Genomic DNA, 100954 nt, shown 5'->3' with positions numbered 1-100954 from the left:
CATTTCTGTTGTTTGGGCCCCAGTGCCAGACGTTATGTGGCAGCCGCCCTAGCTGACCAACCTGGTTGCTGTGTTTCCAGGCCCCACATCTTGGTTCTGGCAGGAAGAAGGGGTGAAGGCAAAAAGCAACCCCACTGGATCTGTCCATTTGATTAGAAAAACGACGGCTCTCAAGAAGGCCGGCCCCACAGACCCCACCGTCATCTCGTGGGCCAGGACTAGGCCAACAGTCCCTCCTAACAGCAAGGAAGGCTGGAGAATCAGGCGGTTTTCTTACCCTATATTGCTGCCCACACAAAACGAGGCTTTTCTTCACAAGGGAAAGGGGAGAATGGCTACTGGGGAGGAGACGCGGAGTGCAGGGAGGGTGGGGACCAAGAACCCGGCTGGCCTGCCCCTCTCCAGTCCACAGACATGTGGGGTGTCTGGTTTTCTGTGGCCCTCAGAGGCCCACCCCACAGGCTCTTTCTCATTTCTCTGTTTAGGATGAGTTATCTGTTCGTCCGCTGCATGCCCAGCTAAGAGAATGAGATTCATGAGCCATGGCCTTGACAGAGGCCACCTCCCCCATCCCAGTGACCTCCCACAAGGCTCTGGACCCATCCATTGCTGGGCTATGGGATTGGGGGAGGGGTGCCAGACTCCAGCCTCAGGGGCCAACACTCTTCCTGAAGTCTCCTTCGCTGTATCACTCAGGCTGTGCCGGCCTCAGGGGGTGCCCCTGCTTTCTCATTTCTTCCCCAGTAAGTGATCATTTATCCTTAGGGCAGACCTGGTCTGCCTGTCCATCAGCCCACAGTGCAGCACACAGCTCTGTTAAACCCTTTATTTCCCCGTCTATCCTCCTTCCTGAACTCCTCCAGGCCAGCAGCCCAGCGTGCCAAGGGTCCAGAAAGTGTTTGCACAGACAGCAGATGGGCAGCAGACAGACAGAGTTGCATGGAGGCTGGCAGGTGGCCAGGAAGCAGAGGGTGTGATCATCCCAGCCGGAGATAGCTTGGCCAGTGTTCACCGCAGGGCCCCTAGGCAGGCTTGGGACTCAGCCCTAAATGGACTTTGACAGCCTTCAGGGCTCCCAGGCAAGTGGCATGGTCGTGGACAGAGGGCTGCACGTCTCTGGGCCTCAGCGGGCTGTCTGTAAAATGAGGCTGTGGTGGCACCCTGCGCAGGGCACCATAAAGGCCACGTGAGGATGTGCGAGAAGTGCAGGTGGTGCAGGTGTGCAGGAAGGGTGTGTGCCATGGTTGGGCAGGTGAGGATTGCCAGCGAGAAAGAGAGGCAGGGGCCGCGACTCGTGGCTCCCTCAGAGCTGCAAGGCCTGCTGGAGCACCCGCTCATCCTCCACCTCGTGGGGCAGTGTCACCACCAAGCTGCTGTTCTCCTGCATGGTCTGGCAGATGATCTCATAGGCCTTCTGGTTCCCTGACCAGCAACGCCGGGCCACCTGGAGCAAGGAGGGGGAGAGCAGTCCATGTCAACACGCCTGGGCTTCCCATGTGTGTCCTGGCTCCCACACTTGGGGCCTCTCTGCTTCGGGACCTCTGAGGCTGTCCATGGGGCCAGCTGCCCTTTTGTGTCTGCCCCATCTCCACCCCCAGCTTAGGCTCCCTGTCTCTGGCCCTCCTCTGGGATCTGAAACTGGCCGTTATCACACCCAGTCCCGCTCCCCTGGCTCCAAGAATGGCCTCACCTCCGGAGTCCTCCACAGCACCTCCCTCCCTTCTAGAATCCACCTTGACCTGAGCTTTACCTTCACAATCTCCCTGCAGTCTGCTTTCTTCCCTCCACCTGGTCTCCCCTGGACGATGCCACACCTCCTGCCCCATTCCCCACTGCCATTCTTGCCACCCCTGCCCCCACTGTCCACACGGTCCCCACACCTGTGCCCAACCCACTTTTCCATGCCACAGCCGGGGCGTCTCCTAGAACAAAACCTCCTGCTCTGGGATGAAGACCTCCAGCCCCAGCCCTGCCAGAAGCCCTGCAGCTCCCGGTGAGTCGGGGCGAGTCTCCTGCCAGCGCCCTCTTTGTCCTCATGCTCACACTCTGGGCCCAGCCCAGGGACTCTTAGTCACCCAAACTATCTGAACTCCCGCCTTGGCTCCAAGCCTCCCCTCATTCTCTGGGTCCCACCTGTCTCCCCATCATCACCTCACCTGACCTCCATTTGAGCTGATTCCCCCTTCCTGGCTGCTGTGCTTTGGTCATGAGAGGAATCTGGCCCCTGTCCCCCCACCCAGGAGATGATGTATAACAGCAAACGTGGATGGGGGTCACCCAACTGAAGGCCCTGCCTTCAGGAGGTGGCGAGGACTGGGCTGACTTACACCATTAGAGACGTCCCAGCTGAGCATCAGCCTGGCTCTCTGCTCAGCCTCTGGGGTACCGTCCAGCACCAGGCCGAATCCCCCATTGATCACCTCACCCCTGTAGAGGCAGAGGAGTTTCCAGTTCAGTCCTTGGGCCCAACCCCGCACAGAGCAGGCAGAAGCCCATGTTTTGGAAGCATTGGCTTGAGACAGCATCAGGGTTGGGGCCGCCACACTGCCGGCCTCTGCAGCCTGGTGGATGCAGGAGTCATGTAGGCAAGCAGAGCTGAGAGCAGCGTGGCCACGTGCCGCCTCTCTGTCCACTTGTGCCCCCTGTGCTGGGCCCGTCGGCCTCGTGTCCACTTCCAGCACCCATTGGAGGTCACCCCTTGATGGAAACCTCCTGGGCACCCCCGGTGGGCTATAGCTGCCCACTCCCTGCATTCTCAGGGTGCTGCCCTATAAAGCACGCTCCCCTTGGTGTGTCTTGTGTTACTCAGTTCAGTCGTCACTCTTTCTGGTTTTATTTTTAAAAACTATTTTTTTTAGAGATGGAATTTCGCTATGCTGCTCAGGATGACCATGAAATCCTGGCCTGAAGCAATCCTCTTGCCTCAACCTCCCAAAATGCTGGGATTAGAGGCGTGGGCCTCTGTGCCCCGCCTGATTTTATCCTTATGATCTTTATCTTCCTTATCTCTTCTTTCTGCTTGCCTCAAGTGTATGGTGGGGTCCTTCTGATTACCTGATCTGAAGGCTAAGTTCCTTTATTTTCAATATTTCTGATTTTCTAATTAATGCATTTCTCTCCCTCTAACAGTTTTGATATGTTCTTGTTTTCATTTGTTTCCTAATAGATGAGTTGAACAGATGAGTTTCCTAATAGATGAGAAGTGTGTTGAAGCTCTGCCGCTGTTTCCGTACATGTGCACTGCAGCTGTTCCCCATCAGCCTGGGATGGCCCTCCTCATCCTCAGCCATCCACCTACGAGCTGCTGCCCTTGAAGGATCCAGCCTTGGCTCCTGCTCAGTCTTCTCAGCTTTCAGTCACACACAAGAAGCACCCTTGATTTTGTAAACGCCTGTCATTGTGTTGTTGCAAACGTGTCCCTCCTGCCTCTTAGTCCTCACTTGCAGTATATCTGTTCCTTTTTCTTCCAGCACCCAAAATGTGCATCTGGTTTCCCTTGTCTCACATCCTTCAGGCCCATCTGGCTTTCCCTGCTTCTCTGCTCAGCCTGAATCCTACTGACCACAACCTCAACCAGTTCTCACCAGGAAGCCGGTGAGAGGTGCCCTGTGCCCCTTGTAGCCACCTGCACTGCCCATTCCTGGTCCCAGAAGCTGCACCCCTCCTACGAGTGAGCCAGCCCTGCTGTCTACCATGCTGCACTTGCATTCCTGCACCTGGGCAATCCGTGCCCTGCAGTGGGTTGCCCTCACACTTCCCACCAGCCTCCAGGTGGGAGGGTGCTCTGAGTCGATCTAAGGTCATTGCCATTCATCTGTCAGAGGAGCAACAGCCATGCCCAGGCCTGAGCACTCCCAGTGTCCCGCAGCTGGAGAGGCCTCTTAGAGATTAGAACTACAGATTTTGTTTTAGAAGCCTGCATCCCAGAGGGTCAGAGACCAAGGCCACTCAGCTACAGGTGACCTTAGCAAACTGACCACAGAGGAGCCCTGAACTTGCAGATCCCAGGAAAATGGGAATGCTAACACATTGCTATTAATGGCGAATTTGGGGTAACTCACAAATGGTGTTGGAACAACTAACTATACCTTTGGGAAAAACATGAAAGTAGAAAAACATAAATGCCAGATGTATTAAAGTGCATGATTCGATGAGTTAACATATATGGATAGTTTAGAAGGCCTTGCACATGTTACACTCTACAAGTGTTAGCTATTATTAGCTCATTTCCTCTTCACCCCTAGCCTACAAGGCAGTTACTATTATTATGCTTATTTTCTCATTGAGAAACAAAGGCACAGCAAGGCTACCCTGTGCAGGCAGATGGCCTGACAACTGCTGTCAACTATGGCACTCCAGGGCTGTCCATTGGGGCATCGCAGAAGGCATGTGGGAGGGTGGGGGAGGGCTGTGTGCACAGACAGGGCCCTGGAAGCTCTGGCTACTCAGAGAGGTCCTTGGGGCAGAGGATCAGCGTCACCAGGAGTTTGCTGGAAATGCTGAATCTCCATCCCACCCCAGACCTGCTTTTCTTTCTTTCCTTTTTCCCTTTTTTTTTTTTTTTTCTTGTAGAGAGGGTGTCTCACTATGTTTCCCAGGCTTTACTCAAACCTCCTGGGCTCAAGTAATCCTCCTGCCTCAGCCTTCTAAGTAGCTGGGACTATAGGCATGCACCACCAGACCTGACTCAGACCTGCATTTTTACAATAATCTGCATTTTAATAATATCCCCAGAGGATTTCTGTGCACATTCAAGTTTCAGATGCACTGTAAGACATTGTTTAGTGTGAAAAAGTGGCAGTATCCAGATATAGAATAAATGGTGGATAGAACATAGCCATCTACCCTTGCCCCTCCCGCATCTCACCAACAAAACTGCAGAGGAATTATTTAACCCACAAGGATGAGGAGAAAGGGACAGGAGAACGGGTGAAGGGATTCTGAAAGCTAGAGGCAGGCATCAGAAAGCTCCAGCTCAGTGTGGCCATGGGAGGGACCAGCAGAACCCATTGGCGCCCCAGGACCCAGGGAACCCCAGGAGTTGGTGGTCAGCACCAAGGGGCTCCGAAGGAGGGCAAGAGCAGGGGTAAAGTTGGAAACACCGGCTGGAAGCCTGCTCACCTGAGGTGGGCTCCCAGCTGCCCACCCACCTGCTGCCTAGAGGCTGCCTGAGCGGGCCCTCGGTGGCCACTGGAACTGACCCTTTCACATGTGAGGCTGCAGCACCAACGGGGAGGCCTCACCCCTCTCACTGGGTCCTCCCAATAGGGAAAGGAGATCAGAAAAGTCTTTTTTGAGGTCCAACCAACCCAAGAACAACAGCCTGGCTCTTGTCTTGATCTCTTGTACTCTGTGGCCCAGCCAGATGGCCCTGTCCTGCAGCCTGTGGTCCAAACGTCCACCTGAGCATGCAGGGCTGCAGCCAGCCGAGCAGTGCCCTATCTAAACCTGAGCGCTGGGCAGATGGCACAAAGACAGGTGGCAAACGGGCAATCAGGAAGAGGGCTGCAGGAGACAGTGGCACAGAGGAGGCTAGAAACAACACACAGCTGTCACTGGTTGTCCTGGAGTGGAGCCAACAGACAAGCGGAAACACGGGAAGTTCAGTCCAGGAAGGTGAGGGTGAGTGCACAGCCTAGAAACAGGGATCAATGCGCAGGAAGGAGAAACGCTGCAGAGTTGCGGGGGGTGGGGCGTCCCCTTGGAGTAGCCACAGTGGGGATGGAATCGGGAGTGGCATCCCTTTCAAGTAGCCACGGTGGGGACTGAGTTGGGAGTGGCGTCCCTTTGGAGTAGCCATGGTTGGAGGATAGACGTTTTTTTCCGACGAGTTAGATTATGTACATGTGTAAGTGTGATGGGTCCCAGAATGAATTTGTGGCACTTTCCCAAAAGACCCCTCAAGGGCAGCAGGGTAAAAGGTCCCAGTATCTGGTCAGTCTGTGTCCCTGTCCATGGAGTCTGGGGCAAACCTTGGAGGAGCAACTTAGGAATTTGCAGGGAGCATTACCTGTCTTGGGGAGCCCTGAGGGCAGGGTCAGTTGTGCACTGTGTCTGCCTGAATTCTGGCCCTGCTGTCCCTGCCCTAAGGCCCTCAGGTTATGCCCTCTTCCTCAGCCTGCCCAGCCCTGTCCCTTCCTGCCTTCGGCTGTCTGTCAGCAATAATAATGGATCCTGGGGAACCTGGGGTCAGACCCCAGCTCCATCGCCAGCTCCGTGGCCCTGGGCAAACTGCTCAGCCTCCTTCAGAGCCACTCTCTTCCCCTCCAGAAATGACTCAGGAAATCCTGCACAGAAATGCCAGCTACCCAATGGCCAGGCAGCCCTTTTCTGCGCGGAGCTTTCTACAGCCCGTGTGTCGGAAAGGACATGGCCTTAGTCACATTTTCCTCCAATTACAGCCACCTGAGTGCCACAGCACGGAACCGCAGCCTCCAAGGACACGAGGCCAAGCCAGCCTGTTGGAATGCTCCGCCAGGACTTGGCTCTGGAGGGTAGGGGACCACTAGACCCAACCAAAATAGGCTCAGAGGCCAGTCTGGAGATGGCCAATGGAGCCGGGCAGGGGGCGCTGTCCTCCCTCCGAAGCTGCAGCACCCCTTGCTGCTCCCCGCAGCCCAGAATCCAGCTTCAACCAGGAGCCCAGACCTGGGCACCTTTTCTCATAGAGCCCAGCTGGGCAGGGGCAGAGCTGGGAGCCGAGGGGAGAGGGGAGCTGAGACCTCAGGTCTCCTGCTCCCAGCCCAGCTACCCTGGGAGCCTCAGCTGGGTCTTGCACTCTCAGGTGAGGTGGTCAGAGCAGGGAACAGAAGACCCTGGCCATGAAAGCACTGGGAATTCCATGGGAACACATGGAAACTGACACACTGGAAACTGACGTGAGGAGGGTGGCTGCCATTCTTGCAGAGCCTCTGTAAGAGGCCTCCGAGACCCACGCGGCAGGGGAGATCCAGAGAGGTGGGGTAGCTAATGCAAGTCCCCTCCTGAAGTTCTGTCATCTGTCTCCGCTCACACAAGGAATACATTTTCCACAAGGTGCTGGCAGGGGAGGTGACCAGGGAGGTAGGGCCCAGGACTTCAGGTACCTCAGCCTGGCCCTGCCCCAAGGAACCCCCAAAACTTCCACATGAGCCCATACCCTGTCCTCTGAAACCTTCTTACCAGCCCACGCCCCCTCCGTTGTGAAGGGCAACCCAGGTGGCTCCGCGACAGGCGTCTCCCACGAAGTTCTGCACAGCCATGTCTGTGGAAATAGAGATGCCTCCGCTCATCACCCCCTGCACTGGGTGGCCGCCGGGCTTAGTCAGGCCAGCCTCGGGTGGGGGCATCGGCAGGCCCCGCTGGCTAAGCCAGCACTGCTTGGCTGGAAGGATGGGGCGGCAGCTAGGCCCTAGGGACGGCGCCTCTCACAGCAGCAGTCATGTGTGCTGGCAGAGCCAGAGCTGGAGCAGGAGAAATTGACACATGCCTAGTTGTCCCATGGTGGAGCTCTCCAGCACTGAGCGCCAGGTAAAGCACTCCGGAAGCAGAGAGAACAAAAGAATTAAAAGGGATGTGGAACCAGTGTTATTCAGATAAGCAGAGTGCCAAAGAGAGTCACTCCTACTCTTAAAAACGGGGGCAGAGGAGCAAACTGCAAATGAATGGCTTCCCTTGACCCCATTAGGGAACTGAGGTCCCAGGACAACCATCCAACCTGAAACTTGGGGAGTGAGAGCATCTGCAGAGAGAAATAGAGGCCAAGTCGGTCACCTTGTAAGTGTTCAACACGTTGCTAAGGGACAGGCGTGGGCCAGCCTGAGACCGTGAGCCCCTGGGTGGACAGAGATAAAGGTGTTTGCACAGTCTTGCAGGCTCTTCCCCTCAAAACCCCAATGGGTGCCACAGAGAAGATCAGGGAGAACTCTAAAAATATCCCCCTCCTCTTGGTGCTGGGCTGTGAAGATGGGGAAGAGATCAGGAGCCAAAAAACGCAAGAAATACAGCTCTAGGATCTGGAAAGGTAAAGAAAAAGCTGGCTGCCCACAGCCTGAAGGTCACCCACGTCCAGGGCAGCCTGCTGGCCCGGTGTACCTGGCATTCGCCGGTTTTACAACTGGAAGTCCCACATCCCAGACCCCCTCAGTCCTGGGTTGGTCACGCTATGCTGAGCCTCTCAGATGCCAGAACATCTTTCGAAACATTGTGACTGACTGAATGCATCAATTTTTAATAAAATCCAAATCTAAAATGAAAGTTTAAGACATTTTCGTCTTCCTCACCTGCACAGAAGGCAGAACCATCGTAAATGTTGGAGGTCTCCCTAAAGGGGCTGTCAGTGCCACTCACGTCATGGTGGTCTCGGCTCAGGACCACCGGCGCCTGTGCGTGAAAGGACAGAAGCTGTCAGCCAACAATGTCCAACGTGGCTGCCTGGTAAAGGCTGAGGACAAGGGGCAGGCCACACTAGAACCCGCTGGATTTCTCCCCCTGGAAAATAGACCCTTTTCACAACTATTTCTGATGTCATCTGTAGCTTGGAATAGATTCACATGTGTCCGGCAGCACTCGTGTGTAATACATGTGTGAGCTCACCGAGCACTCACAGCCACCCTGTTCAGATAGGCACAACTGTTATCATGCCCACTGCATAGTTGAGAAAGCGGAGGCACAGAGAGGAGAAGAAATTTCCCCTACATCACAGAGCGAGTGAGTCGTGAGCTGGGATTTAACTGGCTACTTGTTATGTGCTGGTGCTCCTCGTCTTACGACAGGGCTACATCTTAATAAGCCCATTGTACCCTAAGTAAAAAATGACTTAGAGTATTTTTAACTTACGATGGGCTCATTTGGACACAACCCCATTGTACATCGAGGACAGTACTAAACAAGTGTCGCTTTGCACCATTGTAAAGCAGAAAAATTGTTAAGTCCTAGTGTCTGCTTAGTCTGGGCTCAAGCCTCAGGCAGCCTGGCCCCTGACCTGTGCAACAGAGACATGGCTGGCTGATGACCTGGAGGTGTTGGGGGACATCACTGGGGGAGTATTTGGCAGCACCTACCAAGAGACCTTGGGCAGGTCACTTCCCTCTGGGAATAGCTCTTGGTTTCCTGGACAAGGTAATTGCTAAGAGCCTTTTTGTGCTACCAGTCTCTGTGAAGACAAAGACTTTTCGCACGGAGAAAGCACTCACACTGAGTTTGATTTTTTAATACGCTCATCGGCAGCACTCCCTGTTCCCCAGGAATCTCTGGCTGCTCAGATACCCAGGAGAGGCAGCTGGCTGCTGCTTAGCCCCGGTGAGATGGTTGTCGTGCAGCCCTGGAGGTCAGGTAGGGCTGTGGCTAAGGGCAGGTCAGCTGGCTCCCCTATGCTGTGCACAGGCAGGCCCGCTATGAAAAGGAGTCCTGGCCAGGCACGGTGGCTCATTCGTGTAATCCTAACACTTTGGGAGTCCAAGGCGGGGAGATCACTTGAGGTCAGGAGTTCGAGACCAGCCTGGCCAACATGGCAAAACCCCGTCTCCACTAAAAATGCATAAATTAGCCGGGTGTTGTGGCGCAAGCCTGTAATCACAGCTACTCAGGGGGCTGAGGCATGAGAATCACTTTAATTTGGGGGGCGGAGGTTGCAGTGAGTTGAGACCCCACCTGGGCTGCGGAGTGAGACTTTCTCCCGAAAAACAAAAAAAAAACAAAAAAAAAAAAAAGAGAGAGAAAAGAAAATGAGTTCTAACTGGCAATTTAAGAAACAGAGTGAAGGAACTGGGAGGAGCCCTGGCTAAAGAGAAGGGGTAGGGGGAGCCATCTGATACTCGGCACAGGGAGCGTGTCAGCCTGGCTCTGCACGGTTCAGTCAGGAGAGGGAGCAGGCAGGTCAGTACCTGGTTCGCAGTGTACCTGGGGAGCAGCCCAGCTGTTCCAGCTAAGTAGTCCTATTCCCATCACCAGGCCTTGCCAACTTTTCTCCCAAGTGTCCCATAAAACAGATAGGACTGGTTGATGGGCATGAACTTCTCAATCTCCCCAGGGGATCCCGAAATTTCACAGGCCCCCTGTGCCAGAGGATACATCCTGCCAAAAGCCTGGGATGCCCTGTGCTCCCGAATGAAGAGGCCCACCTTTCCCTCCTTCGACAGGCCAGGCCTGTTCCTACGTCTTCACCTGTGCAATGAAACCACCTTCCCCCAGATATCCTGACACTTTCTGGCCATTCAGGTCTCAGCTCAATGTCAGTAACTCAGAGAGGCTGTCCTGACGACTCCTCTTCGCCATGTTCATATCCTGCATGCCGCTCCTCACCCTCCGAAACCCTGTCTCAGTGTGTACCTTCAGCTTTGCGTCAATCACCCTTCACCACACTACACAGGTCTGTCTTGTTCTCTGCTATGTCCCCGGGGGTTAAGACATGCTGCACAGCGGCCGCGCTCAGCCTAGCACTGTCCGGTGAATGAACGCATGCTTACTGACCCGTTTCTGCCAGCCAGCTGACCGCAGCCCGGGGCCAGTGCGCCTAGAACTTCCTAGCAGTCCCCGGGAACACCTGGGCTTCCAGGAAGCACTGGGTGGGTGTGTTTGGCTGTGCCCAGCAGGGCTGGCTGCTGCCTTTGCTGCCGGTGCCACCCCCAGAATCATGCCAGGGTGGCCTTCACACCTCTGTCCCAATGTCTATCTTACATCTGACCAGTAACATTCCTGGCACTTCTGAAAAGAGAGACCCCCACAAGAACTCTGTGGCAGGAGGAGCCAGAGTCCCTCGGAGCAAGCACGCCCAGGGTTCCGTCCTGGAGGCAGGCCTGGCTGATTGGGAGCAAAATGAGCAAAAGCTAGGGAAGTTTGCCATTGCTTGAGAAAAGGGAGTTCCCTAAAGATGTGTAAAGTTACTTTGTGGAGGCTGACTCACTCAGTCCTCACACACACGCTTTTTATTCTCTTTTCACAGAAGAGGGAAACCAAGGCTCAGAGAGGGCCCCGGACTTGCCCAAGGTCACACAGAGGGAACAATGATGGGGCCTGACACACACAGAGTAGGGTCCCCAGACACCTCCCCCAATCCCAGATTATCCCCAGAGGGGCCTTGGAGCCCCTGAGCCACCTATGCTCCAGGGAGGTTACCTCTTTCGAGCACTGCTCCTGCTCCTCCAGGCCCTGCTTCCCACCACCCCCTCACGGCCGCCTCACCCTTGCCTCCCCAATAGAGCCCTTCTACCCAGCTGGTCCCAGGGACCAAAGCCTTCAGCAAAACCTGATCTCCCTAAAGAGGCGGAAGTTTGGGCCTCAGCTGTGGGAGGGCTGAGCTCCCGGGAGGGGCTGGTCCACTGCTCCTAAGCACTGGGCTGCTGAGGCCCAACAGGAGTGTCATCCCACCCAGAAGGCTGTGGGGTGCAGCCGAGGCACAGGCGGGAAGGCCCAGGGCAGGAAAGGCAGTGGGAAGAGGTTAAGGGATGCTTCCCCTGGAGCACAGGACACCTCACCTTGATCCTCCTGCAGGCGATGGCCTGGTTAATGGCTACAGCGATGGCCACACGGCCCTTCTGGTCTGAGTACAGGATCCTTGCCTGGGAGCCCACCACCTGAGAAGGGAAGGGCGACAGGCGTCTCAGCTGACACAGGCAGCAATACCAGGACCTGATGGTGCAGGGAGACGTGGGTGGCACTTCCACCGTGGGACATGGCCCTTGGCAGCCTGAGTGCCTCTCTAACAAGGTCCAGGAGGACCCCCAAGGTGCATGGTAGCTCTCAAATCTGTGACCTGAGGTAAGCCCCCACATTCAGCCCACTAGACAGCCACACCAGCCCCACATGTCCACCGCAGTCTGGGCCCCCAGACACCTTCCCCCAATCCCAGATTATCCCCGGAGGGGCCTTGGAGCCCCTGAGCTATCTGTGCTCCAGGGAGGTTACCTATTGCAAGCACTGCTCCTGCTCCATCCCACAGTGATGACATCAACACCACCCAGGGCAAGTTTGCATCTGGCCTGCTCCACTCTCAGTATGCTACACAGCCTCTCGGCTGTGAGTCTTATGGGAATATACTGTCATCCTCATCATAAGCTCCATTTTCCAGGTGAGGACAGGGCCCCGAGAGGTGGAGCCACCTGTCCACAGGTTGTCTGTCTGTCTGCCGCACCCAGGAGCTCAGCCACCCAGTGATTGCCTCTCCTGGCAGTAACGGGTGGTTGTCCCCGGGAGACAAAACTTTAGCGCATGAAATGAGTTGCTATGTAGCTCTGCGGTCCTCAAGCCGGATGACATTTGGCAATGACTGAAGACATTTTTGGGTGCTGCTGGCATGGGTACGGATGCTGCTAAACACTGTACAACGGCCCCCATGATGAAGAAGAAGCCCCAAATGACTCCAAGAGATACGTGCACACACATGTTCACAGCAGCATGACAATAGTCGAGAGATGGAGGCGACCTGGGTGTCCAGCGCGGTGCACGGATGAACCAAACGTGGTCTGTCCGTACAGTGGAATGTGATTCAGCTTTAAAAGGAAGGAAATTCCGACCCATGCCATAATATGGATGGACAAAAGGACAAACACTTCTGATCTCGCTTATATGAGGTTGTTGAGTGCCAGGGTCTGTGGGAGCAGAATGGGGAGTTAGTGTTTAATGGGGACAGAGTTTTGGTTTGGGAAGATGAAAAAGCTCTGAGATGGATGGTGGTGATGGCTGCACAGCAGTGTGAATATGCTTGAAGCCACTGCACTGCAGGCCCAAAAATGGCAAAGATGGTTAAGATGGTAAATTTTATGTTTATGTATAATTTACCATAATTAAAGAAAATTTATCCAGCCCCAGATGTCAGTACGCCGAGGCTGAGAAACCCTAGTTTCTCCAAAGAAGATGCAGGTGTCTGCCCCAGCTGCTGGCGAGCTCGACCAGGAGCCAGTTAAAAGGCGGCAGAGCCGGTAAAAGGCGGCAAGTCCGGGCCACAGAGGCAGCTGGGCACCTGGCTGCGCGCTCAGCTTTGGCTGGGACAGTGAGTCTAGCTGCTTCTTCCTCCCTCATGGGTTCCTAGAGAACAGCCTTATTCTACTCACACCAGCTGCCTCAAATCCTTTTCGGAAAAGCTACTTGTGTGAATCGGCACTGCAGAGATTTTCAGATTTTTTTGGATCCAGAAAAAAATTGGCGAGGAACTGACATAGGATTGCCCACTTTGTCAAGAGTGTACATTAAAAGAAAAGAAATCAAAAAATTTTTAAAGGCAACCTTCTGCAGCCCCCGTTCAGAAGAGAAACAACAGTAAGTATTAGGAGGCACACAATCGCTAGAGAGCTTTAAGTCAAAGCAGACGCACCCTGCTGGCAGCTCCAGCTGCAGCTCCACCCCTTACACCCTCAACTCTGGCACTGCCCGAGGCCCCTTCTCAGCCATGCTGGCATCCTCTCAGGCTATCCCCCTCTCTTCTCCACCCCATCTCTGCATTGACCCCGCAGCTTCAGCCTCCAAGTCTTGGCCTTGGCATCTCTGAATCCTCACTGCCACAGAGATGCTGTTGGCATAGGGGCTCTGAGGCTGGATACCAATGCAAACCATTGCGCACAGATGAGACAGCCCAGGACGGGGGCAGGCGCCTCCTGGCCCTGGGACTCCTGGGCTAAGACCCACTAGTTCAGACACGGTCCATGGCCAAAGGTGAATGAACAAAATGCCCACATTTTTTTTTTCCATTTTGTCCTCAGTACACCCAGCCTGCTGCCACCGTGGGGCCTGTGCATAGGCTGGTCCCTCTGCCTCACCCAATTGTCACGTGGTTGCCACCCTTTCTGCATGTAGACCTGGACGCACATGTTGGACCCCTTCCCTGGCCACTCTGTGTGAGGCAGCTCCACCCACTCCTCCCTGCTGGTGCTTTCCGGAACACACACCCAGCAGAAACTGGGCAAGACACATCTGTCAACTCAGCCCCACAATGCACCACTTGTACAAGCAGGGCCACAGGGGCCTGCTCCAAACACTGCCACTGCCGTCTCCACTTTGCAGATGAGGGTGTGGTGCTCAGAGAGGCTGAGCTACTCACCCCAGGTTACACGGTTGAGGATATGGGAGGCTGCTCAGGTCCAGGCACCCTGGCTCTAGAGCCCAAACTCCTTCCTCTGCCGGGCTGCCTCTATTTGTTGAGTAACGGGATGAAGAATGACCTGCCCAACTCTGGTCACTGCCCCAGAGCCCCAGGCCACTTCCCCCTCTAGGTTTTAAATTATAAAACATACATTACATAAAATGTACCATCTTAACCATTTCTAAGTACACCGTTTAGTGGCATTAAGTTGATTCATAATGTAAAACCATTGCCCCATCCATCTCCCCATTCCTCATCCTCCAACCCCTGGCATCCACCATTCTGCTTTCTGCCTCTATCAATTTGACTGCTCTAGGGACCTCATAGACAGGGAACCATGCGGTGTTTGTCCTTTTGTGACTGGGTTTTTCACTTAGCATGGTGTCCTCCAGGTTCATCAATGTTGTAGCGTGTGTCAACACTCCCTTCTGTGTGAGATATTCCATCTCATGGTTACCCACACTTTGTTTATCCCTTCATCCATCAGTGAACACCTGGGTGGTTTCCACAGCTTAGCCATTGTGAATAGTGCTGCTGCGAACATGGGCGTGCAAGTATCTCTCTGAGTCCTTCCTTCCAATTCTTTGGGCTACACATCCAGAAGTGGAATTGCTAGGTCACAGGGTAATTCTATTTTTGATTTTTTTTGCAGATGCTTCCTCTTGTTTTCCATGTGGCTGCACCATTTCACCAACAGTGCACAAGGGTTCCAAATTCTCCATGTCCTCTCCCAAGCCACCCTTTAATGGCCCTGGGCTTCTTTCTCCAGCGCTTCCCCTCCCAGTGTGGCCACCATGGGGCTGGCACAAACAGTCACACGGGATCTGGTGTGTGCACCCTCTCAGGGCTTGGCAAGCTGGAGGCCGTGGACCAGGCTGAGCGCCCATTGGCAGCACCTCACCTTTGGCAGTCTCCTGACAGCACAGCCACCCCAGCCTCCCCCAGGCCTGGGCCCTCACCAGCTGGTGCCTGGCGGCCTCCCGGATCCAGCGGATGTTGTCCATGTATTGCAGCTTCACAGACGCCTTCACTGCAAGGGAGAGGAGAGCAGGCATCAGAGACCCTCCAGGGGCACAGACCCGCCCTCAGGCAGGCTGCTCAGCTCAGCATAGACCCTGCCCTGAGCCCACCACTGAGCCAGGACACAAGGCGAGGGAGCCCACCCCACCCCACCCCTGCCTTTCTGAACTTGGGGGCCAGCAGTGCCAATGGTCCCATGAATTAATGCACAGCCGTGCAACCCACTGCCTGATGCACTCGGTCCCCTCCACAAATAGCTATTCAGTGCCTACTGTACACCAGCACTGAGCAAGGCACCAGGAACAAAGACCACTGTGGGCTGTGAGGAACACAGGACCGTGGGGAGGGGCCCCCAGGGTGGTGGGTGTGAGAGCTCTCTGAGGAAGTGGCCGTCAAGCTGAGTCTAAAGTCTGGGAAGGAACCGGACAAGGAAGCTCTGAGGGAACAGCATTCCAGGCAGAGGGAACAGCCAGCACAAAGGCCCTGAGGTGGAAATAAACTTGGCCTATGTAGGAGCTAGTTGGCCAAGCTCATGGAGGATGTGTGTGTGTGAGGGGGCACGGGAGCCTGCCTGACCACCTCGTGAAAGCAGATTGGTAATTTTCCAGAAATTGTGTGAGCCAGTGGTTAACACAAATATCATTAAAATTTTAAATAAGTTCACACTTTTACCAAATTATACTAAAAATGAAGGTAATAGAAATCCCTCACTCCTGTGACTTCACAGCTGTTGACGAGTATCTGCCTGGTGGAGATGCCGCAGGGTGTGCACTGCGGGCACGTGGAGCTAGGTCAGCATGCCTGGAAACCAGCCAGGCCTGGAGTCTTTACACCAGGGTCCTCGCGGGTGCAGCAGCTCAGGGCTTCTTTCTGGAGGGCTGGTCGTTCCCCACTGGCTGCCTGCTGTTCTCACACCAGGGAAGCCCAGGAGACATCTGACCAGACCCCCAGGAGAAGGCCCCTGCTTCCCCTGCCCTCCTGCCTGGGCCGCTGCCCACCTCCTCCTCCACAGGTGACCACCTGTCCCCTCTGCCTGGCTCTCCTGCCCTGCGTCTGTGTAACCTGGACCCCTGCTCAGCCCACTGAACCTGGCAGGCAGCAGGGTGGGTGCGGGCCCTAGAGATGTGAAGCACACAGCAGAGGCTGGTGACCCACACAGAAAAGCCACCCAACCTGCAGGAAAGATGCAGAGAGACCAGGGTAAGAACTGCAACAACGGGGGAAGTGTCATAAAACAACCACGAAATAACAATGTCAGACCCACTCAAAAAGAACAAAGGAGCACAACCCTCTGGCAGAACCAACACTCAGCATCAGCAAAACCCAGGATGAACATGGGGGACCCTGATGCAGAGGAGACCCTTGTGGACCTGGCAGGCGTGGAAGGCTGGCGGGAGCATGTGGAGGCAGCTTCATCACAGAAGGCAGCAAGAAGGAACTAGAAGCACTGCTGTCAGCACTGCCCTGGCCACGTGGAGGGGGAGGCTGGGTCTGAGAGGAACTGTGGCGTGCTGAGCGCTGCCCAGCAACCCTGGCCCCTGCCACTGCTGCCTGGCCACCCTAGCCCTGGACCATCCTGTTTCACCCACTTTGAAGGGCTTTCTGTCACTCACAGTCAGAGGTCCTCACTGGCAGAGCCCAGGACAGCTCTGGAGGGCAGAGGCTTGGTGGTGGGAACTGTGCCTCCATGACTGAGAATGACACTTGGGGACCAGGATCTTTGCAACTCACTCAAGTTTCTTTGAGTCCCTTTGTGTTGCCAGCTGAGCACCCACCAGACTCACAAAGTCATCTGCACCCAGGTTCCCTCCCAGAATTAGCTAGGTGGGCCTGCTATGGAAGCTTGTCGCTATGGAGGCAGGAGCTTTGGGGGCCACCCACCCATGGGCACCCCCACCAACAGCATCACCTCCATTAGCGATGGCTTCCTCCAGCACAGATGTGGCCAGTTCGTCGGTGACCGCCAGGTCCTGGGGGTCCCCTGATGTGCAGACCCAGCGGAAAGGTCCAAATCCCTGGGAGAATATGTCCCTGCAAGCACAGATGCCTCCTCACCCTGGGCCCACTGGCTTGGGCGGGGGAGGGGTGCAGGTGTGAGCACACCAGGGAGGAGGGCTCAGTGTCCAGAATTGGGGTGTGGAACCCCCTAAGCTGCCATTGGACAGAAAGTTCCAGGGGCCTCCCTGTCCCCTCTCTGTGTCCCGGTGCCCCCAGGCCTCCATCCCTGCCTCCTGGTTGTACCATCTCTAGCCACAGGAACAGGGAGCCGGGACCTGGGCAAACAGAAATGTCCCCAATTGCTGTTACAGATGACAAGAAAATCTGTCACCTAAAAGTGACAGTCACATTGAGAGGAGAGTCACCCTGCGGCGGTGGTCTTGGGGAATTCGGCCTAGGTGAGCTTATCTTCCCAGGCAGGGCTGTCCTGTGGGGAGGATGCTGTGGCCTGGGCCCTCCCTGGGCTTCTGCACTTGCTGGGCCAGGGGGCGCCTCCTCCTGGGCAGCCCTCCCTCTCCGAAGAGTGCTGGCTGCCAGTGCTCAGCCCCTCCCGCCTCTGCACCCCACAGTGAGCCTGACGGTGAGTGGCATTTGCCTTTCACACCTCCATCTCTCTCTGGTCCCACGTGGCACCCACTGAGGACTGGCACATCTTCCAAAAGTCATGTGGCCCCTCCCGCCCACAGCAGAAAGCCCAGGTTTCTCAGCCTCGCCCAGGCTCCTCTCTGGCTCCTGCCCTCATGCCCTGCTTGTCCTGGGCTGCTGGCCCTCCCCAGACCTGCCCCCCATGGCCAGAGAGGCCCACGACCCCCAGGGCCACAGCAGGTGCTGGGCTTCATGATCCAGCCATCAGCTGCCCACAAGGGCCTGTGAAGACACACCCATGACGGCCTGTGAAGACGCACCATTCAGGGGCAGGTGTTTGCCAGGAAGTGGCCTCGGCCTCTAGGGCCGGCAGCCCCCTGTTCTCGCTGAGGCCCTGCAGGAGGTGTCTCTCGTCTGGATTTCCTCCTCACCTGCCTGTCTGTGGTGGAAAACCCACGAACGGAGCCTGGCCACTTTGGGGCGGTGTGGAGGTCTCAGCGCATGACCTCAGGGGCAGTCAGAGGCTGAGGCTTCTCCAACCTAAATACCCAGGACCCAGACCCTGAAGGGGGCAGGGGCAGCACTGAGCACACTAGATGTGGCAGCTGCCCGTCACTCACCCCATGATGTGCTGCACGTAGGAAGGGTAGCGGAACTCTGTCCTGCCAGCACCTTTCTTCTCCACATCCGCTCCTGTGGGCAGAGCCTGGACAGTCACCGCCCAAGGCAGGACACCCACGGCCACCCTAGATGGCAACTTAAACACAGGGCCCAGTGGGAGGCTGGGGAAGGACCCGCGAGGTCTTTTTCAAGTGAAAGAAGAGAAAAGCAGGGGCAGCCGTGGCCGGCATGCCGCCATCTATGTGGCCGAGCGCAGGATGCATGTGCTTGCCATGGATGCCGCGTCAGCCTCCAGCGCGCCACAACCCGCCACCTGCAGGGAGGTGGACAGGGTTGGGGGACTTCCCACTGTGGACACTGTGGCTTTTCAACCTCATGCCCCGTCAAAGAATTGCCCATTTTACGGAAGGAAGTTTCCATCACGGTAAAGGAAAGCTGCAGTTCTGGGACTGGAGCTTGCACCTGAGTCTTGTACCTGCTCTTCTTATGGGACTTTATGTTCCTAAAGCACGTGGAGAAACTGAGGCCCAGAGAGGCTGAGCCACCTGGCAGGGCCAGCATCCAGAAGGCCTGGCAGAGGCACAGCGAAGCCTCGGTGGGGATTAGCTGGGCCACCCATGGCTGAGCCTCCGAGTGAGGTGGGAGCCAGAGGCACTGGCCCAAGAGGCTGGGCCCAGGGCCCAAGAGGCTGTGGCCCCTCCCTCCTCCTCCCTCCTACCTGCTCTCTGGGCCTCCAAGAGGAAGGCGTTGCCATAGTCCCAGAAGAAGAACTTCTCCTTGGCCAACCTGTTGATGGCTGAGACTTGCCTCCTCAGGCTGCAACAAGCCATGGGTCAGCACCACCGCTGCGAGGCCCTGGGGCCGCCCCCACATGGCACACACAGCACTGCCTGCCATGCTGCCCGCCAACTTCCAGCCCTACTGCCTGGACTGCCCCTGCTCCTCGGGTTGGCCCCACCCACCGGGAATGCCCCTGCCCCTGTCATCTGTTTGGAACCTCTGCACCCTTCAAGGCCCAGCTGGCAGCTCCCTAAACAAGCATTTCCTGGTCCCCAACCCCATCAGGCCCTGGTGAAAAACAGATGCCCCAGAAAGGTCTCACACCCCAGCATCTACTCGGGCCATGCTGGACTACACTGGGCATTCGACAAATGTCACTCTAGCTTGTCCCCCTGCACTGCTGAGAGGTAAGTGTGTCATGACTCCATCTGATGAGTGGAGGCAGAGGCTCAGCGAGGTTAATGTCTTGCCAAGGCCACACAGCCGGTTGCTGGAGAACCAGGTGGTGGCCAGAGCAGGACAAGGTGGTCTGCCCAGGTCAAATGCTTCTGCCACCCCCAATCCCGAGTAGCACCTTTCCTGGACCAGGTCCTTGAACACAGCAGGGTTGGAGGCCATGAGGCTCTGGGCCTCCGTGAAGCTGAGCTGCACGGGGTAGTAGCCGCCATTGAACGGGTTGTGGCAGGATGTCTGATCTGACCCCAGGTCCACCAAGCACTCCCCCGTCGTGTCCAATTCGTGGACCAGGCGCTCCCTGGGGAAGCCATGGGGTGGTCAGTGCAAGCCACACACAGCCTGGGCCCAGAGTCTGGGGCCAGCCGGGCGGGGACCGTAGCACATTTTCCCACTCACAAATCCAGCAGGCACAGTCTGAGCCAGACCCTGCTTTCCCCTGGAAAGAGAACCTACGGGAAAGCTGTGGGCAGAGCAGGGACGGCCGCTCCAAGCTTGGGTAAGGGTGTGGGCCAACAAGGGTGTCACTGAACTGAGGCTCGAAGCTTTGTGTCCCAGCAGCTCCTGGTCAGCATTGGGGTCTTTGCTCAGGGGGGCCTGATCTTGAGATCAGGGGGTCTCAAGCTGGCTATCAACTCCCAACCCCCACTCACCAAAGCGCCACCACGTTGCCATGGTAACCAAGGCTGAGCACCTCCTTTCTTTTCCTCGCTTCCCTGGAAGGACACAAGAGCAGAACAGGTGCCCCCCGCACCTATGCATAGGTGCCCCGGACACACCTGCACCCCAGCTGCACACAGGGGCAGACCCAGGAGGCCACAAGAGGTATCATGTGCAAGCGTGGGGACCATGGGGCTGGGCCATGAAGCATGCCTGCAGGACCCCGACTTTTGTTCAGGACACAAAACTATAAAGGGAAAACCCAGACCAGATCAGAAAACCCACATGGCAGCGGCAAAACTGCCTGGGCGATCCATGGAATTCAGGTTATCGATGTGGGACCTCCACAGGGATCGTTACAGAACCCATCAAGGTGGCCCCAGAGTCGCAGGATTCACTAAAGATGATTCCCAAAATTATTCGGAAAAATAGGACAAGAAAAATCAAAGCATATTTTGGGGAACAGAAGATTTGAACAGGACTTGCAGGTAGTAGAAGTGTCAAAAAGCAGCAATACGCAGGGAAGGTGGTGTGGCCCCCATGAGAGAGCAGATTGAACGCTCACCGGGAGTGGACTGGAGAAGCCCGAGGGAGCCGGGCACCTCCCCTCCCCCAGGGGTGCAAGGTCGACAAGGTAGGAAAGGACACACAGTCCCAGGGCAGCAGGGAGGCCCGCCCAACCCGGGGCTTGTTGCAATCCCAGTTGAAGGACCCTGTGGGAACTGTGAGCTCCTGGGAGCTCAGGAGCTCACTCCATTCCCATGGGTCTTCCCCAGCCCAGGGGCTGCAGAAGTGTGGCAGGCAGGTTGCTTGAAGCAGTTCCTTAAACTGATTTTGATGTATGTATATGTGTGTGTGTCCATGTGTGGATGTGCATGCATGTGTACATATATATGTATATATGCGTGTATATGCATATGTGTATGCATGTGTGTGAGAATATACGTTGTGGGCATGTACGTGTTTTTGTGTGTCTGTGTGTGTTTATGGTGTGTGCATGTGTCTGTGTGTTTATGTGTGTGTGTTTGTGTGCACCTGTATGTTTATGTGTTTGTGTTATATGTGCTGTGTGTTTCTGCATACGTTTATACATGTGTGCATGTGTGTTGTTATGTGTATATGTTTCTGTGTTACATGCATGTTTGTATGTGTTTACATGTGTGTGTGTTGTGTATGTGTTATGTGTTTGTGTTTTTATTTATATGTATGTGCATTGTGTGTTGTATGTGCATGTGTGTGTGTATGTATTGTGTGTTTATGCATGTTTGTGTGTATCCATGTGTGTGTTGTGTCTGTATGTTTGTGTAGGTGTTATGTGTTTATACTTGTTTGTGTTTGTGTGTGCATGTGTGTATGCCTGCGTCTGTGTTTATGTGTGTGTATGTGTGCGTTTATGTGTGTGCATGTGTGCACTCTGTGTGTGCCTGTGTGTGCATGCATGTGTTGTGTGTCTATGTTTATGTGTGCATCTGTGTGTGTATGTTTATGTGTGTCTTGTGTGTTATTGTGTTATGTGTCTGTGTATTTATCTGCATGCATGTGTTGTGTGTTTGTGTGTGCAACCATGTGTGCATGTGTGTGCTGTGTGTGCAACCATGTGTGCATGTGTGTGTTGTGTTCTCTGTGTATGTGTGTATGTGTGTTTATGTGTCTTTATGTATGTATGTGTGTCTGTGTGGCTACATGTATGTGCATGTGTTTTGTGTGTATGTTTATGTGTGTGTGTGTGTACATGCACACAGTCAGGATGCTAAACAGCCTGAATAGAGATGGGAGTTAGGTCGGGGAAGCTCCTCACAGCACACCTGGAGTGTAGAATTTCTTCTATCATTGACGAAAAATTATCTGAGAGTTCTAAAGAGGGTGCAATGTGGTTGGATTGGTATTTTAGGATGATCTAGGTCAAAATAGCTCACTGCATCATTTCTCAAATTTTGTTTACATTTTCACCAGAAACAGCTTTTAAGCCCCTGTGGAGATTCTACTCGAAGCCAGGTCGGCAACCAGTGCACCAATGTGTCTTCCTGTAACAGGACTCTGCTCTGCACAGTAAATTAATTGAGAGGATGCTTCAAAAGTGGCATCCAAGCAGGAGCCCCCAGGGCAGTCTTCCCACCGTCCCACTGAAATACTTCTGAAGACTTTGCCTGGGGGTGAGGCAGAGACACCCACTGACCACCCCTCAGCACCACGGGCGAAGCTCTGCCCTGGAGCACAGGGAGGGAGTGCACGCCTCGCAGGCTCGCCACTGCAACAGCACAGGGCAGCCCCTATCACGGGCCAGGCCGGTTCTGCGAGCCCATACAGCAGGGAAAAGAAGACACGTGCTTCGCAGAACCAGGGCGGAGCATGGGAGCCCCAAGAAGTCTGCCCAAAGCCCGTCAGAGCCAAGTGTCTGAGCACCAAGCCCGCAGCCCAGTGGCTGCCTCCATGCCGGCAATGACGGAATGTTGGAGGCCCTTCCAGAGGCTTCTGCCCTATCACCACCCGCGGGTCAGCCCTTGTGTGCATGTGCGCGCATGTGTGCATGTATATGTACATGTGCATGTATGTGTGGTGCCCACATGTGGCCAGCTGTCGGGCATTAAGCAGGCCCTACCAGGCTGCCCCCTGGGGGTCCTCTTGTGGTCTCCTGCTGCCATGTGTCAGGTGTCAGGTGTCTGGAGTTAAGCTTGGAACTGTACCTGAGCCTCTGGATGCAGCGGTCCAAGCTGTCAGTCACTTCCATCAGCCAGCCCTGCTTGTGGCGTTTCTCAAGGGCTGCTTTATCCACCTGGGGCCATGAGACATGGGGACACCCAGTTACAAATCTTCCCTAAGTGTATCATCCTCAACTAGGAAGGCAACATCTCCCGTAGGTCCCTTGCTTTTCTATAACACAGTCTCAGGGAAGACACCACAAGCTGCCCTCCCTCTATTTATTCCTTCTCCCACCTCCCTTATCAGCAGAACCCAGGTAGGGGTTCAGGGTGACACAGTTCAGCCCCAGGAGATAATCTACGTCCAAGCTAATCACAAGGACCTGTCCACTATATCCATCCTCCCTTGCAGATAAGAACATCGATTTCATCTAAGACTAACCAATGAGATAAAAGAAGGGGTTTGGAGACATGACTTTCCTGATAAAATAGAGTTGTAGCAGCCACTTCCCTTCTCACCTCTTCCTGTCTTGAACATGGATAGGATGGCTGGGGTGGGGGCAGCAATTGTTTCTACAAGGGAATCCCAAGGAAATCTAGAGATATTAGCATCATTGAGCTGCCAAACCAATGCCAACACTGTTGGTTACATGAGAAAAATAAAACCCTATTTATACAAGCCGCTGTAGGTAGGTTTCCTGTTACCTGCAGCTCAGTGAACTCCTAACAAGCACAGGTATGTATGATGTAGGTTTGGCATCAACTGAGTGCAAATTCCACTGGCACCTATCGCCAAGCCTTGCCTCAAGGCTTCTTGCCTCCTCCACTTCCTACTTCCCTTCCTCTCTTTGGCACCCACCAAAGAAAGATGAGAGCCTGCTATAGTTGGGATATATTTGTCCCCCAAACCTCATGTTAAAATTTGATCTCTGGTGTTGGAGGTGGGGCCTGGTGGGGGGTGTTTGGGTCATGGGGCAGCTTCCTCATGAATGGCTTGGTGCAGTCCTTGCAGTAATGACTGAGTTCTTGCTCTGTTTGTTCCTACAAGAGCTGGTTGTTTAAAAGGTCCAGCACCTCCCTCTCCTCTCCCTGCTCTCCCTCTCTCACTGTGTGACCCACCAGACTCCCTTCACCTTCCACCATGAGTGGAAGCTTTCGAAGACCTCAACAGAAGCAGATGTGGGCACCATGCTTCCTGTACAGCCTGCAGAACTGAGTCAAACAAACCTCGTTTCTTTATAAATTAGCCTCAGGTGTTCCTTTATAGAAACTCAAATAACTAAGATGGGGGCCACTGAGGGAAAGCTGCCTGTACTCACTTCTATGGAGGGTGACCTGTCTGCCTCCCCACCTGTTCAAGGTGGGGAGTCTATGAGTTCATTTATTCACACACATTCATTCCCTCCCATCTGTATTCCAGGGATGCGGTGGGATACAGGAAAGCTACACCCATAAATAGATGGTCAGAGTTTTGTGGGAGGGCAGCCGACAGGCATTACCCATGCAGAGTGATGGGCACTTTGAAGACAGGAAGCTTACGTCACCATGGGAACCCACCCAGTGAGGTCCAGTGGGGCTTTGCGGAGGAGGCAAGGGTGGGCTGGGCAAGGGAGGATGAGAAGAGGGGGTCTGTAGTGTAAGCGATCCTGGAGGAAGGAGGGAGGAAGGGAGGAAGGGAGGCAGGCAGGAGCGAAGGCTAGGAGCCCCCCAGCTCACCTCTGCTATCACACCGATGCACCCCACGATGACCGCAGCTTTGGCCTGAGCCCCACTCATTCCACCGAGCCCAGAGGTGACAAAGACCTTCCCAGCCAAGTCCTCGATGCCCAGGTACCGACGCGCAGCATTCAACACGGTGAGCTGCAGGGAGAAAAGGTAGGGGATCACTGCCCACTTGCAGCCCACCCCCTCCACCCCCCATGCTGGGACGCCCACAGCCAGGCATGGCCCCATCTCTCACCACAGTGCCGTGGACGATTCCCTGGGGACCGATGTAGCAGTAGCTACCTGCTGTCATCTGGCCGTACCTGACCACAGGGAGAGAAGCCAGGCCCAGGGCTCAGCCAGTGCCAGGCCCAGGTCCTCCCAGTCACTCCCTTTAGGAGGCTGAAAATTAGTATTTACCCAAGAGGCATTAATATATTCTCCTTTACATAAAATATATAGAGAGAGCACAGACAACACAAGAAGGCTATGGACACCCTTGTCCCCTCTCGCCTCCCAGATGTTTTACAAGCAGATTTTGTTCTGTTAAGAACTGTAGTGTAATTGGTGAAGAATTGCTTTGGGGAATATTTGGCCGTATGGACTCCAGCTGGATGTGCACAGCATGCCCACACTACATGCTTATGTCAGGCAGAGACACACACAAGGATGTTCACTGCAACTTTACATGCAGGGGCCAAGACCTGAAGCTGCTGAGATGCCCCTCCACTGAAGACAAGAGAAGTGAGTGGCAGTCTATGTGACCCATGAAACACCACATGGCAGAGAGGGTCAGGGCCCTGCACTGTGCCATGGAAGCAAGCCAGTTTGGGAGGCAAGAGGGTTAAATAAATTAGTGCAATTGGACATTGTAGGTAAAGGAAGAATACATGAGATCTGCTTGCTGAAATACAGCAATCTCCTAGCTCTCTTGTGAAGGTGGGAAAGGCAAGGCACAGAGGCCGGCCCCAATGGTCTAACCACCTAAATTGCCAAGTCCACTTGCATAGAAAGTGTTTGGAAGAACACAGGAGACACTGTCAACTGGAGAATCTAGGATGTAGAGGGATCTCCTTTTCATTGTAGCTCCATTTATAATGCTTGATGAAATACTTTGCATTGACAGCTGCTGTGGCTCATGCCTGTAATTCCAGCAATTTGGGAGGCTGAGGTGGGCGGATCACCTGAGGTCAGCAGTTCGAGATCAGCCTGGCCAACATGGTGAAACCCCATCTCTACTGAAAATAGAAGAAAGTAGCTGGGTGTGGTGGCACATGCCTGTAATCCCAGCTACTTGGGAGGCTGAGCCAGGAGAATCACTTGAACCCAGGAGGCAGAGGTTGCAGTGAGCCGAGATCGCACCACTGCACTCCAGCCTGGGCAATAACAGCGAAACTCCGTCTCAAAAAAAAAAAAAAAAAAAAGGAAAAAGAAAAAAAAGGAAAGAAAAAGAAATCGTTTGCCTTCCCTCTGTAACAAATGAAAAGCTTTCATTCCCTGAGAGGGGGCCTGAGAGACTTCTCTGGGGCACTGGCAGCATTCTGTGCCTAATGGTTTTGGTTGCACAGATGCACACTTTGTCAGAACCCGAAATGTGGTGCATAGAAGATGTGGCATCTCATTACATGCAAGTTTCACCTCCAAAGAAAAAATAACTGTAAACAAATATTGACTTCCAGTCAGTAATATTTACAATTGACTTTGAGATGCACACACACACACACAAAAACCCCAAAAAGCAAGTCGAATGAATGGATAGGCAGAGGGACAGATAGACAGTCACATGATAAAGTGAGTATGGTAAGTAGCACATTCATCACAAAAATTCGGTGGTATTCACTGTAAATTCGGTCAATTTTCTGTATGTTTGAAATTGTTCATAATAAAATGTGGGAAAAGGCAGGATCTAAAATTGTAGGGTCTCTTGCATTCAAGGATATAAGATTTGTAAGCATATATATAAAACTACTAGGGAATACATAAAAATAAAATCAATTATGCTACAGTTCTGTGACTATGTCTTTCCAAACTTGTATTTAATATCACCATTTTGCTTTATAATGACCCATGGCTAACAGGGAAACACTGTAAATAGACTGAAATAGCGACTTACATTGTAACCCCCAAGGCAAAGAGCTTCTCATACTCCATCCGGGAGGAGTAGTTGGGAATGACCTGGAGAAGAGGATGGGGGCAGACAGAGGGGCTGAGGTCTTGGAGGGCGAGCACAGAGCCCGGGGGTGATGCACAGCGTTGGGGCACTGGGCTTTCTTTCTGGCATCAGCACCCTCTCTTTGGAGCCCTGGGCAGGTGCTGTGCCTGCTGCTGAGGACCCACCATCCCATTGGTGATGACGAGCCGGGGGGCGCTGCAGCTGCTGGGGAAGAGGCCGAGCGGGTGCCCGCTGTACATGACCAAAGTCTGCTCCTCTGTCATCTTCGACAAGTAGAACATGGTCAGCCAGAACTGGGGGAGGAGCAGAGCGTGGGGATTCTGTCAGTGGAAGCAGCACCCCACGCCCAGCCCCACACCGCCGTCCACGCCTAGACAGCTCCTGCAGGTCCCCAGGTCTCCATTGCACTCCAGTGGCCCTGGTGCCTCCCTCAACACCACCTCGCCCATTCCTATAACCTGAAATTTCCCCACACAGTCTACAGTGCTGGAGCCTCAGGCACCAGGGAGGCAGAGGCCTGCATCCTGAGCCACGGGTCTGTAAGCTCCTAGGCCAGAGGACCAGACTCGGGGAAAGGCCGGGATGGGGGTGAGGTCACACGGTGCGCAGTACCTGAGCCCAGTTGCTGAACACCTGCCCATTTCCTCCGTAGGTCACCAGCTCCTGGGGAAACTGAGGAAGACACAGGGTCATCTGAGATGAAGGCCTGGGAAGGGCCTATGGAGTCGCAGACAAGGAGAGAAAGGGCCCCCATCCCCTGGGGGCCCAATGGGGCAAGGAGAGAAGCCAGAAGGGTGAGGCCCAGAGACGGACACATCTGCAAGAACACCGGCCCCGGCTGCGACTGGAGCAAGGGCTCAGCTTGGGGTTAGGGGCGGATCTGGGTCTGGGGTCACAGTGGGAACTCAGCCTGGGGTCAAAGGCAGGATTGATCTGTGACCAGGGCCTGGGGCCAGGGCCAGGGTTTAGGGCGTTCCCACCTACTAGGCGAAGTGGTCACATTCTGGCAACATATCTCCCCCAAGGAATGCAGGGACACACCCCAGAGACATTCCATTCTCAAATGTGGGCAGCTGCTCTGTAGACTGGCTTAGGGTGCCCAAGACAGGCGTAAGGGGCCAGATCCATGCTACCCAATATGGTGGCCACCAGCCATGCATGGCTTTTCACTCTGCTCCTTGCATAGATACACCCTGATTTCAAAGTCTCAGGATGAAAAACAATGTAAAATATCTCATTAATAATGTTTATATAGATTACATATTAAAATAATAATATTTCGGAGCTGGGGGTGGTGGCGGGTGCCTGTAGTCCCAGCTACCTGGGAGGCTGATGTGGGAGGAACGCTGGAGCCCCGGAAGTTAAGGCTGCAGTGAGCCAAGATCAAGTCACTATACTCCAGCCTGGGCCACAGAGTGAGACCCTGTCTCTCTAAAAAAAAAAAAAAAACAACAAAAAAGTAAAAAGTAAAAAAATATTTTTGATATATCAGGATGAATAAAATATAGTGTAAATTTGTTTATTTTTACTTTTTCATATGGCTGCTAGAACATTTAAAATTGGACGTGCGTCCACTGCAGCCACAGTGACGTCCTGGTTTTGAGGCTGTACTACAGCCACGGATGCAACCACTGGGGGAGGCCGAGGGAAGGGCCAGGGACCTCTCTTACTAGCTTTGCAACTTCCTGTGAATCTATAATTATCTCAAAATTAAGAGCTTGAAAGCATGATGTGTGTGTCTCGCGTTCTGTTTCTGCTGGACAGTGCTGGGCCTCGGTTTCCCTGGCTATTACCTGGGCCACGGCGGGATCCAGGTTGTTCATGATCATATGCATGATGGCGGCGGCCGCTTTTGTCTGGCAGGGGTACTGCTCAACCGGGTAGGCCCTGCAAGGGAAAGCCCAACCGCCAGTCTGCCCTTCCCGCCAAAGCACAGCATCTAGCCTGGCCCCGCCCAGCCCCTGGCTGCTCAGGCAAGGATAGCCGGACCCGGGGCCTGCAGAACTAGCTAGGAACATACAGTGGGGCTCCAGAGCCACTAGGGCTGAGGGAGGTGGCGTTCAGGCCCCAACCCACCCTGCTCTCCCTCCCTACTTGGCACACTCCACCTGGCAGACAGCTGCTGGCAAAGCAGAACTGACGACTGCTCTCCAGAAGCCTCTCCCTCTGGGTAAGCAGAGTTTATTCATTTGTTCTTTCACTAATTCAACAAACACTTTTGGGCACCAATTCTCCAGCAGGTGCCAGGCCCGGAGGCACTGGCTGGAGTGAGGAACGTGGCTCCTACTTTAAAGGGAACAACCCTGGGATGACTCAAGGCAAGCCTGGGCCGCTGGCACCTCCAAGAACAGTAACTGCAGATATGCAGACTCGAAGCCCCACCCCAGAACTGCTGGGTCTGAAGTTGGGGTAAGGCCTGGCAGCCCGTGTTCCCACAAGGCCTCCAGGGGTGCTGTGCACACTGCGGTTTGAGACCCTCATTGAGATCGTGAGGTATTTGAAGTCACTGCCACAGCTCCCCAAAGCTCTCCCTGCCCTCTGGCAGAACAAAAAGCCATGGTTTTAAAAAGAGGTTTTGTGTACAATTTGGCTCCAGAATTGCACAGGACTGGCTGCTCAGGACAGATGGGCCGGGCCTGAGAGTCCTGAGAAGCTGCCCCCATCTTCTGGCAGGCTCAGGGGCTGCAGCCAGCACTGGGCTCCAGCTCCCGAGACGACAACACCGAATCTTCTCTCCCCTGCCTCCTAGTCTGGACAGACTGGGTTTCCCCCTCACTGCCCGCTCTCCCGTTGTTCCTGGCCCCCAGCACAGTCCCTTGTGGGAGCTGCCTGCCCCTCTGGGTCCCTCTGAAGCTGCGCCCACAAGGCTGACCTCATTTCAATGTCGGGGCAAAACCGGTACATGTAGATGTGCCCGTACAGTTGCAGCTCCTGGGCAAACTCTGGGGCCAGCAGCTCCTGGACATCCGCGGGGAAGTAGCGCAGGGCATTCCTCAGCGCCAGCTGGGGTAGGAGAGCAGAGAGGCAGTGGGGGCTGGGGGTCCAGGCCCAGTGTTCTGAGGCCTGGTGATGGGCCATCCTCCTCCCAAATGGATTTGCCTTTGCTCCTCTTAGAAGCCTGTTGCCCACCCAGAGACCGTCTGTTCTCACCCCAGGCCCATCTACAGTGTCACCTTCCGCAGAAAGCCTTCCCTGATTGCCCCCTCCTGCCCCTTTCATGAAGGCAGACTGATCCCTCTCTCTTCTTGCTTATGGTGAACCACTCCTGTTCTGGGGATGGCGCTGCTTACCCCCAGGCAGGGACCAGAGAGGGGCCTGCCTGAGGCTTGTGGCTACGGTGTAGGATGCAGAGGCTCCAGCGGGGAGAGTAGACCCCACATAGCCTTAAGTACCCTGTGCAAGTGCAAGCGCATACAAGAAAAAGCTGTCAAAAGCAACATATATTTACACACACACATGAACTCTTTTGATTGTGAGCCACGGGAAGCAATTCCTATGGCTACCCAGATACATACACCTATACTCCATGCAACAAGAACAAGACTCAGCCTTCCCACATGGGTTCTAATACATCCATCCTCTTCTAGCTGCTTTCATTTCACTTTCAAATCAGTACTGCTGCACTTCCTCAACTGATTTCGCAGCCTGCTGGTAGGCGGTAGCTGCAACCTGAGACCACTGTCCTCGCCATTCTAAAGGCAGTGCCAGCCTCAGCCCTGGGGCTTGCCGAGACATTTTACTCATATGCTAGACAAGGAGGACCTCTTTCATAATCAGTTGCGTCAAATGCATTAGAAACATTGTTCAGGTAATTACATAGCTCAAAAAGTACAACAAAGTTTCTGTGAAAATTAGTGAATTTAAAATCGTGTCAGTTGATGGAAATGACTTGGCCATTCTTAAAGGTGAAATGTGTAAGAAGCTCAATCTGTTCTGAAATGAAGCACAAACTTGTGCCCTTTTTCCAAATCCGAAATACAGCCCCAAAGCTCTGTCTGCCACATTTTCCCCTTGTATAAAATTTCCATTTGCTAACCATTGAATTTTTCTTTATTGCTGAAATTCAGTAATTTGGCCTAGATATGTCTTTGTGTTGATTATTCTATATCAAGGTTTTTTTTTCTTTCCAGGATAAACTGCCTTTTAATCTGCAATTTCATGTTTTTATTTAGTTCATGAAAGTTGTCTTCTATTTTTTGCTGAATACTTCATCCCCTGTATCTAGAGTTACCTAATAGGCATGCAATAAATATTCTTTTCAGTGGGGAAGAAAGGCTCACTCTCACTGGCCTGGATGTCATCCTCCATGCCTCAGACAGGAGGCAGCACTCAGCATTCAAACAAGACCATGGGGGCTCACACAGGTCACGTGACCGGACCTCTGGAACTGTAGGAGAATAAATATGTGTTGTTTTAAGCCACTACACTTGTGGCGATTTATTACATCAGACGTGGGAAGCTAATACAGGCAGTAACAGAACCCTGCCTCGGGCATCGGGGCACCTGTGCCAGGCACACGCTTGTCCTGCATGGTGGCTGAGCACCGAAATGAAAGGATGCCAGCCTGCAACGTTGTTCAGCTCACAGAGCAGGATGTGTGTGTGTCCTTCAGCCTAGGACTTACTTTCATTCTAACCTGGCAGTCAGCTTGTGGGGCAGTAGCTCACTTTTAAACCTCACCCACATGAAAGTTTCTGACTGTCACTATTTCTGCCAGAAATCATGGCCACTATCCAAATGGCTTGGCTTCATCTGAGTCGCTCTTGTTCCTGCACCCCCCTAGCGCAGGCTTCATCAGGGTCCCCACCAGCTCTACGCTGAGGCTGCGTTGAGAGCCAGGAGCTGCAGCCAGACTTCCTGGGTGCAGACAGCACTCTGGGTTGCATGGGCTGCAGTGGCTCTGCAAGGCTGCTGTGGCACAGGCCTACCATATGGCACATGCCCACTGCCAATCTCTGACTGCTCTTTCCCCATCTGTAAAGTGGGCATAATAACAGTATCTCCCTCAGAGGACTGCCTTACAGACTCAATGAATTGAGGTACTTAGAACAGCCCCTGGCACACCGAAGTGTGTGTGAGTGTCTGGTTGTCAAAACTGTCATCTCCCACACTTGTGGGCCACCATGCTGCCCGTTTTTTCTTCCAGCTGGGCCTCTGCCCTCCCCACTCCTCTGGGACCTCCATAGAAGCCTTTACACTCTGTGGGGGGCATAGTTAAGCAGCAGGTATGCCCCTTTTCAGAAACCTTCATGGGCTCCCTATTACCCATTTGATAAGGCCATGCTGTTCCTGGAATTTAGAGTCCTCCATCAGCCGGCTGGGTCTGGCTCTCCAAGCTCAACACCAAGCCCCGGCCAGCAAAGAACCTCCTTCACTCTGACACACCTCAGATAGCTCCGTCTCCACATTTGTGCACACCGCCTCCCCTTGTCTCCAAATGGCCTTTCTTCCTTCCCAGGCTAAGAACCTTGCCCAAGCTGCCATAGCCACCTCTTCCAAGGAGTCCTCTCAAGTTCCTCCTGCCAGTTGAAATCTGATGGGATGTTTGTTAGGGCTCCGAGTGCAACTCATTCATTCAGCAAACATCTGCTGCTGTCACTGGAGACCTGGAAATGAACCCGGTGGAGTTCTGCCCTCAAGAAGTTCAGGAGGGGAGTACAATGGGTAGTGATGGGGACACAGACGCCGGCCATCTTCGGATCTGCTATTGGATGCCCGGCACAGGCGCTGTGGGTGGGGTGGATTTGGGGGAAAGGTCACCAGCACAAACTGCACATGGCAGGAGGTACTGAGGACATTTCTAACATGGGAACTGCTTCAGTTGTGTGACTGAAGTTTCCCTGTGCATGGTAAGAGCTGTGTCAGGCGCATGCTGAGAGTGTCCTGATTAACTTGGCAAAGGAAGGCCCCGCTCCAGTCGCAGAGCTCTGTTAAAGATGAGCAAAGAATGACGCACACGTTAGTTCATCCAAAGCATGAAACACTACGCAGCCATTCAAAGACGGGACCCTCTAAATGCACCAAGAAAGAGCAACCTGAAAAAAACCTAACGTGTATAGACGCTTCTGCTTGTATTTTTAAGAGGGTTCACAGACGTCTTCCGCACCGCATAGATGCATAGAATGTGTTTCTGAAATTCTTGAGTAGTTTTCAGTAAAGAAAGGGTAGGAGGAAAGTCTGTATAACCGTGTCACCTACTTTATTTCATTTGGTCTCCTCCACAATCCCCTGGTGTCATTGTTTTTATCTTCAGCTTACAAATGCCAATAAATAAATAAATAAATAAATAAAAGGCTACAGTGACTTCAGAAGGTGAACTGGGGAATTTACACTTTTATACATTCGACTTCTTATCTCATAAAATTGTCTTCAAATACGTATGTTAAAGATCAACGAAACACATTTAAATAAAAAATAGAAGGCAAGCCACAGGACTCAGGGAGCCACCCATAGCCCTCAGACCTGCACCCGCTCCTACTCCAAGGGCTTCCTGACCTTCAAGCAAAGAGGGACATAACCCAGCAAAGCCCAGGTGGCCACTCCTCCACCTGGAGCCACCTTCTCCCAACACAAGACACCCCGGGAGCTGATCACAGCCACGTGGAGCTGATCACAGCTACAGGGCGCTGCAGGGGATGTGCAGGCCACAGGGCCCTCCCCGAGCTCCAGGGTGAAGGTCGAGGCATTGGTGCCCAGCAGGGAGGTGACCAAGGGGAAGAAACATTAACAACACCTGGACAACCGGGAGATGGGCCAAGGGGAGCAAAGGGTCAGGACCACCTGCTTGCAATCTGCTCCTGAGTACCCACCACCTACCTGCCCCACTCCAGGACCCACCACTTACCCGCCTCCCCAGCATCTGACACTACCCTCCCCTGGCCCCCAGTGCCCAACACCTACCCTCTCCCCATCTCCCAGCACCCACCACCTACCCTCTCCCACCACCAACACCCACCAACTACCCTCCCCCTGCCCCCGAGTACCCGATACCTACCCTCTCCGCCCCCAATGTCCATACCTACCCTCCCTTGTACCCCAGCGCCTGCCATCTACCCTCCTCCTGTCCCCCAGCGCCTACCACCGACCCACCCCCCATCACCCCAGCACCCACCACCTATCCTTCCCACAACTCCCAGCACCCACCACCTATCCTCCCAACTCCCCAGCACCCACCACCTACCGTCCCCTGACCCCCAGTGCCCACCACCTACCCTCCCCAATCCCATCACCCACCACCTACCCTCCTCCCACCCCAGCACCCACCACCTACCCTCCCCCCACTCCCCAGCACCCACCACCTACCCTTCCCCACCCCCACCACCCACCACCTACCCTCCTCCCACTCCCCAGCACTCACCACCTACCCTCCCCCATCCCATCACCCACCACCTCCCCTCCCCCCACCCCCACCACCCACCCTCCCTCATCCCACCACCCACCACCTACCCTCCTCCCAACCCCAGCAACCACCACCTACCCTCCTCCCACCCCCACCACCCACCACTCACCCACCACCTACCCACCCCCAGCAACCACCACCTACCCTCCCCCCACCCCCACCACCCACCACCTACCCTCCTCTCAACCCCAGCAACCACCACCTACCCACCACCCACCCCCACCACCCACCACCTACACTCCCCCCACCCCCACCACCCACCACCTACCCTCCTCCCAACCCCAGCAACCACCACCTACCCACCACCCACCCCCACCACCCACCACCTACACTCCCCCCACCACCCACCACCTACCCTCCTCCCAACCCCAGCAACCACCACCTATCCTCCTCCCACCCCCACCCCCACCACCCACCACCTACCCTCCCCCCACCCCCACCACCCACCACCTACCCTCCTCCCAACCCCAGCAACCACCACCTATCCTCCTCCCACCCCCACTTAACCCCACCACCCACCACCTACCCTCCCTCCACTCCCCAGTGCCCACCACCTACCCACCCCCTCATTACCCAAGCATCCACCACCTGCCTTCACCCCACCCCCAACCCCCACCACCTACCCTCCTCCTACCCCCAGCACCCACCACCTACCCTACCCCCACCCCAGCACCCACCACCTACTCTCCCCCCACCCCCACCACCCACCACCTACCCTCCTCCCAACCCCTACCTCCCCCCTCCCCCCAGTGCCCACCACCTACCCTACCCTGCTGGCCCCTCCCCCATTTCCTTTTCCCTCCAGCGCCCGCTCCACCTGCCCCCAGTGCCATACTCCCACAAGGATCTCCAGCATCCTCCTAGCCCCCCAACTCCCCTCCCCTCCCACCCCACCAACCTGCTTCCCCTTTTCCCCTTCCCCAGCGCCAGCTCCCCGCTGAGCGACCCCTACTGTCCCCACTGCGTCCTGTTAGGCCTCTGTGAGTGGCTCCAGGAAAGTCCAGGGGGCTCTGGTGCAAAGGGCAGCTGTCTTTTTCTGGGGAGGTAGGATTCCTCTTTTAATCTTTATGCTTGTTTGCAGTTTCCACTTCTCTACTGTTTCTGAAATTCTTGAGTAGTTTCCAGTAAAAAGTAGGAGGAAAGCCTATATAACCATGTCACCCACTTTATTTCATTTACTCTTCTCCACAATCCTCTGGTGTCACCATTTTCATCTTAAGCTTACAAATGACAAAAGGGAGGTTCCCAGACAGGGTGTCGCTGGCAAGCATGCACCATCCCTGGCCTGCTTTGCTGTTAGGTGAGGGGATACTGGCCTTAGCCCATCTTTCCTTGGCACCCGCCTGCCGGCTACAGGGTTCAGCCATGCAGCTGAAAGTTCTCTGGAGATTTGGGGAAGGGACATTTGCAAATGAAAACAAGAGCTGACCTGTGTGCAAATGTTCTGCGTGCTGGGGCAGACCCGGTGCTGGGTGTGGGACACTTCACACCCGCCCAGGGCCTCCTCCCACTGGAGGTGGCCACAGTGCCACCACTGACCAGCTGCTGACCTTGAGCCTCAGGGTCCTCATCTGTAAACAGGCACAGTGATCCTGCACCCAAGGGCGGCTGCACCCAAGAGACAGAGTCCACCATGCATTGCACCCGCACCAGCTAGAGCCTCTGGAGTCCAGGGTGGGCGGCTGAGCAGCTCCCACCAAGAGGGCAGGAAGCCTGGGTGCTCACTATGGACCACCTGAAGGATGCCTAGAGGCCAAGGCCTCAGGAGCACAGGCCCACTGCTTACCTGTTTCTCCGCAAGGCTGAGGCCGGGGGTCCTGACTGGGGCATGGGGCACCCCAGCCTGGCGTCCCCGGTTCTCTGGGAGGGGCCGCAGGGGCAGGCCAGAGCACAGCGCCTGGAGGCTGGACATGTGTAGCTGAGATGGAGGTAGAGGCCAGCACTGTGGGGAGACTAGGAAGAAACTGGCATATAAGGCCCAGCAGGGCGGGGACCTCCAGCCACAGGGCCACCTCCTCCAGTCCCTCATTGGGTGCCTGGCCTGTGCAGGGAGTCATGTGCAGGTCAGAGGGTCACTGGCCTCAGGCAGGGCACTTGCAGTGCTGACCTGGGGAGGGCAGTGCTCTGTGGGAGGGCAGGCTTCACGATGGGGATGGGGGCTGGGCCCACTTCCCCTTCCAGGAGGGCTGTGCTATCCAGGACAGCTTTAGGGGGTGGGAGGGTCTCTAATACTGGGGTGCGCTGTGGCAGCCCTCAGGGCACCATACCAAACATTTGATGTTGATGATGAGGAGATGGGGAGCCATGTGACACTGAACTGGGCATAGAGTGTAGATCCCCTCCTCCTGCTACCTCCTGCTGGGGGGTGGGGTGACAGGTGGAGCGGGAGCCCCCAGCAGCAGGTATGCCCTCCTTGACTCCCGCTGGAGGGCACACCTCTGTACCACTTCCCAAAGCTCTTTTTGAAAGACCTGCCTGAGGGATGACCCTCATCCCCAAATCTGTTAACAACTCTGCCAGAAAACACTCTTTATGAGCCCTATAGTACTGATGGAGAAACCAAGGCCCAGGTCTCCCTCACACAGCCAAGAAGTGGCCGAAGTTGAATTCCAGCAGTCCTGGGGAAGCGACACACCTGGGTGTACCCGGTGCAGAGCCTGACCAGCCCTGTGGCCTTTGGCCATGTCCTGTCCACACAAGTGGGTGGCGATGGACTGCTTGGCTGTAAGGGGGCAGAGTGCCCTTAGGCAAGCCCCAGTGCAGGGCCCACTCAGCTGCCTTCTGAGTGTTTGCTCCTCTGAGAGCATCCTGTGGGTCAGCCCTGAGAGTTTCATTGCCCCCATTTTAAGGATGAAGAAACAGGTGGAGAGAAGGATGGGACTTGCCCAGGGTTACACAGCCAGTCATAGGGGGAGCTCAGACTGGAGCCCTGAGGACCCAGAGGTCTGGCCCTAGCACCCTCCCATCCACGCTGGCTGTTTTGTGGCACAGGGAGGGCGCCCTTAATGGGGGCGATGTGAGACTGTGATAGAATAAGAAACAGGCTTTGGTCTCTTCCTTGTTCCTGCGACAAAGCTCCTGAGGCCCTGGTAGATAGAAACTCTAGGAGAATCTTTTGTTCTAACATTTGGTCTTTGACCCTGGTTCCTGCCACAGAGCTCCTAGATATGTTGGAATTTCCTGGGTGACAGGAGCGGAGCCCTTTTGTTCTAATGAGGGAACTCATGGCAGATCCCTGATATCCTCAGGATGGGGGCTGGTTGACCAGGGAACCAACCTGTGATTAGAGGGTTGGAACTTTCAGCAGCCCCCTGACTTTGGGGAGGAGAGAGAAGCTGAAGGTTGAGTGGATCACCAAAGGCCAATGATTTAGTCAATCGTGTAGGTCATGAAGCCTCCCTAAAAACCTAAAAGGACAGGGTTCAGAAGAGCTTCCCAACAGCTGAGCACAGGTAGATTCCTGGAGAGGGGCATGCTCAGAGAAGGATAGAAGCTCTGTGCATCTTCCCCACACCTCGTCCTGGGCATCTCGTCCATCTGGCTGTTCGTCTATATTCTTTGTAATGTCCTTTATAAGAAACAAGTACACATCAATAATAAAGTGTTTCTCTGAGTTTTGTGAGCCACAGTAGCAAATTAAATGAACCCTGGAAACCCCAGTTTATAGCCAGACAGTGGTCAAAACCACAGTCCATAGACCACAACCTGTGTTTGCAGCATCTGAAGTAGGGGGTGATCTTGTGGGACTAAGCCCTCAACCTGTGGGATCTCATGCCATCCCCAGCAGGTGGTATCAGAGTTGAGCTGACTGGGATACCCAGCTGGAGGAGACACCCAGCTGAAAAGCTGGCTGCTGGAAAAAGCCCACATATACTTTGGTGACTGGGGTGCGTCATGTTGTATGAATGAAGAAGGAAAAGGTTTGTTTTCATACTGGGCCTGTGGCATCTCTGCTCCTCACCAGCCGGGGCCACCTGGGACAGAGCATGCAGAAAGGTGCTCAGGCTTAAGCATCCCACACTCAGTCCTTCTTATGCCAGGTGCTGTTGCAGGCCCTGGGAACAGAGTGCACAAGACAGAAGTTGTACGGCCTGGATGCCAGTGGCCAGCACCTTCGGCTGCCTTCTCAAGGGTGTCTTCTGGTGACCCTGAGTGTCCTCTTCCCACTCAGAGGGCAGCTGCAAGGGAGAATTAGCAGCCCCTCCCCACCTGCCCAGGGAGCAGCCCCTAAGCACGCAGGTCCCTTGCGCCTCAGGGTGGGGAGACTGCTTCTCAGTCAGCTGCTTCCCATGCCCAGCTCACCTTGCACTCCCCAACAGACAGAGCCTCAACAAACTGCACTGAGACCTGGTCCCAGGGCCCACTGCACAGGAGGCCCCGCGTCTCATGGCCCAAGAGCAGCCAGAAATCCAGCAGGTTTTCTGAAATCTCCTGAGTTTTAAACATCAGCAACCAATTTGAGAAAAGGTGAACATTGTGCAGAAGTCATGCTGATGGCGTCCATGTCACATCCCAACCGGGCTACTGCACTGTGGTTCTGCACGATCTCAGCACTGGGGGAAAGTGGGTAAAGGGGACACGGGATCTCTCTTCCTTACAACTGCACACAAATCTAGTGACCCCAAAATAGTTTCATTAAAAACAAACATTGCCTAACTATTTAAAAGTATGAAGATCTTGGCTGGGTGCGGTGGCTCATGCCTGTAATCCCAGCATTTTGGGAGGCTGAGGCAGGAGGATCACCTGAGGTCAGGAGTCTGAGACCAGCCTGGGCAACACGGCAAAACCCCGTCTCTACTAAAAAAGCAAAATTAGCCGGGCATAGTGGTGGGCGCCTGTAATCTGGCTATTTGAGAGGCTGAGGCAGGAGAATCGCTTGAACCTGGGAGGCGGAGATTGCAGTGAGCCGAGACCGCGCCACTTCACTCCAGCTTGGGCAAAAGATCAAAAAAAAAAAAAAAAGAGAGAGAATGAAGATCACAGAAGTTAAATATGGCAGGCTGCTAGGTTCAAACAACCCTGGCTACACCACTCTCTAGCTGTGTCCTTGGGTAAGTTACTGAGCCTCTCGGTGCCTCAGTTTCCTCATCTATAAAATGAAAGTCTACTATGTACCTCATAGGATGCATCTGAGGATCACATGAGATAACACGCATGGAGGGCTTAGAATAGTGCCTCGCACAGGACACACGCCAGACAAGATGAAGAATTATTTTTCTAACGGTTTCCTCCACGAGGAAAAAGTGTCATCTCTCACAGAGACAGCTCTGGCTCCTCCGGGTCCCCACCTCCTCCCTGCCTCCCACAGAGCAGCAGAGGTGGTGTCTGTGATTTAGCTATTCTTCATGGACGGCTTCCCTCTATGCTTAGAAAACCCTATCTGTGGGATCTGGACTCTCTGTCTGCCTCTCTGACTTCACCCATTCACCCTCGCCCACTCCAGAGCCTCCCTGGTGCTCCTGGGACAGGCGGTGGTGGTTCTAAAACATGCCTGCAAATTCTCGGGCACTGCTGGTTGGTGTGGCCCCACTCCTGGGTCTGGTCCAGCCTCAGCGATTTTCGGGTAACTAACAAAAGGCAGCCCCAGGCCAGGTCAGAAAATGGCCAGGCTCTATGGGAGCAGCATACCGGGCCCCAGGTCGGAGGGTGCCCCGAGGAGGTCTGGAGGCCAGAGAGTGGCCCAAGGAGACTCCCAGGCTGGAGGGTGCCTCCAGGATGACCCCAAGCCAGAGGGTGCCCCAAGGAGGTCCCCAGGCTGGAGGGTGCCCCAGGAGGCCCCCAGGATGAAGGGTGCCCTGAGAGGATCCTTGCATCACTGCCCAGCAGAGCTCCCAGACGGACACCACCTGCCAGTGTGAGCAGTGGGACACTCGACCAGGGTGAGCCTCCCAGTGATGCAGTGCCAGCTGCCTTCTGACTGCAGCAGCCTGAGACTCCCATGAGAAATACTTAGCCAAGCCCATGCCCCAATTCCCGATACACAAAATGTGAGCAAAATTTAAATGGTTGTCTTAAGCGGCCAAATTTTAGGGCAGTTTGTTACCTAGCAACAGCAACTGGAACATCACCTCAGGGCCTTTGCAATGGTACCTGCTGGCTTCTGCTTCCTGGAGTCACATCTCTGCTCCAATGCCACCTCCCCGAGGCCTGCCCCAGCACCCTCCTTACACCGGACACGCTTCCCATCCTGGTACCTGCTGTTTTCTTCACAGCAGCATTCACCGCGCTCTCTCTTTATCCGGATTTTCCGTGCTTCCCATCTGTAATGGAAATGCTGTGAGGGCAGACACTGCAGGGGTCTCACCCTCTCCAAGCGGACCTCAGCACGGAGTGGGTGTTCTGTATCTGTCGAATGAATGAATGAATGCGAGTCCCTGGGAGAGAGCGTCTTCACAGGGAAGCTCTCAAGGCCCCGGGCGTCTAGCCAGGCATCTGAACCCTCCCATCCCAAGACCCAAGACCATCTCTTCCTCTCTCCAGGGACCCCATCTCCAGGGACATCTCCGGATGAAGGGCTGAGATGTTATTCCCAACTTTGACCACCAGGTGGCAGCACATAAGGGCAAGGAGCGCTGAGGATTCCAGACAGGCAGTGGGGCCAGGGAATGCCGGTCTGGGGAAATTTGGAAGGCACCTTTGGATGCGAGTTAGGTCCGGCAGGGAATGCAGATGACCTGGAATCCCTGGGTCCTGGGCCAGTCTGGGGGTGGGCTGGAGGCTCCCCAAGGCCCGGAAAGTCATGATAAGAAGCTCTGGCTTACTGTGAATGGGGACTCCCACCTCTCTGTCCTTTGAGACCACCATCACCATTTAAAGCTGTATCTCAGAATCAGCAGAACTATTATTTGCTTAATATTCTTCCTTAAATAGATCTTCCACAACTTAAATAAATGTAATAGGAAGAAATTTTTATTTCACAACTGTAACAGAAACCAGTCATTTGCCAGAAACAGGCAGTAACCATAAACAAGTTAATTACTAACATCAAATACTTACCTGGCACTCACTGAGTGCCAGGCACTGTTGCAAACATTTCCTGTATCTCATTTAATCTTCACAGCAGTGAGGTTTAGGATTACCCCCCTGTACAGGGAAATGGGGCACAGAGAGGTGTGGTGACTTTCCTAATCTCCCACAGCAGTAAGTGGTACCAGGTGGGTTTGGAGTCACCAGATTTTTCAAAAGCAGTTTAACAACTGGAGCTTAGAGTGTGGAATAATAGACACTGGAGACTTGAAAGGGTAGGAGAGTGAGTGGGGTGGGAGGGATAAGGAATTATTTAGTGGGTACAATGGACATTATTTAGGTGATGGTTACACAGAAAACCCAGACCTCACCACTGTATAATATATTCATGTAACAAAACTGCACTTGTGTCCCTTACATTTATACAAAAAAAACTCCAAAAAACCTGGAGTTTAACGCAGTACCCTATCCCATGCACTCACACTGCTAAATGTTGTCTCCAACACACTCATTCGCACACACAGTGCCAGCTGCACCCTCCGGTTCCCTGCTAGCCTGACTTCCAGGCAGCAAGACCCTACGGTTAGGCGTGGGCTCCCACTCAGGGCTAGCTGAATGTGTGTGTCTTTCAAAGGCTGGACTTTACTCTCACCTCCCCCCCTCCACCCCCCAACACACACACACACACACACACACACACACACACACACACACACACACAGTCCCTGGCAAGTCCTCGGTGCTCACATGGTGCTCAGAGAAGTTGTGGGTGACACGCTGAGGCGCAACAAACTCCATTCCCCGGGGGATGTAAGCTGAGACACTCCCTCTCTGTCCAGAGGCTAGCGCCATCTGCACGAGCTAGATTCAGGCAGGACCTGGAAACCCCAGAGAAAAGCAAGGGTACAGGGAAAGCAAGCCTTGGGTCGGGGAAGGAGGGACACTGTTAGGCCTCCTACTGAGGGCAGGGGTCCCAGAGAACCATGGACAGGGCAACGCTCTACTAGGCTCCTTGGTTCATCTCGGATCAGCCCTTGGGCCCCTGGCATCTAAGGCAGCAAAATGGCAAGGGGACACCGCCCGGGGTGGGGCACGCCAACGCGACAATACCTCTTGGCCTTGGGTGGATAACGGCACCTCGGGGCAAACACTAGGGGCGGAGCCTAGGGGCGAGGGGCTTCCCCAATCAGTCTCCGCCCTCGCGCCCTGGACTTCGGCCCCATTCTATCAGGTGAGGGTGCAGGCACGAAAAGAAGACTGGGCACGAAAAGAAGACTGGGCCTGCCGCCCCACTCTGTCCCGTCTACTCAGTCCCCAGCGACTCGCAGGGGCTCGTGGGGCTGCAGTCCAGTTGCCGTGCTCCCCTGCCCTGCGCGGCGCCGCGCGTCTTGGTAGGCGCTGCGCTGCCGGGGCGGGGTCCTGGGCCAGGGCACCTCCGCCCCCAGCCGGACCCAGCGGACTGTCCTCCGCCGCGCGCCCGGCACAGCATGGGGAGGCGCTGCTGGCGGCAGCGCGTGCTGGCTGCCGCCTGTCTAGGCGCCGCGCTCCTGCTCCTGTGCGCCGCGCCCCGCACCCTGAGTCCGGGTGAGTGCTCGCCGGCCCAGCCGCGCAACCGCAAGCAAACGCTCCCACCGCGGCCTGACCCCTCGACAGCGGCGGGGACACCTGCCATCTCCTTCCTGGCTGGGGCTAGGAGTGGCGGGCAGGGTGGCTGGTGGGGCACAGAAAGGCCCTAGACGCCCCCACGAGCAAAGGCTCTTGCTCCTTCTCCGGAGTTATCTCCCTACTCCCAGAGCGGTGACTATTTGGGTCCCACAGCCGGTGCCTGGAGACCGGGGTCAGTTGTGGGGAGTAGAGGGCATTTGGCCAATCCAGGAAGGCCGTCTCCCTTACCTTCGCCCCCTTCCCCTGGGCAGCCGGGAGCCCCTGGACGTGAGCGCTGCTCGGCCCATGAGCATAGGAGGGGAAGCTTGGGCCACTCGGTCGGGTCCCTCGGTTGTCCTACTGTGCAGTGGGTGCCACTCCCTGCTCCACCCTGAAATCCACACCGGGTAAGGTTTGGGACTCCTGTGCACCCACCTCGTGGTCTGGCTGGGGAAACTGAGGCAACTAGTCATGACTGCAGAGCTGAGTGCCCTGGGCTCCACCGGTGCTGAGTCTGTGCTCTGAGTCTCTCCTCAGCTCATGTGAAGCCTCCCATCAACGCATTTCACACAAATCGAAGCAGGCCAGAGAGGTAGGGAGACGGGTGTGGTGGCAACATGCTGGCTACACAATCTCCTTGGGGCTGGAGGGGCCCAGCCAGCACCCCGGCCTCCTGACCTCAGGGCTGTTTGCCTTTCCTTGTATGTGGTATGTGTGCCAGGTGGGACGTCTCAGTCTGCCTCCCCACCCCCAGTGTGGGCTCTGAGAATCCTGGGCCCCACCCTTGGAACCTGGCAGACACAGTCCCAGGGAGTAAGTAACTAGGTCCAGGGTGGGCTGGGATGTTGGGCAGTGGGGGTGGGAGTGGCCCAAGACTTGAGGATATCAGGACTTGGGGAGGCCTCTGCCCACACCCCCTGCCCCTCACACTGCCCCCTGCCCCTTGTGTGCCCAGAACACAGCAGGTCAAACCTGGATGCCTCCCCAAGCCCATGGGATAGGGCTGGGGTCTCTCCTTCCAACACCCCCACCACCCCTTCTGTGAGCTGGCTAGCGGTGTAGAGCAGACAGTCTCCTGGCAGTCTGGGGTGTGGACTCAGTGTCTGTGGCTGCCACAGCCTCTGTCCACCCAGTCATTCAGTGACAGATGTTTACCCAGTACTAAGACAGGGCAGGGGTTGGTGGCTACTGGCCCCTCAGGGCTCAGTGTGGGATGTTAGAGGACACCTGAGCGCCTGGGTCCTGGGGAGTGTCTGCAAAGGAGCATACATCTTTGAGTGACCGCATGGAGTGTCTGTGTCCCCATGTCTCTGTGGGATATCTCTCTCCAGTCACCTACTCTACCCGGGTTTGAGGGATGAGAAACAAGCCAAGGTACTAGTCACCTTCTGGGCTTTGTTCCTTCCGACCTCCCTCCCTCTCCTGCAGAGCCTGGGAAGAGACAGCAGGTGTTAGGAGGGCGGCTCCAAACCTCCCTTCCTAGCCTCTGTGCAGGCTGGGCTCTGCACCTGGCCTGTCCTACCCTTGGCCATGACCTTCTCACCCAGCGTCTCAGAATCTCTCTCTGTTTCTGTCAGGCTCTCTTGTACCTCTCCCATGGCCTGTTTCCAGCCATCATGCTTTGTGAGTGACCCTGGGCGAGCAAGAGTTAACCAGACCAACCTATCCAGCCTCTCCCACTGGCTTTTCTCCCTCCCAAGCCCTGAGCTGAAGTTTTGGCTGAGACCATGCTTGGGGGCCTGCAGGTGGCATGCAGGGAGGGCACTCAGCTGGGAAAGGTCTTTTCCTGCCAGGGTAGTCCTGCTGGAGGGGCATCTCCTGCCCTTGGCCTCTGGAAATGGCCTCACGAGGGCCTGCAGTGTCTCTGCAGCCATGCCTGAGTTGGAAGGGATGTGGTCTGTGCCCTGTGAGGGCTTCTGGCCTGGGAATGAGGGCTCCAGAACCCAGGAGGAATTTCAGCCCCTTCTCCCTAAAGGTCAGGCCCAGCACCATCCCCTCCTTCTCCAGAGCAAGAGGTGCTGTCATAAGTTGGGCAAGGGGCCACTGAAGGGCCACTGGCTCAGGCCTGGGGATCTTGCTGCCCCAGGGAGCTCAGAGACATTCTAGTAGGGGGAGGTGTGCGGCAGCCCCTCCACACCCACAGCCTCAGCCTCAGGGCTCCACCACCAGCACTGGCCTCATGCCTAGGGTCCCAGGGAGGAGGAGATTCCAGAAAGGTGGGGCAGCTGCCCAGAGCACCACTGCCCTCATCACCCCACCCTCACCCCCAGTGCCCAGCGGCAGCGCCCAGCGGCAGACCCCTGGGTCTCCTGTGGCCCCTTGGCTCCCTCTGTGTTCTTGCCTGGGCATGGTGGCCATGCTTCCCGTGGCTGGCACACCACGGACCACAGACCTGTTGGTTGCCTGCTCATGCCAAGCATATGTCTAGGTGCTGAGAGACAGTGGGGAACAAAACTTAGAAATCCCCCTGCCTCGAGGAGCTTACATTTTTAATAGGAAAATCCAAGATCTCAGCTCTATGTCTTCTGCCTCTGAGACACTGGAGAGAGCAGTGTTGGCACTAGCCCCCTTCCCCCATTCCACTCCCACGGCCGCAGGGCTGAGCATCTGTCCCAGTGTTTGGAGTCACAGGTGTTCCTCTTGGAGCCAGGCGGGCCTCTGCATCCCATCCCAGCCCCTGCTCACCCCTAGGCAGGCAAGGAAGCTAAGACCGTGGGCCACCCGATGGCACACAGTGGTAGCCTCGGTGAGGACAAACCCAACTCAATTCAGACTCCCTGCAGCTGGGAGGGAGTGGGTCTGTGCCTGTGACTGAAAAGGCCAGGTGCCTCTGCCTCGGATAGGCATAGATCTTGGGGTTCAGATCATACCTCCAGCTGTAGTTTAGCTTTTCTCTGCCATAGCCTCACTCTCAGCTGCACAGTTCAGCAACTCCAACCCAAAGCCAGAGAGGGCTCCTTTGCCACTGATTCCAGCCAAAGTCCCAAGGAGGCGTCCATTGGCCCAGTCTGGGTCTCAAGTGCCCATCTCAGAGCCAGTCAGGTGGCAGGAAGGGCTGGGAGGCTGTGACTGGACAGGCCTAGGCCACATGCCTATCCTAGCAGGTGGCGGAGGCGGAGGGGAGCCTATCGGAATCACATGAGCTGAAGGCCTGGCAGGCTTCCTCCTCTGGTGGGTGGGCAGAAGGAGTGGGAGAGGCTGCTGGGGCCAAATTGGTAGATGCTCTCCGTGCTGCTGTCCATCTTCAGGTACTGCTGGAGTGTCCCAAGTTCAGAGGACGTCCAGAGAGTACCGTGAGAAGAGGCAAGCTGGCAGCTGGGCAGCTCTGCAGAACAGGAACTGGTAATCCTGTTTTGCAGAGGGGAAAAGATCAAGAGAAAGGAAGTTGCTTGCTCAAGTCAGGAAGTACGGGGCCAGGATTTAAATCCCAGCTGAAACCCCAAATCCTTTTTCTTTCCATTCTATAGGGCAGGGGCACTTGTGTTGGGCTTTGAAAGCTGCATAGGAGTTTAACAGGTAGGAAAATGAGGAGAGGAAACTGGAAGCAGAAGGAATGGCACAGAGAAAAGCATGGAGGAGTGAAATGGCCTGGGGTGTGAAGGGATGTGCTGTGGGTGGGGCTCTGGGTCCTCGAGAGAGAATGGTGGGATGGGAGGCAGGAAGATACTCTAAGTTGGGGCTCAGTCATGAATAGCCTTGAATGGGATGCTAGGGTCTGGGGTGTTCTTCCTATGGCTGTCAGAGGGCATCAGTCTTTAAATAAATAGTCACTGGCACTGGGCAAGGCACAGGGGTTACAGAAAAGCAAAAACTCTCCTTCCCTGTAGAACTGACCTTCCAGAGGGGTCAACCTGCACAGAAATCAAAATATTTCAGCAATAAAGACTGCTGTGGCTGGAGCCGAGTGGTGAACTGGGAAGGGTGGTGGTGTACTGGTGGGCCTGGGCGGGAACCAGGGTTTGCTGTAAGTAGTGGGAAGCCCCATGGGTTTAGAGATCACCCAGGTGGGGCGAGGAGAAATAGGAGACAGGTGAAGTGTCTCTTTCCAGTCTTAGTAATTGTCCCAGGGAGAGCCCTGGGGCCTACCCGGGGCTGGCTGGGGGCAGGGAAGGTGGAAGTGGGGATCCGGAGGGTTCTGGAGGCACAGCTGACGGCACTGTGCCCACGGAGGATCTGGGCAGACTGGGGTTCCATTCCAGATGGTCTGTGGAGTTCCGCAAATGGAGTATGAACTAAATACACATGGAGGGATCTCTAGTTCTCTCCCCCTAAACAACAGAATTGCTTCTTATAATACGCGAAGGGCTTGTCCATGTCCCTCCCTTGGGCCTGATCCCCAGAAGGAATGTCCCTAACTCTGAGACATGCAGGTCACCCCAGAAGGCCCCTGGGGCAAGGAATGGGGCAGGGCAGAGGCCCTTGGAGGCCATGTGGGAGCCCATGCCTGCTGGTGGGAGATTGCTGGGGCCTGGCTGCCCTGCTTGTCTGCTCTTGCAACACTGTGACCTGCTGGAACTTATTAACCAGAAGCCAAGTGTCATCATCTCTGCTTGCTGGACTGGGAAGTCTCCAAACAGCATTCCCCTACATGATGGCTGTGCCCTCACCCTGCACAGGGCGTGAGCCCTGCTTTGGCTGAGGTGGGCGTGTGGAGGGTGGTGGGCACGCCGAGGATGATGGTCGTGCTTCTGTTGTAGGTTTCCAGTGTGGTGTTTCGCCCGGTATCTTGATTGGCAGAGGAGGCCTTGCAACATGATGTGTGCAGGTGTCCTTTGTGCATCAATCATGTGGCCTCGAGCAGCTCTCTCTGCTCTCCCTCCCTGGGCTGGTATTTCGTCGTGGGTCAGTGAAGTGGGGCCCACTGGCCTACGGGTGCCGTGAGGGGTGACAGGTGTCAAGGTCAGGATGAGGGGGCACCCAGAGGCAGGACAGCATGGATGTTAAGGGTGCAGACGCTGGCACCGGTGGCCTGGGGTCAAATTCTATTTCTGGCATAGCAAGGAAGCTGTGAGGCCTCGGGCAAATTTCTTTGCCTCAGTTTCCCCCCATCAAGTGGGATAATGATGGTTTCTACATGACAGGGATAAGTATGTCAGTGTGCACTAAGCACCTGGCACTGTGCACTAAGCACCTGCAACCCCCACCACGCTCTGTCTCCTTCTGTCTCTTCCTCCTCTTTCTCCCAGCCTCAGGCCCTGTCGTCCATCACTGTTTCCCTGTCTCTGTTACTGTTTTTGGCCCTCCTCCCATCCCTCCTCCCCTCCCAGCGTCCTCTCCCCCTTCTCTCCCCTGTCTCCCTAACCTCCTGCTGGTTTTGTTTCCTTTTTCTAAGCAGTCACCGCGTGGCTTTCCCTGTGCCGCTCTGGGATTGGCCCTCCTGGGCTACACTGCCTGGCTCTCCCTCTCCTGTCTGCTCCACTGTCCCCTTGGCAGGGGGTGGCAGGGAACCTGGGACCTAGGGCCCAGTGGAGGGGCTGGGGTACAGAGGACACAGGCAAGGGGGTTTGGGATGATGGGGTGGAGGAGGTGGATGCCCCATTGTGGCCCTGTTTGGGGCCAGTCCCCAGCTGGCCAAGTCAGGGTTGGACCCAGGGATCCACAAGATACCCCCCTTCTGACCTCCTGTGCCCATCTGTCCCTCCATGGCAGCCTGCCTGTCTGCAGGGCCCAGGCTCCTCGGGGCAGGGTGGGGCTGGGTGGAGGTGGCCCAGCCCTGTAATCACTGGCCGCAGCTATTCTGGGCCTCTCTCTGGTGCCTGCTCCCTTTTCCTTTCTACCCACTGGCCCCTGGGGTCTGTTATGGTACCCACTTTCCTGCAGGCTGTGGTTTGGCCAGGAAATGAGAGGTCTTATGCAAGGGCTGGCGTTTCCAGAAGACTGGGAGCCTCCAAGTAGCAGGACCCTGGGGCGGAGACAGGCCTGGGTCTGCTTGTTAGTCACTGTGACTGCCCCTCCACCCCCTGCCCACAGAACACAGACTGCTGAACACCAGTTCTTCCTCAGTCCCCAGCCACAGTCCCCAGGAAAGGGACACGTCTCATCTGCAACATGGCGAGAAGGTCCGGCCTCCTCTCGTGGGGTGCCTGGCTCTGTCCTGCCTGGTGTGGCACCAGCGGAGCTCCCCATGGCTGCTGCTAGACTCAGGCCAGACCCAGCCTGGGTCTCCCCGCACCTGCATGACCAGCCAGCATTGCTGCCCTCTCCTGTCAGCTCCTTTTCTGATGACGGTGTCGTTCCTGGGATATGTCCAGCAGTTTAGATCCCTGACTGTCTGGAGACGCAAGGTCAAATGCTGGGCTGGTCAGTGGCCTGGAGACACAGGCAGTCCTGAACCTCCGAGGGCCTCAGCCTCCTCTGCATGCCCTGGTCACTGGAGTCTGGCCCTTGTTCCTGGGCCTTACAGGATATGGCCTGGGGCGCAAAGGGGGCCTGAGGCAGGCAGGGGGCGGCAGGACCCTGGACAGTGGGCTTCAGGTACACGCAGCAGGGTTCTGGACGATGGGATTTAGGTACATGCAGCAGGGTTCTGGAGGCCAGTGCAAGGCCCGTCCAGCTGCCAACTGTTCCTTCCATGAACCTCTGTTTATTCAGCACAGACCATGTTCTGCCTGCTGGGCACTGCACTGGCGCAGCCGGTTCAAAGCACGCTCCCAGACCAGCAGCCGCAGCCTCACCTGGAGCTGCTGGAAATGCAGATTCTTGGGCCCCGCTCCACAACCTGCTGGACCAGAAACTCCAGAGGTGGGGCCAGGGACTCTTGAGTTTATTGGGCCTCACACAAGCTGAAGTTTGGGAACCACTGCTCTAGGTCAGTTTGCCAACAGACCAGTTTCTCAGATTTCCCAAGTTTACTGGTGTGCCAGAAGTTTGTCTCAAGTGAATAGATTCTTCTTAGTGACATTTATAGACTCTTCATTTGGTTGAAGGCCAAGGATCACAGAAGCATTTATTCTTCTTTTCTCACATGTTCCTGAATTCTTGAACATATTCTTCTTATGAATATTCAATGTTTTTATGAACTCTTATGGACATATTAAGACAGCCATTTCATATAAATGGAATCGTGTCTTAGGTGACCTTTTATGTCTGGCTTCTTTCACTTAACATAACGTTTACAAGGTTCAGCCACACGGAAGCATGAGTCAGTCCTTCATTCCTTTTATGGTCAATTAATAGCCCATGTTAAGGATATACCGCGTTTTCATTATCCATTCATCAGCTGATGGATTTGGGTGGTTTCCATTTTGGGGCTATCATGAATAACACCAATGGGAACATTTGTGTATAAGTTTTTGTGTGAACAAGTTTTCAGTTCTAGGAACATACTTAGGAGAGGAATTGCTGGGTTGTATGGTAATTCTAAGCTTAGCTTTTTAAGAAACTGCCAAACTGATTTCCCTCATGGATGCACCACTTTACATCCCCACCAGCAATATATGAGGGCTCCAATTTCTCCACATCCTTGTTATTTACTGTCTTTTAAAATAACCATCCTCATGGTGTTGATTTCTATTTCACTAATGGCTAGTGATGTTGCGCACCTTTTCATGTGCTTATTGCCATATGTATATCTTTGGAGAAATGTCTGTTCAGATTCTTTGCCCATTTAAAAAATTGGGCTGTCTTTTATTGTTCCATTGTAAGAGTTCTCCATATGTTACGGGTACTAGTTCCTTATCAGAGAGATTATTTGCAAATATTTTCTTCCAACTGTGGATTGTCATTTCACCTTCTTGATAGTGTGCTTTGAAGCACAAATGTTTTTAATATTGATATAGTCTAATTTATCTGTTTTTTAAAATTTTGTTTCTTTGTGCTTTTGGCATCGTATCTAATAAATCATCACCTAATCCAAGGTCATGGAGATTTATGTCAGTGTTTTCACTTAAGAGTTTCATAGTTTTAACTTCAGTGTTTAGCACTATGATCCATTTTGAGTTAGTTTTTCTTTGTGGTATGAAGGGGTACAACTTCATTCTTTTGCATGCAAATATCCAGCTGTCTCAGCACCACTTATTGTAGACTGTCCTTTCCCTATTGCATTGTCTTGGCACCCTCATCAAAAATCAACTGACCATAAATGTAAGGGTTTGTTTCTAAACTTTCAATGCTATTTCATTCATCTATATGTCTCTCCTAGCCAGCACCACACAGTCTTGATTATTGTAGCCATATAGTAAAGTTGTGGTATCAGGAAATGTGAATCCTCTAACTTTGTTCTTTTTCAAGATTGTTTTGGATATTCTGAATCCCTTCAATTTCCACATGAATTTAAAGATCAGCTGTCAATTTTGGCAAAAAAGGCAGCTGGGATTTTGACAGGAATTGCAAAGAATCTGTAAATGACTTTGGGGAGTATTGCCATCTTTACAACATTAAGTATTCCAATCCACGAACCTGAAATGTCTTTCCATTCATTTGGGTCTTTAATTTCTTTCAGTGGTGTCTCATAGTTTTCAGTGTACAGGTCTTATACTTCCTTTGTTATCAACTTCTTCTTTATTACTTTATTATTTTTGATATTGTTTGATTATTCATTGCTAGTATATAGAAATGTAATTGACTTTTGTATATTAATATTGTATCCTGTAACCTTGCTGAACCCATTTATTAGCTCTTATGGTTTGTGAATTCTTTAGGGTTTTCTATATATATAGGGTTATGTCATCTATGAATAGACATAGTTTTACTTCTTACTTTCCAACCTGAATGCCTTTCATTTATTTTCCCTGACCAATTACCCTGGATAAAACCTCCCGTACAATTAATAGAAGTGGCAAAAGCAGGCACTCTTTCCTTGCTCTTGATCTTAGGGAGAAAGCTGCCAGTCTTTCACTATTATCTGAGGGTTTTTCTTTGATGCCCTTTACCAGTTTGGCAAAGTTTCCTTCTATTCTTAAGCTGTTCAGTGTGTTTTATGATGAAGAAGGGTATTGGATTTTGTCCAATGCTTTTTCTGCATTTCTTGATAAGCGTGTGGGCTTTTTTCTTGATTCTATTAATATAATGTATTACATTGATTGATTTGTGTATATTTAGCCAATCTTGTATTCCTGGGATCCATTCTTAGTTGGTCATGGAAAATAAACTTTTTCACAGGATGTTATTTTTGGTTTGCCTGTATTTCTTGAGAACTTTGCACTTATATTCATAAAGGGCATGGTTCTGTAGTTCCCTTTTCTTGTGATGTCTTTGTGTGGTTTGGGCATCTAGATAATACTGGCCTCATGTAATGAGTTAGGAAGTGTTCTCTCCTCTTCTGTTTTTTGGAAGAGTTTATGAAAGGTTGGTGTTAATTCTGTAAACATTTAGTAAAATTTACCAGTGAAACCCTCTGATCCTGGGCTTTTGTTTGTGGGATTTTTTTTTTATTAGTAATTCAACATCTTGACTTGTGGGTCTGCTGAGATTTTATATTTCTTCTTGAGTCAATTTCAGGAATTTCTGTCTTTCTAGGAATTTGTCTATTTCTTACATGTTTTCTCATTTGTTAGGCTACATGTGTTCATAGTTCTCTTGTAATCCTTTCTTGTTTCTTTAAAGTCAGTAGTAATGTCCCCTCTTTCTTTCCTGTTTTTAGTAATTTGAGTCTTTTCTATTTTCTCCTTGGTCAGTCTAGCAAAAGCCTCGCCAGTTTTTGAGATCTTTTCAAAGATCACCTTACACCTTATTAGTTTATTAATATGCATCATCATCATATTCATGAAAATGGGATCCAGAAGCATATGATCATATATATTGGCTATATTACTGAGAACATATTAATATTAATTGACTATGCTTAAAAAGATATTCCTTAAAAAGATTTTGAGTAACGGAATACACTTATAGGTAAACAGATTTTTACTTACAATAGTTCTAGAAAAACTGAGGATTGCAGCAAGGAGACAGATAGACAGAGAGCATCCCTGTCCCCAGCCAGGAGACAGACAGACAGCATCCCTGTCCCCAGCCAGGAGACAGACAGACAGCATCCCTGTCCCCAGCCAGGAGACAGACAGACAGACAGCATCCCTGTCCCCAGCCAGGAGACAGACAGACAGACAGCATCCCTGTCCTCAGCTGGGAGACAGGCAGACAGACAGCATCCCTGTCCTCAGCTGGGAGACAGACAGACAGACAGCATCCCTGTCCCCAGCCAGGAGACAGACAGCATCCCTGTCCTCGGCCGGGAGACAGACAGACAGACAGCATCACTTTCCTCAGTCGGGAGACAGACAGATGTCATCCCTCTCCTTATCTGGAGATGACTGAACCTCCTTCCATGCGAAGCAGCATATTCCCTGATGGGGAAGCACTGCTGCCACAGGCATCCACAGTGGGTCACCCAGCCTAGCAAGGTGGCACTGAGAGGCTGCAGCCTACTGTGCCATCTCCACTGTTGCCCAAACCTTTCTGTCTGCCCATACACAGGATCTGGGGGTGCTGGGCAGCCAGCCAGCCTGGTGAGCCCCACAGGGGTGGGGCATGAGGCCAGGGCAGATGGCAGTGGGTGAGGTTGAGTGATCTGGACTTTCCTAGAGGGTTGGTGGGCTGGGTATCACCTTCCCACTTGTCCCCTCTTGCTTGGTACCCTCCAACTTTGGAGGGTAGGACATGGGAGCAGGAATGACACAAGACACTACCCTGGTGTAATTCTGCCCCGTTAGTACCCCCTGCCGTTCCCCATTCCACCGTGCCCCTAGGAGGTAGGCAAGACCCGGGAAGGAAATTGAGTGCCAGAGGTGGGTCAAATCTGCCTAGATGGGTTGGCCAGCCCCCCAGTTCCATGCAAGTCCCTCTGATGTGGTGGCTACACCTCTCTCCTTATGCCCACAGTATTTGGAAACAGAGCCCTGGGCTCCAGCTGGCTTGGTGGGGAGAGGAGAAGCCCCCTGCAGAAGCTCTATGACCTGGACCAGGTAGGTGGACAGACCCCCAACCCAGGCATGCCCCCCTCCATCCCAGCCAGGAGCCTGACAGCAACAGTGCAGACCTGTTGGCATGAGACTGGACCCCACACTGGGGCATGGAAGGGCGTCCTCCCCAAACCCAGGCTTTGTCAGAGAGCATTGACAAGGGCAAATCTTGGGGGTAAGATGAGAGACCTGGGGTCTCTACCTACCTATCTTCCCATCCATCAACAGTCTGAGGCCAGGCACAGTTCTTTGTGTTGCAGATAAAAAAGAGTCAAAACAGACCCTGTACCTGCCCTCAGGAAGTTCACAGTCTAGTGGGAGACCAAATCTCAGTGCATGCTGCAGTGGGGAGGTGTGCAGGGACCCCCAGCCCCGGTGTGATTCTCAAGCAGATGGACCAGGCGGTTCGCTGGCCCACACACCCAACTTCAGCTGGGGGCCTGCAGGGACCATGCACAATCCCAAACACACACATACAACTGTACCCCACCACCAAGAACCCCAGACTCTGGTTGTCTCTCTCTCTCTCTCTCACACACACACACACACACACACACACGCAGAAGTACTTATTCAGACAGCATGTATTGAGCACCCACTGCATGCAGACTGTGTTCAGGATGCTGAGATCCAGCAGCAAGCAGGTCAGCCAGGTCCCTCCCCTAGTGGAGCCACCAGTTCAGCAGGGAAAGATGTCATCCGATCACCACCTACACTAATACTTAACTAATTCTGCTCTAAAGGGGAGTACGAGGTGCAACAAGAGCTCTCCTGAGAGGGTCCTAGTTTAGAAGTGGGAGAGGAACTCCTCTCCAGGGAAGCGACATTGGAGCTGAGACTGAAGAGCAAGAGTCAACAGGCAGACAGGAGGGGCCGAGCACCACAGGCAGAGGGAATAGCTGTGCCAAAGGTCTGGCGGGGAGTGGAGGACAGGAGAGGGAGCACTAGGGGAGCCTGGAGAAGTGGGGGCAGCACGCAGGCCCTGCATGTGTGCAAGGGTAGCAGGGAGTCATGGAGGTGATTTTCTTTTTCCCCCGGAGACAGAGTCTTGCTCTGTCTCCTAGGCTGGAGTGCAGCAATCTGCAAGCTCACTGCAAGCTCCGCCTCCCGGGTTTGAGCCATTCTCCTGCCTCAGCCTCCCGAGTAGCTGGGACTACAGGTGCCCGCCACCGCGCCCGGCTAATTTTTTGTATTTTTGGTAGAGACAGGGTTTCACCGTGTTAGCCAGGATGGTCTCGATTTCCTGACTTCGTGATCCGCCCGCCTCGGCCTCCCAAAGTGCTGGGATTACAGGCGTGAGCTACCGCGCCGGCTGAGCCATGAAAGGTTTTAAGCCAGGAAGGACAGCATCAGATTTTCACTTTTGGGGTATCCCTTGGACTGCTGTGTAGAGAAAGATCAGGGTGGTGTTGGGTATGTGGTGCTCACCAGATCCTGAGGGCTGAGCCGAAGGGGCTTGTGGAGCTCATCTGGCCCAAGCCTACGAGCAGGTAGGGAGGCCTTCCTTCACAGAGAGAGTGACTGACTGGCCCTGGGCCACACAGCAGGCTGACGGTAGGACAGGCACTCAGTAGGGCACTGGGTTCCACTAGCTCTGGTGGCTTCTGAGGGGCAGATGGCCCTACACGGCCTGAGGACCCTGTGACCATTGGGTGTCAAGTCCCTGGAGGCTTAGCACCTTGCGGCTGGAGAAAGAAAGTAATAAAAACCATCTGGCCAACAAGTGCTGATCTCGTGCCAGGCCCTTTAGTTCTGTGGACTCATTACGGCAACCCATAAGGTGGGGCCATTATTGCCCCTGTTTACAGACAAGGAAACAGGCATGGGGAGGAGTGAGGACGGGAGCTGTAGGTGCAGCCCTGGACAGTGGACACAGGTCCAGCTTTAGAGTCCCAAGGGGCCTGAGTTGGAGCCCTGGCTTCCCCAGTGAGCGCTGTGTGACCTCAGGCAACTCATTTCCCCTGAGCCTCAGTTTCGTCTTCTGTAAAATGGGTATTCATGGACCTATGAGCAACAGCAGTGGCAGCCCAAGCTGCTTCCAGCCATGAGGACAGTTAGTGCTCACTCTTGAGCTGCTCGGAGACCGGCAGCCCACGGTTCAGCAGCAGCCAGCGCGCACCATCGTCCTCTGGATGTTGACTTCTGTTACAGAGCTGGCCTCCTGGCTGTAAGAGACTGCCAGGGCTGCAGACACCTCACAAGAGGGCATCCCAGGCAGAAAATGAGTGGTAGGGTAAGGGTTTCCCCTGACTTTTCACCCTAAGGGAGTCTTTCTTGGGAGCCATCTGGCTAACTTCCCCTGATATCACCTCAGGCAGAGCCAGGCCACATCCCCCCGGAACCCCCGGACCCAGTGCTTCAGCAACAGCACACGAAGCTGAAGATCTGGCTCCCTGAGGCTGGGCTCACGCCCTGACACAGCCGGGGTCTGCTGGCAAGGAAGGAGGAAGACTGACAGGTGGCCGGATGGCCAACATTCCCTGCCACAAGTAATGTGTTGGGTCATCTAAAAGCTGAAAGCAGACCTTGACTGTGGGCCCCGGGAGGAAAGCCTCTCCTGGCACCAGGTGGAGCTAGGCTTCTGAGGTCAGCCCTGACAGTGGAAACAGGGTCTCCCAGGTGTCCCCAGACCCCCACAGCATGGCTGGACCTGGCAGCCCTCCCATGGTGAGGGTGGCTAAGTGATTGTCTTATTTCACTTAGCATGATGTCCTCAGGGTTCACCATTTCTCAAAATGGTGAGATTTGTTAAATGTAAGCACATGACATGGCATTTGACACTACAGAAGGTTAGGTACAGTGAAGAGTAGGTCTCCTTGTCCAGCACCTGTCCCCTCAGAGGCCACCAGGTTCCTGGGTGTCCTTCCAGACATGCTCTAGGTGTGTAAGTAGTGTACACTGGTTTGCCGTGTGCTTATGGTAACTTCTTCAGAATCTCACCTACAGGCATGTCTGTCCTATGTCTGTCTGCCTCTTTTCATTTTGAAAAATTCAAACGTATGCAAGAAGTAGGGTTCAGGGAAGCGCTGCCTTCCCACCTGGGATGATTGTGAAGCCAGTCCCAGGCTTGTGGATTCTGTGACTAAGTCTGAACAGATCTCTAAAAGAATAAGTCTCCCCCACCCACCCTTTGTGAAACGGTTTATATTTCCCTTTTTCAACATCAGTGTGAAGCCCTGTTCTGCCCTTTGGTTTTCTCACTTAGTGTATTTTAGACGTCTGTGGGATAGTTTTAAAGGCATCAGGAGCACAGTGTGCACATGTGTGCAGGAGTGTACACGGACACACACACACACCACAAACACACCACACACACTGCACACACACCACACACATACGCACCCCACACCACACACACCCCACATACCCCACACCATACACACACCACACACACTGCACACACACCACAGACATCACACACACACCACACATACACACCACACACACTGCACACATACCACACACACACCCCACACGACACACACCACCCCACACAACACAAACCTAACCACACACACCACACACACACTCCACACCACACACAGCACACACACACCCCACAGCACATAACACCACACACACCACACACCCCCCACATCATACACATGGCACACACCACAGACACCACACACCACACACATACACCACACATACCACACACATACCACACACACACCACACACACAACCTCCCACACTACACACACACCACACACACCCAACCACACACACTCCACACCACACAGCACACACACGCCACACACCACGGACACCACACACCACAAACACACATACCACACACACACCACACACATCACACACACACCCCCAACCACACACACCACACACACTCCACACCACACAGCACACACATGCCACACACCACGGACACACCACAGACACCACACACCACAAACACACATACCACACACACCCCACACACATCACACACAAACACCCACACCACAGACACACCACACACACACGCCACACCACACACACACACATACCCCAAACCACCCATGCACCCCCACACCCCCTACACACCACACACACACCACACATACCACACAAGCACACTACACACACACCACAAACGCCACACATTCCCACAAACCACAGACACACCACCCACATGACACACACTACACACACACACCACATACGCCACACACAACTCACATTACACACACACCCCATACACACACCACACACACACAAACACTACACACACCAGATACAACTCACAACACACACACCATGCACCACAGGTGTGCACCACACACACCACATACACACACACACCACCTACCAAAAGTGTGCACCACATGCACGCACCACATGCATACCAACACACACCACACACAAACACAAACACACCACACAAACACACCGCACACACTCCATACACATACAACACAAACCACACACATACAACACACACACCACACACACGCACCATACATGCACCACACACACCACACACACACACCATACATGCACCACACACACCACACACACACACACACAAATGCCACACACGCATGCCACACACACAACATATGCACACCACACATGCACTCCACACATGCACACCACACACCAGAGACATCATGCACCACAGGCACACACCACACGCGTGTACCACACACGCACACCACAGACGCGCATTCCCACCCCACTGGCATCAGACCCTCCCAAGCAGGCCCTGGCTCTGGTGTTCCCCCAAAGGCTGCTTTGGCCTCCTCTGAAACGGAAACACCCTGAAGGCTTTTTTCTTAACTGAGAACTTACATACCATACAACTCACTCTTTCAAACCCTACAATTGGTTTTCAGCATTTTTACAAGGTTTTGTAATTATCACCGTTATCTAATTTTCAAACATTGTGATCACCCTCAAAAGCAGCCCAGTGTCTATCAGCAGCCCAGTGTCTATCAGCAGCCCAGTGTCTATCAGCAGTCCTCTACAGTTCACTCAGGTTCTAGTTTCGTTCTCTCTGGATGTGACTGCTCTAGGGACCTCACTAAGTGGGACTGTTCGGCACTGGTCCTTTTGTGATTGTCCTATTCGCTTGGCATAACATCCTCCAGGTCAGCCCATGTGGCGGCATGTGTCAGCACCGCATTCCTTTTCATGGCTGAGTCATATTCCATTGCATGGATGGCTGCATACATTTGCCTACTCAGCACTGCACACTTGGGTTTTCTGGCTAATGTGAATACTGCTGCTATGAACTTCATGTACGAGTTTTTGCACGACGTATGTTTTTAGTTCCCTTGAGAATATGCCTAGGACCAGAATTGCTGAGTCACATGTTTACTGGTTTTGAGGAACTGCCAAACTGCTTTCCACAGCAACGGCACCCCTTTACACTCCCACCAGCAATGCGTGAAAGCTCCACTTTCTCCACATCCTCAGCAATTCATTATTGTCTTTTTAATTATATCCTGAAGGCTCTTAATGTAATTTTAAGAAGTTAAAACACTTTCTTTTATGAACTCCTACACAAAAAATCATAGGCAGGGGTGTTAATCTTGGAGGTAAGAATCCCGGGTGGGGCAGGAGGGATCTGAAGAAAGGGGAGCTGGAAGCATAGAAGCGCGCTGGCCTGGGTCTCTGCATGGCTCAGGCTGCGAGGGGCTGCGGACCTAATTCGGAGAGCGAGGAGGCTGCTGGCCCGCAGCAGGTGCTAGGTTAAAGCCAGTCGGTGTTCCTTTTCATAGGAGGGACAGGCTCAGAAGGGGCAGGCTTCCTGCCCCAGCTCTGAGATAAGAATTTGCTGGGGGAATAAAAGGAGTGAAGGTGCAAAGGAGAGTGCTGACTGGTAAGTACAGAATCAGCCCATTTGTTATTGAGACAAAGCAGCCCGACAGCCCACAAGCGGCTGCAGTTTTCAGTTGGGTGTGGAATTATAAACAGCGCTGCTTCTTACACAGTATCCTGCTTTTAGTAAACAGCGACGAGTCCATGTGTGCCCGTACTCACACGGAGCGCACTCTGATGCCACAATTCCTTATCACTCCTCCTCTGAGTGCCCCACAGCATACATACCCAGCGCGTCCTTCTCCCAGCCTCAGCAAGGTCAGAATCTGTTTCTCCCAAATCTGGGCCCAGGACAGATGCCCGGGCCCTAAACCACACAGTGATCAGTGGCAGCCCTGGGGTTCAAATTTGGGTGCCCGGCCCAGCTCCTGCTCCCAATTCTCGGGCGCATCCCGCCGGTGCAAAGCCAGAGTCAGGGAGCCCGCGCTGCCCTGACGCGTCCCCCTGTCTCGTCCCCTGTCGCCCGCAGGACCCGCGCTCTACCCTGGCGGAGGTGCACCGGCAGCGGCGCGACCTGCTGAGCAGCGCCTGTAGCCGCCACACACGCCGGCAGCGCCTGCTGCAGCCAGAGGACCTGCGGCACGTGCTGGTGGACGACGCGCATGGCCTGCTCTACTGCTACGTGCCCAAGGTGGCGTGCACCAACTGGAAGCGCGTGCTGCTGGCGCTGAGCGGACAAACCCGCGGCGACCCGCGCGCCATCCCCGCGCACGAGGCGCACGCGCCCGGCCGCCTGCCCTCGCTGGCAGACTTCAGCCCCGCTGAGATCAACCGGCGCCTACGTGCCTACTTGGCCTTTCTGTTCGTGCGAGAGCCCTTCGAGCGCTTGGCGTCCGCCTACCGCAACAAGCTCGCGCGCCCCTACAGCGCTGCCTTCCAGAGGCGCTACGGCACTCGTATCGTTCAGCGCCTGCGGCCACACGCGCTCCCGGACGCCCGGGCCCGCGGCCACGACGTGCGCTTCGCAGAGTTCCTGGCTTATCTGCTGGACCCGCGCACGCGGCGCGACGAGCCCTTCAACGAGCACTGGGAGCGTGCGCACGCGCTCTGCCACCCTTGCCGCCTCCGCTACGACATCGTGGGCAAGTTCGAGACGCTGGCGGAGGACGCGGCCTTCGTGCTGGGCCTGGCGGGCGCACCCGGCCTGAGCTTCCCCGGACCACCGCGGCCCCGGGGAGCCGCCGCCTCCCGCGACCTGGCAGTGCGCCTCTTCCGGGACATCAGCCCCTTCTACCAACGGCGCCTCTTCGACCTCTACAAAATGGACTTCCTGCTCTTCAACTACTCCACCCCTTCCTACCTGCGGCTGCACTAGCGGTCCTGGAGGGCCTGTGGCCACACGGGGCAAGTGCCTTTCCGACAGGAACCCCGGGGAATGCAGGTGCTGCTGGCCCCAGGACCCCTCTTCAAGAGCCACTGCGTGCACTCACCTGGCCGCTGGTCCAGCGGGCGCAGGGCACACTTGGCCGGGCTTGGGGGCAGCCCATCTCCCGTGGCCCTGTATGCGTGTGCCTGCTTCGGCCTGTCGCTTGAGGCCTGCTTCCTTCACTTGCTCCAGCTGACAGGTACCTCTCCAGGCCCCGTAGATGGGCAAGGACTTGGTAACCAGGGTTTTAGGCTTTTAAAGGCCATTTTGGGGGGTCAGCCCTGCCCCTGAACCTGTTCATGGTGCATCAGAACAGAATGCTGACACCAGTGTCCGTGTGGCCCGAGCCTGTGCCCTCCCCACCTGGCCCACCCTGGCAAGGACAGGTGTGGCCAAGGACGAAAGCCCTCCCTTGGCTGGCCTCACGATGGGGCCATCCCGGGAGCCAGCTGGGAGCTGCCTTCCACTGCCATCGGGCCTCCTCTGCTCTCCCATGCGGCTGGCCCTGCCCAGGCACCGCCTTCGGTCTCAGTCTGGCAAGACGCTGGGTCTTCAGGCTCCATGCCAACAGAGCCCCTGGTGCAATGCAGTCACAGGTTTTATGGGACTTTGGTGAGCTGGGCAGTCATGGTTTTGAAATAAATGTATTTTGTTACTTTCTGATTTGTTGGAGTTTCTCTGCTTCATTGGACCGTTTTCTCTGGGAGCCTGCAGCTGTCTGATCTCGAACCACTCCGTCTCCAAGCCTTTGTTTCCCTGTTGCCAAGTGGCATAAGAAGATCAGATGAGAGTGCCCACAGACCCTGGGTACCTCCCAGTGGTGATAGGAGTGAGGGGCTACATGGGGTGTAAGGTGAAGAGGGTGCACTGTGTAGGGGGTGCTAAATTCTGGCACTGACAACTTGGAGAACATCTACTCTTTCACCCTGACCTGGGCCAAAGACTGAAGCCCACACCAGCTCAGCCAGGCCTTGGGCCTTGTGCTGCCTCCCACCTTTGTGCGTGTGTGACTGTGTGTGCATGAGTGTGTGCGTATATGAGTGTGAGAGTGTGCATGTGTACATGAGTGTGTGAGTGTTGTGTGTGTGTGAATGTGTGAGTGTGGGTGTGTCTTGGGCCATTTGTCTCTGAGCTCCCCCAGGGCTGTGTCCAGAGGCCCTGCCAGCAGGAATGGGGTGGCCAACTCCAGTGGACCTGGGAAGGGGCTGCTGCTGCCACTGGTTTCCCCATGAGGCCTCCCCTGGCCTGGGCCCTTCCCCCACAGGAGGGACACACAAAGCCCAAGGCCTTGCACCATTTCCAGGGCTCCCTGGGTGCTATGGTTTGAATATTTGTCCCCTCCAAAACTCATGTTGAAATTTAATCCACAATGTGGCAGTCTTGAGAGGTGACCCAACCCTTAAGAGGCAATTGGGTCATGAGAGTTCTGCCCTCACGGATCAATTATTCCATAGGTAGATTAATGGATTGATGGTTTAATGGATTGATGAGTTGATGGATTAATGAGTCACCATGGGAGTGGGACCAGAAGCTTTATAAGAAGAGTAAATGAGACCCGTGGTAGTGTACTCAGCCCCCTCGCCACATGATGCTCTGCACCACCTCCGGACTCTCCAGAGCCCCCGTCAGCAAGAAGGCCCTCACCAGATGCAGTCCTTAATACTGGGACTTTTCAGCCTCCATAACTGTAAGAAGTAAATTTCTTTTCTTTATAAATTACCCAGTTTCAGGAGCTCTGTTATAAGCAACAGAAAAGGGACTAAGATACTGGGCCAGAGCCCTACTGTTTAGCGACAGGCTGAGGAGGGAAGGGTGGAGCCTTGGCCACACTGGGGCCACTGTCTTTGTGAGGGGCTCCCTGGCCCTCACATGCTCCCTTAGAGGCCACACACGCTGTGTTCTAGGCCACTGTGTGCAGTTGTTGCACACCCATTTCGATGACACATGCCTTTGTTTCCAGCTCACTCAGCTCCCACACAGCCCCCCGATGGGACCTGTTTGCTGAAACTGACACCAATCCGAATGTCTCATTCCCAGGTATCTCACAATTAGATGTGCCCTACCTCCTGCTGTCATGCCCTCAGCGTCTGGACATGCTGGCACTTGTCACATTCACAGTCCCTTGTATGGGCAGCTACTCCACTGCTCCCCCACTGATGTCCCCATGTGCAGACACTGCAGGCACCCAGTGTCACACAGGTGCCATATCCACCATATGCAGCCCTGCACCCTCTGCTGTGTGTGCAGGGCCACAGCCCAGGCCCTTGAGGACTGAGGGAGTTGGGGCAGCTCTGGAGGCTGTTCTTGGGGAACTCCACCTGCTCTGGCCTGTTTCCTCTCTGGCTGGTGCCAGAACATCTGTGTCCTCACAGATCACAGGATGACCACCCTGTGGGGTCCCAGCTGGATCACTAGAGGATCCAAGAAAGACAGAGTCACATGTGCAGAGCTGGACAACACAGGGGGGTGCCCAGGTGGTTCTCCATCTGGCACCTCCTTCAGGCAAGTGATTGTCAAAACCATAGTCCAGTGCCCACAGAGGGCTGATGGCACAAACCCAAGGTCACGCAACATTTTAACTTCCTTGACATTGTCTTTTACTTCCCAGGTTTTCAGTCTCTTCAAGTTGGACAGTGCTGGTGGGACACTTCCCAGGATGGGATGCCATTGCTGGTTTGGGTTACAGACTTCTTTAAAATAAGTGTAAGTGTTCTTTTGCTTTTTTTCTGGCTTTCATCGTCAGGAAAATGTTAACCAAAAAATTTTCTGCAGTTATGGGGTAGGGTTTGTTTGTTTGTTTTTTCCAGTTTTATTCTGTGTCTTTATCATCCAGGCAGCTTCCTGAGAGGGATGTTTCCAATGCTTAAAATTTAAAATAAATCCCTGGTTTCTCACAAACAGTGAGATTTCATGCATTATTGTTTTAGAAGCACAGCTGAATGCATCTGTGGGCTTCAGCAATGAGTACGACAGCAGCAGGGTGAAGGCAAGGCCCAGGGCTGCTGGGTGCAGCTCCAAATGTGTGTCACCAGCACACTCCAAGGGGTCAGTGGGCCCAGATCTCAGGATGCCGCCTTTCCCCATCATGCTGCGGCTCCTGCATGAGGAAAAAGGTGTGGCTGTCTGGGACAAAGGCTTGATGACAGTCGTTTAAGGTGTTTTCTGTTATCTAGAGGAAGGGGGCTCAGGGCTGGTGGGACAGATGCTCCATTGGGCCACTTGGAGCCCAGGACCCTTCTCTTCTGTTGCTCCCCAGTCTCTAGGGCCTGGCCCTTTTCCATGAGAATGAGCCATTCACTTTTCAAGTATCCCAGTGTCGAAGGGAAAAGAAGGGCACCCAAGTTTGCTTTAAAGACACAAATTGGACGGTCCATTCCATTTCCAGTGCAATGCCATTGGCCTGAACCTACCTCACTGCCATTCTCAGTGGCAAGAGAGTCTGGGAAGTGACAGCCAGTTTTAGATTGGGTGCGTCAATGGGCTCCCTGGCATCTGCAACCCTCCCACAGGCTCCCTCTGACCACCAGGCCTCTTGGCCTGAGCACAGGAAGGTTGGGTGTGCAGGAGTTAGTGCCCCCTGGGAGCAGTCCTCACCCACATCTGATGGAAGTCGGGGGATAAATGCTTCAGATTTTATCCCTGCATGAAGGACACTGAGACACAATCTGCATGGTGCCCAAGATTTCCCCGCAGGGACTAGGTAGCAAATGCCCTCAGTGGCTGGTGTGGACTGAATTATGTTCTCCCGAGTCTTATGTGGAAGCCCTCACCCACAATGTGATGCTATTTGGCAATGGAGCCTTTGGGAGGTGAACAGATTGAGATGAGGTCATGAGGGTGGGGTCTCCATGGTGGGATTACTAATCCCACCTCAAAAGAAGAGCCACTGGAGAGTCCTCTCTGTCTCCCTCCCTGCCTCTCCCTCTCACACAGGGAGAAGGCAGCCATCTACAAGCCTGGAAGAGAGCCCCTATCAGGGAACCAAGGCATTCAGTACTTTCACCTTGGACGTCCAGCCTTCCTTGGAACTGGGAGAAAATAAACATTGTTTAACTACCCCCAGCCTATGGTGTTTGCTACGATGGTCCCAGCAGACTAAGCTGTGGTTGCCAGCTCAAGAGCACATTCCTTGTCCGGTTCGGTCCCTTCCCTGTCTCCTCCCTACTTCTCTATGAGCTAACTGGGATTGTCCCTCACATAAACTACTCACACTCCATCCTTGCTTCCAGAGCTGGTTCTACAGGACTCAGGCAAAGAGGGAATCAACCATAATTCCACGACGACGTGCTGATTTGTTCCACTGGTCTTAAATGCTAGGTTAGTTTGGATTCTTTTCTGTGGCAATGCCGACGTGTTGTTGCATACCCTCCTCCTGCATGGGTGTGAGTGTGACTGCAGGTTAAACTGCTAGGAGAGTGTCCACACCCCCCAATGCACCTCCACCGTGCCTTTTCCTTTCCACCTGTGGATCTGTGTTTGACTGTAACTGCTCACAGCCTAAGGGCACATGGGGACCCACATGGCCTCACTGAGAGGCAGGGCACAGGGCCTGTGTTGCTATCTGGGCCGCTGCATGAGCATTTCTAAAGTTTATGGAGTAGCTGTGCTTAGAGAGTATTGCTGCACCATCCCTCTCCTGTTAAACATTTCAGCTGTCGCCCGCTCCTCGGCAAGGGCTTCCATGTGGTGCAGCTTCCTGGGGGCTCATTTTCTTCTTTGTAGGAATAACATGCACATAAACCTAAACTTGGTGCACAAGGCAGGGGCTGCAAACACATCCTGGCTGCCCTCAGATTCTTCCTTTAAACGCCCAGGAGAGGAGGCATGAATTAAAGACCATGTATGTTTTTATAATTGACTCTGGATTCAGGTAATGAGTTACCAACCTTTTCTACAAACCACCAACAGCTTTGCTATCACGAGTGGAAGAGCAGGCAGCCAGCACCTCCGCCTGCTCCAGCCCCAAAAACTCTGGACCCTGCATGTAGTGTAGATGTGGACCAGAGGGAACCTGGAGAGGCTGGGAACTATCTGGAAAATGGTCTGGCACGAGCTGGTAAAGGAGGCGCTCAGGAGCCCTCTGACCAACCAACCAGCAAATCCTATCCTGGGTGGGGGAGGGGAGAGAGTACACCCCAGGGGACGGGGACAGGAACACCTAGAGCAGCAGCACCCACAGTACCACAAAGTGGAAACAACCCAGACATCTACCCAAAAGAGAATGGACACATCATGGAATGAGAAACAGTGGAAAATGAAGGAACTACAGCGGTAGCATCATCATCCCATGACTCTTAGCAACTTGCTGTGGAGGGGAAAAGTTGCACGGAGTTTGATACCATCTTACATAACTGAAAAAAGCAAACAATGTGTTATTTCAAGGAGTGCAGTGGCGTGATCTCAGCTCACTGCAAACTCCACCCCTTGGGTTCAAACCATTCTCTTGCCTCAGCCTCCGGAGTAGCTGGGATCACAGGTGTGCGCCACCATGCCCAGCTAATTTTTGTATTTTTAGTAGAGACAGGGTTTCACCATGTTGCCCAGGCTGGTCTCGAACTCCTGGGCTCAAGTGATCCACCTGCCCTCAGCCTCCCAAAGTGTTGGGATTATAGGCGTGAGCCACCACGTCTGGCCAAGATATAACGTTTTTAAAGCAGGGAGAAAGATGTGGTGACCTGATGGGCAGGGAAGGAGGAACTCAGTAGCGGGGGGAAGTAGGGGAAGGAGCACCCAGCAGGGGTAAGGGTGGGTCTCTTTCCCTGGTTATGCTGCATGGTAGACATGCGTTGCTGTATTTTGCTGATATCAAACAGCGCATACATTACACCTCAAGAGACAACCTCCTCAAGGCTTATACAGTCCAAATGAAGATCAACCTGGCTCCCATCCCCACAGGAGGGGACCCTAGAGGTCTCTGCTTCCTGCAGGTCTGCGGGTGCTGCTGGAAGCTGTACTCCACCCCCAGGCAAATGCTGTGAGTCCCCTGCATGAACCTGAGGCCCCACCTGGAGAAGGAGCCTGGAGTCTTGGCTGGGGCGGCACAGTGCAGCCTGGTTGCCCTTCCCCGAACACCACAGATGTGACTCCAGGGTCTGCTTCTTGCAGGTTGGGAACCCATTCCTGTCCTGCCCCCAGGGCCTGGGAAGCCAACCCCCTTCAATCTTTTCATCATAAGGGTCCTCACTCCATCTCCTTTCTGAGACAATAAAGCCACTTGCCCACCCCACTTAGTGGGGTCCCCCACCCCACTCCCTCTCCAGGGAGAGGGCTGCAATTAGTGTCCTGATTTTATTTACCCTCCCAAGGACTCCAAGGTGACTTTCTAGCCCCTCTCTGTAGAACGCAGTGGGGGACCCTTAAATCTTCAGCAGGCACCCCGCTTCCCAGTGCTGCTGTCTTGCTTTCCAAAGGCATCACCAGCCTCCAGTAGCCACACCATGCGCCTTACATTACTGATGTTGTAATACAGGAATACGGCATTAGGCTTATATATGACAACCCATAAAATGGTGTGCCTCATTCTCGGTGCTGTCCCCAGGGTCCCCATTCTCCTCCTCAAAGGTAATGATTGCTGCCTGCTCCTCATCCACAGCACACACACACACACACACACACACACACGTTTTTAGTACACACAAGATGGCAGCATATCAGACACACTCTTCTGCTGTGCTTTTTAACAAAAATTGTAATAGACCTGTAGATCATTCAGGTCAGTCTATAAAGAGCTGCCTCTACATTTGAATGGCTACCTAAGATTTCTGGGAGTAGCTGTATAATTTAGCAGCTTCCTGTCAGTGTTTAGGAAATGGTTTAGCTGCTTTCCAATCCTTCGCTGTTTCCAGCAGTACCGGAGTTAACAGCATTTACTTACTTGTGTGAGTGTACATTTGGGATAAAGTCCTAGAAGTGACATTCACACTCTTTAATTCTGACACCAACTCTGCAAGATTAAACATTATTACAACAATTTTAGAGATGAGTAAATGAAGGCTCAGAGAGGCAAAGTGATCATTCCAACTGGAAGTGGGGTGGGAACCCGAAGTTTATTAGCTTGGCGTAGCTTTTTGGGGGGACCGCAAAGTTCTCCTGGTCTGTGATGGCCATGAAGGCTGATTGCTTCACTGAAGTCTCTGTGGCCATTGCCCAGAGCCTGCCAAGGAGAAGGTGGCCAACAAGGAGGCCACACAGAGCCCAGGCTCTAGGAGCGGCCCCTGGATGGCCCTTTCGCCTCGCTGGTCTGGGGGCCGGTAGCCTTAGTGTGCGGGGCAGACAGCAGGAAGGCGAGTTGTCTGGGGAAGCGGCGACTCAGCAACTTGAGTTCCCAAAGGTTGCACAGTGGAGGTGGCGGTGGTGCTGGTAGTGGTGCCGGGCGGGAGCTGGACGGTGATATAAAATCTGAAGCCCCGAGCCTAGAGAAGCCACACAGAGCCACACCTGGCCTTCAGGATCCCTGCTGGCTGCAGCCATTGCAGCCCAGAGAAGTCAGTCTGGGCCACATCTGGGAGGGCTCCAACCAACATCTGCTCCCAACCAGGCTCGGCCTGGCCCCTCCACAACGAGCGGCTGCCGCCTGGTGTCCCAGGAAGCCATGGGGGCACCGCACACTCACGCACCCACGCAGGATCCTCCAGCCGCCCGACATCCAAGCCAGAATCTAGAAGCCCCCCAGTGCCTCCTGGGCCCCTGGCCCATAAGTGGCTGGGGACATGGTCTCGAGTCCTGCCCATCCACTAAGAGAGCTTTATTTTTAGCACCTGCTGGAGGCATACCTCTCTGCCACGCCAACCTGAGTGTGAGGCCACCCTCTCTCTCCCACTCCTTCCAGCCCATCTCCCAGCAGCTACATGCAGGACCCAGCATGCCACCCGCAGGCTTGACTGTCTCCGCAGCTCCCCCACAGGACGGGTGGGAAAGCTCCCTTCTGCCTGCTCCCCACTGTTTTGCTGCCATTTGACCAAGGCTGACACCCACAGCCCCTTCCCTGGCTCTTGTGCTCATGGGCCTGGCTGTAGAGATGTGGAAACTCACCAATGCTCACTCCTCCAGCCCTGGCATGGGACCGACTCCCCACTGTGACTGGGCCCTGGGAGCCGCTCAGTCCCTGGTCAATTCTCTCTCCCCCGTCTCTGCTCCGCACACTGCCCCCTTCAGCTCCCTGACATGTTCCCAACAGCAGGCGTTCGGCCCCAGGCCTCTGCTCTGACCCCACAGCTGCCCCTGACTCTAAGCCACTCCATTTTGCATGGGTAGAATCTGAGACCAGGAACATCTGAGCTCTCAGAACCCAGCCCTGGCCGCTAAGCCCCATCGCTTCAGCTTGGAGATGTGGGGCAAAAGCCTAGGGATCTGATGCGCCTATAGCCAAACTACGGAGAGTGACTGACACCCGGCAAAGGCCAGGGCCGTTTGCTCTGTTTGTGTGCTAAGTGTGCGTGTGCGTCTGTTCTTCGTGTGTGTGTGTGTGTGTGTGTGTGTGTGTGTGTGGTGCTACTGTCTCTCCAGGTGTCCGTTCAGGGGAGCTCATGTGCGTCCTTATGGCTGGCCAGAGTTGACATGCAGTATAGTAAACAATGGGCACAGAAAAGTCAACACAGACCCCACCTTGCCCCTGACATTAACTGGAGTGGGCTGAGGGCTGGGGCATTCAGGCGGCTAGGGATCCTGCACCGCTAGAGGAGGAAGCCCTTCAGTGCCACACAGCTGTTCCCCGTGCCGTGTATGACTGAGGAGCCACCGGGTCAGAAGCTCTGTTTCTTTCTCCACATCTATTTAGGAGGGAGTAGGTGTGCCTGAGGGTCTGCTTTTCTGTGACTGGATCTTTCCAAAGGTGTCCAGGGTTTCCTTGAGCGCTCCATGCATGGGGTGACGAAGGGGCATGAGAGTTTGTGCTATGGTCAGCTGAGGGCCTCCCAGTGCAGAGGTCCCAGCCAGGGCCTCTACCCTTGCAGTATAGCATTAGCCGGCCGAGTGCAGCTGCACTGAGCACAGAAGCTCCCAGCTCCTTCCCTTGCTGCTCTCCCATGTGGAGGACTTGGCTAAGCTCCTGCTGCACCGAGGCCAGTTTCTCCACCACTCGTGCAACTAGGCCTGCCCCCGCTGGCCTGGGCCCTGCCCAGGGAAGGTTCTGTGTGCCCTTGTCTGGATGCTGCCTGGTTGTGGGAACAATCACCAGGCTTTAGCGTCCCCTTTCTCTGCCTCAGTTTCCTCAGCTTTAAAGTGGCACATGCTGGGAGGATGACGTGAACTTCTGCATGCAAAACCGGGGGACAGAAGGCCAGGCAGCATGCACACAGCCAGTGGGGACAGTGGCATCAGGGCAGGCACTTACCCTCGGACTGGGATGGACCTCGTTGGCACCAACCTCTTCTGCAGAGGCAGCTCCACTGTGTTCAAGTTGTTTGTGACCTCCCAGGGATGCAGGGGCTCAGGGTCAGGCTCTGTCAGCCCCGAGAACCTGCAACAGCACTTGGAGTGTCAACATGTCCACCAGCTACCAGCCTCCTGAAGTAGCTCTCACTCATCTGGAACTTTCCATCTGCCAGGCACTGTTCTAAGTGCTTCACAAATATTAGCCCATATGTCATCTCATAAGCGTGCTGTGAGGCAGTTGTTACTCACACTTTACAGACAAGGAAACTGAGGCACAGAGGTTCCACAGCCAGGAGGTGGGAGCTAAGCTGCAGCCACCTCCAGAGCCTTGTCATGGCCACAGCAGCCAAATGGTCCAGGGCACCTGAGCCCCCGGGTGCTGGCCTCCCCTGTTTTCAACCTGAGGCCACCCTGTGTGGTGTGTACTTGCCACCTGGGCCTCATGTGAAAGTGTCTGCGGTGGGGGACATAATGGGGTGCAAGGCTATGGCTAGAGTGTCCTGGGGCAAGGACAAGGACAGGTGCTCAGCTGGCCTGGCACAGGGGCACAGCATGGAGCTTATCATCCCCACCTCCCTCCAGCGTTGCTGCCCAGGTGGTATCCAGTGGTCCCTGTGGGCAGCCCTGCCAAGCATCCAGGGCCACCGCTGGGTGCACAACACCTGTTTCTGGGCTGGGGGGTGAGCATGGAGTGGGAAGCTTGAGGTTGCAGGGTGCCAAGCTGAGCCCCAGTGCCAGGTGCTGCCTGCTGTCCTGCAGGTGGGAGGCCAGCTGCCCTGCGCCCTGGGCATTGCTGACGAGGTTTCCCTTGTGTTTGTTTTGCCTGTTGGGCCTGTGGCTCTGTCCTTATGTGGAGTGCCCCATGGAGACTTGGCCCAGGCCCCCCTCGGGCAGCCTGTTATCCTGGCTAGTTGCGAGTCCCAGGAGCTCACAAACAATGGGTGCCCAGCACACCAATTCCAACACAGCTCAGGAGGGGCAGTCGTCTGTGGCCATGCTCCTAGGGTGACTTGGGGAAGTAGCTGGCCTGGGCTCTGGGATGACCCAAGGAGACCTGAGCCCACCCAGAGACCCCTCAGCTTAGGCTGTGATGGGGGTAATGAAGGCAGACCCCAGACTGTCAGCTGGGCAAGGGCTGCTGAGGGGCTCCCTGTGGATAAACCCCCTCCCAGCTGCAGCCCCACAGAATGCATTTGGGTTCCCAGGATGCTGGGGTGACCTGGGGGAGGAAAGGCTTGGCTCCAGAGGTGTGAGCATCCTGCACCTGTACGGAAACTTCTTGGCAAAATTCTCCTGGGCCTGGATCCTCCACTTCTTACCCAGGTGAGACTTCTTGCGGGCATTGGAGTCCATCACTGAGCAGGTTAAGCTGTGGCACACCTCTCGTCCATGGCTGGAAGACAGGAGGAGACGTCAGAGGGGGCAGGAGTGGTGGGGGGCAGAAGGCAGAGGGACAGAGCAGCCCAGCGGGGCTGGGGATGCCTGCGGACCGCCAAATGACCTGCATCACTGCCCTGTGCATGCACCGCTCTGTGCAATTTTCTCCTGTATGTAGCTGATGATGGTGGTGTAGTGACCACCATAGTCAAGGTCCTCACCAGATGCTCTCCCCAAGGCTCTCTCACGCTTACCCCTCCACAGCCACACCTGTCCACAGCCCGGTTCCCCAACCCTGGCAGCCACTCATCTGTCCTCATCATGGGTCAGCCATGTGATTTCAGGAGCGCTATGCAGAGGAACTGCACACGAGGTGTCTTTCTGAGACTGGCTCCTTCTCATCCTGCTTTCCTCCAGATCTGCCCAAACTCCACCCACAGTCTGTCCCTCCTGCTGCTGAGCACTGTTCCAGGGCGCAGTTGTGCAGCTCCTCAGGCCTCCAGCTTGGGGCACTTACAAAGCCACTATTAATATTCAGATGCAAGTTTCTGCATGAAAATAAGTCTTCATTTCTCTGAGATACATTGCTGGGTCATATGGTAAGTCCATGTCTAGTTTTTTGTTTGTTTTGAGACAAGGTCTTGATCTGCTGCCCAGGCTGGAGTGCAGTGGTGTGATCATGGCTCACTGCTGCCTCAACCTCCTGGGCTCAAGTGATCTTCCCACCTCAGCCTCCCGAGTAGCTGGGCGCACAGGCATGTGCTACTATGCCCCACTAATTATTTATTTTTGTAGAAATGGGGTCTCACTATATTTCCCAGCCTGTACATATATTTTGTTTGTTTGTTTTTGTTTGTTTTTTGAGACGAAGTCTCGCTCTTGTCCCCAGGCTGGAGTACAATGGTACGATCTTGGCTTACCGCAACCTCCGCCTCCCAGGTTCAAACGATTCTCCTGCCTCAGCCTCTTGAGTAGCTGGGATTACAGGCGCCTGCCACCATGCCTGGCTAATTTTTGTATTTTTAGTAGAGACGGGGTTTCACCACGTTGGGCAGGCTGGTCTCGAACTCCTGACCTCAGGTCATCTACCCGCCTCGGCCTCCCAAAGTGTTGGGATTATAGGCGTGAGCTACCGTGCCCGGCCTTGCTGTACATACATTTTAAAGCACCCTAGGTGAGCAGAGTTAGGTGAGCATTGAGACTAGTGGAGGGTAAGGTCTGACCCCTGGTGTCCTTTGTGGCAGCATGTCACCTGCTCCTTCTCACTGGTGTGTCGTCATGGTAGCTACCTCAGCCAGCATGCCACCACAGGGACCCTGAAGCATGCTATGACAATGCCGACTGCCTGCCAGTTTCCCCAGGCGCCACATTTGGTCCCCTGAGCGGGCGAGTAAAGCCCTGGTCGGGGAGGGGGGCTGATACCTGGTCTGGGGGGCTGGGTCCTTGTGGCCCAGCCAGGTAGTGGCCTTTCTCTGGGACCAGCACTGTCCAGTAGAACTTTCTGAGATGATGGAAATGCCCTAGGTCCATGCTGTCCGAGATGGCCGCTGCTGGCTACATGAGGCCATTGGCTGAGCATGACTGAGGGACTGAAGAGTTTTCGGTTGTATTTAATTCTAATAACTGTGAACAGCTAGCTGCACGTGGCTAGTGCCTGCTGCATTGGACAGCACAGCTCTGGCCACTCGGAGGAAGTCTGCTGCTTCCCCAGGTGTGGTTCTAGTGACAAGCTTGTGCTTCACCAGAACCCTAGGCCTGAGTGTTTGGCTCCTGTCCTCTCTCAGGAGGGCCAGCCCTTTGGTCAAGGTGACCCCTGATGCGTGGTTCCCTGGCTGCTGGGGGTTCTCAGTCGGCCTTGCTGTGCTGAAGCCCCATGTGTATGACACTGAGGAGGCATCACCCCTACCAGAGCAGCCTGCCCATGAAGAGGAGAGATGGGCAGCCTTTGGGGGCCATCGCTGTGTGGGGGCCATCGCTGTGCCAGGACGGTGCAGTTGCAGGAGACCTGACACGGTGCAGGCTACACCCTGCTCCAGCATGGTGGGTGCTCTACAGCCGGGGTCTCCAACCCCTGGGCCACGGACCAGTACCAGCAGCCTGTTCGGAACTGGGTCACACAGCAGGAGGTGGGTGGCAGGTGAGTGAGCATTGTCACCTGAGCTCCACCTCCTGTCAGATCAGCGGCGGCATTAGATTCTCATAGGAGTGCAGACCCCATTGTGAACTGAGCATGTGGGGGACGTAGGCTGCACACTCCTTATGAGAATCCAGCTCCTCCCTGATGATCTGAGGTGGAACACTTTCATCCTAAACCAGCCACCACCACTCACCACGGTGTCCATGGAAATATTATCTTCCATGAAACCGTGGTGCCAAAAAGGTTAGGGACCACTGCTCTAGAGCCACCCCTGGCCTCAAAGACCCTCTAACACCCTTGCCAGCCACCTCCTGCCTCCCTGCTCCACAACCCTGCCCCTCCAGGGCTGAGCCGGCTTTGTCTCCGCAGGCTCCCCCAGCCCCACTGCCCTCTGGGAGGTTCCTTGATGGATAGGGCCATTCAGTGTGCCTTACAGGGGCAGGGGTGTGGCCCTGAGGAATGTCTGCCTCCTCCCACATCCCGTGGACAGCACTGGGACAGCCCAGCTCACAGGCCTGCCGGTCCCTCCACACCACACCCTGTCCCATCCTACCTGGTGCTCCACCGAAGGCCCTCAGCCCAGAGGACCATGTGCTATTTTGGTGGGGATGCCTCAGGAGCAGGGAGCCTGCGTGCCAGTGAGGACCTGGCTTCAGCCAGAGATTTGCAGCAGATGTTGTCAGGGACCCATGCACAGCCCCTCCGCCCTCACCTGCATACCTGGAGGCCAGGCCTTTGACTCCCTCTGGCTGTAGAGACACACTAGGCCATGCACAGAGAGTGAGAGCCGCCCCTCACCAATGAGGGCAGGGAATTGGATAAATACCCTAGCTCCCTTGCCCCTCTGTGGGGGCAGCTCGGAGTTATGCTCTGCACAGTCACTCACAGCAGCCTGTGGGGGTTGGCTGAGCTGCAGCTGTGGAGAGGACACACCCCAGAGTGCATCCTCTCCTCCCCTTCCCTCCCCACATCCCACTTTCCTCTCAGCGCCTCCTGGTTGCAGCTCCCAAGTGCAGCTCTGCACTCGCACCTGTCCAGGGCCTGCTTGGGGACTGCACATCTACACACCCATGCCCAGCAACTGCTGCAAACGCCCCAGCCTCAGAGGACCCAGGCTGGGTCCCCCCTGAGAAGGAGGTCGCTAAGCAGGTCTCCCACCTCGCCTCACTGACTGCTGTTCCCAAATCTGGGATTCTGGGGCCCCCCAAAAGCCGGTGGGCTTGGGCAAGCCTGCTCGGCAGTGATTCCATAATGTGCCATGCTGCTCATCCATCCCTCTGAGGGTGGGGTACGGGGCCAGCTAGAAGGCTGCCTGCTGCCAAGTGTGGAATGGCTCAAGGTCCTAGACAGGAGGCTACACACTGGACACTGAACACAGGCCCCCAGGACCATGGCCATGGCATGGGAGACCAGCCTGTCTGTGAGCCAGAACACACCCACCCACCTACCGCCTCCATACCCCGTCTCTGACTCTGGAAGATCAGCCATCCAGAGGGCCTTTGCCCTGGCCCAGAAATACTGCCAGCCCTGCTCATGACCTGTCCCCTGCCTGCACCAAGAAGTCCCTGGGCCCTGAAGGGTGGGCTTCCCCACTGACTTGTCCACTAGCCTAGTACAGGGTGCAGCTTTCTACCCCAGTGCTGGCTAAAGGGGGTCTTGGTGGCCCCGGCCCCGCAGCCCTGGCTGTCCTGAGGACTCTGGGATGCCTTCGCTGGGCCTAAGCCCACAGTCCTGCAGCCACAGCCTGGGCCAGGCCCCAGCTCAGCCCCTTCCTTTTAGGTGCACTTGGGCGAGTCACCTCCAGCCTAGGCTCAACCCTGAGGAGTGTGCGGCACGGGGAAGCCCGGGCCAGGACAGGCAGCAGGGCCACAGTGGGAGGCTGCAGAATGGTGCCTGTGGCCTCTGCTAAGTGTCTGCTACATTCTATGCATAACCTCACTTCATTTATTTTTCTACCTGATGGAGAACATATTATGCTAACCTCCATAATTCAGGTGAGGAAACTGAGGCTCTGGGAAGTTAACTGATTTGCCTGCATTCACACAGTGAGTAGGGGAAGAGGTTCAGGATGGGTGGCCTGTGCTCCTCCTGCTGGGCCACGCAGCCTTAGACAGTCCTGGACCAGGGAAGCAGCATTACCACAGGAACTGAGGGATCAAGGGAGGCAGGAGCGCTCCTCAGGCCCATCCCATACCCTCCCACCTGACCCCTAGATCATGGGGATGACCCTGTAAGCTGACTGCTGAATCTGCCCCCCAGGGGCAGGGCTGCTGCAGAGTCCAGGGCTGCCTTCTGCCATCATGACCCCGTCCCAGGCTCTTCACCACCCTGTTGTTGCTTCCCAAGTCCCTAACCGACTTGGGACTGTCCTTTCCAGCCACGCAGGCTGCCAGCGCTCACCAGGCAACTGCCTTGAATCCTGGCAGTGATGATGATGAGGTGTGATCAGAGCGTCCTGGAACTGCTTCTGCCCAGCAAGATGCTGGTGTGAGAGCCGCTGTGGCCCCCGAGGCTGGCAGGGCCCTGGCTAGAGCCCTCTCTGGGGAGACCCAGTTCCAGGTTATGCCCGGAGCTTCCAGCCAGAAAGGACAAGCTGCAGGACCCCGTGGGCTGGCTTATGTGACGCCAGGTGGACTGAAGCTGGCCATGGTCCCAGCTGCCACCCTACCACAGGAACAGCAGCCCCAGGGCCCCTGGACAGGCAGTGCCTATAAGCCCATTGCGAGGTCATAAGTCCTTGAGGTCACAATTGGTGACATCACAGCTGCTGACCCATGAGGCTCAGACTCTAGCCTGAAGCCCCTCTGGCCCAGGGAGTGGCTGCAAAGTCAGCAGCACATGGGCCAGGCCTGGCCAGCCTCTCAGCTCCAAGCACCCAGACAGAAGCATCCACATCTGCACTCTTCAGAGCAGAGACCTCTCCCCGTTCAGGTTCTGCAAACAGAAGAGATGCCCAGAATTAGGTAAAGACTCACTGAGGCTGCAGAAAAGCTGTTTCTGTGGAGAAGTGGACACCAGCTTGCAGGGGGTTGAGGAAGGAGAAGGCAGTGAAGGAGCTGAACTGGAAGTGGCTCGGCTGTTCACCTGTGCCACTGTCCACTGTACCCTATGACTTTTCACTTATGAGTGCTGTTCACCTGTGCCACTGTCTGCTATACCCTACGGCTTTTTACTTATTAGTGATAACAGGGTTTTTATGGATTATTTAGGGTTTTCTATATGCTATCTGTGAGCAGAGGCAATTTCACTTCTTCCTTTCCAATTCAAGTGCTTTATATTTCCTTTTCTTGCTTAATGGCTCTGGCCTGAACTTTCAGTACTGTGTTAAATAGAACTGGGGAAGGTGGGCATCCTTGTCTCCTTCTTGATCTTAGAGAAAAGGTTTCCAGTTTTTCACTATACAGTACGGTGTTGGCTGTGGGATTTTTGTATATATTGCCTTTATCATGTTAAGGAGTTGAGTGTTTTTATCATGAAAGAGTGTTCGATTTTGTCAAGCATGTTTTCCACATCAATTGAAATGATCATGTCTTTTCCTCCTTATTCTAAAAACGTAGTGTAGTACATTGATATTTTCATTATGTAACAATAATCCTTACATTCTAGGGATAAATCTTACTTGGTAATAGTGTGTAACACTTCTAATACACTGATGAATTTCATTTACTAATATTTCATTGAGGATTTTTGCATGTCTATTCACAAGGGATATTGGCCCCTAGTTTTCTTTTCTGGTAGTGTCTTTGTCTGGCTTTGGTATTAGGGCAATGCTGGCCTCACAGAATGAGTTAGGAAATGGTCCCACCTCTTTAACTTTTAGAAAAACTTTAAAAAACATTTATATACGTTTTTTAGTAAGTGTTTGTTAGAATTCATGAGTGATATCATGTGGCACAGGGCTTTTCTTCATTACTGATTCAATCTCTTTACTAGTTACGAGTCTATTCATATTTTCTATTTCTCCATGATTCAGTCTTGTTTTGTTTTGTTTTTTTTCTAGAAATTTGTCCATTTCATCTAGGTTATCCAATTTGTTGGCATGACATTTTTTGGAGTATTCTCTCATAATCCTTTTAATTTCTGTATGGTCAGTAGTAATATCTCCCACTTTCCTTTCTTATTTTACTAATTTGAGTCTTTTTCTTTCCTTAGTCAATCTAGCTAAAGTTTTGTTAATTTTGATGACTTCAAAAATCACCTTTCGGTTTTGTTGATTTTCTCCATTGTTTTTCCATTCTCTACTTGATTTATCTTTACTCTAACCTTTATTATTTCCTTACTTCTGCTAGCTTTAGATTTAGTCTGCTCTTTGTTTTCTAATTCCTTAAATTGTGTAGTTAGATCATTAATTTGGGATCCTTCTTATTTTTAAGATGTACATTAATAGCTATAAGTTTCCCTTTTAGCACTGCTTTCCCTTCATACCATAACATTTGGTATGTTGAGTTTTTCTTTTAATTCATATCAAAGAATTTTCTTTTTTTCTTTCTCTTTCTTTTCTTTTCTTTTTTGTTTTTTTTCTTTGAGACAGTCTCACTCTCTCGCACAGGATGGAGCGCAGTAGCGCAATCTCGGCTCACTGCAACCTCTGTCTCTTGAGTTCAAGTGATTCTCATGCCTCAGCCTCCCGAGTAGCTGGAAATACAGGCAGGTGCCACAATGCCTGGCTAATTTTTGCATTTTTGGTAAAGACTTGGTTTCACCATGCTGGCCAAGCTGGTCTCAAACTCCTGGCATCAAGTAATCAACCCATCTCAGACTCCCAAAGTGCTGGGATTACACGAGTGAGCCACCGTGCCTGGCCTAATTCATATCAAGGCATTTTCTAAATTCCCTTGTGGATTTATTCTTTGACCTACTGGTTGCATAAAGTGTGTTATTTAATAGGCAAATACTGTAAATTTTCCAGTTTTCCTTCTGTCATGGATTTCTAGTGATTCCATTGTGATAAAAAATATACTTTGTATTATTTGAATCTTCTTAGGCTTATTAAGATTTATCTTATGGCCTAATATGTCCTGGAGAACATCCCGTGTACATTTAAGAAGAATGTATATTTTGCTATTGTTGGGTTTAGTTTAATATATATAATATAATCTGTTAGGTCGAATTGGTTTAGAGTGTTGTTCAAGTGCTCTATTTCTTTTTCTTTTCTTTTCTTTCTTTCTTTTTTTTTTTTTTTGAGACAGAGTCTCACTCTGTCACCCAAGCTGGAGTGCAGTGGTGTGATCTCAGCTCACTGCAACCTCCATCTCCCAAGTTCAAGCAATTCTCCTGCCTCAGCTTCCAAGTAGCTGGGACTACAGTCATCCACCACCATGCCCAGCTAATTTTTGTATTTTTAGTAGAGACAGGGTTTCACTATGTTGGCCAAGCTGGTCTCGAACTTCTGACCTCAGGTGATCTGCCCACCTAAGCCTCCCAAAGTGCTGGGATTACAGGCATGAGCCACCACACCCAGCCTCTATTTCTTTATTGATCTTCTTCTGTCTGGTTCTATTGATTATTGAAATTTGGGTATTAAAATCTCCATCTATTATTGCAGAACTATTTCTTCCTTCAATTTTATCAATTTTTGCTTCATATTTTTGGGGGTTCCATTGTTAGGTGCATATATGTTTATGATAGCTATATATTTTTGATGGATCAACCCTTTTATCAATGTTTAATGTTCTTTGTCTCTTGTAACCTTTTTGGCTTAAAGTCTATTTTGTCCCACAATAACATATCAATCCAAGCTCTCTTTTGATTACTGCTTTAATGGAATATCTTCTTCCACCCTTTTACTTGCAATCTATATGAGTTTTGAATCTAAAGTGATTCTTTATAGACAGCACATATATGGGCCTTTTATACATTCTGCTAATCGTTGCCTACTAATTGGATAATTTAATCCACTTTCACTTAATTACTGAGAAGGAAGAACTTACCTCTGCCATTTAGTATTTCTTTTCTTTATGTCTTATGCGTTTTTTGCTCCTCGATTTCACAATTACTGCCTAATTTTTATAGTTAGTTGATTTTTATAGTGTACTACTTTGAGTCTTGTCTTCAGTCTTTTTCAGTATATTTTTTAGTTACTATCTTAGTGGTTTAGCTTGGAGGTTACAATCAATACTTTACACTTATAACCACCTAGTGTGAATAGCAACTTAGTTAAAATTGTATATAAACACTTTACTCCTATATCCCTTCATTCCTCCACTTTATATTGTGATTGTCATAAATTACATGTTTATACTTTGTGTGCTTATTAACATAGATTTGTGATTATTCCTTCATGCACTTAACTTTTAATTCATATAGGTACAAAAGGAGTTATATACTAAAATTACAATCATACTGACTTTTATATTTAGCTGTGTAGCTACCATTATCAGTGTTCTTATTTTGTATTATAGTTGCAAGTTTCTGTCTAGCATATTTTCATTTCTGTTAAAACCCTCCCTTTTCCCTTTAGCATTTCTAATAGAGAAAGTCTACTGATAACAAACTCCCTTTTTTGCTTTTGTTATTAGGAAATGTCTAAAGTTTTCCTTCATTCTTAAAGTATCATTTTGCTAGATATAGAAATCTTGGTCGACAGCTTATTTTTCTTTCAGGACTTTAAACATGGCATCCCTTTCCTGTGTAGCCTTCACGGTTTCTGATGAAAAATCAGCTGTTAATCTTATTGAGAATCCCTTGTACATGATGAGTAGCTCCTCTCTTGCGGCTTTCAAGATTCTCCATTTGTCTTTGAGTATTGACAATTTGACTATAATGTGTGTTGGCATGAACTGAGCTTTTTGAATGTGTATTATTATGTCTTTCATCAGATTTGGGAAATTTTCAGCCCTTGTTTCTTCAAATATTCTTTTATGTCTTTTTCTTTCTCTCTCTTCTCCTTCTGGGACTCCAATGCAGTGTATGTTATGCTTGATGGTATCCCACAGGTATCTCAGCCTCTATTCATATTTTTCATGTTTTTCTCTTTATATTATTCAAACAATAATTTTTATTGCCTTATCTTCAAGTTATGGGTTGAATTGTGTCCCTCTACAACTTATATGTTGAAATTCTAAACCCCAGCACCTCACCATATCACTTTTTTTGGATATAAGATCATTGCAAATTAGTTAAAATGAGGTCATACTGGAGTAGGATGGTCCCCTAATACAATATGACTAGTGTCCTTATAAGAAGGGAAAATTTTGGATGTAGACACACACTTAGGGAGAAGGCCGTTTAAAGATAAAGACAGAGAACTGCCAGCCAAAGAATGCCAAATAATGCTAGCAAAACACCAGAAGCTAAGAGAGAAGGATGGAACAGGTTCTGTCTCACAGTTCTCAGAGGGAATCAACCCTGCCATTTTGGACATATAGTCTCCAGAACTGTGAACCAATAAATTTCTGCTGTTTAAGCTACTGAATGTGTTTGTGGCACTTTGTTATGGTGGTCCTAGCAAACTAATTCTATGTTTTGTTTTTGGTTTTGTCTTACTGAGAACTGTACATTCTGAGTACTGTAATGTGAAAACTCTAGAAATCACATATTCCCACTCCTCTGGAATTATTTTTGTTTGTTGAGGGTTGGAGCCACCCATTTGTGACTTCCTGAAGCTTTTGCAAAATGTGTATTCAATGTGGAGTGTGGTTGCTGGAATTTCTGTTCTCTGTGGTCAGACTTGACAAAGATTTCCTTAAATGTCTGGCTCCCAAAAAAGGCAAAATAAAAATAAAATAGCTCTTCTTAAAAATTACTATTTCTCTAATTATCCTTGTGGCAGAGAAGCTGCTTCAGATTGTGGGAGTTGAAAGAATGACCAGCCTCTGAGCCATCCCCCCAGCAAGCAAATGCAGCCATTGGCAGTCAAACACACACCCTGGTTTGTGAAGGACAAGGTCCTTATTGCCCTCTCTGGCACCAGCAGGTCCCACCATGAGCATAAGCTGTCATCCCACAGCTGCCTGCCACACTGCTAGGGAATGGAGGATATTAGGCACTACTAGAAGCATGGAAATTCACCAGCTTCTTCATCAGGTTCTTCCATGGAGGATGCAAGTGTTGGACTAGACTCCAGAGTTCCAAAATAGCTGCTTTGGAAACTTCCTGACAGCTCAACTGTTATCTCAGTGGAGGGATGGATTCCTGGAGTATCATATGCCTCATTTCCCATAATGTCACTTTGGTTCATTCATTTTTATTGCTGAGTAAATTTCTTGGCATGAATGTACCGTAGTTTGGTTAACTGTTCACCTGTTAAAGGACATTTTGGTTGTTTCCAGGTTGAGGCTGTTATAAGTAAGGCTGCTACAAACATTCAGGTACACACAGAAATGAACATAAGCCTTCATTTCTCTGGGATAAATGCCCACCCATTGGGTTTTTAATTTCTACCATCAAAATTGACATTTTTCCCATCCAAGTACTAACCAGGCCTGACCCTGCTTAGCTTCTGAGATCAGATGAGATCAGGTATGTTGAGGGTGGTATGGCCATAGACAAAATTTACATTTCTAATATTTCTAATAGTTATCTTTTGAGTCTCTGAATGCTACTTTTGATGATATATTCTATGTTCAGGTCATGATTGTAATACATTCTCTCTGAGGATTTCTGCAATACTCCCTGTTTCTTTCAAGTCTGGTGATCTTTCTCTATTCATATTAAATGTTGGAGATTAAAAAGATGTTTGGATTTGGGGGACATGGAATTGTCCTTTACCTTTATTCTAATGGTAGTTTTACAAATGTGTTTTCTGGACACATAGAACTATACACCTAAAAACTGAATTTGATTATAAGTAAATTATGCCTTAATTTTTAAAAATTAAGAAAACCCAGCACTTGAAGGCTCTAAGCATGTGTTCATGGCTTACTGAATTTGAGCTTCCTTGTCAGATAATCTAACTGGATAAGTTTACTTAAGGACATTTACTCAGTATTTTTAAGTCTTCCCTCAGGGGCCTATAAGACTCTACCAATCTCTTGTTAGAGCAAGGGCAAAGGGCTCATTGCCAGAGTTCTGGAAAGTGAGTGAGAGAAGAGGTCTGAGGATTCAGGAAGTATTTGTTCATCTCAATATTGTGCTGGTGTAGCATCCATGTCTCCATTTGTGCCTAGTGCCTTGTAGTCAAGAGATCCTTGGTTTTAACCTTCTCCAGAAAATAATCTTTTGGACAGTTGCCAGTGTGCAGAAAATGCCCTGAAAGGTGGTGGGAGGTGGGAATCCCATTGTCTCATAAGTAAACTTTCAAAGAATCTACTTTATCTCAGTCGGCTGCCACATCCCAACCTGTTCACTTCCTTTTCCAGAGGCACATGGTGTCAGCAATTTGAGATTTTGATTACTTTGATATAAAGTCAGAATGGGTTCTTGACTTTCCCCCATGCTGTCTCAGAATTTTCTTTTTTTATATGCTGGGTTATTTTCCACTCGTCTATTGCTTTTCTTTCCAAAGTTTCACTGCTTGACTATTTCTCTCTTTTCCTATCCTGAAAGAAATTAAAGAATACCTAACTAAATGGAAAGACAACCTGTGTTTATGGATTGAAAGATTTAATATTAAGATGGCAATACTACCCAAAATGTTCTACCAATTCAAGGCCATCCCTATCAGAATAGATTCAATGCAATACTTATCAAAATCCCATTGGTTTTGTGCAGATATGGAAAAGCTGATCTTCAAATTTGTACAGAAAGGCAAGAGACCCTGAATGGCCAAAACAATCTTGAAAAAGTAAAACAAAGTTGGAAAACCCACACTTCTTAATTAGAAAACATGCTACAAATCTACACTAATCAAAACATTGTGATACTAGCATGAGGATAGACATGGATTAATAGTGTAGAATTGACAGTCCAGAAATAAACCCATAAATCTATCATTAATTGTCTTTTTACTAGGGTTCCAGGACCATTCAATGGGGAAAGAATTGTCTCTTTAACAGATGGCACTAGGACAACCGAATATCTGCATGCAAAAATATTAAATTGGACCCTTACATTGCACTACACATAAACATTAGCTAAAAACAGATCTAAAGTCTGAATATAAGACTCTTAAAAGGAGTCTTCCAAACTATAGAAGTCTTAGAAGGAAGTATAGGTTTAAATTTCCATATTCTTTCATTGGACAAGGGTTTCTTAAATATAACATCAATAGTGTAAGCAACAAAATAATAAATAGATAAAATGGACCTTGTCAAAACTAAAACCTTTCATGCTTCAAAGGATATTAACAAGAAAGCCAAAGACAACCCATATAATGGGAGAAAATACTTGCAAATATGATCATGGTTTAACATTCCAAATTGTATAAAAAACTCTTACAATTCAACAATGAAAAAACAAAACACCAATTTAAAAAGGTGCAAAGTACTAAAATAGACATTTTACCCAGGTAGATATACAAACGGCCAACAAGCAAATGAAAACATGCTCAACATTGTTAGGCATCAGCAAAATGCAAATCGAACCACAGGGAAATACTACTCCCCACCCATTAGGATGGCTATTATCCAAAAAAAAGGAAAAACCAATTGTTGATGAGGATGTGGAGAAATCAGAATCCTCTCACACTGCTGGTGGGAATGTAAAATGGTACAGTCGCTGTGGAAAACAGCCTGTCAGTGCCTCAGAAAGTTAAACATAGGATTACCAGAAGATCCAGTGATTCCAATCCTAGGTATATTTACCAAATGCTTGAAACAAGGACTCAGGCAGATTCTTGTACACTAGTATTCATTGCGGAATTATTTATAATAGCTAAAAGGCAGAAACAACTCAAGTATCCATCAACAGATGAATGTATGAACAAAATGTGGTATAGCCACACAATGGAATATTATTTAGCATAAAAATGAATGAAGTACTGGTTCATGCTACAACAGGATAAACTTCAAAAACATTAAACTAAGTGAAATAAGCCAGACACGAATGGTCATATATGATTCCAATTTTGTGAAATATCTAGAATAGACAAATTCACAGAGACAAAGTAGAATAGAGTTTGTCAGGAGCTGGGGAGGTGGGGCATTGGGAGTTATTGTTTAATGGGGATGGGGTGTCCCTTTGAGATGATGGAAATATTTTGACAAGAGGTGGTGGTTGCACAATATTGTGAATGTACTAAATTAAAGTGTGCCATTGAATTGCACACTTTAAAATGGTTTAATTCATGTGAATTTATCTCAATAAACACAACTCCACCCACTGCCCCCCACACAAAGATGAGCCTAGAACATCTTGTTTGCCAGAAAGCAAGTCAGTGATCAAAGAGTGATGAGGACACTTCAAAATGACCCAGAACCAGCTTGAATTGGTCAAATCAGGGTCAATCTGTATTTTATTAACTCTGCAACAAAAAGAAACAAACTACTGATGTCCACAACAATATAGATTGGTCCCAAATGCCTTCTGCTAAATGAACAAAATGAGCCACTACAGACTACATACCATGTGATTCTACTTGCAAAACTATAGTGACAGAAACACACCAGTGGTTGGCAGAGGTCAGGACTGAAGGGGAGTGGATTGACTTCAAATAGGCACTACGGAACATTTGTGGAATTATAGAATTATTTTATATAACCATTATGGTGGCTACCTCAATAAAGTGGATAGAAAATAGAACTAGCTGCCCATGTTTGAAAGAGACTTCACATTTCTCCACTATTCAGGGAACTCAGCTGCCATGGCCTGCATGACCCAGGTAGCTACAGGGGGCCAGGTGAGTGGAGACTGACCCTTGACAAGGCCTATGTGCTCTCTGGACGCCTGGGCTGCTTCACTCATTTGTGTGAGCACTGGACCCTGAGGGTGTACGAGCCAAAGGAAATTGTGTCTGACTCCTAAACGGCTTACAGGACAGAGAAGGGGTGAAGTGATACTGGGGTTAAGGGCTGTGTCCTGGGAGCCTGAGCTGGGGGCGGCCTGCGAGCATCTGTAGGAATAGTATCCTCTTCTCTCTCTGGAAGCCTCTGTGGCCACTGCAGGAATCTCAGCCCCTCCCAGCCACAGGATGGGCTCTGCTCTCTCTGGTGCCATAGTGTGCTGGCAAAAGGAAACAGCAGAGGCAGATGCACGGGCTCCAGGCGTGGCAGGAAGACTGGCTGACCCTGCTGTGGGACTGCAGCCCTTGAGATTTTGAATATCAGAGGGAGGGGGTTGCCCAGCCTCTCTGATGAGACATGCGTGTGGTCCAGTAATGAACCGAGTGGGTGAGGGCTGAAACCACCTCTCCCCTCAGATTTTCTGGAGCGTCATTCCTGGCACAGGCACAAAGAGGTTGAGGATGCTTATGACTCCAGTGTAGATTGTGTCCTTCATAAAACCCTGTCTGTCCGGTTCAATGTTTCTTATTTTACATTTTTTTTTTTTCTCACATTACAATTGTGACCCAGGATTTTGCCTGGGTAATGGGGTTTGCTTTGGGGACAGCAAGAGGTCATTCTTCCATCCCATCCTCTCACCACATACAAGGCTGCTGGAGAGGAGGGGTCAGGGACATCAGATCGTTGGGCTTTGAATTCTGCCCTAAGTCTTACCTGGGGCCTGTGAGTCCACTAAAGAGAAAACTCAAATTGCATATTTTTAAATACAGAGACCAGATTCAAGTTTGGGAGTAGACAGCTGTTGTACAGTGGGGGACTTAGTGGGGACCACAGAGATGGCAGGCGGGACCAACGAGGGAGCACCTCCCAGACTAGAGCGTGATTCACGGCTGCAGGAGCAGGGACATTTGATATTGTTGACAGCTTTTGTGTGTGAAGTCCTTCTGTGACCTAAAAGGTACCAGCCCTGTGCCAGAGCCTGCGGTGGGAGCTGTGTCCCCTGGAGGCAGAGGGTGGTCCTGAGTCCTGGCCTCATCTCCATGGAGGGAATGAGAGCAGGGCACCAGCTCTGGGGTCAGGCAGCTATCTAAGAAGATGTGAGTCCAATCCCTTTCACCAAACACCAGAGGAAGGGGCCTTGACAGGGCTGGCAGAGGCCCAGGTTTGTTCCTCCAGGGCAGCAGCTCTCCAGTGCGGGCGGCCGGGCTGCCTTTGTACTTGGCTGGGCCATCCTTGGTATGCTGGTGGTGATCCAAGGGGTTATAAGAAAACAGAGCCCCAAGTGCCCACAGGTGCATTCAAGGTGCTGCAGGAAGAAATTCAGACTGCTTGACTATGAGGCTAGTCTGTTTTCCAAATGCCTGGAGTTGGAAATGCCCTTTAAATTGGCACACAGAGATGGCGTGTTGGTCAGCACTAACCTGCTGCAACAAAGACACCTCCAATGCAGTGGCCCGAAACACAGAAGCTGGCACCTCCCTCTTCTAACCTTCTAAAGATGAGTGGTCTACGTTGGTGGGACTGTGCCCAGTGAGGTCACTCAGTAGCCCTGGTCCTTCCTTGTGGTTCACCTCTCCCTGAGGTGCATGGCCATAGCCGGCTCCTTTCACACCTGTACTCCCACCTGTGGGCTGAAAGAGGAGAGGAACTGGAGGGCAGGAAATTTCACATATAAGGACTTGAAGTGGAAGCTGCAATATCACATTCCAAACCTAGTCACATGGTTGGCAGCCATGCCAGCTGCAAAGGGACATAGGATGTGTGGTCTCTAGTTGGCACTGTATGCCCAGCCGAGACTTTCCTCCTAAAAGGAAGAAGTGGGGACTGGCTTCAGCAGGAAATGGCAGGAAGCTCTTCTAAAGTGATGAAGGGCCTGTTCTCTAAGCAGATTGGTCTTCAGTTTCCCAACAGACCGGTGGCTCGAGGGTCCTCGCCAATGCTGGTGCTATCTGTCCAGCAGAGCACAGCGTGCCGTGACACAGAGCAGAAGCTGGTTCCGGACAGGCCCTTACTGTCCCGGGTCCTGCAGCCAGGCCAGTTGGGGGACCACGCCCTGAAGCACACAAGCTGGGTGCTCCCGCCTCTCTGCACCCTCTGGCACGGTGGGCATGGGCCCTGAGCCCTGCTCTGCTCCTGCAGCTTGTGCCCTGCCTAGTCCCATCACATTTGGATACCAGGTCCAGGTACCTCCCTTCTCAGTGCCCAAACCCACCGCCACCCCGTGACCACCTAGGAGGCAACCATGGTTGTGCCCTGCCAGGCCCTTCCTCAGCAAGCTGAGAAAATAGCTCCTCCTGGGGCGAGGGGAGCTGGAAGGTTTACCTCACCGCCCAACGCCCAACGGGCTGGGGTGTGAGCCAGGCAGGAATTTGGACAGTCTTGACACAGGAAGCAGAGCAGCCCATCCTGGCCTGCAGAGGGCGCCGGGGGTGGTCAGAGAGCAGGAGAGCAGCCTGCAGCGCTGGGCTCTTGGTTTGGCTCTCATAGACCTGTGTGTGGCCTACATGGGCTCTTGGACACTGTCAGACAAGGACTGGAAGGACATGTGGCTGGGGTGGACGACAAGGGTCAGAAGGGAGGGCAAGGGAGGAATAGAAGCCAGACACACACACTCACTGCCTCCCCTCACGCAGCACAGAGCCTCCTGGAAGGGGCTGGGCTGGCAGGGACGGTCGGGGAAACCATCCACAGCCAAGGCCTGGGTCTTGAAAGCAGTCTGGAGAAAGGGCGGCACTCATTTCACGGGCTCAGAGGCCAGGGAGGCTCCTTGGCAGCTCATTGGCCCTGTCAACTGGGGCCACTAGAAGGACGAACTATGTTCAGGGCCCTGCTTAGTGGCTGACAGTACACTGGGCCCTGGAACTGCCTCACCCTTCTGTCCCTTCAATGTTCATAAGTCTCCCCTACGCGCTACTCTCTGCTGGTCTGTCACTGTGTGTTGTCGCATTATTTCATGGGATTTAAAGAGTCAAACAGTTCAAATATAAGGAGCTCGTGGCTGTCAGCTGCAGGGCTCCTGGAGGCAGCTGCTCAGGCAAGAGGGTTGGTAACAGGGCCTCCCTGGCTTTCCTAACTGGACAACAGCAGCCAGTGCCACTCTTCAGCTCTCACTGAATCACTTGACATGAGCAGAGCAGCAGCGCCCAGAGCCACAAAGCCTTCCTGAAATAAAACTCCAAGAGCAGGGGGCTCTTCCCCCGTGGTCCCATTGTCAGGTCTGGCAGGAGGCGACAGGTGGCCCACTCCCGAGGGTGCACTCACCAGGAGAGTTGCAGGAGATGTTGGCACCCCATGTCATCGGGGAGGAGCTGCCTGAGGGCTATAGCCTGGGTGGAGGTCACAGCCTCTGCCCACCTGGGGTGCCTATGGGGCTCCCACCCCATTTGGTCTCCTGCTGGTGCCTCCCATGGGTTGGACCTGAGTGGAGGTCAAGGCTGGAGTCCTGCTGACAAGTCCTGGAGGTCGTCTCCAGGGACACGAAGCAGGTGGAGGAGGGTTGGCGGTGGGGGCGGTGAGGGGTGTCTGCAGGAGCAAACAGAACCTCCGGCACACTGCTTTGCTTCAGGAACAACTTTTCTGACTCAAACTCAGCAGAGTAAGTGGCATGCTGTCCCCTGCCCCACCACACACTGCTCCTCACCAAAACCAAAACCATGGGCCCCTGCTGCTCTCCAAAACCAAAGGCCATACCCTCTGTGCCTACTGTCTCAGGCCACGTCGGCCAACACCCCCCTGCTAGCTGGCCAATGGCGACTCCCTCACAGGGAAGCGTTATTCTCAAATGGGGATATATGAGTCTATCAAAGTCAGCACTCGCATTTGTTTGTATTTGGTGCCTTAGCTTATACATGTAATATGTGCACATGGTCTGAAGAGACAAGAAGCCCTAAAAGGCTCACATGAAATACCTCTGCTCTCTGAACGACCTTCCCCTTTCCCCAGGTCCCTTTCCCAGCAGCAGTGGTGTCTGTCTGGTTTGGTGTTTCTCATTGCTAAGTCATTGGGTGTAGCTGCCCTGGCTTCTTCCATGAGAGACCATCCGCTGATATCTGTTGTGGGAGATGAGGGCTTAGTTGTTACAAACTGGCCTCTGTGCCCTGTCTCATCCCCTAAAGCAATTGCAGGAGAACTTCTGGTTAAATCAGCGCTCATCACTTACATTTCATGTCTGGGCAAACATCATCCTTTCTCATGGCTGGCTCTGCCTTAACCTCCACTTCCCCAGGGCCAGGATAGGTTTCTTGGCCTTTCCCCTCTGGCTGCCCAGGCTCTCCAGAAAGATCTTTTGCCTTCTCCTGGCTGGAGGGTCCAGACCTGGCTTGTAGTGCCCTGGAGATCTTCAGTAGTCTCTTAATCTCTTCCAGGGGACTGGGAACCCCCATCCAAAAACCTTGTCTCCATGTTCCAGAGAGGACGCCTCTGCAGTGGTGCGGGAGCAGCAGCAAGCTAGCCCCATGCTCAATCGTGCCCTCACAGGCTCCGGTGGTGTCTGCTGCTCAGCTTTCAGCTCCGGATGCCCAAGCCTCCTCTCACTCAGGTCCCTCCTCCAGCTCTGGCTTCCAGAGCTCAGCTGCTGCAGTCTCCTGTCCTCCTATCATTCCGGGTCTATGCTTTCATGAAACATCCCGCTGCAATCTGAGAGAACCTTCAGTAGACAGTATTATTACATTTGTTTTCAATCCACCTTCTTAACCCAGAGGTTGACTTTATCTTATATATCTTTTCTTCTGTGCCATTATTATTATAATTCCTTTCTGTTTCAGGCAGTGAGACTGTTTCCTTTTACAGCAGTTGTAAACCAAAAAGTATCAGAGACAGGTCCCAATCAATTTAGAAGTTTACTTTGCCAAGGTTAAGGACATATCCCGGGAGATAGGTCTGTGCTTTTCTCCAGAGATGATTTTAATGGCTTCAATATTTAAAGGGGAAAAGCCTGCTGGAGAGGACAGAGGGAGGGTATGGTCTCATTACTGAATCCACATGTGGCAAGAGAAAAGGAGCAGGTAAGGGAATGGTCAATTATGTGTTCATCTTGTGCTCACTATAAGATAAGGTGAACATGGAGTGAAGATCTTTAACCTTTTATCTGTCACTGTCTGCTCAGGAACAAAAGGAAAGACTGCTTCTTGCACGACTCGGCTTTCAGCTTAATTTTTTCCTTTCGGCAGAGTGAACTGGGGTCCCAGTTTTTATTTTCCTTTGTAAACCAAAAATAAAATAAAATTCTAAGGCTCCCCAACCATTTGAATGAACCCTTCCTCTCCACCAGGGCATTCCAAAGTTAAGCAGAAAAACTGGTTTAGGCCATGATGGGAAGGGAGCGTTGAACATGCTTCATCATACCATCTTCCTGTTAGCAGCGGTGGCGAATCAATACAGGTCTGCAGCAACCTCAGTTCTTGCAAGATCCTCAGAGGAAAGAATTCAGCCGAGGGGCATAAGGCAAAGGGAGAGATGGAGGCCAGTTTGGAGCAGGAGTGAAAGTTCATTAAAAGGTTTATATACTTTTTATAAAGGTTTAGAGCAGGAATGACAGGAAGTAAAGTACACTTGGAAGAGGGCAAGAGGGCGTCCTGAGCGATCAAGTGCACGGTTTGGCCACTGATTGGGGCTTATATGTTGGCAGGCTCCCGGAGGGTTGCATCCCTTCTGCCCTGATTCTTCCCTTGGAACGGGCTGCCTGCCTGCGCCGGGGCCTGCCACAACTTGGGAGGGGCCACAGGTGTGGTGTGTTTACTGAAACCGTGCGCATGCTCGCTTGTGGTGTTCTTCCCTCACCAGTCAAGCGTTTTAAACTCCACCGTTTTGCCTCTTAGCGCACATGCTTGAACCCACTCGCCCAACTCCTGAGACCTTATCGGGAAGCTGCTGATCACCAGTTTCAGATTGTATCTATCTATTGGGAGACTGCCTTTTCCTGGCGCTGGCTGCAACCAATTATTATTTTAGAGAGACAGTTTAACGACTGCCTGACCATCACCTGATGGTGGCCTGACATTCCTGGTGGGGAGGCCCTCTCCTGCCCTGCTCATGTCTGACTACCACTCCCTTTTGGATTTCAGGAAAAGCTGACCAGCATTAACATCAACACAGACCTTAAGTGTGATAAGAAACATTTATAGTCTATTCTCTCTGAAGCCTGCTACCGGAGGCTTCATCTGCATGTTAAAATTTTGGTCTCCACAACCCCTTATCATCGTAACCCAGATATTCCTATCTATTGATCCCAGGTCTTTAGATACGAACTTAACTCTTTCAAACAACTACCAATCAGAAAAGTTTAAAATCTACCTATAACCTGGAAGCCCCTCTGTATATCTTACATGTTTTTGATGGATACCTCCTGTCTCTCTAAAATGTATAAAACTAGGCTGTGTCCTGACCACCTGGGGCACATATTCTCAGGATCTCTTTGGCCATTGGTCACCCATACTTGGCTCAGAACAAATCTCTTCAAATATTTTACAGTTTGACTCTTTCATTGACACCTTTCACATAGCAATATTGTTTCCTTTTAAAATACACGTATTTAAGTACATATTCATAAAATGTAAGTTGATTTACAAAAATATTACTAGGTAGGGCAGGCACAGTGGCTCACACCTGTAATCCCAGCACTTTGGGAGGCCAAGGCTGGCAGATAACCTGAGGTTGGGAGTTCAAGACCAGCCTGACCAACATGGAGAAACCCCATCTCTACTAAAAATACAAAACCAGCTGGGCGTGGTGGTGCATGCCTGTAATCTCAGCTACTCAGAAGGCTGAGACAGGAGAATTGCTTGAACCTGGGAGGCAGAGGTTGTGGTGAGCTGAGATTGTGCCATTGCATTCCAGCCTGGGCAACAAGAGCAAAATTCCATCTCAAAAAAAAAAAAAAAAAAAAATTACTAGGTAAACAGTGCAGGTAAAAAGTGACTGGTAGAAACCAGGAGTGATGGAAGTTTGGGAAATAGAGCACTTAAGGAATTTTAAGGTTCCTTAGATATTTCTGAAATGTAATGATTTTGTAACCATTAGGAAAGTAAAGAAAGATACCAAAATCTCCAAATTTGTTTGATCTGAAATACCCACATGATCATCTTAGTAGACTGAGAAAAGCTTTTGACAAAATCCAACACTCTTTAAATGATAAAAACTCTCAATAAACTAGGAATAGAAAGGCACATCCTCAACTCAACAAAGGGTGTCTGTTCTCTTCCACAGGGAATAGAACATTCAGTGATGAAAGACTGAATGCCTCCCCTGGGATCGGGAGGAAGGCAAGGAGTTCTCTTCTGGCCACTTCCACTCAACATTACACGGGAGGGTCTAGCTTGTGCAACCAGGAAGAAGGAAACAATCCTGTCCAGATTGGAAAGGAAGGAGTACAATTATTTTTATTTGCAGGTGACAGGATCCGGTATATAGAAAATTCTAAAGAATCCATTAGAAAAACTACTAGAACTAATAAAACTAGTTCAGCAAGATTGCAAGATGTAAGATCAATATACAAAAATCAAGTGTACTTCTATATACTAGCAATGAGCAATCCAAAAATGAAATTAAGAAAATTTCATTGACGAAAGCATCAAAAAGAATAAAAATATTTGAGACTAAGTTTAATAAAAGAAGTATAAGACTTGTACCCTGAAAACTACAATATATTGCTGAGAAAACTTCAATAAGCTCTATAAAAATGGGGAGATATTCCATGTTCATACATACTGAGACTTCATCATTAAGATAAAATACTCTCAAAGTGATCTATATATTCAAGGCAAAATCCCAGAAACTGATAAGCTGATCCTAAAATTTATATGGAAATACAAAGAATCTAAAATAACCAAAACAATCTCGGAAAACGACGAAATAGAAGGAGTCACACTTCCCACTTTCAAAATGTAATACAGGGTTACAGTAATGAAGACAGACAGTGTGTTACTGGCATAACCAACGGAACAGAATTAAGAGTCCTTCTGGACTCTTTATGACCAATGGATTTTTCTTTAATTTATGACCAACTGATTTTTGACAAGTGTACCATGCAATTAAATGTGGAAAAGGCAATCTTTCAAGGGTTCTCTGTCCAGTGGTGCTGGGACAATTAGATACATGCAGGCAAAAAAATGAACTTAAAAGCTTACCTCACATCATACATAAAAATTACCAAAAATAGATCATAGACTGAAATATCAGAGCTAAAACTATAAAACTTCTAGAAAGAATGAGGAAAACTTTATGATTCTGCATTAGGCATAGTTCTTAAATAAGATACCAAAATCATAATCCAAAAGAGGGAAAAACTGACAGACTTTATCAAAATTATAATTTTTGTGCTTCTACAGACACCAAATGAAACAAGCCACAAATGGGGAGGACATATTTTCAAATCACATATATGGTAAATAACTGGTATCCAAATAATGTAAAGAGCTCTTATCACCCCAAAATAAGAAAACAAACAACCCAGTTAAAATATGGACAAAAGATCTGAAAAGACATTTCACCAAAGAAGGTATATGACTGGCTGAGAAGTACCTAAAAGGCCCTCAATATTGTTGATCATTAGAGAAATGAAAATTAAAACCTCACTGAGACACCACTCTCTACCCATTAATGCCTAGTATAAAGAATTATTGTGGAGGATGCAGAAAAACTAGAAATTTCATACATAGCTAGTGGAAACATAAAACGGTTTAGCTGCTTTGGAAAACAGTTTAGCAGCTTCTCCAGAAGTTAAATATAAACTGACCATACAACCCAGTCTCTCCCTTCCTTCATTCCTATTTATTTATTTATGAGTCAGGGTCTCACTCTGTCACCCAGGCTGGAGTGCAGTGGCATGATCTCAGCTCACTGCAGCCTCCGCCTCCCAGGCTCAAGCAAGCCTCCCACCTCAGCCTCCCAAGTGGCTGGGCCCACAGGCACACACACCACCATGCCCAGCTAATATTCTTTTATTTTTCGTAGAGACAGGGGTCTCGCTATATTGCCAAGGCTGGTCTCCAAGTCCTGGGCTCAAGCTGTCCTCCTGTCTCAGCCTCCCAAAGCACTGGGATTACAGCCCTTCCTGTATTTCTTGCAAGAGAAATGAAAACAAAAACATACAGGTTTCTGTAGTCTCTTTATCTACAGGCACAGCTGCTTAAAGAAACCAGACAGCCCTGTGTCGCCAGAACTTCAAGACCCTTCCCTGAATACCAGAAGAAGATGAGAGGGCAGAAACCAATGCAGTCCAGAGCAGGGTCCTGACTGAGGCATCCTAATGCTGAAGTCCCTGCCCCTAAAGGAAGACAAGGCCATCAGGTGTCCCATCCCAGTGATGCCTGAGCCCCACCCTGTGCAGGCCTCCTCCCCTTGCCCATGCAACTCTACAGTGTCTGCTCTGCCTGTGGGGGAGCTGCTGTAGGGCAGAGCTCCCCTTTCCACTTCCCAGCAGTGAGTCCCAGCACCTGACTGCCTTATCAATTGGCCAAGGTCGAGTAGGGAAGGGATGCAGTTACTGGTGGCATATTCATAGCAGCCTTAGTAACAGCCAAACAGTAGAAACAGCCCAATCCACCAAGCGCTGCATGGGCAAATCAAGTGTGCTATTCAGTAGTCCTCCTGCTGGAATACTATTCAGCCACATGAAGGAATTCCGCACTGATCCACGCTCCAATGTGTACGAACCCTGAGGACATTACACTCAGTGGAAAAGCCAAATGCGTAAAATCAGCACGCTGTGCGATTGCATTTGTACAAAATGTCCAGAATAGGCAAACTTTTATAGACACAAAATAGACCGTTAGCCTCCTGTGGCTGGGGTGAGAACAGGGATCGGCCGGCAAGGGGCACAGGGTTTCCGGGGGATGATGAAAATGTTCCAACATTTGGGCTGTGGTGATGGTGGCACAACTCCATAAATTTATTTAAAGATCATTGACTCATACACTGAGAACAAGGGGAACTTTATAGTATATAAACTATACCTCAACAAAGTTATTCACATTTTTATTCAATCAAAAGTATCAGTTCGGATATAAATTTCCCTTTGCCTAGATTCAAAAGCTAACAAAGCAGGGGCAGCCATGTGCAGGTGCCTGGGGCTGAAGAGGAAGGCTGGGCACTTTCACACCTGCAGAGGAAATCATACGCCAGTTCTACTAAAATCCTGTATTAAAGCCACACATACCCACTGGAGAGTACATATGTTGAAACATCTTAGCGCACCACCCTGAGGGGCACAGCATCTTGGTTGGGCAGGGAAGCATGAGGCCTGAAGTCAGAAAAGCTCCAAGCTCCTCTGTAAGAGGAGCACGGGCAGCTGGGAGGGCCAAAGGAGACAGCACCTGGACCTCAATGCCACTCAGGAATCCATGGGCACAGGGCTGGGCAGAAGGGAGAGCAGGAGGATGGGGAGGAGGAGCAGTTAGTGAGGGGTGTTTCATACCTCACTTTCTAGCTTTTCATATGTACCCATGATAGTAGCGATTATGCTGTCATGGTGGCTTTTTCCACTTATCACTGGAAATGACTCTTTCTTTCTGCCTGTTTTTTTTTTTTTTTGTTGTTGTTGTTGTTGTTGTTTGAGATGGAATCTCACTCTGTTACCCAGGAGTGCAGTGGCGCGATCTCGGCTCACTGCAACCTCCACCTCCCAGGTGCAATGAGTTTAAGCAGTTCTTCTGCCTCAGCCTCCTGAGTAGCTAGGACTACGGGTGTGTGCCACCACATCCAGCTAATTTTTGTATTTTTAGTAGAGACAGGGTTTCACCATATTGGCCAACCTAGTCTTGAACTCCTGACCTCGTGATCCACCCGCCTCAGCCTCCCAAAGTGTTGGGATTACAGGCATGAGCCACTGCGCCTGGCCTTTCTGCCTGTTATTAAATGTTGTCCACGAACACTGATGTGTCCAGCCAGGGGAAGCTTCTTAGCAGCCCCTCCAAGGGAAGGGCTGCAGTCACCAGGGTAAGAAGCACCCTCTTCTGCGCTCATCACACACCACTGCAGGTGTGTGCCCAGCAGCTGTTCTCCTATGTAGAGGTTCTTTCTACATAATTCATTAAACTCTTTTCCACAAATATTTGTTGCACACCTACTAGGAATCAGGCAGTGTATCAGGAGCTGGGAATGCAGTGATGAGCAAACCAGGCACAGGCCCTCCTCCCATGCAGTATGCAGTCTCCTTGGGGAGGCAGACTGGAACCAAATAACCAAGAAGGAAATTCTCTGTGGGTGGGGGCTAAGTACACGTTGATTAAAGGGGAAGGGAAAGGGCTGCGGGCAAGAAAGTGCAGAGCTGGCTGGCTGGGCACCTGGCTGGAGAGCAGGGAGCTGGGGGTAGCTAGAAGATGGGCAGCCCCCGCAAGGCAGGGCCTTGAGCCGTGCTAGTGACTTTGGTCTGTGGTATCAGAGAGTACTGGTGGTCATTTACATAGGCTCAAAGTCAAGATCCACCACTCACCAGTGCATGGCCTTGGACGCATTACTTATTCTCTCACCTCAGTTTCCTCACCTGTTAAATGGGAGCAATCACAGTTGCAGGGAGGATGAAACGGCTGTGGAGGTCCTCAGATGGTACTTGCACACTGGGAGGCTGGCTGGGTGTTTGCTATTCTCACGCAATCCAAAAGAAACAGGGTATCTTTAAAAGGTATCAAGCAGGAGAGTATCATCATCAGATTTGTGGACATGGGAAGGACAGATGGGAGGGGATGGACATGACAGGGGGACTTAAAACATGGAATTGAGAGGGTCGGATGTGGGGGGAGGCAAAGGAAATGTCAAGGACGAGCCTCTGCTGGGGCAGCATGGAGGTGCCAATCGCTGAGATGTGGGTTGTAGATGTGGTGTGTGCTGGGAGGCAGGGTGCGTGCTGGGAGCTGTGGCCTAGATGTGTGGCCAGGGTACAACAGTGCCTGAGGAGGACCCAGGGCTGTGGAGCAGGAGGGGCTGGAGTCTCTTCCTACGCACTACTGGCCTTCCTGGTGTGGGGATGCCCGTGCTTCTGAGATGTTTAGCATCCCTGACCTCTCCCAGCCAAATGCCAGTGCAGCTCCCCACTCTCCAGCTGTGGCAGGGTGGGAGGGGACTGGGGGGAATCACAACTGCAGTTGGGAGGCAGTGCTCTAGGTCTCAAGGCTGCCCAACACCCAGAGGGCAGCCCTGCGCTCCAAGCCCGCCCTCCCCAACACACTGGGCTGAACCCACCAGCCCCTGGGCTCTGCCTTCAGAAGCCCATCCTCAAAGTACCAGCCCACCAACTAGCCCCCACACTACCATCCCATAATGCTCTGCCCACCACCCCCTTCCCCGCCCCGAGTGACCTCCACACTCCCCACTCCCTAAGCCTTCTGCTTTGCACCAGGAACTGCTCTCCTGGTGGGGGTGAGGGCAGCCCCACGCCCATGTCCTTACCTCATCTCCTGGTGCCCTGCCCCTTGCTCTGAGCAAAGCCTGGCCTCCCATGCCTGGTTCTGGGCAGCGGCTAAGGGATCCACACACAAAAGCAAACAACACACAACCCAGTGCCAGGGACACATGATCCTCGAGTGGGTGACCCTGGAGAGCTGCACCTGGAGGAAGAGAGGCCTGGGCTCTGGCCCCCCTGCCTGGGGCCTGGTCCTGCTCTGTGCCTCGTGCTGTGTGACCCTGGGCAGGCCCTTCACCTCCTGACCCTCAGTCTCCTCAAGTGGAGGCCAGGAATAAGCCATGACTCCTGGCAGCGTTGTTGTGGGGTTAAAGACGACACACCTGCTAGATGAGTGCCTTGCAACGCAGGGCAAAGGGATGAAGGGGGAAGAAGGGCTGCCCTCACTGGGCCTCTGGTGATCCCCAGACTGCCCTCAAGCAGTCCCTGCACACCTGTGTCCTCCCAGGGGATGGGCTCCAGCCCTGGCCACCTTCTCCAGGTGCTCAGTCACAACGCTTCCTCTAGGGTCTCTCCCTTGTGATCTTAGCAATAGTCACGACCACATTTCACCCTGACAAACATGTAGAGCAGGAACCAGCCACAGGAGAAGGGGGTCACAGAGAGCTGTTGCCCCGCCCACACACCCTGCTCCTCTCTGCAGGTCAGACACAGCCACCACTAGATCTGGGGTTTAGTCCACGCCGTGTCCTCCCCTTTGCACACTCAGCCTGCACTAACCCCAGCAGAGAAGCAGCCTTGTGTGGCACCCCCGACACTCCCCTTGGTGGTCCCCATTGGCTTGGCTCTGTGATCAGCAGCATGTCACATGGGACCCTCCTCTCCATCCTCTCCCTCTCTTGTGTGTGGTGCCATCTCCTGTCCTCCCGCAAACCGAGAGCTAAGGTGGGCAGTCCCTGATCACAGGCTGGCATCCTGGGTTCAGAAGACAGACTGCCTGGGTTCAAATCCTAGTCCCAACACTTACTAACGCTGGGCCTTGGGCAAGCTTTACAAATCTGCATCTGCTTCCTGTGTGTCTCATGGAGTTGACAAATATAGCCCCTGCCTCAGACAGCTGGGGTGCAGGTTAAATGAGATACATAGGAAATGTGCCTGGCACAGAGCTCAATACATCGTGGCTATTGTTGTTGTTTTTTAAAAGCAGTTTTCCTGGTATTTTACCATAAAACATATGGACTAGTGTGAGCCATTCTGCTATTTCCCATGATAAGAAAATGTAGGCTCTGCCCTCCACAGGTAAGGTATGGGAGGGCTAGCCAGGTCCCTGCTCATGCCCACTGAACAGCTCAAAGCCTAGCACTCAGGGTGTTGGTGACTCTCATTGCCTACGCTCCTCAGAAAAGGTGACAGGACTCAGATAAGTGAGAGGATGGTTTCTGACACACAGCTGCAAACCAAAGGGCTAGGATTCTGCTATGACACTCAGGGCTCTGTAAGGAGCAATTTATGTGAAACATGATATTTCTGGCAAGTAAACATTTGCTGAATGGAGGAAGTCACAGGGAAATCCCCAATCCTGCCTTAATGAGACAAACAGTCTGCTTAAGTGACAAAATAATTGTTTGTTTGTAACCCATCAGAGAGCTGAGAATGCAAACAAAAACAAAAGCAAAAACAAAGCAGACTAAAATAGATCCCCAAAAGTGACAAGCCTGCTCAGAACGAGGGGGCCAGAAGCTGCTTTCCTCCAGGTAAAGTGCTGGAAGTGGAGGAGCCCACCATGGATGGGGAGGAGAAACCGGCCACGCTCACAGCAGAACACAAGGGGAGTAGGTGTGTGGATTCCAATCCCCAGGAGCCCAGCCCAGGACAGGTCGGCACCCCCCCACCCTGGTTCTCCACCCGCGTACAGGGCAGAACAGGAGAGCTGAGAGGCATCCCTCCAATCCAGCGAAGGCTGGAGGCACAGTGCAGGGGGCAAGGGGACCCCAGAGGCAGCGCTGGAGAGCAACAAGAATGCCTGAGCCGTCCCTCGCAACGCAGGGCAAAGGGCAGTCCCTCGCAATGCAGGGCCGAGGGCTCTCAGTAAGGCAGAGGAAAGTCTCCTGTGGTCAGATGCTGGGTGCAGGCTGGAAAGCATGAAGATGGCTGCGGTCTTTCCAGTGCTGAGATCCTAAGTCCTGACGATGGGACAGTCCTGATCACACCTTCAAGACATGCGAGTTTTGTGGAGAAGAGTCTGACTAAAACTGTGAAAAGAGCCCAGCCCCGCTTGGCTACATTTGGATGGACTGAGCCACCCACACTAACACATGGGCAGAAAAGGAGGAACACTCTTTTTCTGGAGGGTAAATGTTATTTATTAATAGTTCAGCCTCTACTTTAGGTAGTGAGAATCACTAACACCCTGAGCACTGGGCTTCAAGCTGTTCAATGGGCAGCCAACCCCAGGGTCCTGGATAGCCCTCCCCTAACTTACCTGTGGAGGGCAGAGCCTGCCCTTTCTTCAGCCTATCCTTTCATACATAATGCCTGACGTGCAAACTTAGGAGACATTTAAAACAACAACAACAAAAAAAAAAAAAAAAAAAAAAAAACAAGAAAATGTAACCCATCACCAAAAGGTAACATTCAAAATGTTCAATAAAAGCAGACAGGGATGACCAAGGTATTGGGAACAGACAGGGGCTATAGAACTCGGATAAATATGTTAAATAGTCTAAAGGAAAAGGTGGATGTTATGAGAGAATAGAGGAGGAATTTGAGCAGATAAATGAAAATATAAAAAAGAACCTATAGAAATGCTAGAAAGGAAAAACATAATTCATAAATGAAGAATTCATTTAATAGTGTTAACAGAAGATTGGACATAGTAGAAGAAATAATCAGTGAACCTGAAGACAGGTCAGTATATCCAAACCGAATTACAACGATCCAAACAGAAATACAAAGAGGAAAAAATTGAAAGTCTGAGATATGTAGAGCATTAGAAGTTTAAAACATCTGCAGTTGGAATTCTAGGAGAGGCAGTATGAACAGAATAAACATTTGAAGAGGTAATAGCTGAGAATTTTCCAAAATCGGTCTAAGACATCAACCTACAAATCCAAAAGCTCAATAAAGCTCAA

General features: G+C 52.3%; 3 protein-coding genes across 5 annotated transcripts; 1 reads left to right on the top strand and 2 right to left on the bottom strand.

Annotated features, from left to right (window-relative positions):
- Nucleotides 1–814: 814 nt before the first annotated feature.
- Nucleotides 815–36063, bottom strand: UROC1 (urocanate hydratase 1). 3 transcript variants are annotated; one of them, XM_015130068.3, is made up of 21 exons: nucleotides 35872–36050; nucleotides 29559–29689; nucleotides 28480–28573; nucleotides 27299–27358; nucleotides 26851–26979; nucleotides 26627–26688; nucleotides 24770–24836; nucleotides 24526–24669; nucleotides 22855–22943; nucleotides 20736–20883; nucleotides 20164–20264; nucleotides 19632–19811; nucleotides 18996–19093; nucleotides 18277–18349; nucleotides 16983–17104; nucleotides 15013–15083; nucleotides 11454–11552; nucleotides 8262–8361; nucleotides 7162–7243; nucleotides 2328–2427; nucleotides 815–1444 (listed from the first exon to the last, which is right to left on the bottom strand). In XM_015130068.3, exons 1-21 carry the CDS (start codon nucleotides 35995–35997, stop codon nucleotides 1304–1306), a joined length of 2217 nt encoding a protein of 738 aa, XP_014985554.2. In that variant the 5' UTR covers nucleotides 35998–36050; the 3' UTR covers nucleotides 815–1303. The 3 variants fall into 3 exon arrangements, with proteins under 3 accessions (XP_014985554.2, XP_001114316.1, XP_077849855.1); XM_001114316.5 differs by lacking the exon at nucleotides 20736–20883 and having other exon boundaries at nucleotides 20164–20226; nucleotides 35872–36063; XM_077993729.1 differs by lacking the exon at nucleotides 20736–20883 and having other exon boundaries at nucleotides 20164–20226; nucleotides 26851–27006; nucleotides 27253–27358; nucleotides 35872–36051.
- A 6475-nt stretch (nucleotides 36064–42538) lies between these two features.
- CHST13 (carbohydrate sulfotransferase 13) lies at nucleotides 42539–60733 on the top strand. The gene is given in 3 exon segments (NM_001194636.2): nucleotides 42539–42635; nucleotides 53514–53596; nucleotides 59888–60733. Coding segments are annotated over 3 exon segments (1026 nt in total).
- Nucleotides 60734–67811: 7078 nt separating this feature from the next.
- Nucleotides 67812–76376, bottom strand: C2H3orf22 (chromosome 2 C3orf22 homolog). Its single transcript, XM_001114356.5, has 4 exons — nucleotides 76071–76376; nucleotides 71421–71549; nucleotides 70116–70241; nucleotides 67812–68196 (listed from the first exon to the last, which is right to left on the bottom strand). Exons 2-4 carry the CDS (start codon nucleotides 71507–71509, stop codon nucleotides 67986–67988), a joined length of 426 nt encoding a protein of 141 aa, XP_001114356.1. The 5' UTR covers nucleotides 71510–71549; nucleotides 76071–76376; the 3' UTR covers nucleotides 67812–67985.
- Nucleotides 76377–100954: the final 24578 nt, after the last annotated feature.

This window comes from Macaca mulatta, chromosome 2 (genome assembly GCF_049350105.2).
Source record: "Macaca mulatta isolate MMU2019108-1 chromosome 2, T2T-MMU8v2.0, whole genome shotgun sequence".
NCBI classification, from domain to species: domain Eukaryota; kingdom Metazoa; phylum Chordata; class Mammalia; order Primates; family Cercopithecidae; genus Macaca; species Macaca mulatta.
The sequence above is the reverse complement of the archived record's forward strand: the minus strand, read 5'-3'. Positions and strand labels throughout refer to the sequence as shown.

Bases quoted from the DNA above. Each gene is read 5' to 3' on its own strand.
- UROC1 (XM_015130068.3), bottom strand. From the start codon at position 35,997: ATGTCCAGCCTCCAGGCGCTGTGCTCTGGCCTGCCCCTGCGGCCCCTC. The intron at 24,837-26,626 runs GTAAGTCGCTAT...CCCTGTGGTCAG, and splicing joins TTTGCCTTGGGGGTTACAAT to GTACGGCCAGATGACAGCAG. The intron at 19,812-20,163 runs GTGAGTGGGGGT...TGGCTTCCCCAG, and splicing joins GGCAACGTGGTGGCGCTTTG to GGAGCGCCTGGTCCACGAAT.
- C2H3orf22 (XM_001114356.5), bottom strand. From the start codon at position 71,509: ATGGACTCCAATGCCCGCAAGAAGTCTCACCTGGGTAAGAAGTGGAGG. The intron at 70,242-71,420 runs GTGCAGGATGCT...GTGCTGTTGCAG, and splicing joins GCCAAGAAGTTTCCGTACAG to GTTCTCGGGGCTGACAGAGC. The intron at 68,197-70,115 runs GTAAGTGCCTGC...TGGCTTCTCTAG, and splicing joins AGGTCCATCCCAGTCCGAGG to GCTCGGGGCTTCAGATTTTA.